Source organism: Pleurodeles waltl, chromosome 1_1 (assembly GCF_031143425.1).
Source record: "Pleurodeles waltl isolate 20211129_DDA chromosome 1_1, aPleWal1.hap1.20221129, whole genome shotgun sequence".
NCBI classification, from domain to species: Eukaryota; Metazoa; Chordata; class Amphibia; order Caudata; family Salamandridae; genus Pleurodeles; species Pleurodeles waltl.
Genome location: NC_090436.1, coordinates 373,196,185 through 373,340,363, shown reverse-complemented (window position 1 = coordinate 373,340,363; position 144,179 = coordinate 373,196,185).

Here is a 144,179-nt window from a genome sequence, read left to right as displayed (position 1 = left end):
TTTGGTCAGATTAGCCAATCATCACATCTTTTTTAACATTAGTCATGATCTTGAAGAGCATCTTCAAAGCCATTGTCGATTACCTCTGGGGAGCATTGTCATTTTGGCTAAGGAGATCCGAGCCATTAATGGTAACTTCAGTGACCTCTAGATGGATACACAAAATCTCAGTGACCGGAGGAAGGCACCCAAGTTAGCATCCTGTATGTCTGTCAGTGAGTGGAATATCCGAATACCCAGGTATTTAAAGATTTAAAAGAGACCAGGGCCTAGACTACCAGCTTGGTGTTACAGACGACTGGGGGGTGTCCGCCTTTAAGGGGAATAAATAGGTTCTGTTAGTGTTAACACGCAGGCCAGAGTATCTAGCAAATTCTTCCATTATAGACATTGCATGTGTCAACCCATAAGAACATAGAGGGATATAATATGCTCTTGAGCATCCAGTGAGACCCCTCTTCCACCCCTAGGTGGTGAAACGTTGCCGCCAGTGGCTCAATCGAGCCTGGGCGGAACTCCGTAACTGGGGCCCCCTGACACTCTGATTTTGGTAATGGTATCACCAGTGCATCGTCAGTAGAAGTTGGCAGTTGCCCCAGCTGAAACGATTCAGCATATAGTATCTCAAATTTGGTAGCAAGCATACCTGAGAAGGTGGAATAGAATTCTGCCGGCAGTCCATCTGAGCCGGGCGTCTTCCCATGCTCCATCTCATTGATGGCCGCCCAGATCTTCTGCTCTGTCACTGGCCCATCCAATGTGTCCTGTCCTGTGCAGTAGGGTCTATTGTTTTTAGTTAAATATGGTTCAGATAGTTTGTCATTTCCATCTTAGCAAGGTCCCAGGGCGGCAGTATAGGCATTCATAGTATATTAGGAAGGCCTCATTTATCTTCTTCGGCGAATACACTAGAAGTCCATCATCCCTCAACAATTGATTGATAGGTTCCCCCTTGTTGGGGATGCAACTAACTAGGCAATTAGCCTCCCCGCTCTGCCCTCTTCGTCATGCATCTTTGCCAAGTACACATTGTAATCTAAACAACAAAGGCAGTCCAGTGCTTTAAAATAATCTGCCCTAATGTACCCATGTAGGTCTTCTACCCCCTACCCTTTAGTCCTTCACAGGCCCCCCCCATCTTTCCGATGCAGTACACCAGATCACAGCCATCAATGCCTCCGACTCGGCCAGTCTGGAGGTGGCCGTGCCCTGATTGTATTTGAAAAAGTCTTTAATGGCTTTCTGTAATGACTCCCTGAAGGGAATATCTTCAAGCACCAGAGGGTTAAGAGCCCAGAGGGTTATTGCTGGTCTCTCCGGTAGTGGGAAAATTTGCAATAACAGTGAGCTGTGGTCTGACAAGATACGCCCCAGGAAGTCTGTGTACTGCGCCGAGTGGCCCGATGTAGCGGAACATAAAAACATATCTAATCTAGTATGAAGTTTGTAGACTGGTGAGTAATAAGAATATTCCCAAAGTTGGGCATGGTGTGCTCTCCATATCTCCAGTAGGTCCCAGTGGGTCAACCACTGCCGCAGTCCCTCTGACAATTTCCGCGCTGGTGCCCTGTAGGAGGCTGGCCTGGCTTGTAGTGGGTACCAAGGGGTACTTACACTCTGTACCAGGTCCAGTTATCCCTTAGTAGTGTAGAAGAGGTGGTTCTAGCAGCTTAGGCTGATAGAAGGTAGCTATAGCAGAGCAGCTTAGGCTGAACTAGGAGACATGCAAAGCTCCTACTGTACCACTGGTGTCATATGCACAATATCATAAGAAAACACAATACACAGATATACTAAAAATAAAGGTACTTTTTCTTTATGACAATATGCCAAAAGTATCTCAGTGAGTACCCTCAGTATGAGGATGCCAAATATACACAAGATATATGTACACAACACCAAAAATATGCAGTAATAGCAAAAGGAAGTAATGCAAGCAGTGTAAAGTTACAATGTATTGCAATAGGAGCACATAAGTATAGGGGCAACACAAACCATATACTCCTAAAGTGGAATGCGAATAACGTATGGGCCCCAAACCTATGTGAGCTTGTAGAGGGTCGCTGGGGCTGTAAGAAAACAGTGAGGGTTAGAAAAATAGCCCACCCCAAGACCCTGAAATGTAGGTGTAAAGTGCACCCATATTCCCCAGAGAGCACAGAAGTCGTGATAGGGGAATTCTGCAAGAAAGAACAACATGAGCAATGCAACCAAAGTGGATTTCCAGACGAGAGTACCTGTGGAACAAGGGGACCAAGTCCAAGAGTCGCGACAAAGTGGAGATTGGGCAGATGCCTAGGAAATGCCAGCTGAGGGTGCAAAGGAGCTGCCACCGGATGGTAGAAGCTGTGGATTCTGCAAGAACGAAGAGGGCTAGAAACTTCCCCTTTGGAGGAAGGATGTCCCACGTCGTGAAAAAGCTTGCAGAGGTGTTCCCACGCAGAAAGACTGCAAACAAGCCTTGCTAGCTGCAAGGGTCATAGTTAGGGTTTTTGGATGCTGCTGTAGCCCAGGAGAGACCAGGATGTCGCCAATTGCGTGAGGAGACAGAGGGGGCGCCCAGCAAGATAGGGAGCCCTCACAGAAGCAGGCAGCACCCGCAGAAGTGCCGGAACAGGCACCACGAAGAGGAGTGAACCGGAGCTCACCCGAAGTCACAAAAGAAGATCCCACGACGCCGGAGGACAACTCAGGAGGTTGTGCACTGTAGGTTAGAGTGTCGGGGACGCAGGCTTGGCTGTGCACAAAGGAAATCCTGGAACAGTGCACAGGAGCCGGAGCAGCTGCAAATCACGCGGTACCCAGCAATGCAGTCTAGCTTGGGGAGGCAAGGACTTACCTCCACCAAACTTGGACTGAAGAGTCACTGGACTGTGGGAGTCACTTGGACAGAGTTGCTGAGTTCCAGGGACCACGCTCGTCGTGCTGAGAGGGGACCCAGAGGACCGGTGATGCAGTCTTTTGTTGCCTGCCGTTGCCTGGGGAGAAGATTCCATCGACCCACGGGAGATTTCTTCGGAGCTTCTAGTGCAGAGAGGAGGCAGACTACCCCCACAGCATGCACCACCAGGAAAACAGTCGAGAAGGCGGCAGGATCAGCGATACAAGGTTGCAGTAGTCATCTTTGCTACTTTGTTGTGGTTTTGCAGGAGTCCTGAGCAGTCAGCGGTCGATTCCTTGGCAGAAGGTGAAGAGAGTGATGCAGAGGAACTCTGATGAGCTCTTGCATTCGTTATCTAAAGAATTCCCCAAAGCAGAGACCCTAAATAGCCAGAAAAGGAGGTTTGGCTACTTAGGAAGGAGGATAGGCTAGCAACACAGGTAAGAGCCTATCAGGAGGAGTCTCTGGCGTCACCTGGTGGCACTGGCCACTCAGAGCAGTCCAGTGTGCCAGCAACACCTCTGTTTCCAAGATGGCAGAGGTCTGGGGCACACTGGAGGAGCTCTGGGCACCTCCCCTGGGAGGTGCAGGTCAGGGGAGTGGTCACTCCCCTTTTCATTGTACAGTTTTGCGCCAGAGCAGGGCTGGGGGATCCCTGAACCGGTGTAGACTGGCTTATGCAGAGATGGGCACCATCTGTGCCCATCAAAGCATTTCCAGAGGCTGGGGGAGGCTACTCCTCCCCAGCCCTGACACCTATTTCCAAAGGGAGAGGGTGTCACACCCTCTCTCAGAGGAAATCCTTTGTTCTGCCTTCCTGGGCCAGGGCTGCCTGGACCCCAGGGGGGCAGACACCTGTCTGAGGGGTTGGCAGCAGCAGCAGCTGCAGTGCAAACCCTGAAAAAGGCAAATTGGCAGTACCCGAGTTCTGTGCTAGAGGCCCGGGGGATCATGGAATTGTCTCCCCAATGCCAGAATGGCATTGGGGTGGCAATTCCATGATCTTAGACATGTTACATGGCCATGTTCGGAGTTACCATTGTGACGCTATACATAGGTAGCGACCTATGTATAGTGCACGCGTGTAATGGTGTCCCCGCACTCACAAAGTCCGGGGAAATTGCCCTGAACAATGTGGGGGCACCTTGGCTAGTGCCAGGGTGCCCACACACTAAGTAACTTAGCACCCAACCTTCACCAGGTGAAGGTTAGACATATAGGTGACTTATAAGTTACTTAAGTGCAGTGGTAAATGGCTGTGAAATAATGTGGACGTTATTTCACTCAGTGTGCAGTGGCAGGCCTGTGTAAGAATTGTCAGATCTCCCTATGGGTGGCAAAAGAAATGCTGCAGCCCATAGGGATCTCCTGGAACCCCAATACCCTGGGTACATCAGTACCATATACTAAGGAATTATAGGGGTGTTCCAGTATGCCAATGTGAATTGGTGAAATTGGTCACTAGCCTGTTAGTGACAATTTGTAAAGAGAGAGCATAACCACTGAGTTTCTGGTTAGCAGAGCCTCAGTGAGACAGTTAGGCATCACACAGGGAACACATACATATAGGCCACAAACGTATGAGCACTGGGGTCCTGGCTAGCAGGGTCCCAGTGACACATAACACACATACTGAAAACATAGGGTTTTCACTATGAGCACTGGGCCCTGGCTAGCAGGCTCCCAGTGAGACAGTGAAAACACCCTGACATATACTCACAAACAGGCCAAAAGTGGGGGTAACAAGGCTAGAAAGAGGCTACTTTCTCACATGCCCCCACTAGTTGAGAGGTAGATCTATTGAGTTCCAAATTGACCACACAATTAAAGTCGCCACCCAGGAGTAAATCTCCCGCTCCCATGTTGGACAAGGGGTTCGACAACTCATTAACAAACAGCATCTGGTCTTGGTTGGGGGCATAAATGGACCCTAAGATTATTTCTTTACCTAGGAGTCTGCCCTTGACCAGGATGTAATACTCTTCTTTATCAATCAGCATGTGTATGGGTTCAAATGGGACTCTTGCCCTTACCCACAGAGGGACTCCCCTTGTGAAGGACGTATATGTAGTGGCATAGATATGACCCCCCATCACCGACGGTGTAGTCGTTCGACCCCGCCTTGTATTAAGTGGGTCTCCTGCAACATAACTATTTGCGCCCCTCTGCGTATTAAGTCTCTGTAGATGCTATATCTCCTAGCAGATGAACCTATTCCTCTGACATTCCAGATTACAAAACAACAGTTTGGGCTCTTGTTCATCCATTTGTGCAATAGACAAGTGTGTATGCGGTATTCTACAGTGGGCACCCCAGTTTGCCTACTGCAGCCCTCTTATGCTTTGATGACCCCCCAGAACCTGCAACTCACCTGAGGGCGGTCCAGCAGCGAAAGTCCCAAATCAGCATTCCACTCCAGCCTCAAATGGCACAGAATAAGACCTCATTTGGTGTCTCAGGATCCAAACTACTGTCAAGGCACTCCTGCATTGCCAGCCCAGCTTCAGATATTGGTCTTTTTTATCATGGGCACAACTGCAGCAGCCACCCGGCCCTCCGTGGTTAGCAGTCTGGTATCTCCTCTCTCAAAGAAGGTCTTCAGCCATCTGTGGGGTCACAACAGTAATCTCTCCTCTAAGGAATGTGAGGACCCAGAGCCGGATACATTTATGCCTGGGTCCGATGCATCGTCCGATCTGTCCTCCATTTGGAGCATTGTCGTCAGTTCCTCACAGCCCGTAGCGCCTCCTCTCTCTCCCGTTCCATCTGCGAGGGAGAAGGCCTGATCCGGAAGGTCCCTCCGAGCTTGCCTTTAGGTTTCTTCTTTGGTCATCTGGTAGACAACTGAGGTTTGCTTTGGGGTGTCGGGCATGGTGCTCCTGCCTTATATGCTTCAAACCAAGTCCAGGCTTCTTCAGGTAAGGCACAGAAGTGGGTGGTTCCATCTTGGATGATCCGCAATCTCACCAGGAACATTAGGGAGTATTGCAATTCTGCCTCTCTGAGAGCCTTGTTCACCATTTGATACGATGCTCTACGTGCCTGCACTCTAGCAGTATAGTCTAGTCCGGGAACACCAACACCTTTCTGTTCCCCCCTGCGTATGGTCTGTTGGTGCGTGCTTTATTGAGTATGAAATCTCGATCCTTGAAGTGTAGCAATCGTGCCACCACCGGGTTAGGCGAAAGGCCCAATACCAATGGTCGTGTCGGCACTCTGTGAGCCCTCTCCAATGCAAAGAAGGGAGTGAGGCAGTCCGGTGCCACCTCTGTATCTATCCATTGCTCCAGAGACACCACCTTGTCTGTACCCTTAGACCCCTTCAGTAGTCCTACTAGTCTAATGTTGTTAAGGGGATTAGACCTTCCGCATCCTCTGCCCTTTGTTCCAGGACTTTCACCCTCTCAGCTAGGCCCCAACGGTTCAAGTCAGTTCAGCATATTCTGGTTTAATCTCATCCACTGAGGTCCCCACCGTTTTGACTCTCTCTGCCAATTTGTGGTGTTCCGCCCACAACAGACCTAGTCCTTCTGTGTCTTGCCCATAGTGGTTTCTGCTACTTGGATGTTCCCTCAAGGTTGGCTTGCTCCTGTCAGTGACTGCACCAGGGCTTTTCAGAGGGCTAGGAGGAGGGGAAGGGACAACCTGCCACTTTCCTGTCCGCTGATTCACTGCCAACGTGCTTCTCCCCTTTTCAGTTAATCACCTCACGGTCTGTGGGGTGTGCAGCAGGGTTGCAGCCGGTCATGCAGCCCCCCGCCCTTTGCACAGTGTCTTCTTCAAGCACCCCCCTGGGTCACAAATTCAGCTCGGGCCCCCCTGATGCTTTCTTGCAACAGTCCTCCTCGCCCTTTATGGCATGGCCCTCCCGCTTATCGGCCATCTGTGGCTTCCGTATGAAGGTGGCCCCTCTCTGCTGCCTGCGCGGGACACACAGTATTCGCAATGCGGGCCGGGCAGCAGCCCACCCTGCTCTTGTTGGTGTCCAGGCTTCTTGCCACACATACCGTTCGTCTGCCACGTCGCTGTCCTGCCTCGATCCCCCAGCTCAGTCCCCTCTCAGGCAGGAGCTTCCTGACAATTGCAGGGCTCCTTCACTCGGGGCCGCAGCGTTGTCGTACCATCCTTTCTCCCATGTGCCACCTCTGTCGTTGCGTGGGTCAGAGCGCCACTCCTCTGGCCTCTGTTCACGCCAAACGCCTTCTGCAACCCAGGGACCACAACTTCTCAGGCATCTCGGGTTCCCATCGGGGAACTTGACCGTGCAGGGGGGCCTCCTACGCCAGCTTCCGTCTCCTCTTTTTTGCAGGATAAAGGCGTAGGCCGGAGCGGAGCTCTCTGCTCACACGTCCGCCGTTGATGCCTCCAAGCCACGGCCCCTCTCCCATTTTAAGCCAAGGCATGTAATGCTGTGTGTCTGCTGTACCCTTTCCATGGCAGAAATGCTTTGGGATCACCCCAACATTAACAAAAACAAGCAGGTGTCTCTCAGTTGTGAATTTACAGCAGTCATGGTTGATGCCCATGAGTCAGCAATGTAATTGCGCAGCAAATCCAATCTTCCTAGCAAACACAGCATGAATAAGAGTCTGCTGCACCGGATTCTCCTGAGGTAGATGCTGGCTAGGAATTTGGGCTTGCAGCTCAGCAGGATTTTGTACTTGCTGCTCCTACCTCGATTCAGCCTGCTGCAACACCACAACCACCTGCATTTATCTTCTTAAAATTCCCCAAAACACCGCCAACAATTCCCATTGTAGTCCACTCCCAATCCTCCCAAACCACATGCAAACACATCCTAGCTCCTCAAGTTCTTCGGGGCTTGGCTCTATAAGAGGGCTTTGCTCACTGTTATGGCACTTCTATTTACACTTAGACCAAATGTGGAATAAATTGCAGGCTGCCCAATTTTCCACAAATGAATGTGATGTTGGTATCATGGCGGACATCTTGGTACCAAGGGGCTATTGTCTCATATGAGAACTAAACATACAATCACATTAGAACAGCAACCAAGAAAGATGGGTGATGCTGCGAAAGATTTCATAGAATAAGATGATGACGGTGATATAGATGTCGCCAGAAGGACAAAAAGCTCTGCCACTCAATGTGCATTCAGCACCAACAGCAAAGTCTGTTTGCCTAATGGAAAAAATGATGTCATGGTCACCCCAAGGCATGAAAGCAGAATACCCCCAAATATTGAATCTTAACATCCTCCCCTTCTCTTTTATTAAAAAAGAGAGTTTTATGGAAAGCCCTTTGTCCAAAATGCAAGAGCAGAAAATTCCCTTTTTCTTCAAGATCAAACTGCATTTTGTTTTCTGGATTCTACTTTTATGCTGGATGTTAGGACTCTATGCACTTGAACACTTCTATTCAGTGCCACAGTGTGCATGCTCTGGCCCTAAAATGGTATTGATAAAATAAATTGTACACAGTTGGTCTATTTAACTTTCCTGTTTATTTAACATTCCTGTCTATTTTACGTTCCAGAAATTGTGCCAATGATACCGCAGTTGTAAGAAGCTGGATTATTATTTAGGATGAGTGACAGACCACTTTAAGGAATAATCACAACCCTAGTCAGGGTGAGCCATTAAATTTGACTCAGTCCCTGGTAGACATGGCACAGAGCAGACAACAATAACTTTGGACAATGTGTAAAGAATTTATCCAGTACCAAAAAAGTAATAAAGTCAAAATGTCACCTATGATAGTCTATGGTCACAACAGACCAGGAGCATGCAATAGTTTGGGGCTGATCAGAATGGAGAGTGGGTCGGATACACCCACTAGGACCATCAAAGATATTATCTCCTGACTTAGGGCCTGATATTATCTCCTGACTTAGGGCCTGATTTAGAGTTTGGCGGAGGGGGTTACTCCGTCACAAATGTGATGGTTATCCAGTCCACCGTATTACGATCCCATTAAGGCCTATGGAGATCGTAATACAGCATTTGTGACAGAGTAACCCGTCCACTTAACTCTAAATCGGGCCCTTGGTCTTTTAAATTCAAGTTGACCTCAGGAATACACTTCTAAAGCTCTCAGGACCACAGAGGAGGCACTCAGAGACTCACAGGGTGTCAGAGTCCAGTCCAGGTCTTGTTGCCACAAGTGAACTAGCCACTTCCAAGTAAAGGCCTCTTGCAGCTTGTTGTCTCACTGTAGCCACACCGGAGGTCAGCCACATGACCCTTGGAGACTGGTTCCTTGTCCTAGATACAACAGGGAGCAGGTCCAGTCCTTCATCTCTCCTCTTAGATCACAGAAAGCAGATCCAACCAATGTTTTGGGAGTGCACTATGTTAATTCTAGTTTCCTCCTACATCTGATACTAAAATCTTGTTTGAAGCAGGCACTGTACCCACAACAAACCCAGAGACATGCGTTTAGTGGAGTCCCTCAGTAGCCAGGCAGGTGATACACAAGAATTTCTTATACATATGAGCACCCAGCGTACTCACATGTCACTTCTCATACCTAGAGGGGACTGAACAATCTTTAGTCATTTCTCTGTTTGGTACATTTAAAAGAAGAGGAATAATCAAACCCATCTTAGTGTTCAACATGTTTCATTCCCTGCTCTGAGGTGCCTTTGGTGTTTATCAGGATGATAGCAATCAAATGTTTGCATGTTTTATGAAAAGGAATGCATACTACTTGACCAGGTGATCCTGTGGGTCCATCTGTCACAAGATTTCAATAGTTAGGATCTGTAGTAAAGACAAGAACAATGCTTTGAAAAGCCTTGAAATTACACTGTGTGAGCGCACACACACTCACACATATGGTGGGAGGCATACTGCATTTGTCATGCTTGTAAATTAAGTGCAAGTCACAATGCGTAATTCTAAACACGTCATGCTCGTAACTGCTTTACCTCAGATGTATCATACACAGCCAATGCTCATGGGACCGAACTAGATGGTCGACTTTGGCACAAATACCAGTATGTTAGGTCGTGCATTAATAACAATAATTGTAAAATGAAAATACAGAAGGTGAGAAGTCGGGTATATAGCAAACTAGTATTATGTTTAAACTTGATATCATCCCCACTTCATTACCTTCTACATCCACTAGGTACTCCTGGTTGCGATACACAAGCTGCCCTGGCATCCTGTTCTCTCCCTTTTAAGAGTTACCCAAGTGTTCCATGTGGCTCACAAGACTCGTCAATCAGGATTTGACAATACAGCTCCCAACCTGAATATGCTGTGGAGCTCAAAGGGGTTATTTCTGACCATTTGGGTCAGCCTATTCTGTGCTCCTGGGGCCCTATTACACATAGGGTAAACTTTTCCTGTGTGTGCCACGATGCACCTTTAAATAGGTGCACCATGGGCAGACAGGGAAGGTATGTCCTATTACAGTGAATGCACTTCCCCCAGGGCAGCTGCAAACTTGTGCTGCCCTGGGGCAATGCATTCAAGTGAGTGCACCTCCTGACAGCTTGTTTGCCTTTGTACATGCATCCATTATACAGCATGGGCAGAGAGGTAAAGAGATTCCCTGATTTACATTGGACCACATGCCCAAGCAGATGAGGGGACTCCTTCTTGAGACAGCACTGGTGCTACATGTACACCAGCACTACCTGTATTACGGAAGGGGCCACAGAAGTGTCTGCCACCCCTCTGTAATACCAATGTACCCTGGGGGCACACAAAGCAGGGGCACATGCCAGTTGCGCCCCCAGAGCACTTTCTATAATGCAGCGCCTGGGAGGCATTTCACGCTTTGTTCACACCAATTCAAGAGCTGGCAGAGGCTTACGCAATTTAGACTTCCAACAGTTCAGGCAGATAAAGATTAACTTTCTAAAAGTTACTTTTCTGTTAATCTTATTTAAAATCTGACTTCATCAGAGAACTGGATTTTAATAACTATTAAAATTGGTGATTTAATTATTTTTCTAGCCGGTACCGTTCCAGAGATGCACTGTTAGTACTTTAATATGTACTCTGGATTTCTACATAGGACAGCTAGGCCTGCCACAGTGAAAATAGCTTTTTGGAAAATATCACTTTAGAGATATGGCAATATTAATTTTCTATATATCCAACTTTTAAATACCATGCCCCGTACCTCGTGGGTTACAAGGCTTTCAAAGGGATGATTTACTAATGTTTAACAAAAAAAGGTTTTTACCTGTTAAAAAGTGTCATTTTAATAGGTCATATCACATGTTTTACACTGCAGTAGTCAGCCTACAATGCTAGACTTGATGCCCTGTTTTTTGTCACACTACTGGACGGCACAATAGGTTTTTGTTGTCCACAGGCAGTTAACCTTACATGCCGTGGGTATATTTTTGCACCATATACTGTAGCCTCATAAAAAGATTAAATACGTCAATCAAGGATTAGCCAATTACTCCATGCTTTAGGGGTCACAGCATATACACTGGGCACTGGTCAACAGTGTCCCAGTGTGCAGAGGCTACAAGCCATTAATAAAATGGGGCCCAGCAAAAGGCAAATAATCAGCATTTAACACATAGAAACTGCAGATTTTCTATCTGAGTTAAATGTCATATGTTACCTACAGTGTGTGAGTTTACATCATCTACGTATATGACAAAATATACGGTTGCCAGGAGCACTGCTGTGCTCTTACTGGGCTTTAGTTTAAAAATACCACCGTATTAGGATGTATACAGGCTGAACCACCGCCTGCCAAGACAATTGGCAGCCTGCCAGCTGCGCTGTGGCCTGCAATCTTGGCAATGAACATGCCATGGTCGCAGGGAACCGTTGAGCCTATTAAAAAAAAAAAGTTGACAGAGCGGTCTTCCTGCAGTTAGCTGACGGCAGAAGGCCACTGTGGTATGCATTCAGCAAAGCAACAGACAAATGTCCATTGGATAGATTAAAAAACAACACAGCTGACATACATTGGCCCAGTCGACACCCCAGCAACATGTACTATAAAACACATCTCTTCCCAGACCATGATCCTTTGCCTGTCCACTACAGCACTGCAAGAAAGAGACCAGAGACCATTGTTTATTTTATAGATAAGTCACCCCTTTTTCACCATCCCAGTTAACACCTTTCATACACTTTTGTCAATTTACTCCCTCTATTACTTTTTTTTATTAAGTAAGTGCCAGTCACCCACTTTAATTTACATCCATGTCACCTCTCAAAAATCCTCTTTTCTGAAGATGAGTTGAGAGTCATGTTGGATGATATAAGAGTAGAGCTACAATTGTTTGGAGTCCAGCATACTCCTCCAATTAGGAAAATAAAAATGTGGCAAAGGAAAGTTGACAGAGTGAATGCTGTAGGCAACACCCTGTGCACAAAGGCAGAGATTAGGAAGAAGTGGAACGACCTGAGGGGGAAGGTGCATTCCCTGGCCTCCAGGCAATGCATGGAGGCCAATCAGAATTGTGGTTGGTCCCCACAGTGCCCTATTAAAGCTTTTTCCCTGGGAGAAGGTCTTGGCCATCCTGCATCCAGAAGGCTTGACAGAAATAGCTAAGGGAGGAGTCTGGTAAGTTACAACACAAAAACTGTCACATATCTTCAATGTCATGCATGCTCACATCTCACCTTTTGCCACTGTGTTGTTCGTCTACTTTCCCAACATGCAATACCCAGAGTAGCAGAGATGTAAGCTTGTCAATGGGTACTGTTGTACATAACATCACATGTATTAATACCCATTACATGCCATATGTTGGCATTGGGCCTATCAGTGCTTCATTATCTAAAGATCATCCCAGGACCCATGGTACATGTCAACATGTAAATGTATAGTCCACCTTAACTGCAGTGTGGCAACAGATATGAAAGACTAAACAGTTGTCAAGTGTTGGGAAGTAAAGCGAATGACATGACTACAACTACCAGGAGGTTCTGTTTCTGTAACTCAAACCAACAGGCCTTTGTGCTCTTGCCCAAATTCATCTGTTTGCCATCTCACAACTGATGTTCATGCACCTAGGAGTTTGGCATTTGTGCAGTGTTGGAAGCTACCACATGATACGTCTACAACTACCAGGAGGCCCTGTTTCTGTAACTCAAACCAACAGGCCATTCTGCACTTGCCCAAAAACACCTGTGTGCCATCCCTCAAATGATGTACCCTCTCCTGGGGGTTTAGCATTTGTGTAGTGGAGGGAGTCAGCAAGTGACATGACCACAACTACCAGGAGGCCCTGTTTCTGTAACTCAAACCAACAGGCCATTCTGCACTTGCCCAAATGCACCTGTGTGCTTTCTCTCAAATAATGTTCACTCACATGGTAGTGAGCAGTCTGCATATCATGCTCAACTCAGAAACATGTCTATCCTCCTAGCTTGGTCTTGTCCTGCTATCCCAAAATGAAACTATTGCGGACAGGAATTACACCTTACCAAGTGTGTACATCAAGTATTCCTAAGGCATTAAGCTGCTTCATCAGATTGGTAGTGGCAGTTTACACATTGACTCAGCACTGCTCATTTGATGGCTACAGCTACATATACAACAAAGTTGTGTGTTCTCCTGTATCTCACACAACTAGGCATTGGAATGGTTGAATACACATGTTTCTTCTCCATTGTGTTGGCTTACCTATTTGTATTGTCATCTACAGTGCAACTGATCATCACATCTAATGAGCTGTTTGAATCGAATAGTTCCTGCAAGCTTCATACATGTCCTGTCAACAACTTTAACAATCAGCAAACCTTCCAATTAAGGTTGACAAGGGCTCTACTTACAGTGACACAAAACATTTGGATATAGATTCCACACTTCAACCAATAACAATGTATTCTGATTCTTAACAGCTTGAGCTAGTACAGCACTTGGTCAGATATTGTCCACTGACCAGGCTCCCAACCCACCTCTTGATCAAGCCCTCAGTGATGACAAGACTCCTAGACATGTGGATGATGGTCCTGGCCCATCTGGATAGCCTGGTCAGATGGCAACAGAGAGCCTCACTATGCCCACAACAACACCTCCTACCCCAGTTGCTTCTCCATCACAGACAATAACATGCCCCCCAACCTGTGTACCTAGCATAGTTGCTACCATATTGTGCCTCCCAGTCCTGGATCCTGAGGTACAAATAAACAATCCTGACATTGAGGGTCCAGGTCCCAATTGGAGAGGACACAGGCTTATGGCGGTAGGGTCTGTGGGGGGATGCTGTGGGCTAGCAGAGTGAGGCCACTAGGGACACTGATGAGCAGGATACCAAGTGTTGGGGATCTATCAGGAGTCCCAAGGTGTGATGAGCCAGGTGCTAACTGAACTCCAGGAAATCAAGCAGCTTCAGAGGGACATGAACCAACAAATGGAGGACCATAATTCTCACATGGACACCCTAACAGGGGAGCTGAGAGACACCCATACAACCTTCAGCAGGGTCTTTCCACCACCATCTACCCCTTGCTGTGGGACAACTACACCAAGCCCAAGTACATCTGCAGCAGCCACAGGAAGGGAGGCCCTGCCAGAAGACCACCATCACACACCCCTACCTCTGCAGCAGCTGAACCCCTTTGCCCTTACAAGCAGGGACATCCATGTAAAAATTCAAGAGGTGCAGATGGCAAGGCACCCACCACTGCCAGTAAGAAACCTCATCCTTAATGTGTGTCACACATTCACTCTGTGGACTGATCCTGGACCCCGGGTCATTTCTGATGGGAGGAGTACTCTGGACTTTGGACTTCCGATGGTGTGCCATCTACTTCTAAGATTTCATTCACCATGACTGACCCCTTCACTTTTTGTTTGTTACTTTTTGTCACAAGTTTGTCACCCTTAGCACTGTTATAAGTTCACCAGTCCAAACGCAGGTGGTCATTATGTACATGGCGGTGTGGCCCGCCATGCCAGCGGTGACGGGTAAACCAGTCAGCCGGCATGGCGGGCCAAACCGCCACATGAAGAACCCCATGAGGGCCGCTGTTGGCAGCCCTCACTCACCGCCAGGCTGCCTCTGTCAGGCAGCCTGGTGGCGGTTGGAATCATTATCCGACAGGGCAGCGGTGCTGCCCCTCGTTTAATGATTCCTCAGCCACCAGCTTTTCCCTGGCGGGTTTCCCCGCTAGGGAAAGGCTGGCAAAAGGGGTGCACCGGGGCACCCCTGGGAGCTCTTGCACTGCCCATGCACTTTGAATGGGCAGTGCAGGGACCCCGGTGCAGTGCCCCATCGCGAAGGTCTGCGCGGCGGGTGCAGTTGCACCCGCCGCACAGAGGCACTGGAATGTCCCGGCCAGGCATTCCTGTGGGCCGGCAGGCAGAAACAATGTTCCCGCCCGCCGGCCCATGGGAATGTTCTTTATGCGGCCGGCGGGGATCAGGGGACGGTGGCGGTCAGTAGTTTGATCGCCAGCATGAACACAGCGGTTTCGACTGCCGTGTTCATAACGAGGGCCTCAGTGTCTGCATCTTAAATTTCACATTTAGCAATGTAGATATGCAAGTACATGTGAACCATACAATGAAAAAACAAGCTACTTGTGGAAGCAGGGATATGTTGCATGTACACAGTGTCCAGCTCAGGATTACAACCATTCCACACAAACATATACATAGAAGAGTCTTATCAAAAGAGACATTTTATTACACTGTTCAGCTCATAGACTGTCAATATGTCTGAAATATAGCAAATCATACATTAAAGGAATGGCACTTCAAACATTGTCTTGTAGAGTAGGCAAAAATGATTATGGTTGATGTCATCAGCTGGAAGCATGTCACCTACCTCTTAAAAGAAGTCCCACATCCTATAATGCAAGATCCAGACTGATGGCAGTACAACAGTTTCTGATCATAAAGTCATTACAATCCAGTGCTTCTGCATCTGGTGGTATGACACAACAAATGTCAATTGTGTTTTACAGGCAAGTGGACCTACATGATGAAACACATTAAAAGCTACATACAGTTCAAACAAAAAGAGTGTTTAGCTAAGGTGAAGGGAAACTAACATGGATCTGGCCTATGACTACATATTTTCTGACCACATGATGACACACATGATGCATCAAGGTCACCACACGAAAAGGAACAAGTCCATTGGAGTCTTCTAAACTGCCATCCTATCATTGTGCAAGCTGTCTTGGCACAGGTCTTCTACACCCAAAGTCTGTGACATACATTCCCAGGAGCAATCCATGTCCACTTTGTATGTTCCAACAGAACCATATACCTGCCAGTGTCACAGCTTGGAAATGTCCCAATGAAGATCTCAGGGTGGAGGTAACTGAAATAATGCAAAAACAAGGAGTATAATTATGAAACCATCCATATGGCACAATTCACATACAAATGTTCTGGAGGACGCAGTCTATGTTATAAATCTCACACAAACAAAGCAATATCTCCAAAATGTGATTGTGTCAAAATCTTCCTCATCAGAAACACTTAGTTGGTATTTTCCAGAGATTCTGCTTCATAACATTGCCAACAAATATACTCCTCACATCATCAAAATAAGAGTTCATTGTGCAGTCAAAGTCATGATATCTCATGACATAATTACATTCATGAGAAAAAGCTGTCGATGATCTCTTATCGCAAGTCAGCTCCTTCCTCTTCACTACTATCATCTTCATTTGGCATTTCAGGATTCTCACTTAGTGGCACAGCAGGCTCCCCCTCCTCTGGGATGTAATGGATGTTCCTTCACAGGGCGATGATATGGAGCATGCAGCAGGCAATGGTGATTTGACACACCTTCCTGGGTGAGTAGAGAAGGGCTCCCCCAGTCTTGTCCACACAGGGAAATATGTGCCTTCAGGAGCCCAAAAGCCCTCTCCACTGGCTGCTGTGTTCTTCCATGGACCTCATTGAAACAGACTTCCCCTGGCGTAGTTGGATTCCTCAATGGTTTTAACAACTAAGGACGGTTGGGATAAGCTGAGTATCCTGTTTTGTAATGAGATATAAGTGCTACAATGAGTCACATACTCCTGATTATAGGACCTGACATTGCACACACAAATTCAGAACACAAATGACTTACCAACAAGCCAGACTCTTTCCGGTTGCAGTTGTGACATCAGCTGGGGTATGGTGGTGTTCCACATCACAAAGGAAAATCTGGGAACTGGGCATAAACGTTTGAAATTTACAGATCTGACAAGTAGACAACTTGCATGTAGATAGAATGGAAGTGCTTCCTGTTTCAATAGACTTGTTCACTGACATGCGGTTGCACAAATGCAATACGGGTACCATCAATGGCTCACACCATATGTGGGAGGCCATCAGTTGGCCAGGAAGTGTAATACTGCTATGAGTCTCACAATGGGAGGTATACATGTCGAATTAGTATTTTGAGGCATGAGATCTGGCTCCAAAAGATAATAGAAATCTTGGATTTGATGGAGCAGATATGTTAACTAAGAAATGTCTAATTACTCATGTGTGTGTTGATTAATGAGAAAAATGCATAGAGAAATTAATTGTAGAAAAATAATGTGCGCGTTCTAAAATGCGCCCTCGGGGGGTGGCACCATGTGTACTAAAAGGACTAAAAAGATGTAAAAATAATAAAGAACACCTAAGAAATGTACTAATATGTCATAATGAAATGTATAACCTATGTTTTAAATTAATTCGTATTCTTAACTTAGCCGGGCTAAGGGCTTGGTTTCACTGGGCCTCGCTTGCTCTGAGCATGGAGGCTTCCAATGCTTTGCAAAGGACTGGTAACTGAAGAAGAGACCTTGAACCGCTCAGAGTTCAGACGGCTTAGCCGGAACGTTCTGCAATGTACCAATGGACAGGAGATGATGAAGGCAATTTGATACAATTTTGTGTAGTGTAGGCTAAATATACTTTACCAGGACTTGAACAATAGAGGCACTGACTGAAGAGATAGATGCAACAATTTCAATACCTGAAGAGCCGGATAATGTTCTCATCGCAAGAAGGACCAATCAGTTTTATGGGACACAAGTCATATGCAAAAACAAAGATTTGGTAAAGAAAAACTATAGGTTAGAGTCATAACTTCCGATAGACTGACCAATTAGCAATTAGTGGGATGTACTGGGAGACCTTAATAAAAAGTCATGACAAGGGGTGAGGATTAAGAACTTTGAGGAGAAAGTTGATGACGTCAGGTGACGCTTTCCGAGGTGCTGATATTGGGCTCGTGCTCTGTGAGCCTGATCTATGGCTGAATATTGATGACCTGAGGACGAAGACTGACCTGTTGCTGATCCATCCTGGATAGGTAGCTATGAAAATGTGACTGAAAGTTTTGTGCCTTTCTTTCTCAATCAATCAATCAATCAAGGCATTTATAGAGCGCGCTACTCACCTGTGAGGGTCTCAAGGCGCTAGGGGGGAGGGGATTATAACTGCACCTACCTCAAAGAGCCAGGTCTTTAGGCGTCTCCTGAATGAGAGGTGGTCCTGGGTGGTTCTCAGGTGAACCGGGATGGAGTTCCATGTCTTGGCTGCCAGATAGGAGAAGGATTTGCCTCCAGCGGTGGTTCTGCGGATGTGAGGGACGGTGGCGAGAGCGAGGCTGGCGGAGCGGAGCTGGCGGGTGGGCGTGTAGAACGAGAGGCATCTGTTGAGGTATTCGGGGCCCTTATTGTGGAGGGCTTTGTGTGCATGGGTGAGGAGCCTGAAGGTGATCCTCTTGTTGACGGGTAGCCAGTGCAGGTGCTTCAGGTGGGTGGATATGTGGCTGTGGCGCGGTATGTCAAGGATGAGGCGTGAGGAGGCGTTCTGTATTCGCTGGAGACGGTTCTGTAGCTTGGTGGTGGTTCCTGCGTATAGGGTGTTTCCGTAATCCAGTCGGCTTGTGACGAGGGCGTGGCTAACGGTTTTCCTAGTGTCGGTGGGTATCCAGCGGAAGATCTTTCGGAGCATGCGGAGGGTGTAGAAGCAGGCGGACGAGACGGTGTTGACTTGCTTGGTCATGGTGAGGAGGGGGTCCAGGATGAAACCGAGGTTGCGAGCTTGGTCAGAGGGGGTTGGTGCGGTCCCCAGAGCCGTGGGCCACCATGAGTCGTTCCAGGCGGACAGGGAGTGTCCGAGGATGAGGACCTCCGTTTTGTCAGAGTTCAGCTTCAGGTGGCTGAGCTTCATCCATTCTGCGACGTCTTTCATTCCCTCATGGAGGTTGGCTTTAGCGGTAGCTGGGTCTTTGGTGAGGGAGAGTATCAGCTGTGTGTCGTCGGCTTTGGGGATGATGTTGATGTTGTGTTTGCGAGCGATGTTCGCGTGGGGGCTCATGTATATATTGAAGAGTGTAGGGCTGAGTGAAGAGCCTTGTGGAACGCCGCAGATGATCTTGGTGGGTTCTGAGCGGAAGGGCGGGAGGTAGACTCTTTGGGTACGGTCAGAAAGGAACAAGATGATCCAGTTTAGGGCCTGACCTTGGATTCCAGTGGAGTGGAGGCGGGTTATTAGGGTGCGATGGCATATGGTGTTGAATGCAGCCGAGAGGTCCAGTAGGATGAGGGCGGTGGTTTCTCCGTTGTCCATCAGGGTTCTGATGTCGTCGGTGACTGCGATGAGGGCGGTTTCCGTGCTGTGGTTGGTGCGAAAACCCGATTGGGAGGGGTCGAGCAGGTTGTTGTCTTCAAGGAAGTTGGTCAGCTGCTTGTTGACGGCCTTGTCGATGACCTTGGCTGGGAAGGGGAGAAGAGAGATGGGGCGGAAGTTCTTCAGGTCGTTGGGGTCAGCCGTGGGTTTTTTCAGGAGAGCGTTGACTTCCGCGTGTTTCCAGTTCTCGGGGAAGGTGGCAGATGCAAACGAGCTGTTGATGATGCTTTGGAGATAGGTGGCGATGATGGCGTCGGCTTTGTTGAAGATGTGATGGGGGCATGGGTCCGATGGGGAGCCGGAGTGGATAGTGTTCATGGTGATTTTGGTCTCTTCAGTGCTGACGGGGGTCCAGGCGTTGAAGGTAGTGGCTGGAGCTGTTGGTTCAGTGGTGGGTGGTGGGGTTTGAGGTCCAAAGCTGTCGCGTAGGTTGGTGATCTTTCGATGGCAGAAAGTGGCGAGGGAGTTGCAGAGTTCTTGTGAGGGCGTGATGGTGTTTGAGCTGGCGTTGGGGTTGGAGAGCTCTCTGACAATGTTGAAGAGTTCCTTGCTGTTGTGGGTGTTGTTGTCAAGTCTCTCTTTGAAGGATGCCCTTTTGGTGGAGCGAATCAGCTGGTGGTGTTCGCGGGTGGTGGCCTTGAGGGCTGACATGTTTTCTGCGGTGTGTTCTTTGCACCAGGTTTTTTCGAGGGAGCGGCAGGATTTCTTGGATTCCTTGAGGGCTTCAGTGAACCACAAGGGTTTCCTGATGTTGGTCTCTCTTGGGTGGTTCCTGAGAGGGGTGAGGTCATCGGCACAGTTGGTGATCCACTGAGTGAGGCTGAGGGCTGCGGTGTTGGCGTCGGTGGTGATGGCTGGTTGGTTGTGGTTAAGAGTTGCGAGTAGCTGTTCTGTGGAGACTTTGTTCCAGGGTCTGCGGTGGGTTTGTTGTGTGCGGAGGTGTGGGGCTCACGTTTAAAGGTGAAGTGGACGCATCTGTGGTTGGTCCAGAGTAGTTCAGAGGAGTGGCTGAAGGATATGTGGTTGCTGGCGGAGAAGATGGGGTTGAGCGTGTGGCCAGCGGAGTGGGTGGGGGTGTTCACCAGTTGCTTGAGTCCGATGTTGGCGAGGTTGTTGAGCAGGGTGGCGGTGTTGGTGTTGTTGTTCTTCTCCAGGTGGAAGTTTAGGTCCCTGAGGAGGATGTAGTCTGGTGAGGCTAGGGCGTGCGGGGTGATGAAGTTGGTGATAGATTCGCTGAAAAGGGCGCGTGGGCCATGGGGCCTGTAGACGAGAGTACTTCTGAGGGTGGTCCTGGGGTCGGTGTGGATCTGGGAGTGCAAGTGTTCGGCGGCGAGGGGGGTGTCTTTGGTGGAGGTCGTGATGTTGATGGAGTTTTTGTAGATGATGCCGATTCCCCCCCCCCGATTTGGTTGGCGCGGTCTTTCCTGCCGATCTTGTAGCCTTCGGGGATGGCAATGGCGATGTCGGGAGCTGAGGAGGCGCTCATCCAGGTTTCTGTGACGAAGGCAATGTCAGGAGTTGTGGTGTCCTGGAGGTCCCATAGCTCGATGGCGTGCCTGTGGATGGAGCGTGTGTTGAGGAGGATGCACTTGAGGTGGTTGTTGGTTCGCGGGATGGTGGAGGGATTGCCGGCTCGGTGGAAGGTGTACTTGCAGGCTTGACAGGCGAACGGTCCATGAGTGCGTTTGGGGCTGGCCTGGTAGCAGTTGGCGGTTTGCCTGGGGTTGAGAGCGTGGAGGGAGGTGGCGTTGTATCTGAGAAGGGGGGTTTGGGTGTGGTGGGGGCCTTCTAGGTGCCTTCTAGGTGCCAACTGTGCTGTTTTGTAGAATATCTCTCTCTTAGGTAGATTTTTCCAACTTAATGTTTTCACTAAATTGTTTTCACATGAAGACCCACATGCTGATGCTAATCTTGGTTAGGTAGGCTGTTATGGGTGAGGTTGATGGTGACAAATGACTGACAAATTAATTTGCTAAATCACTCCATTAATGCTGATATTCATTGACTTATGGTTTGCAGTGTCGCACATGATTTGATTGGAGAAAATGTTTTTCTTTTGATGATAATAAAGATTGATTAATAAAGAGATAATTAACAATTGACTAGCATTGTAATCACTAGGGAATAAAACTTGTTAACCTTTTCCATGAGTGACGGTTATTTCTGTCTAGTATGGTTTTCTTTGTGGTTTCTTAAAGTGTTTTATCTTGTTCTGTTGATTATTGGTTCAGTGATCACTGCATGACTAGGATACTCCATGCGATTCAAAAGGTTCATCGACCTATACACATCCCCTTGTAAGTTTACTTACTAAGGACTGGGCGCGCTAACAGATTGTTTGCCTATTTAGACAGAACTGTTTATGCTGTTTGTAGGAAACGCAAAGAAATAAGCGCACTACCATAAATATGAAACATTAAAACCACGCAACATCAAGCACAAGTAGAAACTACACAGCTGTTCACAATAAAAAAAACAGTTCAGGCCTAACCCCACACTGACACGAGCCTGGTGAAAGGTTCATTCAAGGTTGTAGTCGAATAAGGAACATGACAGGGTCATCTGTTAAAGGCCAACTCATGTCTAACCAACCTGCAAGTATTTAAGACATCAGCACATGAGTACCCGGCCCACCCTCCGTGCCTACGAGTAGATTGCAGACTGATTAGACAATTGAATTAGCCCAAAGCACACAGTTGCACAACTTACATTGGGCGCAGGGAAGGAAACCAAATTGTGAACACTCATAAGTCCCGGACACACAATGCTGTTAGCACTCACTTCAAATAAATTACATTTATGAAAGAGCACATACAGATTCATAGGTCAGAGAATACTCAATCATAAACCTTTGTCGAATGTATAATAAAGATCGAGTCATGACTTAGCTGAGGAATTTTGGGTTATGGGGTCATGTTTTCAAATGTTTTTCCATTTTAATCTGTAAACTTGCAAGTTATCTATTATTGATCATGTGTAATAAAGTATTGTTGTGATGTGTATAAAATGGCCTGTATGTGAACAGGCATTTGAGAAAAACGTAGAGGCAAGTTGTGCAGGGCTGAGGTGCAGCAGTCCACAGTGTTTTTATCCCTGTTGTGGCAGTTAGTAAATATTGGGCCTCATTATGACCCTGGCGGGCGGCGGAGGCCGCCCGCCAGGATCCCGCCCTCCAAATTACCGCGCCGCGGTCAAAAGACCGCGGCGGGTATTACGAGTTTTCCCCTGGGCTGGCGGGCGGTTCCAGTTAAACCGCCCGCCAGCCCAGGGGAAAACGACCTTCCCACGAGGATGCCGGCTCGTAATCGAGCCGGCGGAGTGGGAAGGTGCGACGGGTGCTACTGCACCCGTCGCGTATTTCACTGTCTGCAAGGCAGACAGTGAAATACATTTTGGGGCCCTCTTACGGGGGCCCCTGCCGTGCCCATGCCATTGGCATGGGAATGGCAGGGGCCCCCAGGGGCCCCGCGACCCCCCCTACCGCCATCCTGTTCATGGCGGCTTTCCCGCCATGAACTGGATGGCGGTAGGGGGGATCAGAATCCTCATGGCTGCGGAGCGCGCTCCGCAGCCATGGAGGATTCCAATGAGCAGCGGAAAGTCAGCGGGAGACCGCTGACTTTCCGCTTCTGACCGCGGCTGAACCGCCGCGGTCAGAATGCTCATTGGAGCACCGCCAGCCTGTCGGCGGTGCTCCCGTGGTCGGTGGCCCTGGCGGCCACCGGCCGCCAGGGTCAGAATGACCCTCATTGTGTTTGGAACTGCCAAGAGGAGACTGCGTGGTCATTTTTGAGTCTCAAGGGCATTTTGGATTATCCTGCAACATCTGAAGGTCTGTAAATGGATGTTAGACTGGAGGTTGTCACCTCCTCCCTCTAACATGGTACCTATTTCTGGAATGAAATGAATTGGAGCCTTAGACAGTGTATCCAGACCAACATGTCTGACGGTTAACACCAAAGGCATGTGAAAAAAATATTCCAGAATGGAAATACATTACACTCATTACACATCAAAACTGTCTACTACTCTAGGTCCAGCTATGATCACTATGGTTGTCTAGAGATGTGCCTACAACATATATGTGCACATAACACACCTATCTGCTCCTTTTGTGCCCCTTGATATTATAAAGTATGTTCTGACTGTCAAAAATACTGTCACCGGCAGGGTATAGTGCACAGCGGTTATATGGTATCTGTGACCAGCAACGCACTACACTGATGATTCTGTAAGGGAATCTAAATATCAAGGGAGCTTTACATATGTTGAGATGTTATTACACATTTATAGATTTTGTGACGCATATAACAGTCATCAAAACTGTAGTTTCAATTGGCAAAATGGTGGATGCCTGACCTCGTTCAATGGACTTTAGGAACCTCCTGTCACCGGCGAAAGTCGACCACGTGGTGGGCTGTTTGAATCGTGATGGACACGGCCATAGGCTAACATTGTTCACTGTTATGGTCGTGGTCCAATAGCTGTGCCTGTTGACGGTAGTGATCATGTACGGTTTGGAAAATAACTCACCTGCCTCCTGACACTGCTACAATCAACACCTCCACCACTTCAGCTGCTGTGTGCCACCTCTTGGAGCAATCATGTCAGGCCAAGCAGGTGAAAGGGTTCCTGCCTTCTCTCCAGCAGAGCCGGAGAGGTTTGTAGAAGAGGTCCTTCCCCTGTTTGGGCAACTTTATGGCTCACCAGAGGAGCAGGTAACTACCTCATTGGCATGTTTGACTCTGTTCAACACCATTATTTCCTTCCTCACATACTACAATATTCCTCTGAGTCCCAGTTAGTTATTTGGGTGCCTGTTGTCACAATTTGTGTTCCATACATAGGATGTACAGGTTGTGGACTGTGGAGCCATGTGCTCTGTGTATTTCATACAACCACTGTGTTGTGTGATGTGTGATAAGCCCTAGACTTCTGTTGCATTCATATATCTATGCAAGTAAACTTCACAGCTAAACAATGATATATCTAATGATGGTAAATGACACAGCAAATGTATTTGCATTGCAGCATGAGATGTGTATGTATACTGTTTGAGTCAGTTGGGGATGTTGTGAGCAATGTGTAAAGTTCCACAGATTATTCAGCCCAGATCAGGCCTTGGCAAACAGTTGTATGAGAACAATGTAAAATTCACTGAGCCCTTCAGCATGCCACACAACCCTGGACTCACATATAGGATGGCCACAGGATTTACTGTCATGCATAGAAGTGATGGAAAAGTGATGTTTATGTAGGTTCTGTATGCTCAGCCTGCAGAAAGAAAGACCTGTCAAAGCCTTTTTACAATGGGATATAGCCCAGGCTGGTGCACAATAACAATTGCAATGCAACTGAGGCACTGGGCCCAATGCTTCTAAACTTTCAGATCCTTGGATGTGGCCAGAATGAGTATTCAGAAGCAAGATTTGGCCTGAACGCTTTTACATTGACTACATTAGGAAGGGTGATTGAGGTAAACACCTGACCTGGTACTTATTTCCATTGACCCTCTTTGTCAATGTGTGTCATTGACTTATGACAGGCTCCTTATTCCCATAGGTCTGTTGTCAGCTTTCCATAAGTCATGTTTGTACAGTACAGGCCTATTGCACAAGTAACAAACCCACAGTGCAGATAGCTAGTTAATTCAAGGGACATCATGGCATGTGAATCACTAGCTTTGTTACATGCAACCAATCAGCCCAAACATACCTTGGTATGTTGAATGTCATCTCTGTAGAAGTGCCACATACAGTAAAAATTCTCTTCTCTGACACCAGTGCATATAACACAAACCAACTCAGAAGTGGTATGAGAATCCATTAGGTAGATCACATGTCCACACATCCACAGAGAATAAACTTTCGGTGACACCCATGCCAGCCATTTCATTGTCACCGAAGTCTTAAGGTGTAATTTGTACCATGGTAGTTGCTTGTATGGACTGCATGCAGCAAGTCAATGTGCCTGGGTGTAAAGGTGTCTGTACAGCATGCACAAGTACTTCAGAAGATCACAATGGTGCGTTGTGTGTCATAGTGGCTCACATCACAGTACATGTTGCTTGGCCCTGGGGTACATGATATCAGAAGGCTTGCTTAGTCAGTGTAGATCATGGCCAGGGTTGTGGATAGCCAGCAGATGACTTCAAAAGTATGTATTTATGTCCTTGTACTTATCACCCTTACATTTCTACCTTTTTGATGTTCTTGAATAATTAGTGATTTATGACTACAGTTGTGTTTACTTCACCCTGCTTGATGGTCCATTTGATGTGATTGGTAAGATTTGACTTTGGAACCAGTGCTGGAGTTACCCAGGACAAGGGGAAATATTCAATGGATGGATGTGTGGGATGTAATCCAATTGGCGTGGCACTACATCGGGTGATGTTTCATATGGTAAGTATTTCATCTTGCCTTGGCCAATGTCAACATCTATAAGGTTATGTTTCTCCCTCCCCCTGATTTAGATTGGACATTCATATCATGTGTGCAAGCTTGAGGTTTGTTTGTCCACACATGTAGGGTGTTCAGTTGTGCTACCTTCCTATACATTTGAATGGACATGTGTCCATTTTAATGTGTTTACCGTACACCTACTTTATCTAAATGTGTGACGATGCTGTTACTGCAGTATTTACTTTTCTAGGTTTTTGCTTACAAATTTGCCACAGAGCCATGAAATTTGGTTATATTATTGGTTGTCCCTGATATTAATGAAGCCACAGTACTTGTGCAAATAGTGCTTTTGAGGCATGGGCAAAGTTGAATGTGTCCCAGGGCAGCAGCCTTCCTGGGGTCCCCCTGATGCCACCATACCTATTCTACAGGGATTGTTTAATTGTGAGATTTGGATGTTTGTCACACAAATCATTCCCATTTACCTTACATTCTCTTGCAATGTGGGTGATATGTGTGTATTTCCATGACAAGGATTTTCCATGACAAGGATTTTGCAGGGAAGGTGTGTTTGGGTTCAATGACACATATATACAGATGTATACAGTATGTCCCGACAGGCCATGATATGTGAACGATGTGAAGGTGTCACTTAAAATCTTAGGAGTGATGTTGTTGAGGATGTGCTGTTGTGTTACACAATGTTATGGACACATCACTATCCCTTAAACTGGGATGTGCACACATATCAAATTTTGTAGGGTGTGGCGGTGCAGTGTCAGTGACCTGGCCAAATGGGGAGTCATGGGGGCTGTGATTGGGTCATACATTGTGTATTACTCTGAAACAGGGCACACAAAATGTATTTGCACAACGGAGTATAGCCCACATACAGGTCAATGGCGGCCTGTCAATTTGCTGTGGAGTTGGAGGAAGCAGGTAAATGTTTGGCTTACCATTGGTTGCGTCCACGACAAAGTTGATTTTGTGCACCATCAAGCAGCACAAGCAGTGGCAGGACATGTAGGATTGGCTCCATGGTGGCATAGTATGTGTGATGCTGCCTTCGGGTGAATTTCTAGTTTAGAACTCTCTGTTTCCACCTGCTCAGATGTGGTTGTTAGACTGCTACAGTCATGTCAGCGGAAAGCAACATCATAATTGGGCTAGCAGGAACACTGGTGGTCCGCTCTACAACAGGCGCATTGGCCTATTTTGCTGCGGTCTAGTAGTGCTGGAGGTTCATCTATGCAACCACATGCATTGTAATAAGGCGTTTGGACCACCAACACAGCGACGGTCAGATGGCCACTACCACCATGGCAGTCCCCGGTCCGCCAAACTCAAAATCAGGCCCTAAGTCACTCCTAAAGTGTGCCCTGTAAGGCCTAAAAGGCAGGGTGCCCAATAAATAAAAAGTAGCATACAAATTTCAAATACTTAATAAGTGTACCCTCCCAGGGAGTGAACGCCCAAACCCTATTACCACGGTGTAGGTTCAGATTTAATTTCCATACGACAAGCCTGGGTGTGATTAAAAATGTATTTTCCATCTTCGCTTGTGAAAAAGTTAGAATAAAAAATCAGTTATTTTCCAGTTAATTGAAAATCTGATTTAATTGCAAAATCTGAGTTTTTATAACTCTAGAGTAAAAATAGCACCATAAAACTGCATCTTAACTGGCTTAAAACCAGTTCTGCCACTCATCACACTTCTAGAGCTGGAATATATGTCTTTGATTGGGAGAGTTAAGAACCCTGGTGCTGAAGAAAATAGCATACCTCTGAGTCCAGGAAGAACACAATGATGTTAACCATGACCCCTTAGCAGGGATTAGCCATTTGGGAAAAGCAGGACAGCTGGCATATCATAGGGTGGCCTTAACACTTCTTTTTTCAACAATCGGATCCCAAATTGGGATCTCATAATTCCTAGATCTTTCCTACACCCTTATGTTCCAACCCCAGCAGAAAATAAGACCAGGGTTGACCCTGTAAGGTGAGAAGAGAGCTCCTCTAAATAGGGCAATGACTAGGGGACTTAAGAGCAGCCTTTGTACTCCCAGACATGTTCTTCCATTGTGAAACAGGATCTCCTGGGTAATTTTAAATTAAGACAAAGAGAAAGTACTGCAAAAGAAGGGTGGAATAGGGGGAGAAAGTAACTAGAATCTAATAGGGAAAACTCTGACTATCTACTGCACAGAATAAAATTGGCACTTCACCACCACTCAGCATAATTATGCACCTGGGAAGACTCCACCTGAAAAAGAACACCCTGTTGAAGGAAAGAAGACTCCTAACTCAAGCTAAAAGAAGAGGACTCAAGGATTCCTGCTGACACCCAAGGGGCAAAAATGTGCTCCAAGGGTTAAGTGGTTGATCGCCTGTTTGCTCCCTCTAGGGACACAAGAATTAGAAGGACTAGTGACTCCTAGAAAGTCCCGCTAACCACAGAGTCTAAACCCCTTAGGAGCTCTTGTTGGACAGAGATCTAGTGACTATCAGCCTTCCCTAAAGACATTGGGTCTGTAGGACTGACCAGAAAGGATGTTCCCAATGGATGAAGCTCTGGAGAATTAGGACAAGGGTCAGGAAGGCTTGCAAAGGGAGATCACACCCAAATAGGGAAGCAAAACTAGGTTTGTCCAGCTCAGATCATTTTGCTGCACTGAAACAGGTTCAGCAGTCATGGTATCTCACCATGTGAAGGTCTGCCCAGCTATAGCTTACAGTCTTACCCCAGTAAAGAATTTTGAGAGCTATAAAAATTGTGTCTGGGTACTGCTCAGCTGTGAACTGTTGTTTCTCCTTATCCAAAGTTTAATGCTAAAGTGCCTTTTTGCATATTACAGTTTCCTCTATTTTACCTAATTGATTTGGGAGTTTTATTGTGTTCTTTACTACAAACATTGTTGATATTGCACTCATTTGTCCAGGAATTGCCTGTTGCTTGTGATGTAGCCACAGGGGTTCAACAAAGATTTTCTAAGAATTGTGTTGTGGTTTAACCAGAGTGTATATATTAAGTTGGTAGGCCACCACCTCCAAAATAAATAAAGAAATTGTGACAAGAAACTTTCTAGCCAGACCTACTTCTCAAAACCGTTGCTGTGCCACTGCTGCATCCTGAAGTGCTGGGATAGGTTGCAGATTCAGTGAAGAAGAGTGATATGCAGACACCACACCTCATAACAAACATGTGGATCAGCTGTCAAGCTACAGAATGTATGTGCATCACTGCACACTTGATCTCCTTCAAAGCGGTTAAGAGAAGGCTGTCACTTGATGACAAAAATACTGATGCTTTTTAAGACGTTTGTCTGCATTCAGCAGTTGCAATGACCCATGGAGAGCACATTCAGTGTTAACAGTAAGAACTAAAAGTAGCAAAAATCTGAAGCAGAACATTCTAAGTAATGTTTTTGAAACATAAAAACAAAAAGTATCAAAACAAACATTAAGAGATAAACAATGAACCCTCTTTCTTTTGTATCCTACTTGAAAACTTCCATACATCCTTACACTACAAAACAAGTTCCTACTCCACCAATGTCATACATTTTTTTACTTTCATGCTGAGGCTTACCATCACCTAGACTCCCAAGTGGCAGCGGCACTACAGCTTTGTGCTGCATAGTTTTTTTTATTTATGTTTTCCTTAAAATGTCAACAGTTTCACAACTGGGCAAAACTGCCAATCTTTAACTGGAATTCTGAGTCATTTAACACTGCCAGCTGGGAAAGTTTGGGAGGGCCACTGCACAGACCATTTTCTTTGATGCTGTAGGCCATGACATGACCAAAAAATAAATAAACAAGCCATGTAGTTGCCCTTTGGCAATGCCAGACTGCCCAAAATTCCAGCCCAACACTTCAAAACTCTTGTGACAATTTGAAAAATGATTTGAATTTGTGAAGCAAGTAGTATTGCAATTTAAGGCAGGGTCAAACCGTATAAAATAAATTATTATTTGTATGTCAAAGAAGAATAAATAAATATGATGTCTCACCTGCAGGCACACTTGCAGCAGTACAGATAGCAGAGGCAGATGTAATGATGGCCTTGCTCTTGTATTTGGCCATGGTTTTCTATGGTTGTCATAAAAGAGGATGAAGGAAAAAGAGGATCGTGATTATTCATTTTCCAATTCTCCCCTGGGTATACTTTGATGTTCATTATCCGCATATATATCCCTGTGCCTATTTCCACAGCTGACTTCTTCCTCCTGTCTGTAGCTTTTTTTACGCACCCCTTTTTGTTATTGTGCCAGAAACTATTACCTCACTGTTCTTGTACATATGTCCATCTCATCTCTGTGCGGTTCAGTACTTGAAGTGATACTGACTTTGCCCATTGCTTTCAGACTGTCAAAATTTCAAAAACTGTATGAAACAGCAATATCATTTGTAGGAAACTCTGTGTGACAGGGTAACTATTTTAGTTTTAGGATTGAACTGAAAGGAAGTAAAGGATTGCTTAGTCAGGCAGTTGGTTTGTTTGGCTCTAAAATGCCCTTTTCTTTAAAAAGTACCAACTAATAATGTGACGCTGCAAAGACCGACTGCGCCTCACTTACGAGCCGCGGTCAGATCGGCGGTCTGCGTTCTGGAAGGCCGTTTCTGCTGCGGTCTGCTTTTTGACTAAACTTTCCCTTTAGGCACTGTTTACGCTGCCCTCGCTCTTGCCCTCTGTAGTTGCTTACCTGTTCTTGCTGTTTTCCTCTTTTCTTCTTTTTTCTTCCTTTTTTCTTTTCCTTGCCTTATCCATGTTTCTTCTTTCTAAGAGTCTGTGTTCCTTTCCCTGCATGCTTTGCTCACTACCTTTCTATACTATGGCTATTTTTCCATTCACCTGAATGTGGTCTTTCCCAATCCAAGATGGTGTCTTCAATATTTCCTGTATGTCACTTCCTGTTTTTCAGTACATAAGCACAAGTTGGTTTTCTGTTCCTTGCATTGCAAACACTTTCTGGAAGTTATGGTCTGTTTGGTGTTTTATTATCAGCAGAACCGTGGCCACTGGAAAGACGTTTTACCTGTTTGCGAGAGTTTGCGCCACGCCAGCAACTTCGGCATGTCTTTTGAAACATGTGCGAGTGAGCGCAATCGACTGCTGCTGCAACCTGGCGAAGCTGAAGCAGCTAAAATCTACAACTTTGTATGAAAAATCTTCTTTAATGGACCCTTCGTGTTGATATTGTTGTGTGAGGAGTACTTTTATAAAACATTTTTTTTAACAACAGGAAGTACCCCAGAGACTCCAACTTCCTGTTCCTGTCCAGCAGGCTCATCCCAGTGTTTTGTCCATGTCCTGGTCACTTTTCACTTGGAGTTTACTTAGATTTTGAGCCTGAAGGATCACTTTCCTTGTCTCCTGGATATATCATTGGATTTAAGGACTTTGTTGTATTTGCGATTTCACAAGTAAGTTTCAAAATGACTTGTATAGGTTGTTGTACAACTTGTTTGTTTGATAGAGGGCATGCAACAGGGTTTATCTGTACTATTATTACATTTTTAGAATTCATTGTGGTGGGTGCCTTGCATTTGGGGCCTAGTTATAGATTTACTTGTAATTTTTATTCTATAAAGGAAACATGTTTTACAGTTCCATACATTTTCTGTTTTGTTTTGTATATTTGCAATAGTCATTTAATTCACAATGTTAATGTTAAGTGACCTAGTCTGCTAATGGAATAGGTCTTCCAGTTTTAGGCCTAGTGCTAGTCATGGGCGCATGATGAAGCAACCGTTTGTGGTGTCTGTTGAACTGAAACACAAAGAATGGCAGTGGATTAAAGATAACAAAATGTTGGTTGGCAGTATTTCTCATTTTTATCTGCAAACAGTGCATGGTGGGATAATAGTATTTGATGCCTTTGTATGATGTATGTTGTTATAAAAATGTTAGTCCATTTAATTTTCATTTTTGGAATTACTGACTTAATGCTGTTTTTTTTCCTCCTGTACCAATGCCTTCTTTGTCTGGCCAGTGTGCAAGAGTGTTTGTCATAGGCCACCATTTGTCTTTGTTCCCCATGGCATGTGGCCAGGAGCCCTTTTTGTATAGTCAATTATAGTCCTGTACCTATATGTGTTTTCTGTTTTCTATTCATCCTGCTTGTTGGTTGACCATGTGGCTGGTGGCCATTTTGTGTAAGAAACCAGTAGTCCTGCATGTGTTCTTCTTTGCTGTGGTGGCTATGACTCCATGCTGGTTGTTGTTTGACCATGTGGCTGGTGGACATTTTGTGTAGGCAGCCAGTATGCGTTAAGGCCTGCATGTGCTCTTTGTTGTGGTGGTCATGCCTCCTTGCTGGTTGTTGTTTGATCATGTGACTGGAGGCCATTTTGTGTAGGCAGCTAGTGTACTATTAGGCCTGCATATGTTCTTTGTTATGGTGGCCATGCCTCCTTGCTGGTTGTTGCTTGACCATGTGTCTGGCAGCCATTTTGTGTAGGCACCCAGTGTGCTTGTAGGCCTGCATGTGTTCTTTTTTGTTGTGGTGACCATGCCTCCTTGCTGGTTGTTATTTCACCATGTGACTGGCGGTCATTTGGTGTGGTATTATTCAGGCCTAGTAAGTCAATGCTTATTACTAAATGTACAGTATGAGCAGTTTATTTTTTATTTTTTATTATATACTTATTTGCAATTTTCACCTCCACCACTCCTTGCCTCCCAAATCCCTGTGGTTTTTCATGGTAATCCCCTTCCCCTAGCACATCAGCAATTGAAATCTATTTTCTTTTTTTTTCTGTTTTTTTTTGTAATTTGTTTCACAAACTTTATTTTATATTAACGTTATGACAATAATATTTATTTATTTTTTAATTTGTTTTTCTTAGTTTTAGAATTTTTTTAACTAAATTACAATTTCTTTTTTATTAAAATTTTTGTTCCTTTTTCTCCATTAGCCCCATGTCTGCCATAGGTGTACAGTTGCACTACATTACATTATTCAAGGATTATTATTCGATTTGTCACTAGCACCTCCCTGAGTGAGACATGCCAGCTTGATGCAGATAAAGCTAACAGTTACATTCTGTATGTTGTAGTAGATTTTGCTCTTTCTAATCCTTCAAGAGTGTATATGATAATGAAATTTAATGTTGGTGTTGTTTCACAAATGGACTGTATTTCAAATCTATTTCTAAGTTTAGTAAACATTATGGTGGTCATTACAACCCTGGCGGACGGTGTTAAAGCGGTGGAAAGATCGCCAACAGGCCGGCGGTAAACAAATTGGAATTACGACTGTGGCGGAAACCGCCAACAAAGACAGCCACTTTAACACTCCGACCGCCACGGCGGTACAAACAAACAGCGCAGTGGTCACCGTCAACAGACAGGCGGAGGACAAAGTACCACCCACAGTATCACAACCTATCAATCCGCCACCTTTTCCGGGGCGGATTCACCACGAACAAAACACAATGGAAACAGGACTTGGAAGAGAAAACGCTCACCTCTACACACCCCACGAGGAATCCGGATGCCATGGAACCAGAGCTGCACAGCCTGCCAGCCCTTATCTTCTTGCTCCTCTACGAGGAGCACGAACGCCGGCGGCGAAGACAACGGTGAGTACTGCACCTACGACACACAGGAAGGGGGAGGGAAAAAACAGGGACACACACACGCAACACGCTACACCCCCACCCCCACCCTCACCCACTACAACACACACACCAATACAGCATGATACATTACAGTTACACCCCCCAAATCCCCGGAATAATGCAAAGACAAAAGGAAATGAGTGTAACCATTGTAATATATTAAAATCAAGTACGCAAAAATATATATATACACTAGAAACAAAATATACACCAAGCTTAGTAGTCCAGGTAGTGCTCCAATGAAGTCCGTGGAACACAGGGCCCACACGGTATGGGCGAGGCCCACACAAGATCCCCGACCATGACGTAGAGAACAATGCAGGGGCATCAGAGAGCAAGAAAACAGACACCTCAGGGGGAGAGAAAGGGGGGGCACCTCAGCCGGGTGAGTGCACAACGCCAAATCCACGAGGGGGCCACATGCCCACTGTTCAATCCTGGGGAGTGCAAAGCCACAGTCTCTCAAGTATTTTCAGTGGGTGGGTTGCCCACTGTTCCATCCTGGGGAGTGCAAAGCCACAGTCTCTCAAGTCTCTCCAGTGGGTGGTTTGCCCACTGTTCCATCCTGGGGAGTTCAAAGCCACAGTCTCTCAAGTCTCTACAGTGGGTGGTTTGCTCACTGTTCCATCCTGTGGAGTGCAAAGCCACAGTCTCTCAAGTCTCTCCAGTGGGTGATTTGCCCACTGTTCCATCCTGGGGAGTGCAAAGCCACATTCTCTCAAGTCTCTACAGTGGATGGTTTGCCCACTGTTCCATCCTGGGGAATGCAAAGCCACAGTCTCTCAAGTCTTTTCAGTGGGTGGGTTGCCCACTGCTTTATCCTGGGGAGTGCAAAGCCACAGTCTCTCAAGTCTCTACAGTGGGTGGGGTGCCCACTGCTATATCCTGGGGAGTGCAAAGCCACAGTCTCTCAAGTGGATAACAGTCTCCACTGGTTCTGGAGGGGGCATTGTGCCCAGAGTGCCTCATCCTGCTAAGGACAGAGGTAGTGGATGTAAATCTCCAATGGTTCTGGAGGGGGCATTGTGCCCAGAGTGCTTCATCCTGCTAAGGACAGAGGTAGTGCATGACAGTCTCCACTTGTTCTGGAGGGGGCATTGTGCCCAGAGTGCTTCATCCTGCTAAGGACAGAGGTAGTGGATGTAAATCTCAACTGGTTCTGGAGGGGGCATTGTGCCCAGAGTGCTTCATCCTGCTAAGGACAGAGGTAGTGGATGACAGTCCCAACTGGTTCTGGAGAGGGCATTGTGCCCAGAGTGCTTCATCCTGCTCGTGACGGACTCAGTAGCGTCAGTGCCCTTGGCGCTCATGGGCCAGCGGTGCTTGTAGCGGCGGTGCACTGTTCAGCGGTGCTTGAGGCGGCGGTGCCCTGTTCAGCGGTGCTTGTAGTGGCGGTGCCCTGTCCAGCGGTGCTTCTGAAGGCAGTGCCCTGTTCAGTGGTGCTTGAGGCGGCGGTGCCCTGTTCAGCGGTGCTTGTAGCGGTGGTGCCCTGTTCAGCGGTGCTTGTAGCGGTGGTGCCCTGTGTTTAGCGGTGCTTGTGGAGGCGGGTTTCCTCTACAATGACTCATCTGCTGGCGGTCTTCTCTAGCCTAGCGGGGCTTGTGCTGGCGGTCCTCTCTAGCCCAGCAGGGCTTGTGCTGGCAGTCCTCTCTAGCCCAGTGGGGCTTGTGCTGGCGGTCCTCTCTCGTTCAGCGGGGCTTGTGCTGGCGGTCCTCTCTAGCCCAGCGGGGCTTGTGCTGGCGGTGGCCTCTTGGGCAGCAGGGCAGGTGCTGGCGGCGGCCTCCTGGGCAGCGGGGGTGATGGCGGTGGCCTCCTGGGCAGAAGGGCAGGTGCTGGCGGTGGCCTCCTAGGCAGCGGGGATGATGGAGGTGGCCTCCTGGGCAGCAGGGCAGGTGCTGGCGGTGGCCTCCTGGGCAGCGGGGATGATGGCGGTCTTCTCCGCAGCTGCTCTTCCCAGCCTTGCCAGGTTTCTTGTGGCCCTTCCCCACCTTGGAAGGTGTCGCAGCTGACTCCACACTCCCACCGGGACCCCTGGGAGCGGCTTTGGTGGCTGGAGTCTTCCCCCTCTCCCGCCGGGCACTGGCCAACTTCTGATGCTTGACAGGTGGGGGACTGTCCGTGCTGTGGCTCCGTGCCACACTGGCTGCCCTGGTGGCCGGTGCACTCCATATTCCGGTGACTACAGGCACCACTGGTCCCGGAGATGTTGTGGCTGAGGTGCTAGGTTGGGACTTGGAGAGTCGGGACCTAGGAGACGGACGGGGTGGGGGAGGTGTGGGAAAGAGGTCAAGGTTGGACAGGAAACGTTTTTTGGAGACACTGGGACGGGTAGCTGGAGGAGGTTTGGGAGTGGAGGAAGAGGTTGTGGTTGTAGGAGGTGTTCGTTTGGTGACTTTGGGTAAAGGTGCATGCGCTGGAGGCTGTCGTGAGGTGGATGGCTGTTGGGTGGGTGTGTGCCTGCATTTGTGTATCTAGGGAGGTGGCGTCACAGACACACTGGGAGAGGACACAGGGGAAGTGTGAATGGTAGTGGGGGTGGTGACGGCACGTGAGTGGGGTGTGGTGGTGTGTGTGCTGGTGATGGCAGTAGTGGCTGTAGATGTAATGCATGCAGGTGTGAGTGTAGATGAGACTGGGAGGGAGGAGGGTGACGAGAAGGAGGGGGACACAGTGGAGGCAGTGGATGTTGGTGTGTCTGTATGTGTGTGATGCTTGCGTGAGTGCCTGTGGGATGTGTGGTGCTTATGTTTGCCTGAGCTTCCCTTGTGTGTTGACGTGTGTGCATGCTGGTCTGAAGGTGTGCTTGGGATAGGCTGGGGTACAGGGGATTGGGTCTGGGTGGAGGAAGTTGGACGGGGGAGGCTAGAGACAGGGACAATGGCTGCCATCAGTGCTGAGGCCAGACTCTGAAAAGCTCGCTGAAGGGCCGCCTGACCAGAATGAATGCCTTCCAGGAATGCATTTCTTTGTTGCAACTGCCTTTCTACACCCTGGATGGCATTCAAAATGGTAGACTGCCCAACAGTGAGGGACCTGAGGAGGTCAGCAGGGGTGACTGGTGCAGGGCCTGAGGTGCCTGGGGCGAAGGTGATGCCCACCTTCCTGGGTGAGCGGGCACGGGGCAAAGGCTGAGGGGCTGCTGGGAGGGCGGTGCTGGTAGGGGGGATGGCGGCTGTACCTGTAGAAGCGGGGGGCACAGATGGTGCCGCCACCACAAGGGAGCTCCCATCAGAGGACGAGTCCGTGTCACTGGTGTCAGCTCCTGTCCCCACCGTGGAGCTCCCCTTGCCCTCCATCCCACTGGTGAACTCCAAGTCCGTAGTGTTGCCCTCCATGGCCATGTGGGATGCAGCTCCCTCCTTCTCCGGTGCCACTGCTCCTCTGCCTGATGATGCTAATGCACACAAGAAAAGGGAGACCACAAAAAGGGGGGGGGTGACAGAAGAAAGACATGTTCAGTGCATGCATTACCGCTACCGTTGGCGGACACGACAGACACAGAAGCCCCCTGCACTACGCAGCGTTTTTGGGCTCCACTATTCAATCCATGGGACATGGCCTACAAGGCTATGGACGACATCTGCACACATGGATGACACAGGGGCATTACTAGGTGTACTTGGCACTCTACTGAGGTGGGGTGGGCCTGCCTTATGGAGGGACCTTGCCTACTAAACTCGGCCTGGCCTAGGGAAAACCACAGCCCACCTCCCTCACCCAGACACCTCCACTGCGAGCAAAATCAGCAGGATGAAAGTGTACTCACCCCCTTGTGGCTGCTGTGATGCCCTCAAGCGCCCATCCAACTCCAGGTACGCCATCGCCAGGATCCAGAACATCAGGGGGGTCATGGTGTGACGGGCACCCCTCCCACGTTAGGAGGCCATCCCCAGCTGGGCCTCCACCGTCTTCTTGCTCCAGCGGCGAATGTCCTCCCATCTTTTCCGGCAGTGGGTGCTCCGTCTGTGGTAGATCCCCAGGGTCCGGACGTCCTTGGCGATGGCCCGCCAAATATCTTTTTTCTGGTGGGCGCTGACCTACGTGATTTGTACAGGGGGAAGAGAAATTTTATTACCAACTGCACCGTCACAGTCATTGGCCCCCATCCCTACCCTTGCCATGTGGCACATGCATTCATCGTCGTTTCATGCATGCCTCAATCTCCCCCCATCTTTCATCCACCCCACTCCTCACAGGCATAGCCCATACAGCATGCTCCCAGTGTACTTACCTGTTTATCTGGAGGACCGTAGAGTAGCGTGTACTGGGGAGGACCCCATCCACAAGTCTCTCCAACTCCTCCGATGTGAAGGCAGGGGCCCTTTCCCCAGACACTCGAGCCATTGTCTCTTCCAGACCGAGGTCACAGCAGCACTTGCAGTGTAGGTCCTCTCCTGTCGAAGATCAGGTATCGAGTGATTGAACAGATAGAAAATGGTGGTCCCATCGCATACCGTCACCGCCGGTGTACATCATCATTGGCTCCTGGGACCCATAGGGTCCAATGTTAACCAATGTAGCATTGCGCCACGGTTTTCGACCGCCTACCGCGACGGTGTACTACGCTAGTGCAGCTACCTCACATCCCATTGTCCCACTTTAGAGGCCAGGCAGCCGCCATTTCAGGGGCCCACATGGCTTAATTTTTAACTGTGTCACACATACCTAAGCCTAGCCTCAACACACATACAGGCCACTTTTCGGATTATGATTCGTGTTCTGTGTAAGGTGTGGGTACGTACCTCTAAGTTGGTTGACTCTGTGCTTGCTGTTGTCATTCATAGGCACCGTCCACTGGGACATGTGAGGAGATGGCGGCATCCTCCGGTGTACAGACCGCTGGTGGACCTGTCGACAATGGAGGAAAGACATGTAATCATCACCTACAGACTTGACCGTGCCACAATCCATGAACTGTGTACCCAGTTGGAGCCAGACCTGATGTCAGCTATCCGCCATCCCACAGGAATCCCCCCTCAAGTGCAGGTGGTGTCAGTACTCCATTTCCTTGCAAGTGGATAATTTCAAACAACAGTGGCCATAGCATCAGGGATGTCCCAGCCTATGTTTTCCAACGTGTTGTCGAGAGTGTTGTCTGCCCTGCTGAAACACATGTGAAGCTACATCGTTTTCCCTCAGGTGGAGGATTTGCCTACAGTGAAAGGTGATTTCTATGCCCTGGGACATATCCCCAACATCATATGTGCCACTGATGGGACACATGTGGCTTTGGTCCCCCCTGCAGGAGTGAACAGGTGTACAGAAACCCGGAAGAGTTATCATTCCATGAATGTGCAGATGGTGTGTTTGGCCGACCAGTGCATCTCCCATGTGAATGCCAAGTTCCCTGGCTCAGTGCATGACGCCTACATCCTGCGGAATAGCAGCATCCTTTATGTGATGGGTCAACTCCAGAGGCACTGTGTGTGGCTATTAGGTGAGCACCTGGAAGCAAGACAGTGGGAATGGTTGTCTGGGTCTGGGGATATCCCTACAGGTTAGTGTGTGTCTAACACTTGTCCCTCGCCATTTGCAGGTGACTCTGGTTACCCCAACCTGTCATGGCTACTGACCCCAGTGAGGAATCCCAGGCCAAGGGCAGAGGAAGGCTACAATGAGGCCCATGGGCGAACTCGGCGGATTATAGAACGGACCTTCGTCCTCCTGAAAGCCAGGTTCCGGTGCCTCCATATGACAGGTGGATCCCTATTCTACTCACCAAAGAAGGTGTGCCAGATCATCGTGGCCTGCTGTATGCTTCACAACTTAGCTTTGCGACGATAGGTGCCTTTTCTGCAGGAGGATGGTCCAGATGGCGGTGTTGTTGCAGCTGTGGAGCCTGTGGACAGTGAAGACGAGGAAGCAGAAGAAGAGGACATGGACAACAGGAACTCGGTGATCCTGCAATATTTCCAGTGAGACACAGGTAAAAGTACAGACCTGCCTACTACATGTACTTTAACACTACTACCTCTCTACTGTCTGTCGTTTTCACCCAGTGTATGGTCACTGAGTTGTCACTTTCCCTTATGATTTCACAGATGTGGGTCCCACTGTGTGATATCTGCTTTGTTTTTTCCTCATGGACTAGAGCTGTGTGACATAGGTATGTTGACATTACAATTGAAAGAGCATTTTGTCACTGTAATTGCTAATACACAATTTCAAAATCACAGACTGAATCCAGATTGTTTTGTGCTTCCAGGGTGTTTATTTAAGTGCTCAATATTGTAGGGGGTTGTAAAATGGTGAGGGGGGATGGTGGAGGAATGTCCATGGTAGAGTCCAGTCTATTCGTCTCACAGGTGCATTGCCCAAATGGGCATAGGAAGTGGAGCTGGGGCAGTTTGAGGATGGACAGGGTGACAAATTGGGACAGAAATATGACATTCAGGGTGGTCCCATTTCTTGGCGGGGGCTTGGCATCGTTCTCTGTCTTTGTCCTGGATCTCAGGGACCGTTTGCGGGGTGGTTCTCCCTCTGCAGGTGGTGGGGTGCTGGTGTGGTGGTCCTGTGGCGGGGTGTCCTGTCCATTAGCGCCGGCGGAGGTGGTGGGCAGTTCACAGTCCATGCTAGTGTCAGGAGCCCCTTGTCGTGCCACAGTGTCCCCCTGGTGTTGAGTACTTCCTTCAGCACCCCTACGATGGTGCCCAGGGTGGAATTGATGGTTCTGAGTTCCTCCCTGAAGCCCAAATACTGTTCCTCCTGAAGGCGCTAGGTCTCCTGAAACTTGGCCAGTACCGTTGCCATTGTCTCCTGGGAGTGGTGGCAGGCTCCCATGATGGAGGAGAGGGCCTCGTGGAGAGTGGGTTCCCTTGGCCGGTCCTCCCCCTGTCGCACAGCAGCCCTCCCAGTTCCCCTGTGTTCCTGGGCCTCTGTCCCCTGGACTGTGTGCCCACTACCACTGCCCCCAGGTCCCTATTGTTGTTGGGGTGGTGGGTTAGCCTGGGTTCCCTGTAGTGGTGGACACACTGCTGCTTGACGTGTCCTGGGGACAGAGGTATGGGCCCGCTGGGTGGGTGCTGTGCTGGTGTTTCCAGAGGGAGGAAGGTCTGTAGTGGCCTGTGACTGTTTGAGGGGAACCGACTATCCCGAGGTCCCTGATAGGCCGGGCTGGTTATCTAGATCCAGTTGGACAGAGGTGCTGTCATCACGATGGGCCTCTTCTGTTGGTGGTGTGGACATGTGTGGACCCTCCTGTCCGGTGACGTTGGGTATGGGTCCTGCAGGGGTATAAAAGGATGTTTATTACATCTGTGTGTGGCATGGTGTGCAATGGGTGGGTGACTGTGTACCCCAGTGCTTGCATTCCTGTGTGTGACCTTGTGTGATAATGGTTTAGGGGGGTGTAGGGGTATGTGCAGTGGCCATGCTTTGGTGCTGGGTGTCCATGATTTGTTGTTGCATGCAGGGCTTGGTGTTGGGATGTGTGGTTTGTGATATTGGGACATTTGTGAGGAGTTGGAGTGATGGGGGTGAGGGTGAGGGTGGGGGTATGTGATGGCATGCAGGTAGGGTGGGGGATGTAATAGTTAAGATTTGACTTACCAGAGTCCATTCCTCCATCTACACCTGCGAGGCCCTCAGGATGCAGAATTGCCAAGACCTGCTCCTCCCATGTTGTTAGTTGTGGGGGAGGAGGTGGGGGTCCGCCGCCAGTCCGCTGAACCACAAGGTGGTGTCTTGAGACCACGGAACGCACCTTCCCCCGTAGGTCGTTCCACCTCTTACTGATGTCATCCCAATTTCTTGGGTGCTGTCTGTAGGAAAGTACCATCTTGCCTGGCATGTTACCCCCATATTTCACTGTATATATGTTGTTTTAGTTGTATGTGTCACTGGGACCCTGCCAGCCAGGGCCCCAGTGCTCATAAGTGTGCCCTGTATGTGTTACCTGTGTTATGACTAACTGTCTCACTGAGGCTCTGCTAACCAGAACCTCAGTGGTTATGCTCTCTCATTTCTTTCCAAATTGTCACTAACAGGCTAGTGACCAATTTCACCAATTTACATTGGCATACTGGAACACCCTTATAATTCCCTAGTATATGGTACTGATGTACCCAGGGTATTGGGGTTCCAGGAGATCCCTATGGGCTGCAGCATTTCTTTTGCCACCCATAGGGAGCTCTGACAATTCTTACACAGGCCTGCCATTGCAGTCTGAGTGAAATAACGTCCACGTTATTTCACAGCCATTTACCACTGCACTTAAGAAACTTACAACTCACCTATATGTCTAACCCTTACCTGGTAAAGGTTGGGTGCTAAGTTACTTAGTGTGTGGGCACCCTGGCACTAGCCAAGGTGCCCCCACATTGTTCAGGGCAAATTCCCCGGACTTTGTGAGTGCTGGGACACCATTACACGCATGCACAACACATATGTCACGACATATGTATAGCGTCACAATGGTAACTCCGAACATGGCCATGTAACATGTCTAAGATCATGGAATTGTCACCCCAATGCCATTCTGGCATTGGGGAGACAATTCCATGATCCCCCGAGTCTCTAGCACAGACCCAGGTACTGCCAAACTGCCTTTCCCGGGGTTTCACTGCAGCTGCTGCTGCTGCCAACCCCTCAGACAGGTTTCTGCCCTCCTGGGGTCCAGACAGGCTTGGCCCAGGAAGGCAGAACAAAGGACTTCCTCAGAGAGAGTGACGTCAGAGACTCCTTCTGATAGGCTCTTACCTGTGTTGCTAGCCTATCCTTCTTCCTAAGTAGCCAAACCTCCTTTTCTGGCTATTTAGGGTCTCTGCTTTGGGGAATTCTTTAGATAACGAATGCAAGAGCTCATCAGAGTTCCTCTGCATCTCTCTCTTCACCTTCTGCCAAGGAATCGACCGCTGACTGCTCTGGAAGCCTGCAAAACTGCAACAAAGTAGCAAAGACGACTACTGCGACCTTGTAACGCTCATCCGGCCGCCTTCTCGACTGTTTTCCTGGCGGTGCATGCTGTGGGGGTAGTCTGCCTCCTCTCTGCACTGGAAGCTCCGAAGAAATCTCCAGTGGGTCGACGGAATCTTCCCCCTGAAACCGCAGGCACCAAAAGACTGCATCACCGGTCCTCTGGGTCCCCTCTCAGCACGACGAGCGTGGTCCCTGGAACTCAGCAACTCTGTCCAAGTGACTCCCACAGTCCAGTGACTCTTCAGTCCAAGTTTGGTGGAGGTAAGTCCTGCCTCCCCACGCTAGACTGCATTGCTGGGTACCGCATGATGTGCAGCTGCTCCGGCTCCTGTGCACTCTTCCAGGATTTCCTTTGTGCACAGCCAAGCCTGGGTCCCGGACACTCTAACCTGCAGTGCACGACCTCTTGAGTTGTCCTCCGGCGTCGTGGGACCTTCTTTTGTGACTTCGGGTGAGCTCCGGTTCACTCTTCTTCGTAGTGCCTGTTCCGGCACTTCTGCGGGTGCTGCTTGCTTCTGAGTGGGCTCCTTGTCTTGCTGGGCGCCCCCTCTGTCTCCTCACGCAATTGGCGACATCCTGGTCCCTCCTGGGCCACAGCAGCATCCAAAAACCCTAACCACAACCCTTGCAGCTAGCAAGGCTTGTTTGCGGTCTTTCTGCACGGAAACACTTCTGCAAGCTTCTTCACGACATGGGACATCCATCCTCCAAGGAAGAAGTTCCTAGTCCTCTTTGTTCTTGCAGAATCCACAGCTTCTACCATCCGGTGGCAGCTCACCAGAGTGTTTTTGTGGCCTGATGAAGACTCATTTTTAGATTTGTCCCCACCCTTGTCTGAAGACTTACCATCCTTCTTCTTGCCATCCTTGTCACCCCCGTATGAACTTTTCTGTTCACCCTTGTTCTGACCCATTTGTCTGCCTTCTTTCCCAATTCTTGGGGAGAGGTCAGATCTGAGTCCACTAGGTACTGGTGCAACAAATCAGACACACAATTATTAAGAATATGCTCTCTTAGGATTAAGTTATACAGGCTTTCATAGTCAGAAACTTTACTGCCATGTAACCACCCCTCCAAGGCCTTCACTGAATGGTCAACAAAGTCTACCCAGTCTTGTGAAGACTCCTTTTTGGTTTCTCTGAACTTGATCCTGTACTGTTCAGTGGTTAAGCCATAACCATCTAGGAGTGCATTCTTAAGAACTGTAAAATCATTGGCTTCACTTTCTTTGCACAGTAAGGAGCCTATCCCTACCCTTTCCACTGAAAGATAGCCATAGGATAGCAGCCCACTGCCTTTGAGGGACCCCCTGTACAACACAGGCCCTCTCAAGTGCAGCAAACCACTTGTTAATGTCATCCCCCTCCTTGTAAGGGGGAACTATCTTGTGCAGATTCCTGGAATCATGCTCTTTTACAGGATTACTATCTGTAATACTGCTGCTGCCACCATGGGGTTCAAACCCCAACCTCTGTCTTTCTTTTTCTAAGTCAAATGCTTGCCTATCTAAATCCAGCTGTTGCTTCTTGAGCATCAGCCTTGATTCTTCCACTCTCAATCTATTGAGTTCCCTTTCTAACACTCTGTCTTCAGGGATGGTGGGTTGGGCATGCCTTGACACAGAAGAATGGTGTGAATGAACAGAGGGAGACCTGTCCCTAACATATGCTACTCCAACAACCTGGCCTAAAGGAGTAACCTCTGTACTATGATGAGAACTCACATCAGTACCAGCCCTTCTAGGTGGCCTGCTAAGGGGCAGGTTGGGAAGGGTCCCATCTAACACTTTTACTGGGGGTACCCCAGAATCAGAGTGTGAACCATCAGCTAATCTCTTACCAGATGTGCCAGCTATGGTCTTATCATGTTCAATGAGCATATTAACCAACAATTCTCTAGAGGGATTCTTCCCTACCCCTAAGCCTCTATCAATGCAGAGACTCCTTGCACCTTTCCAGTTAAGGTGGTCATAAGCAGTGCTGGCCAGATCCAGAGCTCGACCTGTACCAGACATGATAGAAAAAGGTTTAAGGGACAGAAAAAGAAAGAAAAAGTTTCAGAACTTTTTAAGGAACAGAAAAAAAACTTTTAAAACTTTTTAAGAACTTTTTGTAAGTTTTAGAGGTACTTTTCAGCACTTAGCAAAAGAGTAAGAGAAGAAAAGCAAAACTTTTTGGTTAGGTGTACATACACTGAACTTGTTTTGTATATTTTTCTCTTATGAAAAGTACAAAATGAGAAAGTGGTAAGTAGTTGCAAGTACTTATCCCACCGCTGCACAACCAATGTAGGAGGCTGGCCTGGTTTGTAGTGGTACCAAGGGGTACTTACACTCTGCACCAGGTCCAGTTATCCCTTATAAGTGTAGAAGAGATGTCTAGCAGCTTAGGCTGATGAAAAAGGGTAGCTTAGCAGAGCAGCTGAGGCTGAACTAGGAGACGTGTAAAGCTCCTACTATACCACTGGTGTCATGTGCACAATATCATAAGAAAACACAATACACAGATATACTAAAAATAAAGGTACTTTATTTTTATGACAATATGCCAAAAGTATCTCAGTGAGTACCCTCAGTATGAGGATAACAAATATACACAAGATATATGTACACAATACCAAAAATATGCAGTAATAGCAATAGAAAGCAATGCAAGCAATGTACAGTCACAATAGATTGCAATGAGAGCACATAGGTTTAGGGGCAACACAAACCATATACTCCAAAAGTGGAATGCGAATCACAAATGGACCCCAAACCTATGTGACCTTGTAGAGGGTCGCTGGGACTGTAAGAAAACAGTGAGGGTTAGAAAAATAGCCCACCCCAAGACCCTGAAAAGTGGGTGCAAAGTGCACCTAAGTTCCCCAAAGAGCACAGAAGTCGTGATAGGGGAATTCTGCAAGGAAGACCAACACCAGCAATGCAATAACGATGGATTTCCAGACGAGAGTACCTGTGGAACAAGGGGACCAAGTCCAAAAGTCACGATCAAGTCGGGAGTGGGCAGATGCCCAGGAAATGGTGGGCCCAAATCCTCTTCAAATCAAGTAAAGAAACCATGGTGCTATTTATGTAAAGTAAAAGGCCATTGTACAACTGATCCCAGTTGTCCAAAGAAAAGCACCAAGCCTCCTACCACTACAACCCCTGCTGCTACATCTAGTGCCCCTAGTAATAGCAGTGGTGGTGGGAGCAAACCTACTAAGAGCCAATCCAAGGGAGTAGCTGGGCTCACTTTTGGTAATTTAGTTGGGGTTGGTCTCGTTAGGGAGACCACAGAGGCTGTGTTAGTCTCCGAGGGGGCCATTGATTTGGCCACCTTGGTTGCTTGTCCCCTTAATATGGATAAGTACAAGCAACTTCCCCTAATAAATGGTGTTGAGGTTCAGGCCTACAGGGACACAGGTGCCAGTGCTACCATGGTAATAGAGAAACTGGTCCACCCTGAACAACACCTACTTGGTCACCAGTACCAAGTGACTGATGCTCATAACAACACTCTTAGCCACCCCATGGCTGTTGTGAATCTCAACTGGTGGGGGGTTACTGGTCCAAAGAAAGTTGTGGTTGCCTCAGATTTACCTGTAGACTGTCTACTAGGGAACGATTTAGAGACATCAGCTTGGGCAGAAGTGGAGTTGGAGGCTCATGCAGCAATGCTGGGCATTCCTGAGCATATTTTTGCTTTGACAAGGGCTCAGGCCAAAAAGCAAAAAGGACAGGGTGACTTGGATCCTCGAAAAATGGACCAAGTGCTCCCTAAAGCTAGGGTTAGTAAAAGTAAAACACTACCTACTATCCCTCCCTCTACAGTGGATTCAACTTCTGAGGAAGAAGAATTTCCACCCTGTGCAGAACCTACACCAGAGGAGCTGGAAGCAGACACTGCTGAGCTTTTGGGTGGAGGGGGGCCTGCCAGGGAGGAGCTGAGTGTGGCACAGCAGACCTGTCCCACACTAGAGGGTCTAAGACAGCAAGCTGTCAAACAGCAAAATGGGGATGTCAGTGACTTTCACAGAGTTTACTGGGAGGACAACCTCTTGTATACTGAAGCAAGGGGTCCAAAACCTGGAGCTGCCAGGAGATTGGTGATTCCTCAGCAATACAGAGAGTTCCTCCTAACTCTAGCCCACAACATTCCCTTGGCTGGACATTTAGGGCAAATGAAAACTTGGGACAGGCTTGTTCCCTTGTTTCATTGGCCTAGAATGTCAGAGGACACAAAAGAATTTTGTAAGTCCTGTGAAACCTGTCAAACCAGTGGCAAAACAGGTGGCACTCCAAAGGCTCCCCTTATTCCACTACCTTTGGTTGGGGTCCCCTTTGAAAGGGTAGGGGTTGACATAGTTGGCCCCCTTGACCCTCCTACTGCTTCAGGCAATAGGTTTATCTTGGTGGTAGTGGACCATGACACCAGATATCCTGAAGCAATTCCTCTAAGGACCACTGCAGCTCCTGCAGTGGCAAAGGCCCTCCTGGGAATCTTTTCCAGGGTGGGCTTCCCAAAAGAGGTGGTATCAGACAGGGGAAGCAATTTCATGTCTGCTTACTTAAAGGCCATGTGGAAGGAATGTGGTGTGACATACAAGTTCACTACACCCTATCATCCACAAACAAATGGACTGGTTGAGAGGTTTAATAAAACTCTCAAAGGAATGATAATGGGACTCCCTGAAAAACTCCGGAGGAGATGGGATGTCCTGTTACCTTGCCTCCTTTTTGCTTACAGGGAGGTACCCCAAAAAGGAGTGGGCTTCAGCCCCTTTGAACTCCTATTTGGACACCCTGTAAGAGGTCCTCTAACACTTGTGAAGGAGGGTTGGGAACAACCTTTAAAAGCTCCTAAGCAAGACATAGTGGACTATGTACTTGGCCTAAGATCTAGGATGGCTGAGTACATGAAAAAGGCCAGTAAAAACCTTCAGGCCAGCCAAGAGCTCCAAAAGCAATGGCATGACCAGAAGGCTGTTCTGATTCAGTACCAACCAGGGCAGAAAGTGTGGGTCTTGGAGCCTGTGGCCCCAAGATCACTCCAAGACAAATGGAGTGGACCCCACATTATTGTTGAGACAAAGGGAGAAGTCACCTACTTGGTTGACTTGGGCACTGCCAGGAGTCCCCTTAGGGTGCTCCATGTCAATCGCCTGAAACCCTACTATGACAGGGCTGATCTCACCCTGCTCATGGCAACAGATGAAGGACAGGAAGAAGAGAGTGACCCTCTCCCTGATCTCTTCTCTTCCACAGAACAAGATGCTCTAGTGGAAGGTGTAGTTCTGGCAGATTGTCTTACTGTTGAGCAGAAAGACCACTGCATAAATCTCCTGAGTCAGTTTTCTGAACTCTTTTCTACTGTGCCAGGCACCACTTCTTGGTGTGAGCACACTATAGATACTGGAGACAGCTTGCCTGTCAAAAGTAAGATCTATAGGCAGCCTGACCATGTCAGAGACTGCATAAAACAAGAGGTTCAGAAAATGCTTGAACTGGGAGTGGTTGAGCACTCTGAAAGTCCATTGGCCTCTCCTGTGGTACTTGTACCAAAGCCTCATTCCAAAGATGGGAAAAGGGAAATGAGATTTTTTGTTGACTAAAGAGGTCTCAACCAGGTAACTAAAACTGATGCTCACCCTATACCCAGGGCAGATGAGCTAATAGATACACTGGCATCTGCCAAGTATCTAAGCACCTTTGATTTGACTGCAGGGTATTGTCAGATCAAGTTATCAGAGGATGCTAAAGCAAAAACTGCATTTTCTACCATTGGAGGGCACTACCAATTCACAGTAATGCCCTTTGGTTTGAAAAATGCACCTGCCACTTTTCAGGGGTTGGTGAATACAGTCCTGCAAGGGTTGGAGGCTTTTAGTGCAGCATATCTAGATGATATAGCTGTCTTTAGCTCCACCTGGGATGATCACCTGGTCCAACTATGGAACGTTTTGGAGGCCCTGCAAATGGCAGGCCTCACTATCAAGGCTTCAAAGTGCCAGATAAGGCAGGGGAAAGTGGTTTATCTGGGACACCTGGTAGGTGGAGAACAGATTGCACCATTGCAGGGAATCCAAACTATCACAGATTGGGTTCCCCCTACAACTCAGACTCAGTTGAGTGCCTTCTTAGGCCTCACTGGGTACTACAGGAGGTTCATAAAGAACTATGGCTCCATTGAAGCCCCTCTTAATGACCTCACATCTAAGAAAATGCCTAAAAAGGTATTATGGACAGCAAACTGTCAGAAAGCTTTTGAGGAGCTGAAGCAGGCCATGTGCTCTGCACCTGTCCTGAAAAGCCCCTGTTACTCCAAAAAATTCATTGTCCAAACTGATGCATCTGAATTAGGGGTAGGGGCAGTCTTATCACAACTTAATTCTGAGGGCCAGGATCAACCTGTTGCTTTTATCAGCAGGAGGTTGACCCCTAGAGAAAAGCGTTGGTCTGCCATAGAGAGGGAGGCCTTTGCTGTGGTCTGAGCACTGAAGTTGAGGCCATACCTGTTTGGCACTCACTTCATTGTTCAGACAGACCACAAACCTCTACTTTGGCTAAAACAAATGAAAGGTGAAAACTCTAAATTGTTGAGGTGGTCCATATCCCTACAGGGAATGGACTATACAGTGGAACATAGACCTGGGAGTACCCTCTCCAATGCAGATGGACTCTCCAGACATTCCACTTTGACAATGAAGACTCATCAGGTCATGGCTAGTCTTATTGTCCTTCGTTTGGGGGGGGGGTTGTATAGGAAAGTACCATCTTGCCTGGCATGTTACCCCCATATTTCACTGTATATATGTTGTTTTAGTTGTATGTGTCACTGGGACCCTGCCAGCCAGGGCCCCAGTGCTCATAAGTGTGCCCTGTATGTGTTACCTGTGTTATGACTAACTGTCTCACTGAGGCTCTGCTAACCAGAACCTCAGTGGTTATGCTCTCACATTTCTTTCCAAATTGTCACTAACAGGCTAGTGACAAATTTCACCAATTTACATTGGCATACTGGAACACCCTTATAATTCCCTAGTATATGGTACTGAGGTACCCAGGGTATTGGGGTTCCAGGAGATCCCTATGGGCTGCAGCATTTCTTTTGCCACCCATAGGGAGCTCTGACAATTCTTACACAGGCCTGCCATTGCAGCCTGAGTAAAATAACGTCCACGTTATTTCACAGCCATTTACCACTGCACTTAAGTAACTTATAAGTCACCTATATGTCTAACCTTTACCTGGTAAAGGTTGGGTGCTAAGTTACTTAGTGTGTGGGCACCCTGGCACTAGCCAAGGTGCCCCCACATTGTTCAGGGCAAATTCCCTGGACTTTGTGAGTGCGGGGACACCATTACATGCGTGCACTACACATATGTCACGACGTATGTATAGCGTCACAATGGTAACTCCGAACATGGCCATGTAACATGTCTAAGATCATGGAATTGTCACTCTAGCACAGACCCGGGTACTGCCAAACTGCCTTTCCCGGGGTTTCACTGCAGCTGCTGCTGCTGCCAACCCCTCAGACAGGTTTCTGCCCTCCTGGGGTCCAGCCAGGCTTGGCCCAGGAAGGCAGAACAAAGGATTTCCTCAGAGAGAGGGTGTTACACCCTCTCCCTTTGGAAAAAGGTGTCAGGGCTGGGGAGGAGTAGCCTCCCCCAGCCTCTGGAAATGCTTTGATGGGCACAGATGGTGCCCATCTCTGCATAAGCCAGTCTACACCGGTTCAGGGATTCCCCAGCCCTGCTCTGGCGCGAAACTGGACAAAGGAAAGGGGAGTGACCACTCCCCTGACCTGCACCTCCCCTGGGAGGTGCCCAGAGCTCCTCCAGTGTGCTCCAGACCTCTGCCATCTTGGAAACAGAGGTGCTGTTGGCACACTGGACTGCTCTGAGTGGCCAGTGCCAGCAGGTGACGTCAGAGACTCCTTCTGATAGGCTCTTACCTGTGTTGCTAGCCTATCCTCCTTCCTAAGTAGCCAAACCTCCTTTTCTGGCTATTTAGGGTCTCTGCTTTGGGGAATTCTTTAGATAATGAATGCAAGAGCTCATCAGAGTTCCTCTGCATCTCTCTCTTCACCTTCTGTCAAGGAATCGACCGCTGACTGCTCTGGAAGCCTGCAAAACTGCAACAAAGTAGCAAAGACGACTACTGCGACCTTGTAACGCTCATCCGGCCGCCTTCTCAACTGTTTTCCTGGTGGTGCATGCTGTGGGGGTAGTCTGCCTCCTCTCTGCACTAGAAGCCCCGAAGAAATCTCCCGTGGGTCGACGGAATCTTCCCCCTGCAACCGCAGGCACCAAAAGACTGCATCACCGGTCCTCTGGGTCCCCTCTCAGCACAACGAGCATGGTCCCTGGAACTCAGCAACTCTGTCCAAGTGACTCCCACAGCCCAGTGACTCTTCAGTCCAAGTTTGGTGGAGGTAAGTCCTTGCCTCTCCACACTAGACTGCATTGCTGGGTAACGCATGATTTGCAGCTGCTCCGGCTCCTGTGCACTCTTCCAGTCTTTCCTTTGTGCACAGCCAAGCCTGGGTCCCCGACACTCTAACCTGCAGTGCACGACCTCCTGAGTTGTCCTCTGGCATCGTGGGACCTTCTTTTGTGACTTTGGGTGAGCTCCGGTTCATTCTTCTTCATAGTGCCTGTCCCGGCACTTCTGCGGGTGCTGCTTGCTTCTGAGTGGGCTCCTTGTCTTTCTGGGCGCCCCCTCTGTCTCCTCACGCAATTGGTGACATCCTGGTCCCTCCTGGGCCACAGCAGCATCCAAAAACCCTAACCACGACCCTTGCAGCTAACAAGGCTTGTTTGCGGTATTTCTGCACGGAAACACCTCTGCAAGCTTCTTCACGACGTGGGACATCCATCCTCCAAGGGGGAAGTTCCTAGTCCTCTTCGTTCTTGCAGAATCCACAGCTTCTACCATCTGGTGGCAGCTTCTTTGCACCCACAGCTGGCATTTCCTGGGCATCTGTCCACTCCCGACTTGATCGTGACTTTTGGACTTGGTCCCCTTGTTCCACAGGTACTCTCGTCTGGAAATCCATTGTTGTTGCATTGCTGGTGTTGGTCTTCCTTGAAGAATTCCCCTATCACGACTTCTGTGCTCTTTGGGGAACTTAGGTGCACTTTGCACCCACTTTTCAGGGTCTTGGGGTGGGCTATTTTTCTAACCCTCACTGTTTTCTTACAGTCCCAGCGACCCTCTACAAGGTCACATAGGTTTGGGGTCCATTCGTGATTCGCATTCCACTTTTGGATTATTTGGTTTGTGTTGCCCCTATACCTATGTGCTCTCATTGCAATCTATTGTGACTGTACATTGCTTGCATTGCTTTCTATTGCTATTACTGCATATTTTTGGTATTGTGTACATATATCTTGTGTATATTTGCTATCCTCATACTGAGGGTACTCACTGAGATACTTTTGGCATACTGTCATAAAAATAAAGTACCTTTATTTTTAGTATATCTGTGTATTGTGTTTTCTTATGATATTGTGCATATGACACCAGTGGTATAGTAGGAGCTTTACACGTCTCCTAGTTCAGCCTCAGCTGCTCTGCTAAGCTACCCTTTTCTATTAGCCTAAGCTGCTAGACACCTCTTCTACACTAATAAGGGATAACTGGACCTGGTGCAGAGTGTAAGTACCCCTTGGTACCACTACAAACCAGGCCAGCCTCCTACACTGTCCCACTGCGTTGACCCTGTCCACTATTCTTCGCCATAGTTCCATCTTCCTAGCTATGGAGGTGTGCTGCACCTGTGCTCCGAATAGCTGAGGCTCTACCGGGACGATTTTCTCCACCATGACCCTCAGCTCCTCCTTAGAGAACCTGGGGTGTCTTTGCCATGCCATGGGGTGGTGTGGGTGATGTGTGGGGTGGTGTGTGTGTGGTGATAGATGTGCTGATATGTAGTGGTGTGTTGTGTGAGGTGCGTGGAAGTTCTGTTGGTGATGGTATTTTGTGCCTGTGGATGCTTGGTTGTGGATTGTAGTGTCTCTCTCTGGCCATCTCTCGGTAATGTTGTTGTAAGGGTTTGTGGGTGATGTGGGTGTGTGTTTTATATTGTATTGGGTGTGTGGGAGTGGTGTGTGTATGTGTATCAGGTGTGTGTATTTCGATTTGTCCAATGTGGTAGTGTTTTGTAAAGGTGTGTGTATTTGGAGCGCGGCAGTGTGTACCACCAATGGAATACCGCGGTTGAAAGACCACTGCGTGGATTTGTGTGTCGTGATAGTGTAGGCGTATTTCTGTTGGCATGACGGTGGAGGTTTTGTTTTCGCCAGTTTATCACTGACCTTTGGTGTGGCGGACTTTTGTGGGTGTCTGAATTTTGGCGGATTCCGAGCTGTGGGTCGTAATAGCTGTGGCAGATTTCCACGGCAGCGGCGGTGTGTTGGCGGTCATCTGCACGGCGGTAAGCGGCTTTTACGGCCAATGTTGTAATGACCCCCTAAATTATATTTTTTCTGCTACTAATGCAACTGCAATAATGCCATGTTTCAGTGATCCTACTAGCATGTTTTCTTTTAGGTGCATGAAGAGAAAGAGACATCACTCACCAAACTGTCAGGCTGAAGGCCTGTGCATGACGTGAAGTGTAACCACACTCACGACCACAACAATATTTCTTCAGCTTGTGCGGCTACGTGCTACTGCCAACTGACACCTTCAAGATGGCCTCAAAGAAAGCTGCTGCCAAGAAAGTGGTCAATGAGAAGAAGGAGCTTCCCACCACTGGTATGTCACCCCAGACCTTTATAGGGCAAAAATGTGTGCCTGCCGCACCAGCCTGTGGAGAGCAGGCTGGGAGCAGCACTCCTGCATCAGCGGCCCCATTCCAAACTAGGCCTGTTAGAAATGGGGTCTCTGGTTTGCAGTCATTTTGCACTCTGTCCAAGCAGGGACCCTAACTCTAGTCGGGGCAAAGGAGCTACGCACGTGGATAACGTTTGCTCACCCCCTTGGTAGCTTGGCACAAGCAGGCAGGCTTATCCCAAAGGCAATGTGTAAAGTACAGCTTCAGCTGCAGGCAGCGTCGCAGAATTCAGCAGCGGCCTCTCTCCTGAGTCATTCAAAGTCAGTGCACTTGGTTCTTCTTGGTTTTTCACCAGCTTCTCCCTTCAAGGGACCAGGGACTGCATAGAGCACCACTTGGCAGGGCAGGAATCTCAGCAGAAAGTCCAGGTGCTGGCAGAGGAAGTCTTTGATGGCCGTGAGACTTCAGAAATGGGGACAAGCTCAGTCCAAGCCCTTGGAGATACCTCTCAAGCAGGAATATACCACAAAGTCCAGTTTTTGTCCCCTTTCTCAGGCAGAAGCAGCAACTGCAGGATAGCCCATCAAAGCACAGTCACAGGCAGGGGCAGCACTTCTCTTCAGCTCTTCTCCTGGTATAGGTTCCTCTTGAATCCTTGAAGTAATCTGAAGTCTCTGTTTTACCCCTTTCTGCCTTTGAAGTTGCCCAGCTTCAAGAAAAGTCTCTGTTGTTTAAAGGATCCTGCCTTGCCCAGGCCTGGCCCAGACGCACACCAGGGGGTTGGAGATTGCTTTGCGTGAGGGCAGGCACAGTGTGGTATCAGTCTTGAAGATGAGTGCAGGTCCACGCAGATGAAGTTGAAATCAGTTTTTATTCAGCTATCATTCATAAATAATAAAACAGGAACTCCAGTCTCCACTCAAACCTCCAGCACCATCAACTGTCCAGCACAGAATGCTGTCCAGCTGAGGAGGATACCAAATGCCACAGGTGAAGCTGGGAGATACCAAATAGATCATAAATAATACAAATACTCCTAAAACATAGAATACGATCCTACATTGAAATACTACAACAAAACACTACCTACAATATTGTTCTAGAAATAAACACAATACTACACCACCCTCCTCCCCACACAAATTATATCACAACAATTCTATTCAAGTTCCAGATCCGCCCATCATCAAGTTTGACAGCCCCTTTATATACTTTAACAACTTCATGTATAGGACTAAACCTAGATGTGCTAGACTTGTTTGTACCAGGTAATTTAACTCTAACTTTGTCACCAATACATACAAAAAAAATTTTCACTGATTTACGAACATCAGAGATTTCCTTTCTTTTTAGTTGGTGGTGTTCATCCTTATTCTTAGCGTTATTTTTAATAGTTTCTCTATCCATATTATAAGAAAGATGTTTCTTAAGCCATGGAGGATCAATTTTAGTATGTGGCACACGTTTTCTAAACAATAAGAAAGGGGTCTGACCCGTGATGGAATGTGGAGTGAATCTGTACTCTTCAACTTTTGTTTCCACCCAACTCTCCCAACTAACTCCATTTACTTTAGCCAACTGTATCGTTTCTTTCAATGTTCTATTGAAACGTTCCACCATGCCGTTGGTTTCTGGATGATAGAGTGCACATTTTTTATGAACAATTCCCCTAGAAGAAAGAAAATCTCTCATAAATTTCTAGGTAAATTGAACACCATTGTCAGACAGAATAGCAGCAGGATTACTCTCTCTGCTGAAAACTTTAGAAAGAAAATCCACAACTACCTTTGAAGTGATCTCAGAGGTTATGCAAACTTCCGGCCAACGAGAAAGCATATCCATTAACACAATAATATACTTAGGACTAGACCTTGATGATACAGGTCCCATAATGTCAATGGCAACTTCTTCCCAAACTTCATTAGGCAATTCTTTAAGTATTAACGGTTGAGTCCTCACCTTAAGTGTCTTGTCCGCCAAACAACATTCATAGCAATCTCGTACTCTTCTTTCTAAAGCAATATCCATTCCTGGCCACCAATACAATGCCCTCATTCTTTCCTTAGTTTTGCTTATACCAGGATGGCCAGAATGTGATAGAGCAAAGAGCCGATCACATAGAGATAACGGAGGGACAAGTTTGTTACCTCTTAGTAACAAACCCTCATGTAACCACAACTCATTCCACACTTTCTTGTAAGGAGAAAGTGAAATATCATGACAATCTTTCAATTCCCTCGACCCCAACAAATGTATCACTTTAGAAAGATCATCATCTTTACTTAACTCCTCGCGCCATTCACTTTCTGAAACACACCCATCCGTTAAAGTACAAACTTGTACTTCGTCCTCTGTCCACCACGACAAGCTATCACACTCATCGATCACATCATCTGAAACTAACCTAGACAAGCAATCAACTGTCCTGTTGTCACAACCCGGAACATATTTTACCGTAAATTGATAGTCTTGGAGTCCAATTATCCATTTACAGATGCGAGAAGATACATTGTCTAAACCTTTCTTCCCAAAAATCTCTTGCAAAGGTTTATGATCGGATCGTACCTCAAAGGAAATTCCCCAAAGGAATTGTCTAAACTTCTTAATAGCCCAATAAATCGCCAGTGCCTCCTTCTCAATAGTGTAATAATTAAACTCTGCACCACGTAGACTACGAGATGCAAACGCAACAGTAGTTTCAACACCATTCCTTAGTTGTTTCAGTACACTTCCTAGACCTTTATCATATGCATCAGTAATAAGATGACATGGAAAACCAGGTTGAAAGCTACTTAGGGATTGAGCAGAAGTGAGGGCTTCCTTAAGGTCCTGAAATTCCATCTCACACTCTATGGACCAAATAAACTCACTACCCTTCCTGAGCAGGGATCTAATGGAGTTTGACCGTTTAGCAAAGTTTGGAATGTACCTGGCATAGAATTCTGCCATCCCCAAAAAGACTTGAATATCTTTCTTACACCTTGGAGTAGATAAGCCCATAATAGTACGTACTAAGTCATTTTTTGGCTTAATACCTTCACTTGATATAACATGTCCTAAATATGTTATTTGAGACTGGACAAATTTACACTTTTCTTTTTTCAGTGTGATACCTTTGGCTTTGAACAATGAAAGTACACTTCTCAGTTTCTTAACATGTTCTTCTTGAGTGTTAGTGAATACAAGAACATCATCTTGGAAAAAACACACACCCTTCAAACCCCCTAAAATATTTTGCATTAGTCTTTGAAAAACAGCTGCCGCTGATATAAAGATATAAGAAAACAAAGATGAAAGAAATACACAGAGTAAATATTGTACAAAAGGAAAATTAGTAGTAGGTAAGGTACCAACAATACCAGGACCAAAATAGACCTGAGTTCCTGTTGTAGGATGGTGTTCGCCAGCTCGTCGCCAAAATGTGGTATCAGACTTGAAGATGAGTGCAGGTCCACGCAGAAGAAGTTGAAATCAGTTTTTATTCAGCTATAATTCATAAATAATAAAACAGGAACTCCAGTCTCCACTCAAACCTCCAGCACCATCAACTGTCCAGCACAGAATGTTGTCCAGCTGAGGAGGATACCAAATGCCACAGGTGAAGCTGGGAGATACCAAATAGATCATAAATAATACAAATACTCCTAAAACATAGAATGCGATCCTACATTGAAATACTACAACAAAACACTACCTACAATATTGTTCTAGAAATAAACACAAAACTACACACAGCCCTTTCAGGTGTAAGTAACCACTCCTCCCTCCAGCCTCGCCAAGATGGCCCATCAGAATATGTGGTTTACACCCCAACACCCTTTGTTTCACAGCCTGCTGAAGATGCACAAACAGCCCAACTGTCAGTCTGGCCTAGACAAGGAATCCACTAACAAGCAGTGTCAAAGAATGGTTTAAACAAGAAAATGCTCACTTTCTAAAAGTGGCATTTTCAAACCAACAATATAGAAACCACCTTCACTAAAATATGTATTTTTAAATTGTGAGTTCAGAGATCCCACACTCCATATTTCTATCTGCTCTCAAAGGGACCTGCACTTTGAGGATATTGAAAGGCAGCCCCTATGTTAACCTATGAGAGAGATAGGCCTTGCAACAGTGAAAACCAAATTGAACAGGATTTCACTGTTAGGACATGTAAAAACACAAAAGTACATGTCCTACCTTTAACATATACTGCACCGTGTCCAGGGGCCTACCTAGTGCCTACCTTAAACATGTAAAAAGGGAAGGGTTAGGCTTGGCAAGTGGGTACACTTGCAAGGTCGATTTGGCAGTTTAAAAACTGAACACACAAACACTGCAGTGGCAGGTCTGAGAAATGGTTTCAGGACTACACAGGTGGGTGGCACAATCAGTGCTGCAGGCCCACTAGTAGCATTTGATTTTCAGGACCACTAGTGCACTTTACTGGGGACTTACTAGTAAATCAAATATGCCAACTATGGTAAAGCCAATTACATATACGCAATTTCACATTGGGAGCACTTGCACTTTAGGACTGGTCAGCAGTGGCAAAGTGCCCAGAGTAAACAAAACAGCAAAAACAGAGTCCAGCACACAGTAACAAACATTGCAATGTGCTCCATTTGCCAAGCAAGTGTAAGTTGGGGTAAGCTTAGTGCAAACTATGGAACTGGAGGGCAAACAACCCATTTTAGAAAACACCACACAATACGCTCAGAGGCGAACCTTAGTGGCCAAAAGCCTGCAAGTGGTGTTAGTGAAGGTGTTAAAAACAGGGAATCTGATCCAATGATGGTGAAAGGTGAAGGTGAAGAAAAGGGTGACATTTTCGTTACACAAATCAGCCCTGTCCCCAGCAGTGCAGTAGTATCATCGGCATCACCCACATTAGCAACATCGCAATGGCACAGGAAAACTCAGAGTCAGGTCGAAACACCAAGGCAAGAACATACAGTGGCTGCCCCCCCAAGACACACATTGAGCCTACCACCACCTTCTAAGTCACATGCATTAGTGGCACCAGCAAAGAAAAAAATCTAGGCTACTATTGCTGTCATGTTTAGGCAGGAGGGGCAGTTCGAACCCAACCACCCAATGGCACGTTTGTACAATGGGAAGCTGGTTAAAATGTTAGAGTTGAACCTTCTTCCTTTTTCTTTTGTGAAAAGACTGGGTTTTCTAGAATTTGTGGTGGCCATCTGCCCAAAATGGAAAGTTCCCAGCCGGACCTATTTCACCAGAGTTGCTGTTCCAGCGCTACATCTCGATGTGCTGGAATTGTTGGACAAGCTTTGCAGCAGGGTGCTGCCCACACAGTCCACCTGACGACTGACATATGGCCCAGTTGGCAAGCTACTGATTACATGTGCATCACTGCACACCAGATCTCATTTGTGGGGTTAGAGAAATTATATCTGCAGGCGTTTACACAGCTGAAATTTTTAATGGTGCTCGGAAGCATGCAGCAGTAGCTATGCTCCATGGAGAAGTCCCATACAGCTGCAAAAATCTTGGATGACAACAAGGTTTTTGAATGGCTGCGTCCCAGAGGGCTTAACATTGGATTTGTTGCCACGGACAATGGCAGTAATATAGTTAAGGCCATATCAGATGGTGGGTATTTCAGGGTCCTGTGTTTGATGCAGATCATAAACATTATTGTACAGGACTTCCTAAAAAAAGAACCCTGAGTCTGCAGCTTACTGTCCACATGCAGAAGAATCCGCACTCATTTAAGCCATTCTTTTAAAGCCTACAAGCTGTTTAGGATTATCCAGTGTAATAGTAAAATGCCAGGTAAAACCCTCACGCTGGAGATGCCAACATGCTGGCATTCTATTTATTACATATTACAACGTCTGTTTGAGACATACAGACCGATCAATGGATATCTCATACGAAGAGGGGATGCAACTGTGAAAGGCATGATCATTGAGATGAACCAATGGGGCCTGGTCAACTGCCTGACAGAAATGCTGCTTCCTTTTGAAATTTTCACACAGGAAATCAGCAAGGAGGACTGTACCATGGGCCAAGCAATCCGATTGGTGCATATGCTGCAGAAACAGCTAAAGGAGGAGTGAATGAAAAAACAGATGCTCAGGAGTTGGTGGAGAGCTTAATCCTTAGCTTATCTGTTAGTATAAGGCTGCAAAGAGACATTGTGTCATCCAAACATTACATCTGTGCCACAATTCTTGACCCATGGTTCAAACAATTACTGGCCACCTTCATTACTTTTTTACATGGAAATGTTTCAACCTACAAGATGTGTTGATGTACTGGTATGGGAAGAGGTGCCAATGGCCAGTGCTCAGCAGGCGGTAATAAAGTATCTGGCTTGCCCTGCAGCGAGTGTGTCTGATGAGCGGGTGTGACCTATGTTGTTACTGCAGTATTTACTTTTCTAGGTTTGTACTTACAAATTTGCCACAGAGCCATGAAATTTGGTTATATTATTGGACGCCCCTGATATTCATGAAGCCACAGTGCTTGTGCAAATAGTGCTTTTGAGGCATGTGCAAAGTTAAATGTGTCCCAGGGCAGCATCTTTCTGGGAGTCCCCCTGATGCTGCCATACCTATTCTACAGGGATTGTCTAATTGTGAGATTTGGATGTTTGTTACTCAAATTATTCTGCATCCCATTTGCCTTACATTCTCTTGCAATGTGGGTGATATGTGTGTATTTCCATGACAAGGATTTTCCATGACAAGATTTTTGTAGGGAAGGTGTTTTTGGGTTCAATGACACATATATGCAGATGTATACAGTATGTCACAACAGGCCATGGTATGTTAACAATGTGAGGGTGTCACTTAAAATCTTAGGAGTGATGTTGTTGAGGATGTGCTGTTGTGTTACACAATGTTATGGGCACATCACTATCCCTTAAACTGGGATGTGCACACATATCAAATTTTGTAGGGTGTGGCAGTGCAGTGTCAGTGACCTGGCCAAATGGGGAGTCATGGGGGCTGTGATTGGGTCATACATTGTGTATAACTCTGAAACAAGGCACACAAAATGTATTTGCACAATGGAGTATAGCCCACATACAGGTTAATGGCGGCCTGTCAATTTGCTGTGGAGTTGGAGGAAGCAGGTAAATGTTTGGCTTACCGTTGGTTGCGTCCACGACAAAGTTGATTTTGTGCACCATCAAGCAGCACAAGCAGTGGCAAGACATGTAGGATTGGCTCCATGGTGGCATAGTATGTGTGATGCTGCCTTCTGGTGAATTTCTAGTTTATATCCCTCTGTTTCCACCTGGTCAGATGTGGTGGTTAGACTGCCACAGTCATGCCAGCGGAAAGCAATATCATAATTGGGCTAGCGGGAACACTGGTGGTCCGCTCTACGACAGGTGCATTGGCCTATTTTGCTGCCGTCTAGTAGTGCTGGAGGTTCATCTATGCAACCACATGCATTGCAATAAGGCGTTTGGACCACCAACACAGCGGAGGTCAGATGGCCACTACCACCATGGCAGTCCCCAGACCGCCAAACTCAAAATCAGGCCCTAAGTCACTCCTAAAGTGTGCCCTATAAGGCCTAAAAGGCAAGGTGCCCAATAAATAAAAAGTAGCATACTAATTTCAAATACTTAATAAGTGTACCCTCCCAGGGAGTGAACGTCCAAACGCTATTACCACTGTGTAGGTTCAGATTCAATTTCCATACAACAAGCCTAGGTGTGATTAAAAATGTATTTTCCATCTTCGCTTGAGAAAAAGTTAGATGAAAAAATCACAGTTATTTTCCAGTTAATTGAAAATCTGATTTAATTGCAAAATCTGAGTTTTTATAACTTTAGAGTAAAAATAGCACCAGGGGGCAAAAATTTGCTCCAAGGGTTAAGTGGTTGATCTCCTGTTTGCTTCCTAGAGGGACACAAGAATTAGAAGGACTACTGACTCCTGGAAAGCCCTGCTAACCACAGAGTCCAGACCCCTTAGGAGCTCTGGTTGGACAGAGATCTAGTGACTATCAGCCTGCCCCAAATACATTGGGTCTGTAGGACTGACCAGAAAGGATGTTCCCAATGGATGAAGCTCTGGAGAATGAGGACAGGGGTCAGGAAGGCTTGCAAAGGGAGGTCACACCCAAATAGGGAAACAAAACTAGGTTTGTCCAGCTCAGAGCATTTTGCTGCACTGATACAGGTTCAGCAGTCATGGTATCTCACCATGTGAAAGTCTGCCCAGCTACAGCTTCCAGTCTTACCCCAGAAAAGAATTTTGAGAGCTATAAAAACTGTGTCTGGGTACTGCTCAACTGCGAACTGTTGTTTCTACTTATCAAAGTTTAATGCTATTAGTGCCTTTTTGCATATTACAGTTTCCTCTATTTTTCCTAATTGATTTGGGAGTTTTATTCTGTTCTTTACTACAAAAATTGTTGATATTGCACTCATTTGCCCAGGAATTGCCTGCTGATTGTGATGTAGCCACAGGGGTTCAACAAAGATTTTCTAAGAACTGTGTTGTGGTTTAACCAGAGTGTATTTATTAAGTTGGTAGGGCCACCACATCCAAAATAAATAAAACAATTGTGACAAGAAACTTTCTAGCCAGACCTACTTCTCAAAACTGTTGCTGTGCCACTGCTGCATCCCGAAGTACCGGGATAGGTTGCAGATTTAGTGAAGAAGAGGGATATGCAGACACCACACCTCATAACAAACATGTGGATCAGCTGTCAAGCTACAGAATGTATGTGCATCACCACACACTTGATCTCCTTCAAAGCGGTTAACAGAAGGCAGTCACTTGATGACAAAAATACTGATGCTTTTTAAGACGTTTGTCTGCATTCAGCAGTTGCAATGACCCATGGAGAGAGCACATCCAGTGTCAACATTAAGAAATAAAAGTAGCAAAAATGTGAAGCAGAACATTCTAAGTAATGTTTTTGGAACATAAAAATAAAAGGTATCAAAACAAACATTAAGAGTTAAACAATGAACCCTTTTTCTTTTGTATCCTACTTGAAAACGTCCATACATCCTTACACTACAAAACATGTTCCTCCTCCACCACTGTCATTCATTTTTTAACTTTCATGCTTAGGCTTACCATCACCTAGACCCCCAAGTGGCAGCGGCACTACAGCTTTGTTCTGCATAGTTTTTTTTATTGATGTTTTCCTTAAAATGTCAACAATTTCACAACTGGGCAAACCTGCCAATCTTCAACTGGAATTCTGAGTCATTTAACACTGTCAGTTGGGAAAGTTTGGGAGGGCCACTGCACAGACCATTTTCTTTGATGCTGTAGGCCATGACATGACCAAAAAATAAATAAACAAGCCATGTAGTTGCCCTTTGAAACAGGCTCATGTGACAATGCCAGACTGCCCAAAATTCCAGTCCAACACTTCAAAACTCTTGTGACAATTTGAAAAATTATTTGAAGTTGTGAAGCAAGTAGTATTGCAATTTAAGGCAGGGTCAAACCATATAAAATAAATTATTATTTGTATGTCATAGAAGAATAAAGAAATATGATGTCTCACCTGCTGACACACCTGCAGCAGTACAGATAGCAAAGGCAGATGTGATGATGGCCTTGCTCTTGTATTTGGCCATGGTTTTCTATGGTTGTCATAAAAGAGGAGGAAGGAGATAGAGGATTGTGATTATTAATTTTCAAATTTTCCCCTGGTATACTTTGATGTTCATTATCCCCATATATTTCCCTCTGCCTATTTCCGCAGCTGACTTCTTCCTCCTGTTTGTAGCTTTTCGTACCCACCCCTTTTTGTTATTGTGCCAGAAACTATTACCTCACTGTTCTTGTACATATGTCCATCTCATCTCTGTGCGGTGTAGTACTTGAAGTGAGACTGACTTTGCCCATTGCTTTCAGACTGTCAACATTTCAAAAACTGTATGAAACAGCAATATCATTTGTAGGAAACTCTGTGTGACAGGGTAACTATTTTATGAAACAGCAATATCATTTTTAGTTTTAGATTGAACTGAAAGGAAGTAAAGGATTGCTTAGTCAGGAAATTGGTTTGTTTGGCTCTAAAATGCCCTTTTCTTTAAAAAGCACCAACTAATAATGTGACGCTGCGAAGACTGACCGGGCCTCACTTACGGGCCGTGGTCAGATCGGCGGTCTGCGTTTTGGAAGGCCGTTTCTGCTGCGGTCCGCTTTTTGGCTAAACTTTCCCTTTGGGCACTGTTTACGCTGCCCTCGCTCTTGCTCTCTGTAGTTGCTTACCTGTTCTTGCTGTTTTCCTCTTTTCTTCTTTTTTCTTCCTTTTTTCTTTGCCTTGCCTTATCCATGTTTCTTCTTTCTAAGAGTCTGTGATCCTTTCCCTGCATGCTTTGCTCACTACCTTTCTGTCCGGGTAGAGCCACAGCTATTCGGATCACAGGTGCAGCAGAAATCCATTGCAAGGAAGATGGAGCTATGGCGCAGAATTGTCGACAGGGTAAACGCGGAACACGGGATGACATCAGGAAGAGGTGGAACGACCTACGGGGGAAGGTGCGTTCCGTGGTCTCCAGACACCAGATTGCTGTACAGAGGACTGGCGGTGGACCCCCACCTCCTCCCACACAACTAACAACATGGGAGGAGCAAGTCTTGGCAATACTGCATCCTGAGGGCCTCGCAGGTGTAGCAGGAGAACGGGACTCTGGTAAGTCATATCTTTAGTATTATATCCCCCACCCCACCTGCATGCCATCACATACCCACACCCTCCCCCTCACCCCATCACTCCAACACCTCACATATGCCCCACTATCACAACCCACCCATCCCAATACCAAGCCCTGCATGCAACACCAAAGCATGGACACCCATCACCAAAGCATGTCCACTACAGATACCCACACCGACCCCAAACCAACTATCACACAAGGACAAAGCCAATAATGCAAGCACTGGAGTACAGGGTCACTCACCCATTGCACACGATGGCACACACAGATGCAATAATCATGCCTTTACACCCCTACAGGACCCCTATCCAACGTCACCGAACAGGAGGTGCCAGACATATCCAGTCCCCTCACAGAAGAGACCCACAGTGATGACAGCAGCTCTGCACAACTGGATCAAGATGACCAGCCCGGCTCATCAGGGACCTCAGGACAGTCGGTTCCCCTGACACTGGCACAAGCCACCACAGAGCCTCCCCCTCAGGAAACACCAGCACATCACCCACCCAGCGGGCCCATCCCTCTGTCCCCAGGACACGTCAATCAGCAGTGTGTCCACCACTACAGTGAACCCATGCAACCCCACTAACACAGGACGATCAGGGACCTGGGGGCAGTGGGCACACGGTTCAGGGGACAGAGGCACAGGAAAACAGGGAAGTTGGGAGGACTGCTGTGCGATAGGGGGAGGACAGGCCCAGGGAACCCACTCTCCACGAGGCACTCTCCAACATCGTGGGAGCTTACCATCATTCCCAGGAGATGATGGCAACGGTACTGGCCAACTTTCAGGAGACCCAGCTGCTGCAGGATGAACACTACCTTGGGATCAGGGAGGGCTTGAAGTCAATTAACAACACCGTGGTCACCATTGCAGGGGTGCTGCAAGACCTTGTCAACACCAGGAGGGACACAGGGGCACAACAAGGGGCCCCTGACACTAGCCTGGACGATGAACAGCCCTCCACCTCCGCCGGCACTAGTGGACAGGAGGCACCGCCACAGGAACACGACACCAGCACCCCACCCCCTGCAGATGGAGAACCACCCCGCAAATGGTCCCTGAGATCCAGGAACAAGACAGAGAACATTGCCAAGACCCCTGCCAGGAAATGAGACCCCCCTGAATGTCACCCTTCTGTTCCACTTTGTCACCCTGTCCATCCTTCAACTGCCATTGCTCCACTTACTATGCCCCTTTGGACAATGCACCTGTGAAACAAATAGACTATACTCTGCCATGGACATTCCTCCACCATCCCCCAGCCCATTTTACAACCCCCTCCACTTATTTGCACATAAATAAACACACTTCAATCACAAAACAATCTGGAGTCAGTCTGTGCTTTCACAAACGTGTAATTGCAATAACCATGGAATATAGCAATGTCAATTTACTTGTGCACATACCGATGTAACACAGCTGTAGGCCTGGAGGAAATATAGCAGAGGGCACAAAGTGGGACCCACATCTGTGAAATGGAAAGGCAAAGTGACAAGTCAGGGTCCAAACACTGAGGGCCAGATGTAGCAAAGGGTTCTACCCATTCTGTGTCTATGGGAAAAAGTGTTTGTACATATGGCCCTGAGTGAAAAAGACAGACTCATGCTAGCTCCAGAAATTGTATGAGATGTGGGAGGCAGTGACATCTTCTTACCTGTGTCTCACTGGAAGTATTGCATGATTATGTTGTTTCGGTTGTCAATATCCTCTTCTTCTGCTTCCTCTTCTTCACTGACCACAGGCTCCACAGCTGCCACAAGACCACCAGCTGGCCCATCCTCCTGCAGAAAAGGCACCTGCCGTCGCAAAGCCAGGTTGTGCAGCATACAGCAGGCCACGATTATCTGGCACACCTTCTTTGGTGAGTAGTAGAGGGAACCACCTGTCATATGGAGGCACCGGAATCTGGCCTTCAGGAGGCCGAAGGTTCGTTCGATCACCCTCCTAGTTCACCCATGTGCCTCACTTTAGCGTTCCTCTGCCCTTGTCCTGGGATTCCTCACTGGGGTCAGTAGCGATGACAGGTTGGGGTAACCTGAGTCACCTGCAAATATCGAGGGCCAACTGTTAGACACACACTAACCCTTAGGGACAACCCCATACCCAGACACCTATTCACACTGTATTTGGTCCTTGGCCTCACCTATTAGCCACACACGGTGCCTCTGGAGTTGCCCCATCACATAAGGGATGCTGCTATTCCTCAAAATGTAAGCGTCATGCACTGAGCCAGGAAACTTGGCATTCACATGGGAGCTGTACTGGTCTGCCAAACACACCATCTCCACATTCATCGAATGGTAGCTCTTCCGGTTTCTGTACACCTGTTCACTCCTGCAGGGGGGGTACCAATGCCATATGTGTCCCATCAATGGCACCAATGATGTTGGGGATATGTCCCGGGGCATAGAAGTCACCTTTCACTGTGGGCAAATCCTCCACCTGAGGGAACACGATGTAGCTGCGCATGTGTTTCAGCAGGGCAGACAACACTCTGTACAGCACGTTAGAGAACATTGGCTGGGACATCCCTGATGCAATGGCCACTGTTGTCGAAAAAGGAACCACTTGCCAGGAAATGGAGTACTGACAGGACCTGCACTAGAGGGGGTATCCTTGTGGGATGGCGGATAGCTGACATCAGGTCTGGCTCCAACTGGGCACACAGTTCCTGGATTGTTGCACAATCAAGTCTGTATGTGACTATTATGTGTCTCTCTTCCATTGACGACAGGTCCACCAGCGGTTTGTACACTGGTGGATGCCGCCATCTCATCACCTGCCCCAGCAGACGTGCCCTATGGAGGAGAACAGCGAGCAGAGAGTCAGCCAACACTGAGGTATCCCAAAATGTAATTTGCACAAATGTATTAATCCGCAATGTGCCTGTAACTGTGTGTATTCCAGGCCCACATAGGTGTGACGCAGTTATTATTAATGCCTTGTGGCCCCCTGAAATGGCGGCTGCCTGACCTGTATGGTGGGACAAGGGGATATGAGGTAACTGCGCTGGCGTTGTACAACGTCACAGTGGACGGTCGAACGCCGCTGCGCAATTCTGCATTGGTTAACATTGGGCCCTATGGGTCCGAGGAGCCAATGACGATGTACGCCGGCGGTGACGGTACGCACCGCCGCGGACGTGACCGCCATTTTCTGTCTGTTCACTCACTTGATACCTGACGTTCAACAGGAGAGGACCTACACTGCAAGTGCTGCTGTGACCTCAGTCTGGAAGCAACGATGGCTCATGTGTCTGGGGAAAGGGCCCCTGCCTTCACTTCGGAGGAGTTGGAGAAACTAGTGGATGGGGTCCTCCCCCAGTACACGCAACTGTACGGTCCTCCAGACAAACAGGTGAGTACACTGTGAGCATGCGGCCTGTTTTGAGTGGTGTGGATGGAAGATACATGAGGGGGGGCTGAGGCCTGCATGTGCGGATGGTGAGTGTATGTGCGTCAGGGCAAGGGTGGGAACCGGGGGCAATCAGTATGACGGTCCGGACGGCTAAGTAATTTCCTTTCCCCCTGTACCATTCCTCTAGGTCAGCGCCCACCAGAAGAAGGGTATTTGGCGTGCCATCGCCATGGACGTCCAGACCCTGGGGGTCCATCAAAGACGGAGCACCAAATTGCCGTAAAAGATAGGACCTGCGCCGCTGGAGCAAGAAGACGGCGGAGGCCCTGCTGGGGATGGCCTCCCAACGTGGAGGGGTGCCCGTCACACCATGACCCCCCTGATGTTCCGGATCCTGGCGGTGGAAGTGGGCAGTGGGTTCCCCTAGGCCAGGGCGATCTTGGTAGGCAAGGTCCCTTGTGAGACAGGCTATGTGGCACACCAACCCCACTAGTGGTTGGAGCCATCTACACCTAGTCAGGCTCCTGTGACTTCCAGGTGTGCAGCAATTGGGCTTAGGCCTCGTACCCCATGGGCATGTGATCAATCTAGGAACTATAAGTGCATGGCGTAGTGCAGAGGGCTGCTCACTGTCTGTTGTGTCTGCCAACGGTAGTGGTGTTACATGCACTGAACATGTCTTTCTTCTGTCTTTCCTCCCCTTTTTGTGGTCTCCATGTTCTTGGGTGCAATAGCATCATCAGGCGGAGGAGCATTGGCACCGGAGCAGTAGGGAGCTGCATCCCACTTGGCCCTGGAGGGTGAAGCTACGGAGTCTGAAGCTACCAGTGGGACGGAGGGCGAGGGGAGCTCCACGGCGGGGACAGGAGCAGAGACCAGCGACAGCGACTCCTCTTCTGATGGGAGCTCCCTTGTGATGGCGGTCCCCTCTGTGCCCACCGCACCAACAGGTACAGCCGCCACCCCCCCTACCAGCACCGCCCTCCCAGCAACCCCTCAGCATGTGTCCCGTGCCCGCTCACCCAGGTGGGTGGGCATCTCCTTCGTCCCAGGCACCTCAGGCCCTGCCCCAGTCAGCCCTGCTGCCCTCAGTGAGGAGGCTATTGACCTCCTGAGATCCCTCACTGTTGGGCAGTCTACCATTCTGAATGCCATCCAGAGTGTTGAGAGGCATTTGCAACAAACACATGCATACCTGGAGGGCATTCATTCTGGCCAGGCAGCCCAACAGAGAGCATTTCAGGCTATGGCCTCAGCACTGATTGCAGCCATTGCCCCTGTGTCCAGCCTCCCCCCTCCAACCTCCTCCACCCAGACCCAATCCCCTGTACTTCAGCCTATCCCAAGCACACCATCAGACCAGCATGCACACACATCAACACACAAGAGTGGCTCAGGCAAACATAAGCACCACACATCCCACAGGCACTCACACAAGCACCATACCAATGCACACATTCCAACATCCACTTCCTCCACTGTGTCCCCTTCCTCCACGTCTCCCTCCTCCCTCCAAGTCTCGTCTCCACTCACACCTGCATGCACTACATCCTTAGCCACTACCTCCATCACCAGCACGCCCATCACCACACACCGCTCACATGCACTCACCACCCCCACTACCATTCACACATCCCCAGTGTCCTCTCCCAGTGTGTCAGTGAGCCCTCCTCCCAAAGTACACAAACGCAGGCACGCACCCACCCAACAGCCATCCACCTCACAACATCCTCCAGCCCACGCACCTTCACCCAAATTCAGCAGACGTACACCTCCTACAACCACTACCTCTTCCTCCACTCCCAAACCCCTTCCATCTACCCGTGCCAATGTTTCTTTAAAAACTTATCCTGTCAAACCTTGTCCTCTTCCCTTTACCTCCCCCCCGTCCTTCACCTAGGGCCAGGCTTTCCAGGTCCTAGCCCAGCACCTCAGCCACCACATCCCCCGGCACAGTGGTGCCAGCAACTGCGGAGTCATGGAGTGCGCCAACCATCAGGGCTGCCAGTGTGCCACGTAGGCAGGGCATGGACATTCCGCCACCTGCCAAGGTGAAAAAGGTGCCCACATCCCGGAGAGAGAAGCCGAAAACACCTGCCACCAAGGGGGTCAGCGAAAATGAAAGGGGATAGTGGCAAGACAACCGCGCCACCATCAAAGGTTGGGAAGGGCCAAAAACTGAAGGGCAGGTCAGGAGAGGGCATGGTGGCACAGACTGAGGGACCAGTGTCACACCTTCTGTCCACGTCCACGCCAACCTGTACGGCTGCGAACACCGCCACCTGCACCGCCTCCGGCACGTCTACAGCCGCTGCAACAGTTCCCAGCCTCTTCCCCAGTGGGCAGGTGCTGACACATGCCCCCCGCCACAGACCCTGCCGCCAGCACCGCCGCCACAGACCCCACAGCCAGCACCGCCGCCACAGACCCCGCAGCTGTCACCGCCATGACGGACCCTGCCGGCGGCCCCGCGACATTCTCAGACAGTGGCACCACCGCAGACATGCCTACCATCCCCAGTGGTCAGTCGTCCGAGGCTGGTGATGAGTTCCAGGACCCTGGGCAGCTTCCATGAAGCACTACTGTCATCACTGTTGTCACCTGCAGGTGGAGTGCAAAGCCGCTGCAGTGTGGGGTATGTCACTGCCTCCATGGCGTATCATGCTACCTGTACCTCGGCAATCTCGTGGCACACACACCCAGGTGAGGGAATTGTACCGGCCACACTGCACGTGGAGCACTCTGGACACAAAGGCCCATTCAGAACCAGTGGAGTATCACATCCACTACCTCAGTCCTTGGCAGGATGAAGCACTCTGGGCACAAAGGCCCCTCCAGAATCAGTGGAGAAAGGCATCCACTTGAGAGACTGTGGCTTTGCGCTCCCCAGGATAAAGCAGTGGGCAAACCACTCACTGGAGAGACTTGAGAGACTGTGGCTTTGCACTCCCCAGGATAAAGCAGTGGGCAAACCACCCACTGGAGAGACTTGAGAGACTGTGGCTATGCACTCCCCAGGATAAAGCAGTGGGCAACCCACCCACTGGAGAGACTTCAGGGACTGTGGCTTTGCACTCCCCAGGATAAAGCAGTGGGCAAACCACCCACTGGAGAGACTTGAGAGACTGTGGCTTTGCACTCCCCAGGATACATCAATGGGCATGGAGCCCCCTCGTGCAGCAGTGACGTTGTGCGTTCATCTGGCTGAGGTGCCCCACCTCCGCCTCCCCCTGAGGTGCCTGTTTCATTTCGATCTGATGCCCTGCAGTGCTCTCTCCGTTTCCAGTCAGGTATCTAGTGTGGGCTTCGCCCATGCATTTTGGGCCCAGTGGTCCACGGACAATGATTGGTGCACTATCCGGACTTGTGTACTTGGTGTACATAATTGAGTTTACTGGATTTTGAACTTTGATAATGAGATTTCACATGATTACATTTGTTCAAATCAATTCCTTTTGTCCTTGCGTTATTCCAGGGGGTTGGGGGGGTGTATGTGTACTGTTGCTGCATGTATTTGTGTGTATGGTGTTGTGGGTGTGGGTGGGGGTGGGGTGTTGCGTGTTCTGTGTGTGTGTCACTCTCTTTTCCCTCCCCCCTCCCCTGTGTTGTAGGTGCAGTACTCACCGTGGTTGTCGCCGCCATTGTTGGTGCTCCTGATAGAAGAGAAGGAAGACCAGCATCGGAAGTATCTGCAATTCGGGCTCCATGGCGTCCTCATTCCTCGTGGGGTGTGGTGAGGTGAGTGTTTTCCCTTCTGTGTACTGTTTCCGCTGTATTTTTGTTTGCGTTGGTTCCGCCCCGGAAAAGGTGGCGGATAGGCATCTTGTGATAGGGTGGGCGGTACATTGTCTTCCGCCTGTCTGTTGCCGGTTACCGCTTCGCTGTTTGTTTGTACTGCCGTGGCGGTCGGAGTGTTAAAGTGGCTGTCTATGTTGGCGGTTTCCGCCACGGTCGTAATCCCATTTTTTTTCCGCCGGCCTGTTTGCGGTATTACCGCCGCTTTAACACCGACCGCCAGGGTTGTAATGAGGGCCTTTGTTGTATTTGAGATTTCAAAAGGACTTGTATAGGTTGTTGTACAACTTGTTTGTTTGATAGAGGGCATGCACCAGGATTTATCTGTACTGTTATTACATTTTTGGAATTTATTGTGGTGGCTGCCTTGCATTTGAGGCCTAGTTATAGTTTTATTTGTAATTTTTATTCTAGAAAGAAAAAATGTTCTACAGTTCCACACATTTTGTGTTTTGTTTTGTATATTTGCAATATTCATTTAATTCACAATGTTAATGTTAAGTGGTCTAGTCTGCCAACGGAATAGGCCTTCCAGTTTTAGGCCCAGTGCTAGTCATGGGTGCATGATGAAGCAACTGTTTGTGGTGTCTGTTGAACTGAAACACCATGGATGGCAGTGGATTAAAGATAACAAAATGTTGGTTGGCAGTATTTCTCATTTCTATCTGCAAACAGTGCATGGTGGGATAATAGTACTTGATGCCTTTGTATGATGTTCGTTGTTGTTGTAAAAATGTTAGTCCCCTTAATTTTCATTTTTGGAATTACTGACTTAATGATGTTTTTTTTTTCCTGTACCAATGCCTTTTTTGTCTGGCCAGTGCGCAAGAGTGTTTGTCATAGGCCACCATTTGTCTTTGTTCCCCATGGCATGTGGCAGGGGCCCTTTTTGTATAGTCAATTATAGTCCTGTACCTATATGTGATTTCTGTTTTCTATTCATCCTGCTTGTTGGTTGACCGTGTGGCTGGTGGCCATTTTGTGTAGGCAGCCAGTAGTCCTGCATGTGTTCTTCTTTGTTGTGATGGCCATGACTCCTTGCTGGTTGTTGTTTGACCATGTGGCTGGTGGCCATTTTGTGTAGGCAGCCAGTATGCTTTAAGGCCTGCATGTGTTCTTTGTTGTGGTGGCCATGCCTCCTTGCTGGTTGTTGTTTGATCATGTGACTGGAGGCCATTTTGTGTAGGCAACCAGTGTGCTATTAGGCCTGCATGTGTTCTTTGTAATGGTGGCCATGCCTCCTTGCTGGTTGTTGTTTGACCATGTGTCTGGCAGCCATTTTGTGCAGGCACCCAGTGTGCTTGTAGGCCTGCATGTGTTCTTCTTTGTTGTGGTGGCCATGCCTCCTTGCTGGTTGTTATTTCACCCTGTGACTGGCGGTCATTTGGTGTGGTATTATTCAGATCTAGTAAGTCAATGCTTATTACTAAATGTACTGTATGAGCAGTTATTTTTTTTTATTATATACCTCCACCACTCCTTGCCTCCCAAATCCCTGTAGTTTTTCATGGTAATCCCCTTCCCCTAGTACATCAGCAATTGAAATCTATTTTCTTTTCATTTTTTTGTAATTTGTTTCACAAACTTTTATTTTATTTTATATTAACAGTATGACAATAACATTTATTTATTTTTTAATTTGTTTTTCTTAGTTTTAGATTTTTTTTAAACTAAAATACAATTTATTTTTTATTTTAATTTTAATTTTTTGTTCCTTTTTCTCCATTATCCCCATGTCTGCCATAGGTGTACAGTTGCACTACATTACATTATTCAAGGATTATTATTTGATTTTTCACGAGCACCTCCCTGAGTGCGACATGCCAGCTTGATGCAGATAAAGCTAACAGTTACATTCTGTATGTTGTAGTAGTTGTTGTTCTTTCTAATCCTTCATGAATGTACATGATAATGAAATTTAATGTTGGTGTGGTTTTACGAATGGATAGACAGTATTTCAAATCTATTTATAAGTTTAGTAAACATTACATTATATTGTTTCTATTACTAATGCAACTGCAACAATGCCATGTTTCAGTGATCCTACTGACATGTTTTCTTTTAGGTACATGAAGAGAAAGAGACATCACTCACAGTACTGTCAGGCAGAAGGCCTGTGCATGACGTGAAGCGTAACCACACTCACGACCACAACAATATTTCTTCAGCTTGTGAAGCTAAGTGCTACTGCCAACTGACACCTTCAAGATGGTTCCAAAGAAAGCTGCTACCAAGAAAGTGGCCAATGAGAAGAAGGAGCTTCCCACCACTGGTATGTCACCCCAGACCTTTATGGGGCAAAAATGTGTGCCTACCGCACCAGCCTGTGGGGAGCAGGCTGGGAGCAGCAGCCCTGCATCAATGCCCCATTCCAAACTAGGCCTGTTAGAAATGGAGTCTCTGGTTGGCAGTCAGTTTGCACTCTGTGCAAGCAGGGACCCTCACTCTAGTCGGGGCAAAGGAGCTGCACACTTGGATAACGCCTGCTCACCCCCTTGGTAGCTTGGCACAAGCAGTCAGGCTTATCCCAAAGGCAATGTGTAAAGTATTTGCACCAAACCACACAGTAATACAGTGAAAACACCACAAAAGGACTGAATACCAAGTTATAAAAAATAGCCAATATTTATCTGAATACAACAAGGCCAAAAAGACAAAAATCTAACATACACAAGCAAAGTTATTAATTTTTAGAGATTAAACTTCAACATAGGGCTTAGAAACACCAGTGGTTCGGTTTGGTGATATCACGACGTCATGACGGAGTCGTTCCTAACAATCCAACGCTAATAGTGGCGGAATGACACGGACCCCCAGGTACAGTACCTTCTATAAATAAGGAAACAAGTTGGTGCACGGAGTAGGGGATTGAGGTGTCGCTGAATCCGGTGCGGTGCCGGTTCCGGTGCTGCGGAGCGAAGAAGTGGACGCGTCGGTGCGAGGTGTCTGGTCCTTGCTCTGGAGATGTGGAGGTGAGGTGGTGTCGGTGGGAAGCGTTGGATCAGTGCCTTTCCGGTGGGGTCGATATCCGGCGGTCACGGCGTGGTGTGCCGAAGTCAGGCATGACGGACGTCGGTGACACAGCACTTTGGGACTCACAGAGTTGTGGACTTCAAGGGTTGCAGCGGCATCGGGCCTGCAGGTCATCGCATTCCAGTGAGCACCACAGCTTCAGCTGCAGGCACCGTCACAGAACTCAGCAGCGGCCTCACTCCGGAGTCATTCAAAGTCAGTGCACTTGGTTCTTCTTGGTTTTTCACCAGCTCTTCCCTTCAAGGGACCAGGGACTGCATAGAGCACCACTTGGTTGGGCAGGAATCTCAGCAGAGAGTCCAGGTGCTGGCAGAGGAAGTCTTTAATGGCCATGAGACTTCAGAACTGGGGGCAAGCTCAGTCCAAGCCCTTGGAGATACCTCTCAAGCAGGAATATACCACAAAGTCCAGTTTTTTTCCCCTTTCCCAGGCAGAAGCAGCAACTGCAGGATAGCCCAACAAAGCACAGTCACAGGCAGGGGCAGGTTCCTCTTGAATCCTTGAAGTAATCTGAAGTCTCTGTTATACCCCTTTCTGCCTTTGAAGTTGCCAAACTTCAAGAAAAGTCTCTGTTGTTAACAGGATCCTGCCTTGCCCAGGCCTAGCCGCAGATGCACACCAGGGGGTTGGAGATTGCTTTGCGTGAGGGCAGGCACAGCACATTCAGGTATAAGTAACCACTCCTCCCTCCAGCCCAGCCCAGATGGACCATCAGAATATGCAGCTTACACCCCAGCACCCTTTGTTTCACAGTCTGGTGGAGATGCACAAACAGCCCAACTGTCAGTCTGACCTAGACAAGGAATCCACAAACATGCAGTGTCATAGAATGGTTTAAACAAGAAAATACTCACTTTCTAAAAGTGGCATTTTCAAACCAACAATCTAGAAACAACCTTCACTAAAATATGTATTTTCTGAGACCTCAAACTCCAAATTTCTATCTGCTTTCAAAGGGAAAATGCACTTTGAGGATATTTAAAGGCAGCCCCCATGTTAACATATGTTATATATATATAAATATATAAATTGTATTTATTGCATTCGTATAATCACAGATTGTTCCATTCAGGAAAATTAAAGCACTTATGTACCACTTTACTCACTGTCCTCATGCCCCTCCTCCACCACACTTTGTAATAACAATTTTTTTCTCCAAAATAATATGTTTGCTTTGCAGTAAGAAAAGGAATCGTCTGAACTCACTCAACTGCAGTGTAGGGTAGAGGGAATTAGGATAGGTAGGTAGGTAGAGAACATACTTTACTGATCAATCAATTCTTCATCATCATGATCATCATTATCTTGTGTCTAATGTTTGGCTAGTAGTGTGACTCATTGAGTTTGGCAAATGTTGAAAGAGAAAAAATAGATAAGAAGTAAATCCGTTATGGAAGCCATAATGAATTATATTTATATCACTTGGCTGGAAAAATGTGTCACAAGCAAAGTTTGTATTTTCCAAATTATTCAGAAGTCTGGGACAGAACTTATGAAGTATTAAAGGAGTGAAGTACTAGTAAGTGACTAACCCAGTGGGCACCGGGAAGAAATGGAAACACATCTTGTTTTTGCATTGCCATGCATTGTAAAGTGTTTGACACATTAACTTAACCCAAGCAGACAGACGCACATTGCACAGCCAACATTGCAATGCTGATTATGCCAAATTGAACCATGCAGCTGTTAGGTCATCATGGTTGGCACTGGTGAACGGTCGTAGTGAGGGAGGGAGGCGATGGTAAATGGATGCTGGGATACATATTACCTACCTCGCTTGAAAAATACTGAGTCAAGGGAATATTCTGAAATACCATCCAACCCTTTCAATCAAACCTTTTATAAAAACCATTATAAGCAAGTAAAGTAGGTGAGAAGAACATCCCTATCCAGAAGAGCTCCCTTGTTTCTTCATTCCAGGCATTTATCTATTGATCATTGCAAGTTGTTTCTTCTACTACTCTTCACCCTTGGCTTTGATACACACCAATTAAGCTTTACATTCTCTCATCCAGTCCTTCACCATTTAAAACTATCCAAAATCCAAACATGGCTCTCTACTAACCTTTCACTAACATCCATTTACCCAATAACCACCCATGCATCACTTCATCATTCGCCCATCCAAGAGATCTAACCCACCCGAGGAGTGCGGTCACCCATCTAGGCATGGAATCCTTTCACCCATCATCTTTCACCCACCTGCGCTGGCACCTTTTAACCCATATATCCTTTCATCCATCTGTCACCCACCCATGCATCTCATCATCCTCCTCATCACCCACCTATATGATTATCATGCACCCTTTCATCCACACATTCTTTCAGTCCTATTATATTTCCCCCATCCTTTCTCCTTCCATCCTTCTTTCAATTTTCCAAAACACATCATAGTTCAAGTTAATTTTATTAACCTAAGTCTGCTGATTTGCAGATTGAAGAGGCCATCAATACTTAACTCCCACTGCATCTATTAAAGCAGGGTGTTGACGAGTGAGTCAACAGCACTAGTACACCCTTGTAGTGTCTATACTACTAATTGTCAATAAGCAACCAATAGGACTTACCACTGCCCTCTACTGCCGCCGCCGAGACTCCCTTCTCATCCGCTCCTGCAGCCTCATCTGCACTGGTGCTGTCGCTGCTGTCCCCGGCACCGATGGTCGGTACGGCTAGAAAAAAACATGACACAATTTAGACTCCACATACGCTTTCTCCCAATGTTTTTGTGATAGAAAATTACAACCGCAATACATCAATATGTTTCGGTTACAGACTTCTCTTATATCAAAATATCAGGTGGGCATTTTGTTGGTTGGCAATTTTTTAAAAGCCAGGTAGTCTAGTAAATAAAAAAGTTGTGGTAATAGAGAGGCAGAACAAACTATTGATGAATCTGAGTTGTTCACGAGAAATAAGAATTGGTCAATGAAAGACATATTGTTTGGTTTGCTTATGCAATGCAATGGTGCCATCCTCCTCCCAATCATGGTGCATGGTCATCAACTGCAAGTATACTACTAATACACAGCACTGGAGGGTACAAACAATTACATGACCATGTTCAAAAACACTTTTTTCTCCATTTTCTGTAATGATGGAGCTACACTAAGAAAAAGAAAGCCTTCTCACAAAACATGTGTAGAATACCTTACATGTAATCTTCAGCACGTAGGTCCCCTGAGCCTTACCATCACTACACAAGAAAAGGTACATAAGGGGAGAGGGAAAGCCCACCGACAAAGCAGAAGAAAGGAAGATACAGACAGACTACTACAGCCAGACAGTAAAGAAACTTGAAATATAGAAAATAAGTAAATAGGATAATGCAGGGATAAGAATAATTTACAAAACAGATGAATCAAAGTGGAGTAAGAAAAAAATTAGGAGATAGGCCCAATAAAAAGGTAGAAAATGATTCTAAATGTGGAGCGCTAAAAAGTAGGGATATAAATATTAATAGTAAAAACAACAGTAGCACTCACTGGGGCCAGCACAGCCATCTGCCACAGCACTTATGGAGGGGCCATCTTGGCTACTTCACCCGCCTCATCAGCCCTCTTCCTGCCCCTGGATGCTGAATGAAGTAAGAAAAAATAGAAAAGATTAATGGTACTGTTACTAAATAAGATCTCCAAGAATGTTAATTTATTTTAAGGAAAAGACTAACGTAGTAATATTTCTACATCAGAGATTCAGAGTGTCTGTATAATATTAATAATACTAGTATCAAGGACCACCCTATTCCAAATTTCTAAAATACATTTTGGAATTACTGATGAAGTGCAATGAGGGATTTCTACAGTTCTCATCTCATTCTCAATCTCTCAACGCATAGTTTGGATGCATGCATGCAAATCTATTGCCACATCATTGGGAAATTGCTTGGCAGGTGGCACTGTACGAGCTACAAAAAATAAAGGCACATAGAAGGGAGAGAACATGATAACTCACTAATGCTAATATGAACTATGACTATCTTAGACAGGGCACAGGAGGAGTCTCTGCATTACTTCTTAATTAGCAAGCAAGCTGCAAAAACAAGTACAACTAGGTAGCACTGAGCACCTGTCTAAATGATGATCACATAATATTATATTTATAACATAAGGTTAACTTACCTGCGTGTGAGCAGCATGCTTGCTATTTGGGAAGAAACTATTAGCATGGAAGACAACTAATCATTAATATTTCGCATCGAGCCCTGCAACTTCTATGCCTATCATCTCGAGAAGGTTCATTTCACGGACCAAGATATCGGCCCACTGGTGTGTAAGCTGTTGCTGGGTGCGCTGGACCCCAGAGCTGCAGTGCATAGCCCAGCGCATCCTCTCCCATTATTGCTGGCGTTCCTGGAGGCCGTACCCAGACCCGGGCCTGCCGCCTGCTGCTAAGGTGGAGGGTAGGTGGCGCAGCACATAAAACACCATGGCAGCCACCTCCACCTTGGCAGAAATGGTGTGGGGCAGCACCCCTTCACGTCATCACCACCTGCAAGGAAGGCGGCTGATGGTGGTTCGGGGCTTGGCACTGCTGCTCCCCTGCTTTGCCATGGCACAGGGGACTTGGGGAGAAGGTAAGAGATAAGGAAGAGCAAGGGGAAAACAGTGAGTAAAGCAAAAAAGTAAAAAAAGTTAAAAAAAAACACAGAGAAAAGTTAATATAATAAACAGAAACTAAGGGAAAATAGCTTTTAAAAGCGTGGGATGGAACATATATAGAGGGATATAAAAATAGGCCCCAGCACCATAAAAAGACAAAAAAACAAGATGGCTGTGGCCATGCGAACCGTGTGGTGCCGTTCGTGTGAGAATTTCAACGCAAGGATGTACTTTGCATTGCCAGTGACATTAAGGCCCTCATTACAACCCTGGTGGTCGGTATTAAAGTGGTGGTAATACCGTTAACAGGCCGGCGGAAACAAACATGGAATCACAGCCATGGCGGAAACCGCCAACACATACAGCCACTTTAACACTCTGACCGTCACGGCGTTAGCAACAAACACCGTGGCGGTAACCGCCAACAGACAGGCGGAAGACAATGTACCTCCCACCCCATTACAACCCGCCCATCCGCCAGCTTTTCTGGGGTGGTACACACGCCATCAAAAGCACGGCAGAAACAGTACTTGGAAGGGAAACTACTCACCTCTCGACACTCAAGGAAGAACCAGACCGCCATGGAGCCCGAACTACAGTTGTTACCCTGGTGGTGTATCTTCTCATCTATCAGGAGTAGCAACGGCGGCGGCAACGACCACATTGAGTACTGCACCTAGCATATAGGGGAGGAAAAAGCGAGTGACACGCAACACCCCCACCCTCACCCCCAACACCATACACACAAACACATGCATCAACATTACATATACACCCGTCACCATCTGGAAGAACGAAAGGACAAAAGGAATGGAATCAAATGAGTGTTAAATTAGAAATAGTCAGAAATACGTTATAAATTCAAAAACAGTATTTATAAAATATACAATATGTACAAAAGGTGGAACAATGTCCACTCAAAACGTCCGTGGGCCACTGGGCCAAAACTCATAGGCCAAGCCCACACTTGACCCCTGCCTCAATGCGGAGAGAGCACTGCAGGGGCATCAGGTCGAAAACACACAGGCACCTCAGGGGGACGGGGAAAGGTGGGCACCTCAGTCGGAAGATGGGACAAAGCCACTGCTCTTGGAGGGGGCTCCATGCCCACAGCAATGCCGTGGGGAGTGCAAGGCCACAGTCTCTCAAGTCTCTCAAGTGGATGGTTTGCCCGCTGCCTGGTCCTGGGGAGTGCAAAGCCACAGTCTCTCAGGTCACTCAAGTGGGTGGTTTGCCCACTGTTTGGTCCTGGGGAGTACAAAGCCACAGTCTCTCAAGTCACTCAAGTGGGTGGTTTGCCCACTGCTTGGTCCTGGGGAGTGCAAAGCCACAGTCTCTCAAGTCACTCAAGTGGGTGGTTTGCCCACTGCTTGGACCTGGGGAGTGCAAAGCCACAGGCACTCAAGTCTCTCAAGTGGGTGGTTTGCCCACTACTTGGTCCCGGGGAGTGCAAAGCCACAGGCACTCAAGTCTCTCAAGTGGGTGGTTTGCCCACTACTTGGTCCCGGGGAGTGCAAAGCCACAGCCTCTCAAGTGGATGTCTTTCTCCACTGGTTCTGGAGGGGGCTTTGTGCCCAGTCTGCTTAATCCTGCCAAGGATCGGGTGAGTGGATGTCTTACTCCACTGGTTCTGTTGGGGACTTTGTGCCCAGTCTGCTTCATCCTGCCAAGGATGAGGTGAGTGGATGCCTTTCTCCACTGGTTCTGGAGGGGGCTTTGTGCCCAGTATGCTTCATCCTGCTAAGGATAGGGTGAGTGGATGCCTTTCTCCACTGGTTCTGGAGGCGGCTCTGTTCCCAGTGATGCAGCTCTTGGGGGGGTGGCAGGTCACAGTCCCTCACCTGGGTGTCAGAGCCACGAGATTTGCATTGACAGGGATGCAAGATAGTCCATGGAGGCAGAGCTAGAGTCCATCCGGCGGTGGCTACGGCTGCACAGTGGTGGTAGTGCTGGTGCTGGTGGGGGTGCTGCCACTGGTGGGGGGAGGCTCAGCCCCTCTCCTGCAGCCTCAGACAGCAGCAAAGCAGCTGGCAGTGGGCTGCTGCTGCTGGCAGTGGTGCTACTGTCAGTGGTGCAGGTGGTGGTGCTTATGGCGGGGCTTGCGGCGGTGCTTGCGGCGGTGCTTGCGGCGGTGCTAGCGGCAGTGCTGCTGGCAGTGCTGGTCATGGTGCAGGTGGCGGTTCTTGCGGTTGTGCTGGTGCCACCAGGCCTTCACCTGCAGGCTTCGATGGCTGAAGTGCCTTGGCTGGTGTTTTGTGCCCCTTCCTGCCCTTGGCAGCTAGTGATGTCACCTTGGGTCTGGCAGCTGGAATCTTTGAAGTGGCCTTGCTGGGTGGTCGGGGCTCCTTCCCCTTGCTGGATGCTGTTTCCTTCTTCACCTTGCCAGGTGGCAGAATGGTCTTTGCCTTGGCAGGGGTTGGTGACACACTGGCTGGGCTGACGGGTGCCCCCTTTGAGCCTCTGACAGCTGCAGGAACCACAGCGGATGTGGACTTGGTGGCTGAGGTGCTGGGCTGGGTTTTGGCCACCGTGGCCCAAAGGGAAGGGCGAGTGGGAGGGGTAGGGAAGAGGTCAATGCTTACCAGGAAAAGCTTCTTAGGGACATTGAGATGGGAAGATGGTGAAGGTTTGGGAGTGGAGGAAGAGAGAGTGGTTGTAGGAGGTGTCAGTCTGCTGTCTTTGGGTGCAGGTGCATGAGCTGGATGCTGTTGTGAGGTAGATGGCTGTTGGTTGGGTATGTGCTTGCGATTGTGTAATATGGGAGGAGGGGTCACAGACACAGTGAGAGAGGACACAGGATGTGTGCATGGATGTGAGGGTGGTGACTGCCAGTGAGTGGCATGCAGTGATGGGTGTGCTGGTGATGGAGGTAGTGGATGAAGATGTAGTGCATGCAGGTGTGAGTGGAGACACTACTGGGAAAGAGGTGGACGATGAGGAGGAGAGGGACACAGTGGAGGCAGTGGATGTTTGTGTGTCGGCATGGGGATGGTGCTTGTGTGAGGGCCTGTGAGATGAAGTGTTGTGCTTGTGTTTGCCAGAGCCACTTCTGTGTGTTGATTTGGGTGAATGCTGGTCTGAAGGTGTGCTTGGGATAGGCTGGGGTTGAGGGGATTGGGACTGGGTAGAGGAAGTAGGAGATGGGAGGCTAGAGACAGGGACAATGGCTGCCATCAGTGCGGAGGCCAGAGCCTGAAATGCTCTCTGTTGGGCTGCCACGCCAGAGTGAATGCCCTCCAGGTATGCATTTGTTTGTTGCAAATGCCTACTCTACACCCTGGATGGCATACAGAATGGTTGACTGCCCAACAGTGAGGGATCTCAGGAGGTCAATAGCCTCCTCACTGAGGGCAGCAGGGTTGACTCGGGCAGGGCCTGAGGTGCCTGGGGCGAAGGAGATGCCCACCCTTCTGGGTGAGCGGGCACGGAAAACACGCTGAGGGGCTGCTGAGAGGGCGGTGCTGGTGGGGGGGTGGCGGCTGTACATGTAGTTTGGGTGGGCACAGAGTTGTCCACCACCGCCAAGGAGCCTATATTAGAGGAGGAGTTGCTGTCTGTAGTGTTCCCTCTTGTCTCCGTCGTGGTGCTCCCCTCGCCCTCCGTCCCACTGGTGCCCTCACCCTCGGTGGATTCGGCCTCCAGGCCCATGTGGGATGCAGCTTCCTCCGTCACCGGTGCCTCTGCTCCTCCGCTGGATGATGCTAATGCACACAAGGACAGGGTGACAAAACAGAAAGGTGGGGGAACAGAGGACACACTTGGTCAATGCCAGCAACAACACTACCATTGGCTTACACAACTCACCAAGAACAGCCGTATGCACTATTCCACGCACTACCAGTTACAATGCTAGTCACCAGCCCATGGGGCACAATGTCTAACGCCATCAGCTGCACACCTGAAATAAACAGGGCCCTGACCAGTAGTAGATGCCCACTAACACTATTGGGGTTGGAGTGCTTCAGAGCCTGCCCAACAAGCGACCTACCCTGCCATGATCGCCCTGGCCTAGGGACACCCACACTCCACATCCCCACCCAGGTAAAACCTTAACGCACGCTAAGTCATGAATCAGAATTTGTACTCACCCCCTTGTGGCTGCTGTGATGCCCTCAAGCGCCATCCAACTCCGGATAGGCCACCGCCAGGATGCAAAACATCAGGGGGGTCAGGGTACGACGGGTACCACTTCCTCATTGGGAGGCCACCCCCAGCTGGGCCTCTGCCATCTTCCTTGCCCAGTGGCGCAGGACTTCCCACCGTTTGTGGCAGTGGGTGCTCCGTCTGTCAAAGACCCCCAGGGTCCGCACCTCCTTGGCGATGGCACACCATATACCCTTTTTCTGATGGGCGCTGACCTGCAGGGAAAAGACAGCAGAAAAGGAATTAGTCATACCGTCCGGACCGTCACACTCATGGCCCACCATATCCCTCCCATCCCCTGACGCACATACATTGACCACCATACATGCAGCACTCTGGCAAGGACGCCTCAACCCCCCTACATGTGGCTTACACACACAGCACTCCATACATTCATGGCCCATGCATCATGCTCACAGTGTACTCACCTATTTGTCTGGAGGACCGTAAAGTAAAGTGAACTGGGGTAGGACACCATCCACCAGTCTCTCCAACTCCTACGCTTTGAAGGCAGGGGCCCTTTCCCCAGACACATGAGCTATTGTTGCTTCCAGACACTGGTCACAGCAGCACTTGCAGTGTAGGTCCTCTCCTGTTGAAGGTGAGGTAGCAAGTGAGTGAATAAATAGAAAATAGCGGTCACTTCCGCAGGGGTGCATACCGTCACCACCGGGGTACATCACCATTGGCTCCTGGAACCCATAGGGCACAATGATAACCAATGTAAAGTTGCGCATCGGTCATCGACCGCCTACCGCAACGGCGCAAAACACCAGCGAAATTACCTCATTTCCACTTGTCCCTCCTCACAGGTCACGCAGCCGCCATTTCATGGGGGCACAGCCCATGGCACCTAACTGCATCACAGCAGACATTGGCACAGCAACTAACTCTCGGATTCATATACTGGATCTGTAAATGAAGAAATGCATCATTATTTCAATTGAAGTGTGAATATGACCCTCTGCTCACCGTTTTCCTCCATAGGCCACATCTGAGGATGAATATGAGATGGAGACATCCTCCACTGTAGAGACCCCTGGTGAACCTTGCGACAATGGAGGACAGACACATTATACTAACATACAGACTTCATCAGGCCACAATCCAAGAACTGTGTGCCAAATTGGAGCCAGACCTGAGGTCAGCTATCCGCGAGCCCACAGGTATCCCCCCTCTGGTGCAGGTCCTGTCAGTGCTCCATTTCCTGGCAAGTGGTTCCTTCCAAACAACAGTGGCCATGGCATTAGGGATGTCTCAGCCATGTTCTCCAACGTGTTGACCAGAGTTTTGTCTGCCCTGCTGAAACACATGCGCAGCTACATAGTATTCCCCAGGTGGAGGATTTGGCCACAGTGAAAGCTGGCGTTTATGCCCTGGGACATATCCCCAACATCACTGGTGCCATTGATGGTACACATGTAGCATTTGTCCCCCTAGAGAAATGAACAAGTGTTCAGTTATAGAAAAAGCTATCACTCTATGAATGTGCAGATGGTGTGTTTGGCGGACCAGTACATCTTCCATGTGCATGTCAAGTATCCTGGCTCTGTGCATGATGCCTTTATTTTGAGGAATAGCAGCATCCCTTATGTGACGGCACAATTCCAGAGGCACCGGGTGTGGCTAATAGGTGAGCCCAAGGTCCCCACCCAGTATATGTTGGTGTCTGGGTATGGGGTTGTCCCTAAGGGTTGGTGTGGGTCTAACAGGTATTCCTCGATAATCGCAGGAGACTCTGGTCACCCCAACCTATCATGGCTACTGACCCCAGTGAGGAATGCCAGGAAAAGGGCAGAGGAACATTACAATGAGCCACATGGGAAAACAAGGAGGATAATTGAGAGAACCTTCGGCCTCCTGAAGGCCAGGTCCCGTACCTCCATCTGACAGGTGGATCCCTATACTACTCACCTAAGAAGGTGTGCCAGATCATCGTTGCATGTTGCATGTTGCACTGCCTGGCCTTGAGACGCCAGGTGCATTTGCAGGAGGATGAGCCTGAGATTGTCTCGTGGCAGCTTTGGAGCCTGTGGACAGTGAGGAAGAGGAAGCAGAGGATGAAGATGTGGACAACAGAAGTACTATCATACAACAGTACTTACAGTGACACACAGGTAATACACTGTAACTTCACTGATCATTTCTGTTTTCTGTTGGACATTGGACATGGCAGCATGATTTCCCTATGTCTATGGCCACTTACTGTACCCTTTGGCATCTCTATTTTCAGATCTCTGTGCCCCACTCTGGCTCCTGGTGCATTTACTGCTGCCCACTACAGGTCATACCAATGTATATATAAATGTACATATGAATTGAAATGTTTTCAGATTGTTGTATTAATACATATTTCAATCAATTGACAGACTACAGATTTGTATTTGTTCCAAGGGTGTTTATTTAAGTGCTAATAAGTAGAGGGGCATGTGCAATGGGGTGATGGTGGGGGAATGTCCAGTTAGAGTCCAGTCTCTTGGTATCACAGGTGCATTGTCTAAGGGGGCATAGGAAGGGGAGCAATAACAGTTCAAGGTAGACAGGGTGACAGATTGGGATACAAGGGTGACAATCAGGAGAGTCTTATTTCCTAGCGGGGGTCTTGGCAATGTTCTCTGGCTTTTGCCTGGATCGCAGGGACTGCTTGTGGTGTGGTTCTCTTTCTGCAGGGGGTGGGGTGCTGGTAGCCTGTTGTTCCAGTGGTGGGGCCACCTGTCCACTAGCACCAGCGGAGGTGGAGGGCTGTTCATCGCTGTGACTAGTGTGAGGGGCCCCTTGTTGTGCCACTGCCTCCCTCATGGTGTTGGCCATGTCAACCAGCACCCCTGCAATGGTGACCAGGATTGTGTGGATGTGTTTAAGGTCCTCCCTGATCCCCAGGTACTGTTCCTCCTGCAGCCGCTGGGTCTCCTGCAACTTGGCCAGTATCTAGCCCAAGGTCTCCTGAGAATGTTGGTATGCTCCCAGGATCCCTGCAAGTGCCTTGTGGAGAATGGGTTCCCTGGGCCTGTCCTCCCCCTGTCGCACAGCAGTTCTCCCAGCTTCCCTGTTGTCCTGTGCCTCTGTCCCCTGAACCGTGTGCCCACTGCCACTGATCCCAGGTCCCTGATTGTCTTGAGTTTGTGGGGTTGCCTGGGGTCTCTGTAGTGGTGGACACACTGCTGATTGACGTGTCCTAGGGACAGTGGTATGGCCCCGCTGGGTGGGTGCTGTGCTGGTGTTTCCTGAGGGGGGAGGCTTTGTGGTGGTATGGGACTGTGCCTCGGTACCCGACTGTCCAGAGGTCCCTGATGGGCCAGGTTGGTCATTGTGATCCAGGCATGCAGAGCTGCTGTCATCACTGTGGGCCTCTTCTGTGGGGGGACTGGATGTTGGTGGCACCTCCTCTCCGGTAACGTTGAGTGGGGATCCTGTGGGGATGTAAATGCAGTGTTATTGTATCTGCGTGTGCCATCTTGTGCATGGGTGTGTTTCCCTGTATGGTTGTGATTGCCCTGTCAGCTTTGCCTTGTGTGCATGGTGATTTTGTGTGCTAGGTGATTCTCTCTAGTGGACATGCTTTAGTGATGGGTGTCCATGCAGGTCTGTGATGGGTGTCCATGTATAGGTGTTGCATGCTGGGCTTGGTATTGGGTTGGGTGGGTTGTGATATTGGGGTATTTGTGAGTTGGTGGAGTGATGGGGATGAAGGTTGGGGTAGGAGTTTGTGATGGCATGCAGGTAGGGTGGGGATATAGTAGTAAAGATTTGACTTACCAGAGTCCAGTCCTCCTGCTTCTCCTGCGAGACCCTCAGCATGCATTATTGACAAGACTTGCTCCTCCCATGTTGTTAGTTGTGGGGGTCCACCGCCAGTCCTCTGTACTGCTACCTGGTGTCTTGCAACCATGGAACGCACCTTCCACCCATAGGTCGTTCCACCTCTTCCTGATGTCATCCCTTATTCTGGGGTGCTGTCCCACGGCATTGACCCTGTCCACGGCTCTCCGCCATAACTCCATCTTCCTTGCAATGGACGTCTGCTGCACCTGTGATCGGAATAGCTGTGGCTCTACCCAGATGATTTCCTCCACCATGACCCTTAGCTCCTCCTCTGAAAACCTGGGTGTCTTTGGGGTGCCATGGATGTGGTGTGAGTGGTATGTGTGGGGATGTGTGGGGTGATGTGTTGGGGATTGTGCTGTGAGGTGCATGGATGGTATATGGGTGATGGTGTTCTGTGGCTCTGATTGAGTGGGTGCTCCCGGCTTGTCGCTCTCTGTTTGCTATCTTTTTTTTCATTGAAAGGGTTGTGGGTAATGTGGGTGTGTGTTTTATAGTGTTGTGGGTGTGTGGGTGTGGTGGGTGTATGTGTGTCAGGTGTGTGTAGTTTGAATTGTCCAATGTGGTGGAGTTTTGTTAGTGTGTATGTATTATGAGCACGGCAGTTTGTACCGCCAATGGTTTACTGTGGTTGAAAGACCGCCACAGTGATTTATGGGTCCTGAAATTGTGGGCGTACTCCTGTTGGCGTAACGGTGTGGGTTTTGGTACCGTCAGTTTATCACTGACTTTTGGTCTGGCGGACTTGTGTGGGTGTCTGTATAGTGACGGATTTCTCTGTGTGGGTCATAATACCTGTAGCGGTATACTGTCGCAGTCAAAGTATTTTGAAGCTCGTCAGCACGGTGGTAGATGGCATTTACCACCAAGGTTGTAATGAGGGCCTAAATGTCATATAAACGGGCATGGCAAGAAACTCCACTCACTAGTGGAACTCCGAGTAGCGCACCAAAGTTTGTTTTTCCACTCTGCGGAGTTCTGTGTAGCACTGCTACGTGACCTCCACCCAGGCCTGAAAACGACAAAAATCCAATATCCACAAGTTGAGATATCACTTTTTAGAGGTTTAAAAGAGCCTCAATCCTTAGGAATCAGTTGTTGTATCTTTGTAATACACAGTACCTGGGATGCGTCAAAAATTACGATGAACGGGGACCACAGAGGAGATGCATGGGAAAATAAGGTGCTGAGTCGGTTTTTCCTGCATGGCACAGATGATGTGTCATTCCTTACCACGCTGCAAGGTGATGCATCGATTTTCAGAAGCACAGTCTTGGTTCCTCACTGCAAGGCAGGGATATTTTGATGCCCAGGGATGATGAGTTGAAAATCCTGGGCGTGCTGGTAGCAAGGAGCAGGTACTGCGTCAATCTGGTAAGCGTTGCAGTGATTGTTCAGCCATGAGGCAGGCGCTGCATCAGATTTCCAGTTGCGAGTCCAGAGCTGCATCGTTCTGGTCGGCGGTGTGGAGATTTTCAAGCTGGGATGCAGGTGCTGCATACATTTCTGTAGTTGTTGCATCGATTTTCCCATGCACAAGGATTTCCTGAAGGGGTGGAGTCTGTGTTGTCTCTGACACTTCAGAAACAGAAGGCAAGTTCTATCCAATCCCTTTGAGAGCACTTTAGGAGGAAGGCAGAGTCCTTCCAGCAGAGTCAGGAGCGCCAGGCAGCAGGGCAACAAGCAGGAAATCAGTCCTTCAGAAAAGCAGTCAAGATGAGTCTTTTGGGCAGCCAGGCAGTCTCTCTTATAGAGTCCAGGTGTAGGTCCAGAAGTGTCTGATTTGATGGGGTCAGAAATCCAGTTTATATACCCACAAATGCCTTTGAAGTGGGGGAAACTTCAAAGAGTGGTTTTGAAGTGCACATGTTCCCCTTTCAGCCCAGTCCTGTCTTCAAGGATCCCTGTAGGGGGGTTATCAATCCTCTTTATGAGGGTAGCCCACTGGCCTTTGAAGTGTGTGAAAGAGCCCCTCCATCCTTCCTGCCCAGGGAGACCCATTCAGTATGCAGATGAATGCAGATGTGACTGAGTGTCCTGTGTTTATAGCTGTCTGGGTGGAATGCACAAGGGGAGCTGTCAACCAGCACAGACCAGACATGGATTGGAGACAGGCTGTAGGGCACAGATGGCAGTAAGTCCAGAGAAATGGCCACTTTCAAAGAGTGGCATTTCTAAATTAGTAATATTGAAATCAACTTCACCAGTAAGAAGGATTTGCTATTACCATTCTGGCCATACTAAATATGACAGGGCTACTCCTTCCAGATCAGAATCTACCACTTAAAAGTATATGAGGGCAGTTATAATGCTAGTCTATAAGAGGAGCAGTCCTCTCAGTACTGGAAAACGAATTGGTGAGTTTTTCACTACCAGAACATGTAAAATACATAAGTATATGCCCTGCCGTTTACTTACATGGCACCCTGCCCTGTGGGTGACTTGTATGCAAAAGGGGGGTTTAAGGCTTGGCAAGTAGCTGTAAAGGCCAAGTCAAAGAGGCAATGAAAATGCACACACAGGCCTTGCAATGGCAGGCCTAAGACACGGTTAAGGGGTTACCTATGTGTGTGGCACAACTAGTGATGCAGGCCTACTAGTAGCACTTAATTTGCAGGCCCTGGGCACATGTAGTGCACTTTACTAGGGACTTACAAGTAAACTAAATATGCCAATTGGGTATGAGCCAATGTTGCCATGTTTAGGGGAGAGAGCACATGCACTTTAGCACTGGTTAGCAGTAGTTAAGTGTCCAGAGTCCTAAAGCCAACAAAAATGAGGCCGGCAAAAGAGGTGGAAGGAAACAAAACGTTTGGGGTGACGCTTAAGAGAGGGTCATTTTCCAACAGTCTTGTTCACCAGTACCTACTGCACCCATTAGCTGTAGCCTTTTTTTAAATATAGAAGCAAGGCATTTCTGAGGCAGTTTTACAAGTCCGACAGACTTGTAATTATAAGTGAAGCACTTTTTGTAAATTATGATTTGTTTTTAATGATTTGTAACTTAAATAAAACGAAATTTAATTGAATTGCATGCCAATACCATTTTGACTAGGTTGTGATTTCTTATCTTATACTTGATATCCTTGGGAGACTTTATGTGAGCACAAACTGTGGCTTGTGGTTTAATAATAAAAAGAAAGGGAGGACAGGATGAAAGCTTTTAACATCAATGTCACTGGATTGAAAGCTCCTTTAAATGAAGGTCTGAATGCAGGTAATGCTGGTTTCTTTCATATGAAACGTATGAGTCATTCCCTTAAACAGTCAGACAGCGAAGTGGTACATATACTTTCAGGCACTTTCCTGTCTGCTTCAAACTTGGAAGCAAATTACAAAATATTTTTAAAAATTAAAGAAATCATGTTAGTGATGCTTTAGGCACACTTCATTATCCAGAGGCCCTCATAAACAGGGCCTCTAAAAGACAGACTGCTGTTGATTTATTTTTCCAAAAATATCAGATTTTTAAGTTTGTTTCTTTTGAAAATGTCTCAGGCTATATGCATAAAAAAAGGTTACAACAAAAAATTAAGTTTCAGGAAGTTGCACTAAAAATAGAAATGAGATAACTTTTAAAAAGTGCAATAAGTTAAAGCCCTTAAAGTAGCTTTGGCCAGAATGTAAAACGTGATTTGACAAAATGTACGATTAAATATATTAAGGGCAGTGATATCAAAGTATTTGAAAAACAGTTAAAATTATGTGTTAATAGTATAATATGTATTTTAAGTAATTACATTGAATGGTAAGTGAGTTTAAATACTCCCAGGGCACCTTAGCAAATGAAATCGTCAAGATATATATTTTGTAGCTGCATTTTCCTATTTATCAAGTTTTTATAGTATAACAATAGGAAACCATTCATTGAGGTGTGAAGAGGAACATGTAAATATTCAAATTAAGATAATAAATGTGATATTGCATCGTAAAACAAAAATCAGCAAACAAACTTGTGCTTTGTCTGAGAGGGGTCGTAGACGTACAGAGATAATTTGGAGTGTTACATATACCTAATTTTATAATGTGGCTGTTGTAACCTCCTTCTCTCACCCCCTCATCTTTCGTAAACCCCTCAACTTTCCTGACTTCTTATAGGCTTTTCTCCATTTGGAATGTTCGACTGTTTGTTTTAGTTTTGAAAATTATTAACTATACTTTACATTTTTAGCATGACAAATATGTATTTTCGCAATTCACTTTTAAAGATGCTTTATAATGATTGTATTTAACATGTTTTTTAAATAATATTTAAATGCTGTGAAGTGTTTTATTCTTTACTGTAAGTTACAATTTTATATTTTTACTAATTCATGTTTTGTATAATAAATGCAGGTTGATTTAATACTAACATTGATTTTTAGTTAAGAATACTTTTTTTTATAAAGTTATACAGATTTTAAACAATATTGTTAATAAATGTATGTTTATGTCAATGTATGTTTATGTATATATACATATATTAATTTTATTTAAAAAAGCATTTAACTTTTACTTAATTTATAATAATATTAATTAGAATTAAGCAGATATAATTACCATTATAATACTGATATTTAGAACAGTGATACCTTTATCCACAATATTTTTGTCCTTCACATTATCAGTATGTAAACTCTATGGTTTTGTGGTTGATGTGTTTACCATGATATTTGTGTACCACAATATTTTTGTGGTTAATATTTTGTCATAAAGCCATTTCAGGGTGAAATATCATCCTGGGTTAAAAAACGAGTGGTTGACTGTCTGTCACAGATGCTTCTAGATTCTGAAGATGGCATAGATGAAGGAACTGGTAACGCTGCCCTTGCAGTCACCTTCAAAAGTACAAGTGCAGATGAATGAAACATTGGTGAGGAAGCTGATGTCAGTGTCAAAAGTATGAAAGTCCGGGTGGTCAGTTGCTGGACCTCGAGACAGTGCATGCCTTTAAGTCTCCAACAATTGTAGCCGGTGAAAGAAGAGTTGAACTTGCTTCTTGGTGAACCATTAAGAGATGAGAAAGTTGGACCACTCAAACCTTTGTTGAAAAAAATGCCAACTTGATATGCGAGGGTCACCTGGGGAGACAATCAACAAAATCTATGTTGAGGTGTCAATGTTGGTGGCCAGGTGTAGAGTTCTTTGTAGATTAGAAGGGTAAAATGTGTGCCAGCTGTGCTGTTAGTGATACGAATTGCATAATGCACATGCCCTCATTGCTTTTAGTAAGTTTGCCTGAAAAGCCCTGGAATAAACTAGTGCTGATATTATTTTCTAGTGAATGGACTGGGTTTTGAGGGAATATTTATTATTCTGGTGTGGAATGATTACCACACTATAAAGGTAATCACTAAGGAGGTGGGTACTGATACCACCAAAGTGTTGGTAAATGTTCTTAAAGATGGCTTCATGGATGAGGGACTTTCAAAGGTTCTCTTTGTGGACAATAGATTGTGTCCTGCAAGGGTCAGCAGACCACCATGTCTTCAACTGTGTTAAATAAAGAAATCTTTTTTTTTTAATGCAGCGCTTTTTCCTTAAAAGTAACAGGCTTGTGTTAAGTTTCACTGAGAGTTGGCAGTGGCCCTGTGAACTACTGCCTACTGTTGTTAAAACTCTTGTTAGTATTCACTAAAAGAAAAGGGTCCGAAGCAGTTCCCTTCCCCCTTGAACATGTTGCTACCCAGGTAAGGAGTTCGAAACTATTTGATGATTTGCAACCAGATTATGGTTGCAAAACATTGATACATCAAGGTTAGAATTGCTATTAGGGAGGGATGCCCAATGCACGCCCTTTTCAAATAGCAAATGTGAAACCATTTATAGCCCTAATTAGCCACTCACACGACCTTTAAAAAAAATGCTAAATGTGTTTAGTTCATTTGAAAAAGGGTTTTAGCAAATTTCTTTATGAAATTGGAGAATTTGTGAATGCTATAATCCTCCTATAGATGACTCTTCGTTTTCAGCCATATGACAATTAATGTCATGAACAATTACTTTAATATTATGGGACTCGCCCCAAAACCAAAAGGCCTCATTCATACCATGCCAGCAGAAGGACAAGTGCGCCACCAGAATTATGTCATATGCCATACCATGTGTCTACGGATGTAGCACAATGATGGACTGAGGCCCTACCTTACACGTTTGTAATAATTTTTCTACGTCCCCTATGATATTGCTCTTAGGAAGGCACATGGTTCCATCCTATTGAAAGAGCTTCTGGGAGATCCCACCTTGTGTAACCTGAAGTAACCATGGGGAGTAGGGGCGAGATGATGATGATGAAGAATGTCACCTTGGTGAGTCAGGGGCTTTGTCGTTTAGAGGGAATACCCTTAAACGTGTGTGTATCAGGGTATGAAACCCTTGCCCAAGGGGTCTCGGTATCTCTTTTTCGTGTGCCCCATACCTCATGGTTTCAATAATCTAAAGGAGCATGTTGCTTGACACCTTGTAATCAACTCTTACCTTTTCCTTCCTTGTTCTTTGCATTTTTATTTTATTGGAACAAACAGAAGCCATAATTATGGTATAGTGTTTAAACCTTTGTTATTTTGCCAGAGAGAAGAATGTTGATCAGTATGCTTTCCTGGAAAGCACATGGTATCAGTCAGATGATGTTTATCCTGTGGGACAACATATAGGGCTGTTTTTGTATCAAGGTAGCAAGCTTCTCAAAGACACATGCAAGTTTCAGTGCCATGGAAGAAAAATGCAGTTCTTGCAGGATGGTATAGCCAAGAATAACCACTACTTGGTAGTGTGGAAAAGGCTGCTTTAATGAAACAAGTGCACAAGCTTCAATACAAACCTTGGCTTCTACGCCTTACATACTAACCATCATCCCGGCCTCACTAAGGGCCAGATGTAGCAAACACTTTGCGACTCGCAAACGGCGAAAATCGCCGTTTGCGAGTCGCAAATGCGTGTTTGCTATGTAGAAATGCATTTTGCGAGTCGGAACCGACTCGCAAAATGCATTTCCGAGTCGCAAATAGGAAGAGGTGTTCCCTTCCTATTTGCGAGTCGCAGTGGTATGCAATTCCATTTGCGACCGCGTACGCGGTTGCAAATGGAGTCGCAGTTACCATCCACTTGAAGTGGATGGTAACCCACTCGCAAACGGGAAGGGGTCCCCATGGGACCCCTTCCCCTTTGTGACTGGACCCACATATATTTTTTCAGAGCAGGCAGTGGTCCAAGGGACCACTGCCTGCCCTGAAAAAATCCAAAACAAAAGGTTTCGTTTTTTTTTTCTAAGTGCAGCTCGTTTTCCTTTAAGGAAAACGGGCTACACTTGGAAAAAAAAACTGCTTTATTTAAAAGCAGTCACGAACATGGAGGTCTGCTGTTCCCAGCAGGCCTCCATCCCCGTGAGTGCCCAGAGTCGCTATGGGGGCGCAAATTGCGACCCACCTCATTAATATTAATGAGGTGGGTCTTTGTGACCCCATAGCGACTCGCAGAAGGTGTCTGAGACACCTTTCTGCATACCAAATTGCGACTTGCAATTTGGTATATTGCTACATCTGGCCCTAAACATCTTAATAACTATGCAATCCTCCTCTCCCTCCCCGGAGTGGCCCAGCACAAGCCAAGTGTCTAGTCACAATGCTCCACACTCAAATGCCATCCATCCAAACATCATGCGTACACCACTGCTGCCACCTTCTTCCATTTAAAACCCCTCCCGAATCCTTGACTGGATCTCAACATGGCCAATGTTTCTTGTCATAACTTTCAACTTGTATAAGTCACTGCACTTGCTCATCCTCAGCGATGTCAGTTACCTGAAAAACCCCTTTCCTTTACGCACAAGGCCCACCATAACCACCATGCGGCTCCAAAACAAGTTGTCCCCTAGTCTGAAATTCACAAGAAGAAAAGGAAGAACACTTTCACCCTCAAACCTCCCCGCTTTCCATCACTAAAATTTAGGGAGGGTGGATGGATAAAAAACTTTGCTGCACTGTCCCTACCAGCTAGTGGGTACCTAAAAATGGCACCTGGGCCACATGTCCCCAGAAACATAAGTCCTGCAGCCTTGCCTCCACCCACCTTAGCCAATCCTGCTGTCTCTTGTCCCTGGACCCTCCCATCCACCCGAAGATCCTATGGTGGTAGGACATTCTGCTCACCATCCCAAAACCCCCATCGGTTGGGATGGTGAATCCAAGAACAATTTACTACTTGACAGTGTGGAAAAAGGCACTTTAATGAAACAGGTGCACAAGCTTCAATACAAACCTTGGCTTCTATGCCTTACATATTAACCTTCAACCCAGCATCACTTTACATCTCAACCACCTAATTCTCCTCCCACCTCCCCTAAGTAGCCCGTTACAAACCAAATCTTGAATTACAACTCCCTGCATCCAACCATCATGCATACACCACTGTTGCCATCCTCTTCCATTCAGAAACCCCCCCCTCACCCTACAAATTCTTGACTAGGTCTCAACGTGATCAACATTTCTTGCCATAACTTTCAACTTGTGTAAGCCACTGTCACAAGAAAAAACACCAGAATATTTCTGTGCCCCGCCCCTTCCCAAAACTATCTACCGTCCCACAGGCAAATGCAACAGTTCTGCCAAAATGTTCTCACCTGCATCAAGTACAATTCAAACGTGTAGATTGAAAGATGCACACTGTCATCATGAAAACATTTCCACTGTTGCACATTCAAACTGTGGTGGTACCAGACCAAAGACGTTTGATCTCCAACAAGTCCCCTTTTATACACTTTACCAGCGCCAGTCCTTTCACTAAATCGTTTTCTCCTAAATGCAGGAGCGGCACATCTGGACATGGACATCCCCAAGACAACAAATGTAATTTAGGTAGTAACTGATCCACCGCATGCCCCCTTCCCAAAACCATTTTAGCTGAACAATAGTGTCCAGGAATCCAGTCGCTTTCCTCCATGCCTGGTTTCAGCATGCTGAGCGTCCCATTTCACAAAAGAATACCCACATATCAAAACTTCAATGTGCCTTCTCCCCAGGCCCGCAATGTAACCTAAGATGAAAACAGAAACATTAATGCAGGTTGTGGAAAACCCATTCCAATCGCAAATACTGCTGGCAACAGTCAGACTGCCATCTCCCAACCCTCCTAATTTCTGCCACCAACCAACCCCGGCGCTCCGCTTCAATGGCCAGCCCAGTCTGGAAAAAATGTGTACCAAAATCCTGTGCTCTATAACTCAGAGCACCTAAAGACTTCCTCAAAATCCACCGAACTTGTGATGCTGTAATCCAAGCACTGTCTGCATTCTGAAAAACCTTCCAGACTCCTTTCCCGGACCCACTCAAGCCCAGCCACCATACATAGGGGCAATCCTGTGCATTGGATAAGCCCTCCGCTTGATGCAAGTGCCCCTGCCTGATTGATCTTAGATCTTGAAAGCCACACTTGGTCCTCTTTGGGAAACTGCTGCACATCATGGCAATGAACCCCTGACCTGAACTTTGAACCCACTACCTACATAACCCTGAAAGCCCCAAAACTCAACCAATCTATGATCACTGAGAAACAAAGAGTCTCAAATTCATCCCTGCAGATGATCAGTAACATGTCTATAACCTGCTTCAGTATGTCCAATGTGATGGGGCACCTCATTGCCGCTCTGCTGCCCCTCTGTGGAGCCCAACCCTTCAGGATCTGCCTTCTCATTTCCCCGCCTGAAGGTTCATAGCCACACAACATCTTCCTGTAGAATGCCAAACCCGCCTGCTTACCAGCAATGGTAATCACCGACAAACCTTTTTCAATCAAAGACATAATAAACTGTACCAGGTCCTTTTTATGGGCCTATGCTCTGTCAGCACTGCACCTTCTCACCGCTCTGGGTTAAAAAAGATCCTCCCATGGAAGCCCATAGACTCTGTGGGTGGAAACTGACAAGGAACCAAGAAAAAGCTACATCATGCGCTCTCGCCTGCAGACCACAAATCTACCGTCATCTCTGTCTTCTTCTTGTCGTCCCATGGTGCAAGTCCATTAAACCTCAGTCACTGAAAATGAGAAAGAGCAATCCTAGTTTCATTGTTCACGTCTGCAATGTGCCTTGCCTTATAAGTCACAACAGCATGCAGGCACTCCTAAACAAAAATGTGCAGTAACTGCCAATGCTTTGGCTCACGAGCTGATTACAGGTTAACCATACTCACAACAACTATATTGTCCATGTTAAACATGATGGCTCTGTTAGTGAATCGGTGCTCCAATAGGCAAACTGCCACTACCAATGGGAAAAACTCCAGGAATGCAATGCTCCGATCCTCATGTTTCCACTCATCGGGCCACTCCTCCACACACCAACAACCATGGCAGAATATGCCAAATTAGTGGCCGCTGGCTGCATCAGAAAACTGCTCGACTGACCACTCAACCTGCTCACCTATGCCAGTGATCGGGATGCCATTGCATTCACTCAAGAGACTCTCCTGACTCTCAAATCCTCCTTCACCCCCACCTTGAGGTGCACCCTGTGGTGTGGAAGGGATGCCTCCTAAAAAAGATAAACCCAACCATCGACAAAATGCCCTGCCAGCCCTCACTGCTCTGCATGCAAAATTCTAATGGCTGAAAATAACCTGAATGTCCTTCACCTGCACTTTGCCCCTTTCCAGCATCCTGTCCAACAGCTCCATACACTCCTGCTTCTTGTCCTCCTGCAATTAAATATCTATGCGAGAGGAATCCAGCTCAGTCACCAAAAACATGAACACTTGAACTGATCCCACTGTCTTTTCAAGTGCCAGAGGGAGACCCACACCCCACATCAACCCCTTGTACAAAAACAAATGGTCCCTCCAATGACTCCGGAGCCCCCACCAAAAAACAATCATCCAAATAATGCGTCATGATCTTCCCCACCACCTACATGAACAACCTCCCTAGAAAGTAACTGAAAGCCTCAAACAATGAACAAGAAATTTAACACCCCATGGGCAATGATAATTGTCAATATAGACCAGGGCACACCAAAAAGTAGTCCGGCATAGTTCATCCAAGTGGAAAACAACTTTCTGCTTGTATCAAAAGTATTAACATATGTTTTGAAACAAGTCTTTAAAAAACCTTTGTCCTCACTATTTAAAACTTTTTCCATTCTTCATTGTATCTGTAATTACACTATCAACTCGAACAAGTGCCCTTTAACGCTACAAGTCCATTACAAAATGGCACCAACTTTCTCCTCCTGTCTCCTCTCCTTAGTACTATTTCTATTGGTGTTGCATATCAAGTTTAAATCACCTTGCTCCACATCGCGTACCAGATGCGATCTGAACCGACGCTTCAGACCATGGTTAAACTACACAATGAGGTGAGCACGCTTCACTTTCTTTCCTTTTTTTAAAATAATTCCATGGGATTTTTTGCCTCTTCTGTTTTAAGGCACACTTGGCAGCCTGTTAGCATATTTATTTTTAAGTAAGCTGACAACAGAAAAACCAAAAGTCTACCGCACATTCCTATATTATAGAATGTTGTTGAGGTGCTCAAACATTCAAAACATGCCTGTTGTCAAGCATGTGTATTGGAACAAGAAGCCTTGTACCAGCAAGTTAATTCTGTTAGAAGAAAGAATGGAGCACACAAATAGTAATGTCATTCTATGAATAATGTTCAGATGGTCATGGCTCATTAAGTATACGAAAGAAACATGGTGTAAATTCCCATCAAGGTGGTATCAATATAATAAATATTCATTAGACAATTGCAGAAGAAAATCATAGTTAAGTAATTGAATAAATCATAAATATAGGATTTAATGTGGACATAGAAAGTTATCATACAATAATTTATAAAAAAGTGTTGAACAATATCACTATAGTTCCATATCACAAAGCTTATTCGTAAATGAAGTGGATGCACCAACAAAAATACATGTCACATCAACCATCGGGTGATTCGTCCCCTAAAAAGAGAACATATACAGTCCCACAGATTGATGAAAAGAATGAAATTGTCCACTTGGAAGATTGAAAAGCTGAAAGATAATGTCTTCATCCAATTGACAGAAGGATAGTTCAGTTCATCCAAGTTCAGCCGACACGTGTTTCGTCCTCTAAGGGACTTTATCAAGGCTTAAGGTTTCCAATAATTTTTCAATGTCTTGGTAACCTTCATAATTTAAGGTAGACGATGTAGGTCAAATGATGTTGAAAAATCTCTGGGAATCTGTGATAGGATTCTCCTAAAATGGAAAGTCCTTCGGTGGCAGCGTACCATTTTCAAAGGCACCACATTCTAGGATGCCGGAACTACTTTGAAATCATACCATTCGACTTCCATCTTAGGAGAATCCTATCACAGATTCCCAGAGATTTTTCAACATCATTTGACCTACATCGTCTACCTTAAATTATGAAGGTTACCAAGACATTGAAAAATTATTGGAAACCTTAAGCTCCATTAGACCCTCCCGACTGCCCAAAACTGCTGCCTCTGCAAGCCCTACCTGCTCCACCTGGCTGGTACTACACTGACCCTGGACCAACCACAGGCCTGTCATAGCACCAGACCCACATCCCAGCTCATCTGCCCTGAAACTCTTCTGCCCCCATCCATACCACTGAACGAGCCTTGTGTGCAAGGAGCCCTGCCTGCCTACCATGACCCTCGGGGGAGACTACCCTTTTGGGGCTCATCTGCCCTACACACCTCTCCCTTTAGCCCCAATGGGAGCTCCCCCAGTCTGCCATGACATCCACCATAGCCCCAGTAACCACACTAGCCTGGTTCCTATGCTGGAAAGCAAATGGGGAGCAAACACCACGATAAAACCATGATGCTCCCCCCTCGCCTTGTCCCTCACTGGCCCCAACAACCGCAGGGTTGGAGGGAGAGCGTACACTAGCTCTCAGCTCTCCATGCCCCACCTGTCCTACATTCAGGGCCTGCCTCCACGGACTCAACAGGTCCAGCGACAGGTCCTGCACCTCACACATCCTGCCTCCCTGCACCAGTTCTGCCGCAGGTCATTTGTGGCCGAGAAGCATCACCACACTCTCAGGCCTGCCACTGGGTGCCCCCTGAGCAGCCTGCCCCCAGCCATGCAGGAACCTTCCTCGCTCTTCCCTGCCCACCAGCTGACATGCACCAGCAGGAGCCAACACTGCGACCACACACAATGGGCAGACTCTGTCTCACTTCCCATGCCCTAACCGTTGTGTGGGGGCTTCCCAAAGTACCCTGATGCCTCCCTCTGCCAGAAACAGAGAGGCATCTCGGCCCAAGACAGCCGGCCTGCTGCACCACGCTCTCCCCCTGCACATCTACTGACATGGAGATGCCCTGTTGCTTGCCAATGGGGGTTGAGAAGGCCATCACTGCTGCTGACACTGAGATCTGTATTTGAAGAAAAAAACTTCCCTACGCTGTCCCTGCCAGCTGGGGTACCCAAAAAATGGCACCTGAGCCACATGTCCCTGGGTCTTAATCCCTGTAGACCCGCCCGCGCACCCCTTAGCCAATCCTGCTGCCTCTTGTCCCTACCACGTGCCCGAAGATCCCAGGGTAGTAGGACATTCTACCCCTACACCACCCACAAAACCTCCATTGGGAGACTGAAGTATGGAATTGTTGCATTGGTTTCCCTCCAGAAAAAGTGCCTGGAATATATAGGCCTTTAAGCCAAAATATTTGACAAACGCTGCTGTAAATTGTTTGCTTTGGCCTTAGTTTTCCCAAAGATATGCTTGGGAAGTAGGGACAACCCGCTTCCACACTTAGGGAATTGGTTTTATTCGCAGCAGTCTGACGGCTGCCATGCACATTCTTAGCCAGGACTGCTTTTGGTTTCTTGAACGCACGACTGCATGAGAAACATGTGAAAGTCCGGTGAAGAAGTGTGCCATCTCAGCACAGATACCATTAAAAATTGGAAGGGCACGTGGACAGCACCACTAAAGATGCTTGAAATTTCAGTTTGCCACCTTTTACTCAAAATTCAGTGGCTGGAAATTGACAGAGAACCTGAATTGTTGTTATATATCTCTTACACCACGCTGCAAATATTTACCGCCCTGTAAAGTTCAAGGCTGCTACTGAGTCACATTAGGCGTGACTCATAAAATCTGCTTCGTGAAAAACTCCAACCTCGCATCTCATCAAGGCATTATTCATCGTTTTTATTAGGCAAGATGTTATCGCTTTTATTTAAAGACGTGCCTTCAGCGTCCCGCTCACAGTTTATGTACACATTTGCTGTAAAGTCTGTAATCTGCATTGCCAGCCACAACAAACACGGCGGATTTCTCAGCAATGATAACAGTTCGGTGGCCGGAATTCTCAGGTACTGTCTGCACAGTTTTTATTTGCAGACCTGATAATCAAGATTAAATAAACACATTGTATTCTTTCATTAGGATATGGCACGCTGCAGTTCACCGTCAGAATTTCTGGGAAACTGTTACCCCTATAATACTTGCAAGTTTAATAATTAATTAAAACAAAGATTCCTTTTCAAACCTGGCAATAAAGTAGGTCTGGACCATAAATGGACGGTGACTTTCAGGGATGTACGTGAAGACGTCTGTGAGGACGAAAAAGTTTCCTAGAAATAGCATCAAAATAATACAGATGAAAACGAGCATTCCAGCTGCGCGTGTGTCATTATCATCATTCACAACATCCTCTGCTTGGTCGCCTCTTTCTCCAGGTTTCCTGGTGGGTAGACACCTGGCGCAGTTTCAGAAAGGAATTCTCTCCTGACACCTTTGATTTATTGGACTCTTGGGGTTTTAATATCAGAGAGCATCAACAGGCTGCACGAGTTCTTTCAAGGCCGACAAAGCTTGAGAGGGATTGCGAATGCTTGACGAGACATGCAACGTCCGACTGCATTTTTCAAGATGGTGCTCATGTAAGAGCACTATAGAGTGGGCCAACAAGGAGTCGCTCAGAAGTCACCCGCAAGCTATGACGTTGTCTTCCTAGGCTGGTACTTGGAAAGTGAGTAGTGCTTTCACCTTCACTGCTCGACGGCATCCAAGGTATTCAGCTGTAACTGGCAGGTTCCCAATTCTAACAGCTCAATCAGCATACCTGACTACCCTGTTTGCTCCCAACACCTTTACGGCTCTCAGCTCCTCTGAGTTAAACAGCAGACCTTGCTGCATCCACCCGACGCCTTGTCCATGCTGATGGTAGTGTGCCACATCCAATAACCATGTGCAGGGGCGCAACTAGACCCGAACTTTGGGGGAGGGAGCTAATACTTCAAGCCGCAGTGATGGAACTACCATGTCACACAATTTTGGGTAGAAACGTCCTCAGAGCCAGAAACGTCCTGAGGGCAGACACATGCAAACAGCGTTTTTACTTGTCTATATTTTAATGCATCTGCACATTACAGACAGATTTATTGGTTTGGCCAATAATTTCCACTTATACACTACGCACTGCTGGAGCTTTAAGAGTATTCACCACACCAGTGAGCATCAGATATCTGCAAGATGGTTGATACAGAGAGATTCATGAGCATGTGTGCATGCTTGACACGTAGTAAAGAAAACACTGAAGCCTTATTGGAAAGGTGTCTTCTATTACCAAAAACAACTAAAGACACATAGTAAACAAAAACATCCATGAACAAGAAGATGTGTATGGCTATCTCCCAATAAACACAAGAAAGTGCACCCACAGACATCAAGAAGTAGACTTACATGAACCCTAATAAAAGTGTGACACATGCACTAGGATAAAGAACATTATATGGAGATGCTCTCTGAATCTCCCAAAATGAGGGGGCTCACAAAGAGTTAAAAAATAAGGCACATTCACAGAGCAGAGTAAGTGGGATAGGTTCACAATGTAAAGACATGTATGTGTTTATATTCTTATAGCTCAGACTTAGCTGGGGAGCAAGAGGGCTGTCTATTATGAGGAGTGCTGGAAGCTGAAGCATGATTGCATACATCAATTGAGGGCTTACATCTTTGAATTGCACATGGTTACATTCAATTAAGGCATCATCAGATCATCAGAGATTAAGTGATTTTCCCAGAAATGCACAATTTTAGGTCAGCTGCCAAGCTGGATTCAAAACCAGGTCCCCTTTTTGACTTAGTCACTACTTCACATCTTCTTCCTTAGTTGATGTAATAAAACATTCAAAAGAGGTTAAAAGTTGAAAATGCCCCCTAAGTTTACCTTCACCAATCCTTGTAAACACTTAGATGAGTTCGATGTTTTCCCATAAGCATTGTGCTATGTTCCTTGTGAAGTCTATTGAGTAGTGAGTAATGCAAATTATTGTGGTACAGAGATATTACACAGGTTTACACCTTCATAACTTGTCTCTCATTTAAGGTTCTGGTTTATCAATGTGCATGTGCACTATAGGTTAAAGTATAAAGTGATATATAACATAAATATTTACGCAGTTCTAATAAAATTGTAATGATTTATTAATAGTGATGCATCTCCTTGTTACCCATCAGGGTGGATCAGAGATCATGGTCCATTTGTTGAGTACCTTTTTAACTGGGGTGTTTTCTATCATTTAAAATAGTATAAAAAGGGGTGATGAATCTTTTTTTATCTTTGGCACTACAATCCTTTGTGAAATAGCTATGAGCTGCTCTGACAAAAGCACCAATATTGCAAATTATAACTATAAAGCCAGTATTCGTTTGAAAGTTGCAGGTTGAATATCTTTCACAAAAATACAGGTCCCTGCCAAGGCCAAATTTGCACCCAGTCGCATTTTCTTTTTCTCTGAATGAAAGAGTGTTGGTTAAAGATGCCAAAATTTGAATGTGTGCATGTTGCACCAGAAATTCATTTTGGTAAATAATGTTGTCAGCCATGTTTATGAAGTAGACTAAGCTGTGTTAAAATTAGATGAAATCTTGTTATGGTCAGCATTAACAGCACAAGATTAGAGGATTAGAATGAGTATTATATTGATAACCAGAGAGAGACCCGGGCATAGACACATGTATGTGGGGAGGTGTGAGCATGCCCGTGAACCCACTGCCCTTTATACTGGAATGCTACAGCTAGTTGGCATCACCTGCACCACCAGCCAGTAAGAAGCTCATGTTTGTCCACCTGAAGAGATGAAGATGACCTCTCACAGGAAGATGAAGGGAATAGCTAGCAGTGTAGGGGAGTGCTTAGACCTTTTGTCTGCCGAGGAAACCATAATTGGAGCCTGAGACTGATGAAGAAAATCCCTTTTCCCATATTCTTGAAGTTGGCCTACTCGCACAGGCTTTATGCTTCACACATCCATCAACTCAATGTAGGGTTTGCCTAGCGCAATCAAGTCCAGAGAGGTGGTAACAGCAGGACTGACAGTGAATGACAGCATTGTGCATGACGTCCTGAAAAAGCAGGACAACTGCACAAGTTATGTCCACTGCCAGAAGTCTGCAGAGTGAAAGTAGCAAGAAGTGACAGTATATTATATGTGCAGCATCTTCACCCCCACACTGTGCTTAGTTTGAAAAAAAATATGTGTTTTCACTCCTGTTACCATCTCATCCTCTCATTCATTTTCCTCTCTTTCATCCCTCCTTATTGTCTTGCATGTTCTCTCTCTTCTCTGTTACTATTCTCTGTCTTGTCTCTACCACGCTTTTTTCACAATTTCTTTCCTTTATCCCTTCCTTTTCACTCTCATTCTTCCTCCTACCTTCTCCTTCTGACTCCTTTGCAGAGATAGTCTTGTCAGACACTAGCCACGCCCATAGATTAGGAGCTGGTGACTGGCATCTAAGCCCCCAAAAGTTTAACTTTAATGTTGCAGAAATTAATGCTGAAAGAGTTGAACTCGGCCTGTGAACTAGCTCAGCACAATGTATGAGTCAACACTACTCTTTGTGTGTAGTGGCTCAGCTCTATGTATACAGGGACTCTGCTCTGGTTCAGTGCAAGAAATAAACTATCTGCAAAGAAACTCAACATTATGGCCCTCATTATGACAACGGCCGTCATGACCGCCTACCACCGCGGCAACGGCCGACAAAAGACCGTCACTGCGGCTACCTGTCCGCCATATTATGACCGTAGCCGGAATTCTGCTAGAAGGATGGCAGAATTCCGGCTGTGGCCATGGCGGTGGATGGTGGTGGATGGCGTTGGATGGTGGTAAAGTGGCGCTGCTGCCAGCAGCAGCGCCATGCCAGTAGACCGCCGCAAACCGTATCATGACACATGATACGGCCTGGCGGTGTTCTGCTGGAGGACGCTGCTGTGGCAGCAGCGCCCCGTCCCGTCTCCTGCCGGAGGACCCCATGCAATCAGGTAAGGCAGGTGCTCCGACAGGGGAGGGGGGTCTTTGTGTGTGGGTGTATGTTTGTGTGTGCGTGCATGCAGGTGTGTGGCGTGTGGAATGCGTGTGTGCATTCATGGTTGTGACTGTGCATGTATGTTGTGTTGTGTGAATGCATGGGTGCTTGTATGAACGTAAGTGTGTGGGGATGTGTGTGTGTATGCGTGTGTATGATGGTGCGTGAATGTGCGTGTCTGTCCCGTGGGTGTCTGGAGTGGGAGGGGAAGGGTGGGGGAGGATTCTCGGGAGGGGGCGTGGGAAACTCCTATTTGTGACAGGGAAGGAATTCCCTGTCAGTGATAGTGCCTACTGCCATGGTTTTCTTGGCGGTAAGGAAGCCACAAAAACCATAGCAGTAGGCGAGGTCAAAATCCTGCGGGTGGGACAGTGACGGTCACCTGGCTGGAGACTGAAGTCTCCATCCCGGCAGCTACTACCGCCCTGGCGGACGGAGTGGTACATTGGCGGTTTGGCTTGAGCCAAACCGCCAAAGTCATGTTTTGGGGAGGAGTACTGCCAGCCTGCTGGCAGTACTTTTCTCCAAAATACTGCCGTTCGCCAGGGTCGTAATGATGGTCTATATCTGGTTGAGCTCTGCTACATACTTGCACAAACTCTGCTGTATTTGTGCAGGGGTTCCAGACTATGTATGCAAAGATTCAATTGTATTATTGTGGCCAGAGATGCCATCTTTCAAACTGAGAAACCAGGAACAAATCTAGGGTCTGGCTCAACATCTCCTGATTCTGGGAAAATCTCTCAATCTGCTAATGCCTAAAAAATTAACGAGACCTTGTGTAATGTCACTGGTGCTCCTGTAAAGTGCCACGTTACCTTCCAGTTCAGTTTGTATATAAAACTGTGGGAAAAAAGGTCAAATCTATCTGTGAATGTGCTCCACTCTTCAATACGACGGAGTCTGATTATGACCTACTCTCTTTGGATGTGCAGGAACTAATTTTATTTGTGCAGGAACTCCCCTATGTCTTCTAAGTATTCAAATGAATCTCTAGAAGTGCCCCCATCTTCAGTTTTGCATTTCTGGGAGTAGGTATATGGAGAGCATGACTGAAGGGACAGAGAGTAATATGAAAGTATAAACAGTGCTGAAGCCCAGGTGACTATGGACGATGTGGTGAAAGTTAAAATACACTTCAGTACATGGGAAGGAAAAAGTGGACCTAAGCAGAAAAGCAAAAAACAAAGAACCCACATGAACAATGGAGGCTCCATGTGCCACCGCCATTTAGGCAGAGGCCAGTGTGAGGGGAAGATGGTGGCCAATGGCAGTTCTTGCCATCGTATGTGAAAATTCAGACTTTCAGGAGGAGCCAGAGATTGGGCAATGAAGCCTGTGAAAAAGGAAGCCCTATAAGGTCAGATGAATTCTGGATTTGGCTCCAATTATTATCCCACAGAGGAGTAGAGGATCAGCGGTATGCAGTCAGCTGCACTTTTGGTGCTACAATAACCATATTATGTCTGCCAATAGGTGCTTACTGTTGTGAGTACACTAGCACATCCAAGAGCTCAATTAAAGTAAGGTGCTGTTGCTTGCAACATTCAGATTTTTTTGGGTATATTCATTATATCCTTGAATATCAAGTTTGCAATAACCAATGCTTGTTAAATGTCTATTTTAGTATAACCAATGTTTGTTGATTATGCACGTTGTATCCTACCTGCTAAACTCATGCCATCTGTAACCGTCAAAACATGTGTTCTTCACAATGTGATCTGTAATGAGCATGTGTCACAATCAGGAGGATAATTGTTCATTTCCTTAGCAAGCAATCAACTGCCTTTCCACCTGCTCCAACTGTAATGGCCAAAACATGTGCCGTTCACAATGTGATCTGTATTAAACATGTGCCACAACCAGGAGGAGTCAAGTTCCTTGTCCTTCAACTTGCTTTGATTTGAGATCCACTGTTCTTCATTCCCCAATCAGCTTCCTGGTGAGTTCCAGTGTTCATCGTTCTCCGAGCAGCTTCCAGTCGAGTTCCAGCATTTCACAAACTCCGGACAGCCTCCAGTCGAGCTCTGGTGATCCTCACCCTTCGGTCAGCCTCCTGCGGAGTTCCGGTTCTTCACTTCTGTCTTCTGCCAATGATCCCCTATTTCCTGTAAAAGAGAGAAAATCAGAAAGGTGAAAAAAGCCAGTTCGGGTTCTTCTGAAGTTTTTAAGCAAGCAGCTTCATTTCAAGGTAAAGAAAGATTAATCACTTAATGCGCACTGCAGTCAAATCCATGAAACAAAACAGAGCTCTGTCTTTTAAAATAATTTAAGGCAACAAGAACTAGCATGATTTATCATTTGGGTGGGAATCCAAGATACCGCTAAACAGGCAGCAAGGAAAGACATATTTCCTGTAACAAGTGCTTCCCTGAGAATAGGGAGATCAGAAATTGAACAAGTTTATCAAAACTATCATTGACAAGAGATTACATCAGAACACAAAGAACCCTTTTAGACAAGTTAATTGTTTTTTTGAGTTTGGACATTGTTTCAGGGACTCTCTGAAAGTATTGTATAAAGAGGAAGAGACTTATTTAGGCTTAGAAAAGTATGTAAAGAACGCACATTGTGTCAACAATAACTGACATTATACAATGTATAATTCCGCAATAGTTTATGCAAGTCCAATGTATTAACAAAGTAATTCTTTTGCATCCAGGAATCCTAAAAACCAAGAACCCAGTATTTTGAGTAATCAGAAGTCCTGACGCCCAACACGACACACAGTCCAAGGTCCAGCAGTCTGATTCTGCAGTCCACGAAGCAGAAGCTGATATATTCTCTTTTTCTCTTCCCAAATCCCCTTCCCTTTGAGGACTTTCAAGAGAGCAATGTACTCTTCATCCCGGTCACGTTAGTCTTCATTGGGACTGGCGAATTATCATCGCCCTATTGGAACGCCTGGAATTCAGGTGAGTGGCTTGCACAACATAGAAAGCTAAGCCACAACATTAAAGTTCCCTTGGGACAAAGTCATCATGGATCACAAGTATTTAACTGATTCAGATCATTTACTCCCTACTGAGCAGTTGGCAGTTCTAGCACAGAATTTACTGGAACAAGTCCTAAAATTACAAACTGAGAATCAAGAGCTCAGGGAGACTCTGACACGCTCCACATCAATCACGAACGGAGGGATCCCTCAGGTCTATGGCCCATTTTTAATCTCCCAAAATTTGGTTCTCAACCCTCCACTTCTACTCCTGCTAATCCCTCTGATCAGAACCCACATGAACAGTGACTGCTCTGAAATCTGTGCCATTGGCCAACCCTAAAAAATTCACTGGGGATAGTTCTCACTTTGCTGCTTTCATGAGCCAATGTCAATTGCATTTTTTGTGTAAACCTCAAATATTTACATCTGATACTGCTAAAGTAGCTTTTGTTGTTTTTTATCTTGGTGGTGTTGCCATCAATTGGTCTATTCCACCTACTGAAAACGATGAGCCATTTCAATATAATTTTGCTGCCTTTAAGGCAGCCTTAACTCAATTGTTTGTGAAACATGTTTTTATCTAGTCTTGTGATAACAAATTATTAAACTTATTACAGGGGTCCAAGGACCTCCTTACTTACATTACTACTTTCAACCGGTTAGCTACTGAGACTAGATGGCCTGAAAAAAAACGTACCTCACTCTTTTACAGAGGCCTGCTGGATGATTTAAGAGATAGTTTATCCCATATCGTTGAATTACCAGAAGATTGCAATGAATTTATTAATCTAGTAGTGAAAGATCATCGGTTAGGAGAAAGGAAATCTGAGCGTCCTTGGAGTGAACCCAGGGTATTTGTTTTAAAAACAGATAAAAAAAATGAACTAAGAAAAAGCAGAGGAACCAGAATCCATGCAAATTGGGGGAGTTAGAGATCCTTTATCTATTGAAGAGAAGGAACAGTGCCATAAGACCTATCTGTGTCTATATTGTGGTATATCTGATCATTTTGCATGAGACTGGACAGTTAAACCTAAAAAGAAAAAAACTGTTGCTAGTTTGATGCTCTCAGAGAGAACTGAGATCACCTCTCTGAGAGAGTCCCTTTACCAGATCTCCCAATACTTGACTAATGTCATAAACCGTGTACTTGGATGCCTGACCATTAGAGTAACCCTCATTTTATCCCCTCAGAATATGCAAAGCCTGCCAGTGCTCATAGATTCAGGTAACTTCCTTGATCTGGCTCTAGCGGCGAAGCTGGAAGTATCATGTGTTACCAAGGCAGTGTCCAAACCAGTTAGGGCTTAGCCTTATCCTCTTGCCTTATTCCGTTTCACACAAATCCGTTAACCATAGTATGTTACAATGGTCATATGGAAGAGGAAACATTTGACTTAATTTATACCCCCACCTATGGTGTCATTTTTGGTATTCCCTGGCTGGAATGCCATAATCCTAAAATTGATTTGGTTTCTCAAACAGTCACCTTGGACTTCCCTTTCTCAAAGACCACATGCTATCAAGAAGCCCACTGTCCTGTTACACCCCTACATTGTGCCGCAACCAATGACCCTTTTCCCACTATTCTACCAGAAGACTATCAGCATTTCCAAGATGTCTTTCACCCAGTCAGAGCAACTCAGTTGCCACCCCACAGGGTTTATGATTGTTGGATAGGCTTAGTTCCTGGAGCAGTCCTTCCTTGCAGTAGAATATATGCATTAACAGAACCCGAGAATCAATATCTGTGCAAGCATTTGGATGAGTTGTTGGATTTGGGGTTTATAAGACATTCTACTTCCCCCATTTCGTCACCTCTTTTCATCGTGGCAAAAAAAATCCTGGGATTTGCGGGCTTGTATTGATTACAGAATGGTTAATAAAGCAACCATCAAAAAAACATATAATACAATCAAACAGGGCTATTACATACATGCAGGGAAATTATTCATTCCAATGCAGGAATTGCTACATCAAATACTATTCTAGAAGCATGATTGCGCTCTGGCTGGACACCCAGGTATACAAAAGACTTCAGAAAACTGTTCACGAACATTTTGGTGGAAAACCATGCACCAAGATGTTTATGACCATGTAACTTCATGCCCAACCTGTGCTTGGAATAAATCCTTGCACCTCGCTCCCGCTGGTCTTCTCCAACCTTTTCTAATTCCCCCAAAACCATGGCACACAGTCAGCATGGCTTTTATTACAGACTTATCACGATCTAACAAACATACTACTGTGTTAGTTGTAGTAGACCTCTTGTCAAAAATGGCACATTTCGTACCACTCAAGAAATTACCAACAGCTGCTGAGCTTAGCACTCTGTTCCTGCACCATATAGTCAAACTCCATGGCTTGCCCACGAAATAATTTTCTGATTATAAAAGTAAATTCACATCAAGATTCTGGAACGACTTTTGTCCTTCGCTTGGCATAGAAATAGCCATAACCACTGCTTACCACCCTCAAATGGATGGTCAAATGGAAAACATTAACCAGACATATAAAAAAAAACACTCAAATGCCTCCTGTCCTCACTAAAAGGGACTTGGGACCAAGCCCTATCATTGGCAGAATTCACATATGATAACTCAGTCCACTCAGGGTTAGGGTGCTCACCATTTTATTTTTTTACCGGCATCCCCATAATCTCCTGGTAACCCTTGCAGACTTAACCCCTTCAGTCCACTCCATCACTGAATGATTAAAGGTTTCACAGGACATCCATACAGGAAAGCGAAGAACAAGCTAACTAAACACAAGACCCAAGTGAAAATACAAGCTGACAAACACAGAAGTCCTGAACCCACATACCAAATTGGAGATTTAGTATGGCTCTCTACTCACAACATTACCCTAGCAGGTCCCAGAAAACTGCAACCTCAATATCTAGGACCATTCAAGATCACACAAGCCTGAGGGGCAGTTACAATGAAGCTGCAACTACCTCCCGAATATACGATACACCTGGTATTTCATGTATCTCTGTTAAAACCCTACCACCCAAACACCAGACCTGACTCACACCCCCTCCAGTCATTGTCAATGGGCATCAGGAATATGAGGTACATCGCGTTTCAGGCGCTAAGTGAATCCATGGTAAATTGCATTATCTGATAGATTGGAAAGGATATGATCCTTCTGAACGTTCTTGGGAACCCGCAGTTTCATTCATGCCCCTAATTTGGTGTGACAATTTAATCTGTTAAATTCTATGAAACCGCGCCCAGCACATCGGCATTTGGGGGGTAGAACTGTTGTGGGTACACTAGCACGTCATTACATCCTTGAATATTAAGCCTGAAATAACCAATACTTGTTACACATCTCATTTATTATAACCAATGATTGTTGATTATGCATGTTGTATCCCACCTGCTAAACTTGTGCCAACTGTAACTGCCAAAACATGTGCTCTTCACAATGTGATCTGTATTGAACAAATGCCACAATCAGGAGGATCATTTCTCATTTCCTTAACAAGCAATCACCTGCCAAAAGGCACATGTGCACATTTGATTACTTAAGGATGCTTTTGACTCTGAGGCCTTGCTTGGCTTCGAACATATTGCTCTGCTCACCTGTTTCCAGTCAAGTCAAGTTCCTTGTCCTCCAACCTGCCTCCAGTCGAGTTCCAGTGTTCTTCAGCCCTCGATCGGCTTCCAGCCAAGTTCCAGTGATCCTCGTTATCCGACCCGCTGCGTGTTGAGTTCCAGAATTTCTCATCCTCCAGATAGCCGCCAGTCGAGTTCCAGCAATCCCCGCCCCCCTGGTTGGCCTCCTGTGGAGTTCTGGCTCTCCTCTTCCATCTTCTGCCGATGATCCCCTATTTCCTGTAAAAGAGAGAAAATAAGAAAGGTAGAAAAATCCAGTTTGGGTTCTTCTGATGTTTTCAAGCAAGTATCTCAATTTCAAGGTAAAGAAAGCTTGATTGTTTAATGTGTGTTGCACTAAAATCCATGAAAGAAAACAAAGCTCTGTCTTTTAAATAATTTAAGACAAAGAGAACTAGCGCGATTTCTCGTTGGGTAGGAAACCAAGAGACAGCTAAACAGACATTAGGGAAATACCTATTTCCTGTAACAATTGCTTCCCTGAGAATTAGGAGATCCGAAATTGAGCAAGCTTATCAAAACTATAATTGACAAGAGATTAATCCAGAACCCAAAGAAGCCCTTTAGAGGAGTTGATTGTTTTTTGATTTTGGACATTGTTGTCTGTGAAAGTATTGCAAAAAGAGAAAGAGACTTGTTCAGTCTTAGAAACGTATGTAAAGAATGCAGAATGTGTCAACAATAACTGACATTATGCAATGTATAATTCCACATTAGTTTATGCAAGTCCAGTGTATTAACAAAGTAATTATTTTGCAGCTCAGAATTCTGAAAACCAAGAACCCAGTATGTTGAGAAATCAGAAATCCTGATGCCCAACACGACACCCAGCTCTTGGTCCAGCAGTTCGATTCTGAAGTCTATGAAGCAGAAGCCGATATTTTCTCTTCCCAAACCTACTTCCCCTTGCAGACTTTTGAGAGGGCTATGTACTTTTCATCAAGGTCACATTAGTCCTCACTGGGATTGGGGAATTGTCATCACACTATCGGAACTCCTGGAATTTAGATGACTGGCTAGCACAGATCACTTCTTTAATAATGCTTATGGGTGTTTCAGGAGATGGTCTAGCACCAGGGGACCGAGATATGGCCAGTTACCAAAATACATAGTTCCAAGGGTACCAGGGGCATCCAATTTTGGGTTGCTCTGGAATGGTTTAGGACCTAACTTACTAATTAACCCAAGGGGGCGTCCCTGGTACTAGAAAGTGAATGAGTTCACATTTTCAAGTACTAAGTAAGGGTCATAGAGGACATCTGGGGGTACCAAATTAATTTTTTTGGGATGGAGCTCGAAGTGCCAGCCCGATGGGTAGCCATGATTTTGAGAATTTCAGACAGAAAAATGTATGTCTAGCTTTGTATTGAAATGGATGATCAATATACATGATATAAATATTTTGGAGTGTGTCAATATCAGGAAGTTTGATTCGTGTATCTTTAGGAAAATAAATAAGGCCCAAGAATGTTTAATTCTCAAAACCACGGGCCAGATTTACAAGAAAGTGGCGCATCAGCTGTGATGCGTCACTTTTCTTGCACCCCCCCTACCGGCACCTAACAACACCGTGGTAGTGCTGTATTTGCAATACAGCTCACCAAGGCGCACGTTAGGACAATATTGCCATAATTTATGATGATATTGTGGTGTTTTGCAGGATTAGCACCATAGATAATGGTGCTAATCCTACAAAGTAAAGGTAGGGCCATTGAAAGTAATAGGCATGTAATTTTAACACCTGCTTTGAGCAGGCGTTAAAAATTATACTAAAAATAGTGCAGTGAAATGTTGTAAATTTTACTATGCCATTTTTACAGGCCTCCCACTACCGGAAAGCCTCCCTTGCATACATTATGCCTGGTGCAGGCATAATGGGACGCAAATGATTACAAAATGGCGCAATGAAGCAGTGCGCCACTTTGTAAATATGGTGAAGGAGAAAGGCTTCCTTAACACCACATTAGCATTAAATGCACATGTGGTGCTAAGAGGCGCTAGGGCCTTGTAAATCTGGCCCCAAGTGTTGTGTCCTCATGCTACTTCATTGCTTTAATGGAAAATGGGGCTGGTTTATTGTAATAACCCAGAAGTAATTCTCACTTAACCTCAGAGAGTTATGTTGTTAACTTGTGTTAATGTCAACTGTTGTATCTGGAACCAAGCCTGAGCTTTAAAACAACCCTCTTCAGGCAGACATTCAAACATTGGGAGGTACCTGTACTGTGTCTCAGCAGAAGGTGCATTATCGACAGGAATAATTTGCCAGATTAAAGTTGACATAGGGTAGAAGAAGGCAGGGTGGGCACCAGCTGCTGTTACAGAAAGCTTTTGTGGGTGAAGTGCCAGGTGCTGTCCGTGCACAGTGCCATGTAGATCCACTTGTCAGTCCATTATATGTTCAGCTAAGAAATACCCAGGGCAAGAGGCACACACAGCATTCTTTGAGGTCGAGTGTGTGAGGTCAGCACCCAGCAGCCCTTGATAAGTCGCAGTGGAATATGGCAAGCCATGTTTGTCCCTTCTGTGGTGAATATGTTCCGCCATACCCAAACTGAGCTAGACGGCAATCATGAGGTAGAGAAGCACTGTGACAGGCTGCTTTCCTCTGATGCCTTTGTACGGACTGTTAGAGTAACTGCATGACTAGTAAAGTAACAGCGTGACATGACATTATTATCAAACCATCACCCTGATGTCAGTATTGCCTGACAGACTCACAGGCAACATCAACGCTTGGGTCATGGCTGGCCTTACTCCTGGGCTACAACAGGCTGCCAGGAGCATTTTGCTCAGACACTGCCCACGAGCCACCTTTTAAAAGTCCTTGACCCCAGAAATAATTGCTATTACCACCTACCATCAACCACCAAAACAAAATACTGCTAACCAAACCCACATATCCCAATATTACTTTGCACGTTCTGACTTTTTAGCTAGTACTTAGAACTTATAGAAACAAAAACACAAACAACTCAGAATGCAAGATGCAATTGGTAAAAATTCTGGGCTGCCTGATGGACACTGAACACCGCAATACCATTTAAAAAAAGAAAAATGTTCTTCTCTTTTTATTGCATGTATATAGCGTTTGATACCACTTGTCAAGGGCAGTAAGCACTATTTTAATTCAATTACATACAGTTAGGGCCACTAGAATTATGCAACAGGGGAGGGCTAATTTATGTGGCAGGCTTGAGTAAATTATGTAGTAAGAAAAGGCAAATTATGCTGCATAATGTGGAACACTATTACTTCAAAATTCTATTGTGTTGACACTTATTTGCACTGTGTAGGCATTAGTTGCACCTCATTAGAACCAGTATATAACTCAAATAAAGCAATAAGCAACAGATAGGTGACCAGGCAATGTTTGCATAGGGTCTTCCACTGCTCAATAACATATGTTGCTGTATGTTTAGTAACTTTTGAACCATTTGAGCTAGAATTTTTTTTTTTTATCTACAGATTATGCAGCAGAGGATGGATAATGTGGCAAATTCAGACAATCTATGGTTATGCTAAAAATGCTGCAGCCGCACAATGGCATAATTCTAGTAGCCATGCGTACCATATAATTTGTCATTTGTACCTTTTTTGCATCGAAGGACTCGAAGGTTAACAGTCAGGTTGGGAACGGGGTCGGGCTGGAATGGGAACCCAAAGCAGCCTTAGAAAATTGTGTCAGACTAGCCTCCATAGAGTACATAGCTAGCGAAGCTGACCACTACAATGGGTCTTAGCCCCCCCGAGAACATTTGGAAGAAAAATGGCAAAAATAGTGTATTCTACAATGCATTTTTCATTATACATTCAATTGTCTTAGTGTTTATAGCATAGTAAATGATGACTTTATAGAGCACCAGGATATGGCAATTTGTACAGGGGATCATCAGTGCTTCCCTCACCATCACCCTCTAACACTGCCTCTCATCTCTCCATTGTCCCTCTCTCACATGTATTTCATTAGTTTTTATAGTGCCTCTCTTAGCACCGTAGAGTGTTGGAGCACTTTACATCACACACACATACAGAGACAATGAATTATACATGTATACATCAGTGCATAGAAAAAGTTATATAACACAAAGGTGACTACAAGATGTAGGAATCACATGTCATCCTTACTGGTAGGCATTTTTAAGAGTGCTTGGTCTGGGGGAAGCATCAACTCAGGATTCAGAACATAACACAGTGGTTAGGACTGACCTTACTGATAAAAATTTATTTCTACCCAAACAAACCCTTTTAAGCAAAATTATGAACTGCACAGTAATAAAATGATCTCTATGATGAAAGCAGCATCCAACTAATTTATGCATATAAAATACTGTTGTGTAATCTGCATAGTGCACGTTCTTTGCAGCATGCACAATAACCCTTTGCTACCTTAAATAAGTCAAAACTGCCTTAGACAAAACTCCGATATCACTCCACCTGGTACATAAGTCTTGGCACTTTTATTGTTGCCTGGAAACATCTGGGTATAAAAGGAACTCTGCAGTGCTTTTAAAACTGCAGCACTGCTACAAAACCGCGACCCAAAATAACAAAAGCAGCCCACCACATTTCCATCCTCCAGTTTGCCCACCACCTTTCCAGTCTCCAGTTCGCCCTATGCGGGGTAGGGCCAGTCTGGTCTCGGCAGGGATCGCTTTTCAAGTGCAAATGCTGCCTCCCTAATCACATTGATAATGGCAATCATTGTCTCAATGAGGAATGCTGAAGCACCTGCCATTCACAGTGAAAGCCCCACTGGGGTTTGTAAACTAGCATTTTATTATTACTTGTGACCTCCACCCCTGCTTTGAAGGCACGTTCCAGCAGCAGGAAATGCTAAACATGTCCCTCACAAAAACAGACATTTTTTTCTCAGAGTCTGACACCTGCTTCCCAAGCAGTGCCCTGTTCAGGCTGAGACAAGCACTTACGAAGCTGCAGCCCAGGCTGTGACCCACGAAGGGGGCTGAAGATCTTTTAGTCCAATAGGCGTTGCATGGCTGTCCATTTGTGGTAACGTTCTACCCATGCAGACTGTGCCTCTCTTCTACTCTGAGCAAGAGCCAAGCTCCAGTGGAGGTCAACCTGTGAGGGCTGCGGGCTGTGACACCTGACAGGACTCACTGGACAAAGAACAGGCACTTGATAGAACTCATAGGGTCAAAGGTGAAGGTATATGGTATATCTACAGGCAGTAGTGGGTTATGCACTGACTTTAAAAATTTCTCCGGGCAGTAGGGCCTGGGTGATGTTCTTTCTGAGGAGCAGTGAAGGTAACCTGGGAAAGGTAAGCCAGCAAAGGACTAGTTACAGGCAGCCATTGATCTAAGTAATCCATCCATGAGTGACAGGCAGAATCCACAGGAATACCCTATTTGCTGAAAGCAAGAATACATGCAGCATGGACTTCAGCCAGGAGTAACAGAGTAGCAATCGACATGAATACACTGATTGCAGCATCCAGACAATAACATTTGTGCAGTCCAATTAGGCCTGACAGAGGAGGAACTCACAGGAATGACTGTTACAGGCTGCAAAGGTAAATACTTCAAATTCCAATCAGAAGCAACAGAGGTAATACCCATAGGAATGCACTGCTTACAGGCAGCCAGGATACATGCTCTATGAAATCCACTCACAAGCAATACCTTAGCAGTCCACAAGAATACACTGATTAAAGTCAGCCAGTGGAAATGCTTTATAGAGTCCACACAACAGATACAGTGGGCCAGCAAGTGGGGACAGAGGAGTAAGTCAACAGAATGGACTGGTTACAGGAAGCCACAGTAAGTTTACTGTGAAGTCCACCCTGGAATAAAAGAGGATCAATCCACAGACTTATGCTGGTTTCAGGCAGGGAGAGATAGTCTACGCTCCAGTGAGGCCACCACCCAGGAGTGACAGTGAAGCAACCAAGCTAAATTCAATGGTCACATGCATCCACAGTAAATTCTCTAAGCTGTACAACCAAAAACAAGAGAGGTCCATGTAGGAGCAACATGGGAGCCCACAGGAATGCATTAGTTACAAACAGCCAAGGTATATTCACTAAGAGGCGGCAAAGGAGCAAAGCAAATGAATTATCAATTTACAAGCAGTCTCTCTGGAGTTCACCTTGGAGTGGCAAAGAAAGAACTTACAGGAATACACAGATCACAAACAGCAAGGGCATATGCTTTGTGGGATCTACCCAGGAGCCAGAAAGGAGGAGCCCATAGGAATTCAATGATTACAGGCAGTAGGAGTACAAGCTACACGGAGTCCTAAAATGACAAAATAGAAGCAACGTAAGAATTGTTCAGGACAATAGCAGCCATTGTGTATGTTCTAAGGATTCACCTCTGTAGCAATTTAAAAAAACAACCTAAAGGATTGCAGTGGGTTAAATGCAGCCGTGGTGTACGATCTGTTGAGTTACAACCAGAAGGAATATCGTGGACTAAACACAGGGTATTGAGAGCACTCAGCAGTAACAGTACTTTTAGAAAGGTATTTGTATTGAAGGAATATAATTAATTGGTAAAAAGAATTGAAAGAAGGAGGAAGTTTAGAAGAAGATACAGCAGAGGTTCTGTTCGGGACTGAATAAAGGATGCGAGAAGAGAGTAGAGTACGTACCACAGATTGCAAAGTGTTGGTTCCTTGCCAAAGAAGCACAAATATACCTATGAATCATAATTTCTGATGGATATATCCACCCGCAAAGGGCGTTGGTTCTAATGATGGAACACTATACCAGTTGCTTGGTTGGAATGCAGGTAATGGGGCACAGTGCTTACCCCCTCTCACTGAGGTGGTGGAATGTTGCATTTGGTGTGTGAGAGAGAAGCCAAATTTAGTACATGGGAGGAGAGAGGACAAAGCACACAGCACAATGATTTTTAAGAGTTTCATTAAGATTTAAGGCACTTTATTGAAAGTGAATTAAAACTATTCAATAGTGCCATCATTAAAAAAAGGCAAATGGTTTAACAAGTCTTTTAAAAAAAAAAGAAAAAAAAAGAGCACCTTCATAACATTTACTCTCTGCTTATTAAAGTGCCTTCAGTTCCATTGTTGAAAAACACGTGAAAAAGACATTTAGGGCCATCATGAAATGGCCTTGCGAATCGCAAATAGCGATTTTTAAGAAATCGCTATTTTCGAGTCGCAATAGGCCATGTGTCATAATTGCGAATCGGTATTAGCGATTTCTTAAAATTCGCTATTTGTGGTTTGCGAGGCCCAAATACCGAATCGCAATTTGCATTCTTGCAATTTGCGATTCGGTAATTGAAAATCGCACATTGCGAGAACGCACACCTGGAGGAGCCTGATGACATCATAAACAGGAAGTGAGTCATCCCAGGCAGTTTGCAGGTGCCACACCCAAACTAGCACTCAGAGAGAGTCAGCCCAGCCACACTGAGCAAGTCTCTGAAGAAGGCAGCACAGCAGAACCAACATTGACACCTCTGCCCAGCGAAAGGAGAAGGGAGAAAGGAAGCGCAAACTGAAGTTTAGTGAGCAAGAGCTGGAGGTGCTCACAGAGGAGGTGGTCAGAAGCCAAGACCGTTTGTTCGGCAAAAGCTCACTCCTGGCGCCTGAGAGTGAAAAGCGCAGACTCTGGGCAGATATCCAGACCAAAATCTGCGCTGTTGGAGTGGCGCAGCGCTCTGTGGAGGAAATCAAGAAGAGGTGGTACGACCTGCGGTCCCGTGCCAAGGAGAGGGTGGCAAGACGACTGCAGGAGGCCAGGAGCGCAGGAGGTGGACCACCCACAGAGACACCCACCACCCCGATGGAAGACCTAGTGGAGTCCACACTCCTCCCAGAAGCAGTCAGTGGGGTCACTGACATTGACACATCCGGCACACCAAGTACAAGTAAAGGTAAGTGCAATATTGAAATGTAACCCCATATGTGTATGCACAAAACCCCCTTAGGAATTAGCAAGTAGTTGAAAACATTGTGAGAAGTGGTCCATTCCACATCTTAGAAGCAGCACAATAATGCCTTATGGGAGTGCCCAGAGCTGAAATTAGCAAATCCAATGTAATAGGCAGAGCGATACACAGAAGAACACAACACCCACAACATAGTGATGAGAAGTAACTGTACCTTTATTACCATCGTGTGACCTTTATTGATACATACATAACTGACATGCTGCATATTGTCGTTGCAGGTGGCCCAGGCCCAGCAGCTACAGCTTGTGCCATTGCAGGGGAAACAGACACCCATCCTGCTTCAGACTCTATTACCAGTGAGTCACAGAACATCGTGCCAATCCGACGCAGGCCTAGGGCACTGCCACTACCAGAACTGAGCCAGGACTCTGATGAGCAGCAGGAAGACTCACACACACCGTCCCCAAGTGGCAGATGCACTCGGATGCAAGAGCCACATCCACAGCAGAGCACAGCACCCTGCAGGATGCCTACAAATGCAGGCACACAGGCTTTTGAGGCAGGTAAGGGAACATCATTATTTGGTGGCCTGGAATCGGCTATGTTAAAGCAGCAGCGACTGCAAAAAATAAATCTTGGCGCTATAAAGGCAGATGCAGGCACATAATACAAACATGGGGGGGCTGCATCGCCAGCTAGAGTGTCTCAATGCCAACATCAAACATCTGCATGAGGGACAGGTCCAAGCATCGCAGGATACAGGGGAGCTGACTACTGCTGTAAGGGAACTGTGTCAGGAGCTGCGCCACGACAGGGTAAGCCACCGCAGGCAGGAGCGACGCTTCATGGGTATGTTTGGCGGTTTCTGTCACTAGGCTGGCAAATTCTACAGCCCTAATATAGCGTTGTGCTGTGGCCGCACAGGTAGAGGCAGCACACAGCAGCAGGGATGTGTCCCAAGGACTGGTCCAGATCACGAATGTGATAGACAATATTATGGGTAACCGGTAAGCCACACCAAGTGAACTGGGACTGGGGGACACGGAGGACACATCGAGACTCAGCAGCTTAGCTGTGCCCACAACGGATGCCTGACGTCGCAGTGCCAGGCACAGCACTGTCACAGAGGCAGAAACTCGAGGTGCCAGTGAGGCAACTGCGCACTCGAGTGGTGTGCGTGGCCGGAGGAAGTGAGTGTATTGACCACAGGGGACTGTAGATATTTCTGGAATAAGGACACTATGAAGGAATAGTGATTTTCTGTTAACTGCTTTTGTTTTTTGTCACAATTACTTTTGTTGGTACTAGTGGAACTGATATTATCTGACATTAAGGTAATACATTTACTTACTACAAGTACATTTGTCAGTGGATTTGTGTTGTTCATACTTACATCTGAAATGGTTGTGTGTGATGTCAGCACGCCTTTGCCTGCCCTCTGCTGCACTGGTCCTGGCTGCTGGCTGTAGGCGTGGTATGGGATCATCATCCTCATCTGATTCAGAATCAGATATTTCCACAGGTATGCCCCTGGTGGTAGCTATATTGTGCAAGATTGCACAAGTAGCCACTATTCTACATGTTGTCTCTGGGCTGTACTGTAGTGCCCCTCCACTTTTGTGGAGGCACCGGAAGCGACTCTTCAGCAGCCCAAAGGTGCGCTCCACCACGTTGCGGGTCGCCCTGTGTGCTGCATTGTATCTCCGTTCAGCAGGTGTAGTAGGATTTAGGTAGGGCGTCATCATGTAGGTGCGCACTGCGTAGGCACTGTCTCCTGGAATGAACAGAGGGTATAATGAGTAACTGAGCCATCTGACGTCACACTGCCATCAATGCACCAGTGTACAGAGGGACAATACCTAGTAGATATCCTTCACCAAACTCCCCAGCTAGCAGTCTTGTGTGAATGCCACTGTGGTGAAAGATGTATGAATCATGTGTGCTCCCTGGGTACCTGGCCACGAGATCAGTTATGATATAGGAGGCATTGCATATCACCTGTATATTCATGGAATGTTGGTATTTACGGTTGCAGTACACATACTCTGTGGCTGATGGTGGACAGATTGCTACATGTGTCCCATCTATGGCACCTGTGCTATCTGGTAGAAATCTATTTTTGTCTGCTGTATTTACTGTGGGGTGTGGGGGAATCAGATGTATTCATCTTTGTATCACCCCAGTGCATGTTTGGCTTCCACCATTGATTAATTGCTTAACAACTTGGATGTAGCAAGTGTAATCTCGCCAGGGTCAGTTGAGAAAGCTTTTTCTTCCATTTCCTCCTTCATCATTTATATAGTTTTTACATAATCCTCCCATTTGCTGGCATTTATATAATTTCCTGTGCAAGTAGTACCAATGGTGGAAACTCTGTTAAGGCAGCTCAAAATATTTCTTGTGTTCCGGGAGAGGCAAGATTTATGAAGGAACACCCACGGCTTTTGTTTGGCGATCCGTTTACTGGTTGATGTTTAATTTCCTTTCTTATGTTCTCACTTTTGTTTGCTTTTGACATCAATTTTATTTTATTGAGTAGTTTCCTTTTTTCATGTTTTAGTTCAAACGTGAACCACAAGTTAACATATGCTTATTTGGCTAAAGAAACAGTCATTTTAAATCCTTAGTACTCCAGGCAGTGTGGATGTATTAATTACTAATTTTTAAAATATTTGCTAGGAAACCGGAAAGATTAGGGTCTCTACTTATCTTCCATTCATGGTGCAGTTCTTTCATTTGTGTGCACCACTTTTTTTTCATTTGTGCACCTCAACCTCTCTCCCTGTATTTCTCATTCAAGATAGCATGTATACTTTCTGATGTTTAATTTGTATTGCTGAAATTGGTTTACAAGTTCCGTGGATGTGATGATATGGTCCAGTACCGTGCTCTTTGCAGTATGATTGAAAGATGCAGGATTGGGGGACGGAAAAGGAAAGCGCCCATAAAAGGCTCTCGTGGCCATTGAGTGCACTATTTGAATTCAATGAGTCACGAAGGCATCCAATCTCTGGTGGAAGTAAGCAGATATGGGGATTTTCCATAACGCAGCTTCTTCTCTTGTTGCTTCTTTGTCGAGATTAATGTGTAATAAATTGAAATTGAAATCTCCAGTTATTTTAATTCTGAGTTTGGCCCCCGTTGCTATGGGACTGAAGAAGAATCTCGTCAGTTTGCTTACAATTAGATGAATTGTCCAGTCTCAGGGCTAAGGAGTGTAATAGTAAACGTTTTACGCTTGACCCCAGTAACCAGGGAATCCTTGTATCGACTTTTTCAGTTTTAATATTGAGATTTGTTTTTACATATGTAACCATGCTCCCTGCAGTCTGCCACTTACTGCTGGGCTTTGAAATACTTCATATATAGGCAAGCATGGTGCATCAAAATTCAATGTCTCCCGAGGGCACATGATATCGAAAGTGGCTATATAAGCTAATGCAACGTTTTATGCAAACATCTGGTTCCAACCTGCTATATTCCACAAACAGATATTTTGTTTGTCTAGTTTTCATAGTCCTACAGGCATAAAATTCACTTCATGATATTTTTAGAAGAGAGTTGTTAAATATTTGATGTTGGACGTGTAACTTTTTTCATGAAGAGAGCTTCTGGCAGCCAAAACGAGTCTTCTTCTGCAGTTTGTGCATTTTTTTATCCTGCAGCGGTGCTTACCCAGATTATTGATGTCGACTGAAATTTCTCTTTTTCAGATGCTCCAAGGATTTGCGGCCACATGCTATTATAAGATATCCTGTATTCCAGCCTTCTTTGAAGAAGCTATTTGCATGTCCAACTCCTCCATCAATTTTGCTATTGGCTGTTGTTGATCTTTGACTTAAAAGCTGATAATTTCTTAGCCGTTTTTCATGTACTATTGCTGTGTGGATGGGTAAACTTGATGGTTCATAAAAATCAATGGATATCTCTCTTATTTGGGGGTAGTTATTAGGATACCCCACTCTGCAAAGACTTGTTTTTGAAACAATAAAATATCAAGTTCATTATTGTATCTTAAGTCCATTTTGGTGGAGTCTTGATTTTCGCCTTGATGAGGAGTAAGAAATGCTATATAAAGCCATGTTCTTTGTGGAAAAATCTGCATATCCCTCGGCTAAGATTGAATCAGCTACAAACTCAGTTAAAGAGCCTTTGTTTTACCATTAAAGCCCTTTCTAATCAAACTAATAATAGCTTTACCAGCATGAATCAAACCTTTTGTGCTAGCCTGGCAAACTTCTTCAAGCAAGAGTAAACTTGATATTCATGAGCTTTCATCTAACAACCGGTTTGAAACTATGTTACCACTTAACCAGGATCTTCCTGTTAATGGGAAAGATGTGTTAGTGGCATTTACTTTGCATAGAGTTGACTAGGTGCAAAATATAAGTTGCCCCATTAAATCACGAGCCCCGTCAGATCTATGCCCCCCCCAAAATTCCGCTTCATCACTTCGCACCTTGTAGAGTTGTTTAACAACATTATCAGGGCAGGACAGCTTCCTAAGCCTTGAAAAAGGGGTCCAGTGCTTCCATTAATAAAAATAAAAACCCTTGCTTAATCCGCAGGGTTTTGTTACCTACCGTCATATTTCCTGGCTGCCCTTGCCAGCTAAAATTCTTCGGAAGGCTATACATACAGAATTTACTGCATTCTTGGATAATAATAATCTATTAGATTCATCTCAGTTTGGTTTTAGAGATGGACATAGTACAGAATCTATTTGTTGCGACTTATGAGATCCTTTCAATAGTGGATGGTGGGGGTAAGGAAAATTATTTTGCTAGACTTATCGGGAATATTCTATACTGTTAATCACACTGTACTGATTGGCCTTCTGGAGAAATCAGGGATCAAAGAATCAGCTCTGGCTCTAATAAACTCATTTCTTTCAGACAGGGAACAGTCAGTTACTCTTAATAATTTTATCTCTAAGTCATTTTCCTTTCCTTATGGTATACCGCAGGGATCTTCACTTAGCCCCAAATTGTTCAGTGTTTATGTTATGCTTTTAGCTAAGCTTATTCACTATTGTGGGTTCCCAATGGTATCATAAGGAGACAAAACTCAGATCAGTGTCTCTCTTTCTAGTCATGAGCAAGAAGTAACATACAGTTGCGACAAATGTATGATGCAAATTGAACTTGGATGAACAGCAATTGATTGAAACTAAACGCTGGAAAAAACGTATAATCTGGAGGTGCTCTTTGATAAGGTAACCTTTTTAGACCAAATCAGTCAGGTTACCTTCTCCTGCTTTTAAATTTTGAGAATACTTAAGAACATTTGTCTTTATATTCCACCCTACATGCAGGCAACAGTGATAGTTACCTTGGTTTTTATCACAAATTAATTATTGTATTGGTTTGTATGTGAGCCTGCAACACAATGTTTCAACAAGGTACAACCTCTTCGAAATGTAGCAGCTCACTTGCCCCTTGCCCAAATTTCAGTCAGTATCCCAGGCTGTGTTCAAGCTTCATTGGCGCCGTGTAAAAAAGCATATTTTATTTAAGGCCCTTTGCCTAGCACACATGGCCTTAATGCTGGACTGGAGAATATCAGATTTAGATTTCAGTGGTATTCTCCGAGTAGAAAGCTTTGATCCTCATCTGCTAGAAATGTGGTGATGGCCAGAATAAAGTAGAAATTGAGGAGGCAGAAATTTTACTTTTGCTACAGGGAAACTGTGGTATAGTCTTCATCCACATTTTACAAATTATGACTGACCACATGCAATTTAGAATAGCACTTAAAATGTGGGTTTTCTCAAATTAAGAGTTAGACTATTTGCCTCAAAAAAGGGCAGTATCACTCTTTATAAGTTCTCACTACATGTCATCACTTCCGAGTTTCATCCTCATTGGCATCTAATTGCGTGTCATCTCTTTCTGAGTCACAGCCATTTATTCATGCATTAGGTTTTAATTTTTGGCACCTTCAGCTGGACCATTCGAAAAGTCACTGTTGTTTTTGCTTCGCTTATTTATATAAAAGAGCAGGTAGATGGCTTTAGCCATCGATTAATGTGAATGGGCTGATTTTGGTCAGTTTTAATCTATTTGCTCTTTTTCAGTGGTGGGTTTTTAGCAGAAAACTCAAGTCCCTCTTTTGTTTTCACGTTAGTTAGATAAGCATAATCTTGTTTTAAAAGAGACAAGTTTGGAAGGCTGAAGATAGCCCTCAAGCCACTGAACTAGCTGATGCTTTCTCTTTTCCAGCTGGAGGTGTTAATTGAGCACCATATTTTTGATGTTGGTCCTTCACAATATGATTAGAAATTTCCTTAGATTTTATCACGTTTTCTTGTCCTGCATGCCCTCATTGAGAGAGAGGCTCTGCTGCAATGGAATCTATATCTGTTTTTAGGTCGAGCAATAGCGTTTGGCCTGCTGTATACTAAAGTATACAATAGAGTGAGTTCCAGCCTTCTGATTTGTTAGTTGCAGTGTCCTTCCAAAATCCTTGCTTGCTAGTGGTCAGTTTGCCTCTTTGTCCTGCCTTTTTTCACTTTGGGAGCAGCACAAAGTACTGTGTAATTCCGCTATGTCCTGTTTATCTCTTCTGTAAGGGATTTTTTTTGGCATTTGCCTGTTTCACCTCAATAGTGTGAGTGCTTGTTCAGACCCTCCTCCCCACCAGCTCCCTCTGTAAACCTAAAGCAACAGTAGAGGGGGGCTTTTCCAGGGCCAGCTCACCCTCGCTCTCTTCCTTTTGCTGTTTTTAGTCTGTCTGGCAATAAAAGTCCAGTCAGTAAATTACAACGCTCTGAGCTTTAACTCGAGCAAACACAAGAATATTGCATTCCAAATGCTTGTTTTCCTTTACAGCCCATGTTTATGCCCTTTACAAGCGAGTCCAATTGCATTGCAGGATTTGAAAGTCAAGCCCGCGCCCCTCCTTGCGGCCTCCGGTTTCCCTGGGCACATTTTACCCACAGGGGGGCTACTTCGCACAAAGTGATGATACAGAATAAACACAGCAGTGTTTTCCAGTGAGTAGAGCCCGACCCTTCCACTTCAAACGTTAGAAAATGGACACAAATGCATAATGGTCTCTCCCACAGAGATCAGAGAATTACTCAGCAGAGCGTCGAATTCCAGGCCTGCAATTGGCGTCTGAACCGGAAAGACGTAAATTGAACGAATTTGAGCGGTATTGAAGAAAAGTTTTGCATCAAACTAAAATGGCATTTCTCTTCCCCCCCACTACGTTGCTTGCCATCAGAAGACTTTGATGTGTATGTTAACAGCTGTAATACTTTCATCCTGGACTTCAGAGTCGTTTCATAGCCCGAAGAAAGATCAATTTTTGTTAGTAAAATTCTGTTTGATTTAATGTAGAACAAGAAATACATTATAATACAATGTATACAGGCGGCGACAAAATACAATTGTGAGGTTCAAAAATGGATTATTAAAATTACGAATGAGAAAAAATACAATATATTCTGAATTAGAATTCATGTAAGGCAAGCAATATTCGACAAGCTTATGGTTCATGAACCATTACTGATGCTGAAATATAACTGAACATGCTTAAAGCATATGTTTTCTTTTTGTACTTACCACAACATCGAGTGCCAGTGATGTCAGAGATCACTTGTGATAAGGACAATGACATCAGAATAAGGAAAGTGATGTCAGAGTCACCAACAATAAGGAAAGTAACTTTAAAACTCAACTGCAATGAGGAAAGTGATGTTAGGGCGAGTCTGCAAAAGGACATTAGAATGCTCCTGCCATAAGGAAAATGACGATAGGACATATTGACAATAGTACACAGAAGACCCCCACCTGGAAGAAGGAAGTAAACCTCAGAACTGACCTGTAGCAGCGACAATGAGGTCAGACCTCACCTGTAATAATGAAGAGAAGTCAGAAATCAGCTCCTGAAAGCAAGCAATGGCAAAGCCAACAAGTCTCACCTTAAAAGTGAGAGTGCCAAGCTATTGACTGTGCCTATGCTTGTTTGTAAAGCATAGCTTTTTAGGGTCGAGCCTGCGCTAGCTTGCGCACGCGTATCGCTTGTGAGGGGCTGTAGTAGTTAGAAAAGGGCTCGGAGCCCCGTCCATGTCACATCAGTGTCTTTCATTGGTTTGTGGGCTTGCCTTTTAAAATCTGCTTGCTTTCGTTAGTGCCTTTTCCAGTGGTAAGCCCTCCTCGAGCGCAGCGACCAAGTACTGAAAACATATGAGGCTCGCTGTTTTCTGTGCAATTTGTGGACTACTTTTTCTCTTTTTTTCGCAGCGTGATTTGAACGAATTTGAGCGGTATTGAAGAAAAGTTTTGCATCAAACTAAAATGGCATTTCTCTTCCCCCCCACTACGTTGCTTGCCATCAGAAGACTTTGACGTGTATGTTAACAGCTGTAATACTTTCATCCTGGACTTCAGAGTCGTTTCATAGCCCGAAGAAAGATCAATTTTTGTTAGTAAAATTCTGTTTGATTTAATGTAGAACAAGAAATACATTATAATACAATGTATACAGGCGGCGACAAAATACAATTGTGAGGTTCAAAAATGGATTATTAAAATTACGAATGAGAAAAAATACAATATATTCTGAATTAGAATTTATGTAAGGCAAGCAATATTCGACAAGCTTATGGTTCATGAACCATTACTGATGCTGAAAATATAACTGAACATGCTTAAAGCATATGTTTTCTTTTTGTACTCACCACAACATCGAGTGCCAGTGATGTCAGAGATCACTTGTGATAAGGACAATGACATCAGAATAAGGAAAGTGATGTCAGAGTCACCAACAATAAGGAAAGTAACTTTAAAACTCAACTGCAATGAGGAAAGTGATGTTAGGGCGAGTCTGCAAAAGGACATTAGAATGCTCCTGCCATAAGGAAAATGACGATAGGACATATTGACAATAGTACACAGAAGACCCCCACCTGGAAGAAGGAAGTAAACCTCAGACCTGACCTGTAGCAGCGACAATGAGGTCAGACCTCACCTGTAATAATGAAGAGAAGTCAGAAATCAGCTCCTGAAAGCAAGCAATGGCAAAGCCAACAAGTCTCACCTTAAAAGTGAGAGTGCCAAGCTATTGACTGTGCCTATGCTTGTTTGTAAAGCATAGCTTTTTAGGGTCGAGCCTGCGCTAGCTTGCGCACGCGTATCGCTTGTGAGGGGCTGTAGTAGTTAGAAAAGGGCTCGGAGCCCCGTCCATGTCACATCAGTGTCTTTCATTGGTTTGTGGGCTTGCCTTTTAAAATCTGCTTGCTTTCGTTAGTGCCTTTTCCAGTGGTAAGCCCTCCTCGAGCGCAGCGACCAAGTACTGAAAACATATGAGGCTCGCTGTTTTCTGTCCAATTTGTGGACTACTTTTTCTCTTTTTTTCGCAGCGTGATCTCGCTTGGCAGAAGTCGAGCACTTTGCATGACATCGACCCTGTTACACAGTTAATTGTACTTTTGCCGGTTATGCAGATAATTGCACTTTTGATGATAGGTTTTAATACGAGTGAACTGTAGCAGCTCTATCGTGCTCTTTTTTTCCATTTAACGAGGCAAGAAAAGTCTGGTTGGGAGTTTACAACTGCTAACAGCTCTAACTCGGAGAAATGCGAGACCCGTTGCATTGTAAATGCTTGTTTTCTTCAGCGGCTGATACCTCATATATTTAAGCTTGTTGATTTGATTTGTCGGATACTGGCGGATTATTAGGACAGCTAGTGGAGAGTGGACATCATTTTGGCAGCGGATTGTCCTTAGGACTCCTCGTTTGGCATATGGGAGATTCGCCATTCTCTTTGTTCGGTTTGTTACGTTTTCTCAGTCTTTTTCTGTTCTTTTTTTTAAATGCATGATGAAAACGTTTTCTGTGGTACTTTATCGTACAGACAGAAGGAATGTGAGGGCTGACGGGGCTCCCTTCCCCCACCTTGCCCAAAGTAGAAGTGGATGGGCAGAGGGCGCCTGATGTAGAGCTGGCAGACCCCCATGGCACAAAAGGTGAACTGACACATCGTGATGAGGCAGAACTGTGAGGCGCGACGTGGGCAGAAGTACTAGCGTTAGTGAGTGCTGTGGGTAGAGCCTTCCATAGACTGCCTGGGCACGGTCCATAGCGCCTGCACGGAGCGAAACGGAGGGTAGAGTGAACACAGCCATAGTGGAAGACGGAAACCCCCCACTAGACCTTGGAACCCAGGAGTGGCTTGGACAACCGGTTCAGGCTGGACCAATCGACCTGGGAGGCCGGGGCGACGCTGGGCCCATGTTGTGGTAATATCAGGGGGGCGGCTCGGGTTGTCGGCGGCCCTGCGCCTTGGGGAACCTTCTGAGACACTGTGGACCCTGAGTGGACGAGAGGGGGCCAACATTGGTGGCAAGAGTTCCCCCTAGATTTATACCTGGCTACAGTGACCAAGTGAGCCTGATGGAGAAACAACGCCCTAGGCCGCAGGAATTGCGGGCGGCAAGCCCGGACACCGACTGCAAGACCACAGCGCTGACCCCACAGAGAGCACCCCAGCCGTCCCAGGTGCAAGACACCTTAAAAAAGATCCTGGAGGGAATTGAGGACTCTAAGAACACCCTCCGACAAGAAATAGGGAAAGTGTCAGCTGAACTGGGCCTTCTAAGAACAGACCACCTGAAGCTGGTGGAGAGAGTGGACAATGCAGAGGAAGAGCTGAACGAGATGGGTACATCCCACCAGGCGCAACAAATTCAACATGCCCACCTTACAGAGTGCAGAGACTGAAACATTGGGCTGAAGATGCTGAGGGCTGCATCCGTTGCAACAATGTCTGAAGAGTAGGCCTACCAGAAGGAGTGGAGGGCAGTGACATGGTGGCTTACTTGAAAACCTGGATGAAAGGACATATGGGCCCTCATCAACTCACAACGTTCTTTGCCCTGGAGAGAGCGCACAGGGTCCCGACCAAGCCTCCTGCACTGGGACGACCCTCCAGACCTGTTGTGGCTGAGCTGCTCCATTACAAGGATCGGGACTTGCTACTTCAGAAAGCAAGGGAAGAGGGGCCCTTTGACGTGGAGAACAGCAGGGTCAGTATGTACCCAGACTGCACAGCCTTGGTGCAGGCCAAGAGGGCGTCTTATACTGAAGTAAAAAAGGCCCTACGGACTGAAGGGATTCGATATGCTCTGCTCTTCCCTCGAAATTGAAAATAATGTGGGATGGCCACACCCATTTCTGCCTGAATCCAGAGGAAGCATGGTCCTGGCTTGAAACGCATAAAACTGGAACAGTTAATCAGAACCTGCATGAGCCCCGCCCCTGGTCAGACACTGGAAAAAGAGACGCCGCTCCGGTGACCGCACTCGCCGAGGCACGGTGCTTGGGCCAACAAAAACAGAAGCCAGCCAAGGTAAACGGGCGGTGATTCAAGCAGCTGCGTCTCTGATGGAGTCGCCCTCCTCTGATAAAGACAAACTAAGTCACACAGATGCAGGTGAGACAGAGGACTCATCGGACCATGAGTCAGTCGTGGACCCACTTGGCGGTCTGCCGCACGTGACGCCATCAGATAGCTGAAGCCATTCTTTAGCCTCTGCAGCTTCTCGCCACTGCACGGAATTCCACTATATGGGAGCGGCGTCCAGAGTGCGGGTGTGGGGCTGATCCAGACAGGGCCACTGACTGACGCCACTGCGATGCTCAAAGAACATAACCCCCCATTTGCACCTGGACTGCTCCAGCAGGGTGAAGACAATGGCTAGTATTAGACTGTTAACACAGATTTGGAGATTTGGGTGGTCGGCCGTTGCCGTTCTGGCCTTTGGGATAGGGAGTTGGGGACTGATTACTCCTGTTGATGTTCTTGCTGTTAGCGCTGCCCAGGATGAAGATCAGTGTAGTGGGGATCTGGCGATGAGTGACAGGCTGGTTCCCTGATGCCTGCAGTAACTACTCTTAAACTGATGTTGGAACATTCGGGGGATGGGTAGAATGTCAAAGCGCCACAGTATCCGGACATATTTGAAGAGAAGGGGAGTCCATATTGCACTGTTACAGGAATCACATCTCACCAAGAAGGAGTCAGGCCAGGTCCATAAATGATGGCGGGGGCAACTATTTGTTTGCACAAACTCTGCATATGTGCGTGGGGCGCTGATTTGGGTAAGGGCGGGAGTGCCGTTTGAACCGGTCTTGGTTGATGCGGACAGAGAGGGCCGGTATGTATAAGTGGAAGGCCACTTTTGCGGACAACTGGTGGTGCTGGGGAGCATATGCGCGCCCAACAAAGAGCAAGTCTCCTTCTTACACAAGGTGTCTGCCTGACTGGCCAGGCACCCGGGCGGTCCTTATCTCCTGGCGGGTGACTTCAACGCTGTCCCTGATCCTGACATAGACTTTTCTACTTCACCTCTGCGGGGGCGACGGCATCCTAGCTGGCCAAGGGCTTGGTGAGTTGGAGATCTGGGTGGGAACTGGAAGATATATGGCGGTAGCAGCACCAGCACAGCAGGGAGTTCTCACACTACTCTCACTTTTACCAAATACATACTAGAATCGACCATATGCTTTGTACGGCTAGCATTAGCGGTACGTTCACACACTCAGAATACGTAGATTGCACGGTGTCAGACCACAGTCCACTACTAGTGACAATGCAGACAGCTGAGAAATTACCACCTATCCCGACGTGGTGCCTGGATCCTAGAGCCTTGGAGGACAAAGCCTTCTGCGGCCCCTTAGCGACTAAACCGACGGAGTAATTCATATTTAATAAAGGGACAGCCTCAGGTCGGAGGGTGGAGTGGGAGACTCTGAAGGTGGTGATCCAGGGCCATTGTCTAGGTCAAACAGTGGGAATCAGAAGGGAACTGACGGCCGAAGTCCTTCGCATAGAGACAACACTACGTAGGTGGGAGTTGGAGTTGGGTATCAGCCCAGAGGCACCTCGACTGCTCTCACCAGCGCAAGAAGAGCATAATGAGGCACTAGAACACCACAACTATAGTATACACACTGATAGAATTCAAGAGGAGGAGGGGAGAGCTGGGAAACTACTGGCCTGGCTGATAAAACCAGAAGGCAGGCCACTCCAATTACCCACCTGACAACTCAGGACAGGACTATACTGCATGCACCAACGCACATTAATGATGAGTTTAGATCTTACTACATGACCCACTATAGCGCACCATTGCTGGCAGAGAGGGGCACACTGCACATTTATTTGGGTGGCTTGCAACTGCGAACGCTGCCAGGGTCAGACAGTGAACAATTAGGGGCTCCAGTGACTACTATAAAAGACCTGGCGACGGGGAAAGCCCCTGGGACTGACGGCCTCCCCCCTGAATTTGATCAAAGGTTCATGGGAGTACTGATGCCACGACTGGTTGAGATGTGCGCAGAGGCCTATGAGAAGAGGGAATTAGGGAGGTGTTGGTGATACCCTTACCTAAGGGGAAGGGGGAAGTGGGAAGGGGTGACGGTTGCTGATTATCGCCCACTTTCAATGTTGAACACCGAATTTAAAATACTCAGCAAGGTGCTGGCGAACCAACTACTCCCACATATGAGGGACCTCATCCATGAGGACCAAAATGGGTTAATCCCTATGCGAAACACATCCAGTTATCTACGGAGGCTCTACAAGCTGCTCTATGACGAGACACCCACATGACCCCACAGCCATGATGCTGTCAGTAGACCTGGAAAAGGCCTTTGACACGGTACATTGGGATTTCCTTGAAACCGTAATGCAACACATGGGCCTGGGACTGGAGTGGGGGAAATGGGTAAATTTGCTCTACCCTCACCCTACACCTAGGGTCAAAACAGTACGCATGATCTCTGCCAGCTATGAGTTTCATAGGGGGACTAGACAAGGATCCCCACTCTCGCCTCTACTATTTGCCTTGGCTATAGGGCCCTTGGCAGAGACGTTCAGGAGTAGGGGACAGGAGTGGGGCGTGATTAGAAGGGGGTCCCACACATTATCTCCCTGTACACAGACGACCTCCTTATCTATGTACGAGATGCGGAGGCTGTGCTTCCACAGGTGCTCCAGACATTGGAGGAGTTCGGCAAACACTCTGGCTTATGGCTTAACAGACAAAAGAAGTATGTGTTCCCTATGGTAGAAGGGGTGAAGTGCCCACTCTAGTGCCCAATGGATGTACAATGGGCTCCCCAGACGTTTAAGTACCTGGGAATCCAAATTTATCATAATAAAAAAGACCTCCTGGAGGGCAACCTGGGGAAAGCATATCGGGCTCTGAAAGCGGAGGTGGCTTTCTGGCGTTCCTTAAAGCTTCCAGTTATGCCCAGGATTGCGCTTACCAAAATGGTGATGCTCCCTAGACTTCTCTATTATCTCACCAACCTACTGCAGACTGTGCCGGTATCATGGTTTCAGACAATAGATTCTCTACAACGTGAGTTGATGTGGGACTGGGGACGTCACTGTGTGGCACTGGGGACACTTCGTCTGCCACCTGAGAAGGGGGGACTCAGAGACCCAGATTATTAACTCTACTATCTGTCGGCTCAATTACAATGGCTGATGCAATGGTTAACTGTGCTAGACTTGGCAGAGACAACACTAGACAGTGACCCCAGGCGAGGGGAGGAGCTCATAATACGAATGCTCAGGGGAAAAACAATACCACCCAAACCAAACATACTGGTATCCGCAGCTCTGGCAGTGTGGCGTAGAGCCCTTCGGAGAACAAATACCACTAATCCATACGCGCCTGCACTTCCTCTTGTGGGACTCCAACGTGACGCAGCTGGGCCCGTGTACACCCCCGGACAACTTAAATATTGGACAGAAGCAGGGATCACTACTGTGGGCGACTGTTACCTGGGAGGGATGTTGATCCCCTTCGCAGACCTTGCAGACCAGAGGGGCCTGCCGCTTGGCCAATTCCTGACTTATGAAGCGGTGGCACAGGACGTGGAAACACTATTGGGAGACAGTAGTGGTGAACCACCCACGGCAGTAGTCCTCCAGACTGTGCTGGTTGTGGGTGGAGGTTCGCACTTGGTTGCCTGGATATATAAGGCTTTAAATGGGATGATTGAGAAGCCACTAGATGGACTGTGACTCAAATGGGACACCGACATAGATAGAACCATGACAGATGCCTAATGGCATAAGATTCTAGCTTTGGCATGTAATATTTCACACAATACACTGCTGAAGTTTATACAATACAACTATGTTCACAGGATCTATCTCACCCTGCACAGAATTAACCAGATCTACGGGGGGACGACAGGAGCATGCCCCCGATGTCGGTTGGTTGATGCGGACCTTCGCCATATGACTTGGGGCTGCCCATCGCTAAGACCCTACTGGGGAATGGTGACTGCCCGTCTCAACACAGTTTTACAAAGGCAGCTAAATGATGGGCCAGCAGTGTGTCTGTTGGGCCTTTTTGACAGGCCTTCAGCTAAAAAAGTGGGGAATAGGTTTGCAGATTTGGCATTAGTACTTGCGCGCAGGAGAGTGGCGATGGCCTGGAAAAGAAAGTGTGGATCCCAGCTTGCCACGTGGGTGGCGGACGTTACTCTTCAGGCAAGGGCAGAGGAAAGAGTACTGCAAAGAGAAGAGATGAGGGGACTGAGGCGCTAACCGATTGCCCCTTTGTGGGTGGAAGTAGCGGACGCATGGGAGACACTGGACGTCGAGGTGGATGATAAAATAGGTGGGGCCCTGACTCTGAGTGACACGGGGATGACTGAGATCTAGTGTGGACTGGACCACTGCCGGTCTGCACTCTGGGAGGGATTTCCCCCTCGGGCTCCCCCTTGGTGTCCCCACTTTCCCACGTGCCCTCCACCTCCCCCCTCCTCCTGGACCCCGGGATTTGGGGCCGGCACAGGCAACCGCACACCACACACATGACTTCTGCAACCCTAGGCAAGTTAATGGGTTAATTTAGCGTGATGTTTAGTTTCTTTCTACTTTGTTCTTGGCTTACGTACAAAGGGAGGACAGGTACACATCTTTGAGATGTTGATCGGAGCGATTACCAGCTCCCTGTCTCACAAATACACAACTGAGACCTGGAGGGAGATTGAGATTTTGCCACTATGATTCTGTATGCCATGGATCGAATAAGGTACTAGGGGCCAGATGTAGCAAAAATAAAAATTGCGACTTGCATTTTGCGAGTTGATGCGACTCGCAAAATGCGAGTCGCAAATTGGAATGTCAGAAAAAAAAGCGATCCGATTTTGCGACTCGCAGCCGGACTCGCAACGCTGTGTGCGAGTCCGCAGTTTGCGAGGTCGCTGTTTGCAAGTGTGCAAAAAACGAACTCGCAATTAGCGAGTGGGTGTCGCAAATTGCGATTACCTTCAAAATTGCTTGCAGGTGCAGCAGAACACTCCAGAAAGCATACCAGAACACTCTGGAAACACTTCCTGGCACATGATGATGACATCACAGCCAGGAAGTTAACAAATACACCTGGGATGAGGCAGGACCACACCCTTTTATAACTGCCAGTCTTCACACTGAACAAGCAGCAGCAGCCATGGAGGGAACCCCACGAAAAAGAAAAATCAAATTTTCTGAGAGGGAGCTGGAGGTGCTGACTGAGGAATGCTGTCAGCACCATGATGAGCTCTTTGGGAGAGCAGCCCTCACTGTTCCTGAGGCAACCAAAAAGAAACTCTGGCAGGACATGCAAGAAAAAATTTATTCCCTGGGTGTGAGCCACAGGACAATTGAGGACATGAAGAAGAGGTGGTATGACCTTCGCTCCCGGACCAAGGAGAGGGTGGCAGAAAGGCTCCGGGAGATGAGAGGCACTGGAGGGGGACCATCATCTGTGCCACCACCCACACCCCTGGAAGAAAGGGTTGAGGAAACATTTGTGCAGGAGGCAGTGTGTGGATTTGGGGACCTGGACACCTCAGAGCCCAGCACATCAACCGGTGAGTACCATGTGATAAGCCTGTACCCCTATCAATGTCATACCCCACCCACCATGTACACAGGTGCATGCACAACCAAATTAGCTCCATTTCAGGGTAGAAAAAGCCAGAATGATGCATTATGGGAAATGTAGCCAAAGAGGCAGTTCAAAGGCAAATGTTTATTAGGAATTGTGCAATAGATACTAGACACTGACAGTGTGTTCCCCATGTCCCACAGGTCTCCAGCAAGACACCCCCAACACCCCAACCACCCAGGCCCAGGAGGACACCCCAGGACCCGCCAGCACCCCCACCTGCACAGTCAGCAGCATTCCTGCAGTGGTAACGCCTGCTGCAACAATCACGCCAGGAGCTGCCCCAGCAACAGGCAGGGAGGATACAGGTGTGAGCACAGGGCAGCCACCGCTGCGCAGGCGGCGCAGGGCAAGACCATCTGGATCCGGGATACTTCCTCCAACCAGCAGTGAGGCACATCTGCTGCGGGGTCAGCGCCTGCAGAACAGAACATTGGGCAGGATTAGTGGTGTGCTGCACCGCTTTGTTAGACACAACCATGCATGCATGCAGCACCTCAACAGACGCATGGACCAGATGTGCCAGAACACTGGGGACATTGCCCTTGCCATCAGGGAACTGGCGGCCGGACTGCTGGGCCAGGCAGAGGCTGGGCGGCGCAGAGATCGCCAGATAATGCTAAGACTGGACAGGATGGCCACATCGATCGGCAGGCTAGCCATCAATACAACAGGCCTATCGAGGAGGACAGTTGGCCTGCAAATAGAGATGGGCCATTTTGCTGGGGATGTTGCCAGGGGCATGGGACGTCTCACCCACATAGCTGAACTTATGGAGACACGGGAGATGTCGAGGGCCACCGGGGAAACACCCCAAGACAGTGAGGAGGGCTCAACAGTGAGCAGTGTCTCTGCCACTGACAGTAGGGTGCTGAGGAGTGGTAGGCACAGCACCATGGACGCAGCAGGGACCAGCCAGGCTGGCAGGAGGGGCAGGAGATCATAGATAACAGCCAGGACAGATTAATGTGGCACATGGCGTTAATGTGCCACATGACTGGTTGGCATTTTCCTGCCCATGGACAATTTCAACTTGTATATAGTTTCTTCATGACATTAATAAAACAGTTATTTTTGTTCCACTTAACAAATGGAGTTTTTGGTTAATAGGTGAGTATGGTGGGAGTTGACACGTACCGTCCAAAATATTGCGTTGCAATGTGGTCCCGTCTCAGTCTGCCTTGATTAGCTAGACTCCTATCCCCATGATGGCGATGTGGTTGTTCTTGCTCTTCATCATCAGGATCTGGGTCTGCAGGGGTGAGAGGTAGCCCACGTCGGGTGGCTATGTTGTGGAGGATGGCGCATGCGACCACAATTTTGAAAGCGGTAATGGGGGTGTATTGGAGGGCGCCTCCACTGCGGTGGAGGCATCTGAATCTTGCCTTCAGCAGTCCGAAGGTGCGCTCGATCAGGTTCCTGGTCCTCTTATGCGCACTGTTGTATTGCCTCTCTGATTCAGTTCTGGGTGTTAAAAACGGAGTCATGATCCAAGGCCTGAGAGCATATGCACTGTCACCTGTTGGGCACAAAAGTACACTGTTAGGAAGTCCAGATAGTCGTGCACAGTGACCTGTGTGTATGTCTGCAAGTGTCTGTGGCTCTACCTAGGAGGTAACCGTCTCCAAATTCCCCACGTTCCAGGCGTTGATGTATCCCACTATGCCTAAAAATGTATGAGTCATGGGTACTGCCAGGAAACTTAGCTACGATGTCCGTGATGACATAATGGGCATCACAAACAACCTGTATGTTGAGTGAGTGGGTACACTTCCTGTTGCGGAAAATGTGTTCCAGATTAGCAGGGGGGCATATTTGAATGTGTGTCCCATCTACACACCCTATGACATGAGGAAAGTGGGCAATGCGGTAAAAGTCCAGCTTGGTGCTGTTAATTTCTGCCTCATTCCTTGGTAAGTATATGAAGTGAGACATGTGCGTGACTAAGGCATCTAGGAATGCCCTGAGGAACCTTGACACTGCACTTTGGGATACCCCACCTGCCACGGCAATGACCCCCTGATAGCTCCCTGAGGCCAAGAGGTGCAGTGCGCATAGTACTTGCACATGTGTATGGATGGCGCAGCCACGCAGAGTCTTGTGTTCTAGCTGTGGTTTCAGTAAATCTATTAATTCTAAAATGGCTGCGCTGCTAAGACGGTATTTGTCATAGATCTCCTCTTCAGTTTGCTGAAAAAGAGTCTGCCTGGTTCTATATATCTTCTCCTGTCTGTGGCCCCTCCTCCTCCTCTGCTGGGCTGCGTAGACTCTCCTCCTCACTGCTATCAGGTATATCTCCGCCATCTTGAGTAACCCAGGTGCCTTCTGGGTCCCCTTTTATACTTTGGTAATGGTTACCACCTGCTCTGAGTTAGTGGTAAATGGGACATGCAAACTGGGCTTTTTGCGACTAGTCGCAATTTGCGAGTTGCAATTGCACATGGGTTGCGACTCGCAAATTGCGACTTGCAATTTGCGGGTCGCAAAATGGGGTCGCACCGGATGCGACTCGCAAACGGGTCCCATCGCTTTTTGCGAGTCGGAAATGGGCTTTTTGCATCCCATTTCCGATTTTGCACTGTCGCAAATTGCGATTCGGCCCGTTTGCGAGTCGCAATCGTTTGCTACATCTGGCCCCTAGATACTTTGTAATTATGGTTCTACAAAGCAGGTAATGGTTACCCACAAGCTGTATACTAATGTGATGTAGTGCCTTGAGTGCTTAGATCTGGCAAAGTGAACAAACAAAATTGTACTATTTGAAAAGCCAATAAACAGAATTGTTAAAAAACAATCGTACTAGTTGGTCATTTAGCAGAAAAAACAGTCAACATCACCACCTGCTTGCAAATAGGTTTACCCTATCAACGTTTGTAAGCTTCTTCATTGTAGAAATCCTTTGATCATTGGAGGCCCGCTGGGATCGTTGGGACAATGCAGTTACATGTGATCATAGGCTGGTAGAGGGCATAAAAAGGACCAAATTTAGGTGGAAAGCAGCACCACAGCTCAGTGGGACAGCTGACTGTATGTGAAGGTAATACAGTTCCTGCAAAAGTCAGTAAGGTTCCAGCCAGGGCTCAGGTAAACCAGCAAGTCTTTTGAGTCAAACAAATCCCATGGTCCAGTAATAGAGGGAGTGGGGGTGCTCTGGCCCCTACTACATTCCTCCTGCACGCTGCACCGGTGCCACCATCTCCAGGCAGCACTGACAAAGCCATGCAGCCCAAACACATATAGGCCCTCATTATGGGTTTCCGCCTCCTGCTAAACTCGTACCATCACCTGACCGCCAGTGCGGCCAGAACACTGCCCACCCAATTACAAGTTCACGCAGTTTCAGCCCGCCGTTCTGCGGTGAAAAGGGCCTTAACATTGATCCCAGCTTGTAATCGAGCCAGTGGTAACGTGGCAGTGCAGCGGGTGCAGCACTGGAAAGCGTGACGGGGCTGTCCATGGGGACCCCTGCACTGCCCATGCCAAGTGCTTGGGCACCCCCTTTCCACCAGCCTTTGCATGGCAGGGCTACTGCCATGCAAAGGCTGGCAGAAAGGGGACTCGTAAACCCCAGGGCAGTGCTGTCCTCGTGGATTGAGACCACTGAGACCGCCAGGCTGTCAGCTGGCAGCAACCTGGCAGTGTTACGGTCCACCACAGTCATAATGTGGTGTTTGGATCACCACAACTGCGGTGGTCCGACCGGCACTGCGAGTCTGGTTGTCTTAGGCCCGCCAGACTCGTAATGAGGGCCATAGTCTCCACTGAGTTCTGGCACCCTCTACCTGTTGGCTTCCCATGAAGAGGGGTTCACCCCTTTACAACACTTTGGTGCTCAGACCACAGGCAGATGTAGGCAGAGTTGACACAAGGCAGCTGGCTGCTTCCACTCCTCGGTGGGCTCAAGTAACAGCTGGGGTTGGCTCACTCATGTGCCCAGAATCCTGCACCCTACTCTGTCTTGTTCAGCATTCCCACACTTGTGTTCTTTGTAAATGTTCTGAATCACAGTTGATAGGCAGAAGAAACACACTAACATCCATAGAGGCAAAAATGGCAATTCTATGCAGTGAAATTGTATACATAAGTTAATGCCCCAATGGTCAGTGGGTCAGCCAACTTGATGGGTTGGGAGTAGACCACTTTATCAATGGTTTGTGTGAAATGCAGAGAATGGGGGGCATCTCTCTCTATACTAAGGTACTGGAAGATGGCGTCTGCCAAGAGGCACAGAAGTTCATTGCAGAAGGGTGGCTATAGAAAGGGCAAAGCAGAGGTCATAAGGCAATGTGGGATTATTGTTGTCTGCAACAAAAAAAAGAGACCCTGAGTATATACAATACAGGCTATAGTATTCCATGAAACAACAACTTTCTCATACATTTTCCAAATAGGTCTCCATACATAAAAGGCCCTGAGTATGCTGACCTGGTGAGTAAGGAGTGGACTGCTCTGCCAGTGGAGAAAGGCATGAAATGGAGGCACATGTGCTCTGCCCTTGCTGATATGCACTGTTGCAGCATGACTGCAAGGTGCAGTAGGGGACATTTTTGTAGCATCAGCGGGGTGATTTTTTTCTGGGGAATTAGGGCTGAACACATGTGATAACATTGTGGTTTGTTGATAGTGAAATGTAAGTTCACCTTAGGTGAAAAAACACAGCTGCTGGCAAATAAATTGTTGAGCTACAGAAATGAGGATCATCAACAAAGGAATTCATCCAGAAGCCTTCTCTGTATGATCTTTTTAATGTTTTTATGACCTGTTATCTGTGTCACCCATCCTGTTTGACAGCTATGTCCACCTCTTATCCAACCTGATTAGGTTGTTTGTGTTTAGGGTGTTGCCCTATACTGATGACACACAGCTTACGTTCATCCTGTGCAACTGAGGGTCTTCATCTGCATTTATGTTTAGACATTGTTTAACAGTCATTCTTCTTAGGAATGGCCACCATTTCCCAAAGCTCAATAAAGTGAAAGAGAAACTAGTTATTAGGAAAACCATGACTTGCTAGGAACACATACTCTGATCTTTGGTCACAAGAACACCTCTTTTTTGTGGGCTTTTGAGGTTGTGTTTGATGATGAAAAAGTTTCCCTAAAATCACAAGTTTGCATTGCGCAATGATCGATTGTCATTTTTCCCCATTTTGAGAAAACCCTGCTGCTTTTCCTAAACAAACTCACACATTGGTGGTTTTGCTGTGTGAGTTAAAAAATGAGTGATTGCATCAGCTCATATTTGGGCACCCCGTCTATCAATGGTCCTTAAGTGGGTGAAATATTTTGCAGTCGGGACACTGTAAGGCCTCCAGAAACGTAATCATGTTTTGGAGGTCTGACGAAAACTCTACAGGCTGGCTGTGGAAGAAAAATTTGGCTTTTAGAAACTCAGACTTACAAGTGTTGCTATACATTAATGTAATTTATTTGTGAATTTTTTACTAATTTGTTTTGAAATTTTTACACTTTCCTCAATATTTAAATAGTGAAGCACTTGTAGAAAGAATATTTATGATACTAACTACATATTGTGATAAAACAGAGCATTTTTTCAAATATCTTATATGACAATTATGCAGTGAACTATATAAATGTTAAGCATGGAATAACATAGATATATATCTCATAACACAGCTTGTATTTGTAAAGTGCACGTTCACCCACAACAGTATCTTAGCACTGAATAACAGATGTTTATTGTTACCCAACGATACTAATTTTATTGACCTCAGAAAGATGAGAGGCTGAGTAGGCCCACCAGGATTTGAACCTCTCGTAATGAGGTTGAACACAGGGGGCACATTAGTCCACTAAGCCGCCAGACTCACAGGGGTTTAAATAGCTATAAGTAATATGTACATTTGTTAAGCAGTGCTAAAGAGTATATACATTTTTATAAAACATAATTATTATACATATTTGTACAAAGAAATACACACTTCTAAATGCACACATATTTTATATATATATATATATATATATATATATATATATATATATATATATATATATATAAAATAAAACTATAAATGTTTATATACACAGGGATACGCTGTACATTAGTGTTTGAGTATGGTGGTTCTGTAGGAAAGACCCAACTCTTGAGTAGTCTTCTGAAGGTAAGATAGATATCCGTGGAACTTATGTTTGGGGTAATGAGTTCCATAGTTTGGCTGCTTGGACTGAGGAGAATGTGAGGAGAATGTGCAACCTATGATTTTTTTCCCTTGTATGGTAGGATTCTTAGGCGAAGTGTCAATCTGGAGTGGCGGTTTCCTTTTTTGAATCTATTTGGTTATATTATTTTTGATGAAAAGCAGTCCTGTTCCATGTATTGCTTAGCGAGTGCCACAAAGAAGCTTGAAGGTGGATCACCTGGCAACCGGTAAGATGCTTTATGTGGTGGTCCCACATCATCAGGCCAGGCACAGAGTGAGTCATAATTTTCTAATCACCACATGTTAGTATTGCAGTTTTGGAAGCATTCAATTTGAGATGGCTCCATGCAGATCAATCAACCAAGCAGAAATTGCATAGTGCAGCACTGTCACCCCTAGGGGTATCTGGGCTCTAGGGCTGCCACGTTCCCATCGAAAAGCCAGGCCTTGAGTTCTTTTCTGCAGTCAGTCAGGGAGGCTGCTGTTTAGAGGTGGAGGGGTAGCCTGTTCTAGGAATTGGCAGCGATGTAGAAGAAAGAGTGGCCGCCCCTGTGGCTGCGAAGAATGCAGTGGGTGTGCTAGGGTGAGTGAGGCAGAGGACAGGCATCTTAAGGGCGGGCAGAAATTCAATCAATGGTTGATGTAGAATGCTCCTTGATTATGGAGGGCTTGGTATGCCAGCGTGAGGATCTTGAATTGGCATCTCTTTAGGTTGGGGAGCCAGTGGAGGTGCCTGAGGTGGGGAGTGGGAAGTGATGTGAGTCCTTTTGGGGAGGTCCAGGATGAGTCTCGCCACAGTGTCCTGTATGGTCTGCAGTCTTCTGAGGAACTGGGAGGCATTTACGGGGAAGAGGGCATTTCCATAGTTGAGGCAGGTGGCAATGGTGGGCTGGATGGTGATCTTCGTGGTGTTGGTTGGGAATCCATCTAAAGATTCTGTGGAGCATGTGAAGGATGTGGAAGCAGGTGCTGGAGGCTGTGTTGGCTTGTTGTTTCATGATCAGCTGGTTGTCTAAGATGGTGCCCAGGTTGCGTGCGTGGTCTGTCAGTGTTGGTCACCATCAGCTATGGTCCTATATGGGGGGGTTCGTTCCGAAGATCAGGACTTCTCTATTGTGACGTCTTTGAGGGGAGTCATGTATATGTTGGATAGGGTGGGTCCGTGGGATGATCCATGGGGTATGCCACAGACGGTGTCCTTGGGTGCGGTGCTGAAGGGTGAAAGACAGATGCTTTGAGTGTGTCTTGTCAGGAAGGAGTTGATCCATTCAAGGACTTTTTTCTGTATGCCAATGTTGTGGAGTCTGTTGAAGAGGTTGTGGTGGGAGAAGGGGTGAAATGCTCCAGAGAGGTCAAGGAGGGTCAGGGCTGTGGTTTCTCCTCGGTCGAGGAAAGTTCTGATGTTGTCTCTCGCAGGAATCAGTGCGGTCCTCCTGCTGTGGGTGGCTCAAAATCCTGGCTGTGAGGCATCAAGTAGGTCATCCACTGATCAACGGCTCTGAGGAAACTGAACATTTCTGAGTTTTCAATGCCTTTAAGGCTTTCCAATTTAAGGAGTATTTGTATGTCATCTGCATGTGAGCTCAAATTAATTTATCATTGTCAGTAATGACTTAATGTAGACTTTGGAAAGCATGAGTGAAATCATAGAGCCTTGAAGGACCCCTCCTTTTGATAAGTGCGGTTTGGTTGAGAAAGGGGGACTATATATGAGATTTTAAGGTAGGATGTGATCCAGTCAAGAGCAGTCCCTTCTATTCCGG